Raw genomic sequence first — 144,179 nt, forward strand, 5'->3', positions numbered from 1 at the left:
ATATTAGTTATCCAAATCCACGATAATGTTCTGCAACAAACAATCCACAAAACCTCATTGGCATACAAGTGTTTATTGTTCATGTGCTTAGGATGACTTTCTAGGGGTTTTGCTGATCTTGGTTGGGTTCTCTGACCTGTCTGGGATTTGGCTGGCTGTCCACTTGTTTAAGCTGACCCTGGTTGAGATGATGAGGGCACCTTGATTCTGTTCACACATTTCTCACTGATGAGTAGGTTATCCCAGGCATGTTCTGATGGTAATGGAAGAGAAAGAAAAAAGAATGCCCACCCAATAGTGTTATCATTTTTAAGACTCTTCTTGTTTCATGTTTGCTAGCATACTAAAGGAGGTCATATGGCTAAACCCAGAGCCAGAGTAAAAGACTGAAAAACAACATGGCAAAGGGCACAGATAAAAGGAGGGCTGAGGCATTTTTTTTTTCGTAATTTACGACAAAGTTCCTGGGGGGGAAATACAACCCTATACTCAACTTTGCAACTCCAAGGGTGGATCAAAAACAATCTAACCTCCTCTGCAGTGATTAAAGTTCAGTATCATTAAGGTTTTTGTTTGTTTCCTTTTCATCTTTATATTTATGAAATTGTGCTAGATAATGTTGCAGTAATTTGAAAGCCTCAAAATCTTAGTTGAAGGTTGGGTTGTACTCAGAGTAGTAACTCAGGAATCTGAGCTGATGGAAGCTGTCTCCACATGTACTTGCACAACAGCTGAGGAGGCAGGAAATAGAAAAGTAGCCAAGTGAGCACCAGTCTGTAAGGCTTCATCTATCAAGTAACCCATGTCCTTTCTGCTCATATTTTATTGGCTAAAGTAAGTCACATGGCTTCAACTAAATTCAAAAAAAGGAAGAATATAGAATCCAATCCTATCATGTATCAGAAGGAGGAGAAAAATAGTATTTGTGAATGACCCTATGACTACACAATTTGTCACTGGAGAGAAATTCTTTTTTTTAAATTTTTTTAAATTAACATATAATGTATTATTTGTTTCAGGGGTACAGGTCTGTGATTCATCAGTCTTATACAATTCACAGTGCTCACCATAGTACCTACACTCCCCAATGTCCATCACCCAGCCACCCCATCCCTCTCACCCCTCTCCACTCCAGCAACCTTCAGTTTATTTCTTAGCTTAAGAGTATCATATGGTTTCTCTCACTCACTGGTATTGTCTTGTTTCATTTTTCCCTCCCTTCCACTATGATCCTCTGTCTTGTTTCTCAAATTCTTCCTATCAGTGAGATCATAAGATACCTGTCTTTCTCTGATTAACTTATTTCGCTTAGCATAATACCCTCTAGTTCCATCGACATTGTTGCAAATGGCAAGATTTCATTTTTCTGATGGCTACGTAATATTCCATTGTGTGTGTGTGTGTGTGTGTGTATCACATCTTTATCCATTCATCTGTTGATGGATATCTAGACTCTTTCCATAGGTTGGCTATTGTGGACAATGCTGCTATAAACATTGGGGTGCATGTGCTCCTTTGGATCACTACACTTGTATCTTTGGGGTAAATACCCATTAGTGCAATTGCTGGGTTGTAGAGTAGTTCTATTTTCAACTTTTTGAGGAACTTCCATACTGTTTTTCAGAGTGGCTGAACCAGCTTGTATTCCCACCAACAGTGTAGGAGGGTTCCCCTCTCTCCGCATCCTCACCAACATCTGTCATTTCCTGACTTGTTAATTTTAGCCATTCTGACTGGTGTGAGGTGATATCTCACTGAGGCTCTGCTTTGGATTTCCCTGATGCCAAGTGAGATTGAACACTTTTTCATGTGTCTGTTGGCCATTTGGATGTCTCTTTGCAGAAATGTCTGTTTGTGTCTTCTGCCCATTTCTTGATTGGATTATTTGTTCTTTGGGTGTTGAGTTTGATAAGTTCTTTATAGATTTTGGATACTAGCCTTGTATCTGATATGTCATCTGCAAATATCTTCTCCCATTCTGTCGGTTGTCTATGGGTTTTGTTGACTGTTTCCTTTGCTGTGCAAAACCTTTTTATCTTGATGAACTCCCAATAGTTCATTTTTGCCCTTGCTTTCCTTGCCTTTGGCGATGTTTCTAGGAACAAGTTGGTGCAGCTAGGTCAAAGACGTTGCTGCCTGTGTTCTCCTCAAGGATTTTGATGGATTCCTTTCTCACATTTAGGTGTTTCAACCATTTTGAGTCTATTTTTGTGTGTGGCATAAGGAAATGGTCCGGTTTCATTCTTCTTCTTTTTTTTTTTTTTAAATTTATTTATTTGACACAGAGAGACACAGCAAGAGAGGGAACACAAGCGGAGGGAGTGGGAGAGGGAGAAGCTGGCTTCCCACGGAGCGGGGAGCCTGATGTGGGGCTCGATCCCAGGACTCTGGGATCATGACCTGAGCCAAAGGCAGACGCCCAATGACTGAGCCACCGAGGCACCCCCAGTTTCATTCTTCTGCATGTGGGTGTCCAATTTTCCCAACACCAATTGTTGAAGAGACTGTCTTTTTTCCATCAGACATTCTTTCCTGCTTTGTCAAACTGATCTATGTGTCTGTTTTTGCGCCAGTACCATACTGTCTTGATGATGACAGCTTTGTAATAGAGCTTGAGGTCCGGAATTGTGATGCCACCAGCTTTGCTTTGCTTTTTCAACATTCCTTTGGTATTTGGGGTCTTTTCTGGTTCCATACAAATTTTAGGATTATTTGTTCCATTTCTTTGAAAAAAGTGGATGGTATTTTGATAGGGATTGCTTTGAATGTGTAGATTGCTCTAGGTAGCATTGAGATTTTCACAATATTTGTTCTTCCAATCTATGAGCATGGAACGTTTTTCCATTTCTTTGTGTCTTCCTCCATTTCTTTCATGAGTATTTTATAGTTTTCTGAGTACAGATCCTTTGTCTCTTTGGTTAGATTTATTCCTAGGTATCTTATGGCTTTGGGTGCAATTGTAAATGGGATCGACTCCTTAATTTCTCTTTCTTCTGCCTTGCTGTTGGTGTATAGAAATGCAACTGATTTTTGTGCATTGATTTTATATCCTGCCACTTTACTGAATTCTTGTATGAGTTCTAGCAGTTTTGGGGTGGAGTGTTTTGGGTTTTCCACAAAAAGTAGCATATCATCTGCCAAAAGTGAGAGTTTCACTTCTTCTTTGCTGATTCAGATGCCTTTTATTTCTTTTTGTTGTCAGATTGCTGAGGCTAGGACTTCTAGTACTATGTTGAAGAGCAGCAGTGATAATGGACATCCCTGTAGTGCTCCTGACCCTAGGGGAAAAGCTCTCAATTTTTCCCCATTGAGTATGATATTCGCTGTGGTTTTTCATAGATGTCTGTTATGATATTGAGGTATGTACCTGCTATCCCTACACTGTGAAGAGTTTTAATCAAGAAAGGATGTTGTACTTTGTCAAATGCTTTTTCTGCATCTTTTGAGAGGATCATATGGTTCTTGTTCTTTCTTTTATTAATGTATTGTATCACATTGATTGATTTGCGATGTTGAACCAACCTTGCAGCCCAGGAATACACCCCACTTGGTTGTGGTGAATAATCCTTTTAATGTACTATTGGATCCTATTGGCTAGTATTTGGGGGGGAATTTTTGCATCCATGTTCATCAGGGATATTGGTCTGTAATTCTCCTTTTTGATGGGTTCTTTCACTGGTTTTGGGATCAAGGTAATGCTGGCATCATAAAATGAGTTTGGAAGTTTTCCTTCCGTTTCTATTTTTTGGAACAGTTTCAGAAGAATAGGTATTAATTCTTCTTGAAATGTTTGGTGGAATTCCCCTGGGAAGCCATCTGACCCTGGGTTTTTGTTGAGAGATATTTGATTACTATTTCAATTTCTTTACCGGTTATGGGTCTGTTCAGGTTTTCTATTTCTTCCTGCTTCAGTTTGGTAGTTTATACGTCTCTAGGAATGCATCCATTTCTTCCAGATTATCTAATTTGCCGGCATATAGTTGCTCCTAATATGTTCTTATAATTGCTTGTATTTCTTTGGTGTTGTTGTGATCTCTCCTCTTTCATTCATGATTTTATTTATTTGGGTCCTTTCTCTTTTCTTTTTGATAAGTCTGGCCTGGGGTTTATCAATCTTATTAATTCTTTCAAAGAACCAGCTCCTAGTTTTGTTGATCTGTTCTACTGTTCTTTTGATTTCTATTTCATTGATTTCTGCTCTGATCTTTATAATTGCTCTTCTCCTGCTGGGTTTAGGCTTTATTTACTGCTCTGTCTCCAGCTCCTTTAGGTGTAGGGTGTGCATTTAGACCTTTCTTGTTTCTTGAGAAAAGCTTGTATTGCTATATACTTTCCTCTTAGGACCGCCTTTGCTGCATCCCAAAGATTTTGAACAGTTGTGTTTTCATTTTCATTTGTTTCAATGAGTATTTAAAATTCTTCTTTAATTTTCTGGTTGACCCATTCATTCTCTAGTAGGATGCTCTTTAGCCTCCATGAACTTGAGTTCTTTCCAACTTTCCACTTGTGATTGAGTTCTAGGTTCAAAGCATTGTGATTCGAAAATATGCAGGGAATGATCCTAATCTTTTGGTACCAGTTGAGACCTGATTTGTGACCCAGGAGGTGATCTATTCTGGAGAATGTTCCATGGGCACTAGAGAAGAATGTGTATTCTGTTTCTTTGGGATGGAATGTTCTGAAAATATCTGTGAAGTCCATCTTGTACAGTGTGTCATTTAAAGCCTTTATTTCCTTGTTGATCTGTTGCTTAGATGATCTGTTTCAGTGAGGGGGGGGGTGTTAAAGTCCCCTACTATTATTGTATTATTGTCGATGTGCTTCTTTGATTTTGTTATTAACTGACTTATATAATTGGCTGTTCCCATGTTAGGGGCATAGATATTTAAAATTGTTAGATCTTCTTGTTGGATAGACTCTTTAAGTATGATGTAGTGTCCTTCCTCATCTCTTATTATAGTCTGGTTCAAAATCTAATTTGTCTGATATAAGGATTGCCACCTCAGCTTTCTTTTGATGTCCATTAGCATGGTAAATGGTTTCCCCCCCGCCTCACTTTGAATCTGGTGGTGTCTTTGCGTCTAAAATGAGTCTCTTGCAGACAGCATATTGATGGGTCTTGTTTTTTTATCCAATCTGATACCCTGTGTCTTTTGAAATGGGGCTTTTAGCCCATTTACATTCAGGGTAACTATTGAAAGATATGAATTTAGTGCTATTGTATTGCCTGTAAGGTGACTGTTACTGTATATTGTCTGTGTTCCTTTCTGGTCTATGTTACTTTTAGGCTCTTTCTTTTCATAGAGGACCCTTTTCAATATTTCTTGTAGGGCTGGTTTTGTGTTTGCAAATTCCTTTAGTTTTTGTTTGTCCCAGAAGCTTTTTATCTCTCCTTTTCGTTTCAATGACAGCCTAGCTGGATATAGTATTCTTGGCTGCATATTTTTCTCGTTTAGTGCTCTGACTATATCATGCCAGTCCTTTCTGGCCTGCCAGGTCTCTGTGGATAGGTCTGCTACCAATCTAATCTTTCTACTCTTGTAGGTTACAGACCTCTTGTCCTGAGCTGCTTTCAGGATTTCTCTTTGTCTCTGAGACTTGTGAGATTTACTATTACATGTTGGGGTATTGACCTATTTTTATTGATTTTGAGGGGGGTTCTCTGTGCCTCCTGGATTTTGATGCCTGTTTCCTTCCCCAAATTAAGGAAGTTCTCTGCTATAATATACTCCAATATACCTTCTTCCCCCACCTCTTTCTTCTTCTTCTGGGATCCCAAGTATTCTAATGTTGTTTCCCTTTATGGTATCATTTATCTCTCGAATTCTCCCCTTGTGATCCAGTAGTTGTTTATCTCTCTTTTTCTCAGTTTCTTTATTCTCCATCATTTGGTCTTCTATATCACTAATTCTCTCTTCTGCCTCATTTATCCTGGCAGTTAGAGACTCCATTTTTGATTGCACCTCATTAATAGCCTTTTTGATGTCAACTTGGTTAGATTTTAGTTCTTTTATTTCTTCAGAATGGGATTCTCTAGTATCTTCTATGCTTTTCTCAAGCCCAGCTAGTATCTTTATAATCATGATTCTGAACTCTAGTTCAGTTAATAATGTCTATATTGATTAGGTCCCTGGCAGTCAGTACTGCCTCTTGTTCTTTTTTTGAGGTGACTTTTTTGCTTGTCATTTTGTCCAGAGGAGAATAGATGAATGAGAGAACAAAATGCTAAAAGGGTAACAATGAACCCAGAAAAATATACACTAAACAAATCAGAAGGGACCTGAAACTGGGAGGGAAAGAAATCATAGACTGGGCTGGTGAAGAGAACAGAGCCACACACTGGATTTGGGTATATTTTGGTCTGTTAGAAGAAATTGCCTCCCAAAATTTTAAAGAAAGAAAAACTTATATATATACAAAAATAAGGGTAAATACAATGAAGGGATAGATTATGACTGTAAAGATGAAAATTAAAAAGGTTTTTAAAGAAGAAATTGATAAGAAGTTGGTTGAAAGAAGAACGAAAGAAAAATTTTAAAAAAGAGAGAGAATGTGATCAAGCGGGAGACTAGGACAAGGTCATACACTAGATTTAGGGTATATTTTGGTCTGTTAGAAGAAACTGTATCCCAAAATTTTAAAGAAAAAAATACTTATAAATATATACAAAAAATAAGTTAAATACAATGAAGAGATAGAATATGACTGTAAAAATGAAAATTAAAAAAGATTTTTAGAAAGGAATTGATAAGATGTTGGTTCAAAAATGAAAGAAGAAACATCCAACTAACAATAGAAAAAGTGGAAAATAAAGAAAATTAAAAAAATTAACTTTGAAAGACTAAAGAATCATGGGGAAAAAGCCATTAATTCTATGTACTGTATTCTCCTAGCATTGGCGTTTTGCCGTCCTCATTGTTCGGTAAACTTGGTCTTGGCTGGATGTTCTTGCTGATCTTCTGGGGTAAGGGCCTGTTTCAGTGACTCTCAAATGTCTTTTCCTGAGGGAGAATTGCACTGCCCTTGCCAGGGGCCAGGCTAAGTAATCTGCTGGGGTTTGCTCTCAGTAGTTTTTTCCCTGAAAGCTTTCCGTACAGCTTTGGAGGACAAGAGTGAAAATGGTGGCCTCTCAATCTCTCGTCCCAGAGGAGCCAAGAACTCAGGGCCCCACTCCTCAGTGAGCCCTCAGAGAAAAGCAGTCAATCACGCCTTTGTCCCTGGTCTCTGGCCACACTCCATGCTCACCCAGCCTGTGACTGAGCATTTCTATCTCTGGCACACAACCCCATTTGGAGTCTCCAAACCCAGCAGATTCCTGCGGTACACTCCCATGCCGCTCTGCCTGGGGGAGGAGGGGGAGTCTCCCTGGATCTGCCACTTGTTGGGTCCCTGTTCAAAGAGTAGTGGCCCGACTGTGCCACAGATCACGGTTTATGGCAACTCCAGGCAGAGAGCCCACTCCTCGGCTCCGTCTTTGCAGCCGGCTTCCCCGCTCCAATACTTGGGAGCTCTGCCACACTCAGGCACCCCCGGTCTTTCTGTGACCCTGAGGGTCCTGAGACCACACTGTCCCAGTGAGGGTTCTACCCCTCACTTAGCCACTGGAGGGACATCCCTCAGCAGAGCAGATTTACTCTAAAAGTTCCGATTTTGTGCTTTGCTGCTCTATCACTTGCTGGTAGCTGGCTGAGGAAGCTCTCTCCTCCTGTGGTCTATGTTCCCAAATATCCCCTCAGATTCACTTCTCTGCATGTCCTACCTTCCAGAAAGTGGTCATTTTTCTATTTAGAGAGTTGTTGGTATTCTTTTCTTTGATCTCCTGTTGAGTTTGTAGGTGTTCTGAATGGTTTGATAACTATTTAGCTGAATTCCTGGGACCAGAGGAAATTTAGGTCTCCTAGTCCTCTGCCATCTTGCTCCTTCCCCTTGGAGAGAAATTCTTAAAGTGACAAATCTTCATCAATGGGAATGTTTGTTGGTTGGTTTTACAGAATACATTAAACTCTTTGTCTGTGTATCTGTTTGCTTGTTTATACCTTAGCTTAGTCTCAAAAGGGTTTAAGGTGATTTTGTTTAATTTGCTTCATAATGTGTCTGATTAAAATTAGCATTGCCATCTCTGTAGAAACAAGATTCCACTAGACTCTTCTAAGATCACTGAAGATTGATTGCACATGAAGCATTCCACCCTCTCCTTAGCCTTCCTTTTCTGCCACTTCTTGTATCTTGCTTCAAAGGAAGACCGACACCTCATTGTTGTAGTATCTTTGCCTGATTATATCATATATGAAATAATCCCAGTGCTAATCAGTTGCTTCTGCTTGGCCTCCTCCATAGCTGCAGCTATCAGCAGCACACAGCAGTGTCTGACAACTCCCATACTGACAACCCCTCCCAGAAAAAAGCTTACCAATTAACCTTCAGTTACATTGGATCAAAGACTGACATTCATTATTTTAATGAAAACAGTAAGAAAGAGCACTATTGAGACCCTGAAAAATAATCCATTATTCTGTTGCACAGTCTGCTAGCAGTGTACAAAAAGCAAGCTCAGGGTCAGAAAGACAGGATACTGTGTGTGAAAGAGGAATAAAGAACAGCCACCCACAGCCTCATGCTTCTCACAAACCATCTCTGAAAGTTTTTGTAACCCTAGGCTGGAGGAAAGGATGGAAGTTGCTTGTACCTCAGAAGGGAACTATTTCAAGATTACTGAAGGAACACCATGCATATAATATATTATCATGGTTTTCTTTTAACTTCTCATTCATGCAACTCGTGTTATGTTTCTTCCAGAGGCTTTGCCTTGGTGTTATTCTTCATCTACCCTTTGAACAGAACTCAGACTTTTTGGAGCAAGAGTTACTTTACCCATTGATAAATCTGACAGAGTTTATAAATATGCCTTTACTTTTTTCAAGAGTATTGTAGAAATACCGTAAAAAGCTCCTACAGATATAGAACCCCTAAAAAATCTTCTTAATTCACACTTAAGGAATCAAAAATATGTACTGAGCCATTCATCTAACAGACATTTATTGAGAGCCTACTATATGCCAGAAACCATGTGACATATAGTGGTTATAACCATGAAGAATTTGGAGGTCCCAGCTTTTGAGAAACTCACTGTTTGCAATCTTGGGGGAAACGTGGTTTGTAACATTACCTTTTCTTATAGCCATTTCATTTGAAATATCTCAATATGGGCAAGCCCAGGACTCAAAAGGGCCTATGATAGTGTTCAGCCTCTTTAGCTCTAGTTCAAAACCCACTTATGTGGGGATACTAGACTCAACTGCTTTTTGAGTCATAGAAATTAACTTATAATTTAAGTTTAAATCATTCAAATCATCTAAAGGCTCAAGGTAAATCCAAACAATAGGTCCAGATAGAAGTTTAATGTCTTGGTTTGTTCTCTTAATTTTTCATACATTATTTCAGGATATTTTTCCTTTCAATTAAACAAAACATAAGAATACCAATTGTTTAGGAGAGACATACAATAAATGTGCTTTGGCACAATCCAGCTTATTCTACCTTTCTCAAATATTGAGCCTCGGAGCACCTGGGTGGCTCAGTTGGTTAAGCGTCTGCCTTCGGCTCAGGTCATGATCCTGGGATCCTGAGATTGAGCCCTGCATCAGGCTCCCTGCTCGATGGGGAGTCTGCTTTTCCCTCTGTCTCTCACCCTACTCATGCTCTGTCTCTCTCTCTCACTCTCTCTGTCCCTCCCTCTCTCAAATAAATAAATAAATAATCTAAAAAAATATTGAGCCCCATCTTTTTTGTGTAGAGAACTAGAGGAATTTTCTTTGGGCACAGTTCCAGAGTCTGCCCCGGAGACCAGCCCAGATTACATTCAACAAGAATGTAATCTACTTCTCTGAGAGAGAAGTAACCACCTTTGGTTCCAAGGTAGGAGGAGAGGACACACATTTCCTTGTCTTTCTTTCCTGCTTCTATAAACCTTGGTCAGACTTAGTTTTATGAGAACCTGCTTTCCCATCCACTTGAACAGTAAATCAGACAGAGTACATTTTCAAACTTACTACATTCTTTAGTGAGTATTCCTGGCATATAAGTGATATAGACATATCTAAAAATACTTGGAATTTGGGATTACCCTGTCTCATTCAACTAAATGGCATTTGATCTCAAAGTTAACATTTTTCAGCTGAAGGAATTTAAAATGGTTCCTTTATGCATAACATACAAGGTTGGAACGTGAATTTATACTCAGGACCAGGATTCGTCTCAGTAATTGCACACTATAACTTCTTTTGGATAATCCCTCCAATGAGACTTCTTTTTTAACCAATTGCAGTGTAATGGTTAAGAACACAAATATTGGAGATGGAATGTTGGGTTCAAATCACAGACCCAAAACTTGGTCTCTGTGACTTTAAGAAAGGTGCCTAACCTCTCTGTACCTCAGTTTGTATACTTACAAATTGGAGACATTATTTGTCTTCCACCACTAGAATATAAGCTCTACAAGGAGTATTTGTTCTGTTCACTGTTTACAAAATGGTTTGAACAGTGCCTGTTAAAGGGTGAAAGCTTAGTATTTACTAAATGAAGAGAACCTAACTCCAGGGGTTATTATGAGAATTACATGAATGGATTTATGGAGAGTGGTAGAGACTGGCCCACAGTAAACCCCTCAGTAATGTTAAGCTACAATTATTATCAAGATTATACTCTCAGATTTAAATATGAATAAGATTCTCTACCTGCTCAGTTAGAAAAACTCATGGTTTTACAAGGAAATGGCAGGAACCTCTAGAGCTAGCTCTGCTGTGGCCTTCTCATGGTCATAGGGTTCTGGAAGATGCAGGATGGGGCTGTGAGCATATAAACATCAAAAATCTAGAATCTTCTGAAGTGAACTTGTAGGCTGCCTATCATTTAAACTGTCTCCCTCTCTTCCTCCCTTCCTTCTTTCCTTCAGAATAAAAAAAAAATAGAAAATAATATAGGTGCATTGTAAAATGTTCAGAAATTTCTTTAAAAGATAAATAATAACGATGCCTGGTGGCTCAGTCAGTTAAGCATCTGCCTTTGGCTCAGGTCATGATCTCGAGGTCCTGGGATCCACCTTGCCTTGGGCTCCCAGCTCAGTGGGGAGTCAGCTTCTCCCTCTCCTTCTGCTCCTCCCCGCTGCCCCCCCCACCCACTCGTGCTCTCTCTCTCAAATAAATAAATAAATTTAAAAAAAATTAAAAATAAATAAATAATAAAAGTCATCTATTATCCACTCTTAGTATTTTGATGTATTTCAACCAGTCTCTTATCTGTGATTATGTACACACCTATACACACATATATATGCATGTGCAAAAATACATATACACACATATATATGGGGGCACACTTATTTTAACTTAATACTTCATTTAACAATCTTTTTTGTGTTACTAAGTATAATTCTACGATATGTAACTATTTTACAATTGAAGCTTTTTCAGATAATTGCATTAGTACCATGAAGAATAAAGAGTGTAGAGTTTAGCTTGAGTTCAAAGAGTCTCTGGAAAGGAATAGACACCCTATGAAGCAGCATTTTCTGAGTCTGACATATCCCAAGGTTACCACTGAGAGGTTAAACTGGTTAAGAAAATTTTAAATTTCTGGTTTTAGGGGTTACTCTCCATCATAAACATATGTTCTGATTCAAATCTAAGTAATAAATATTATTGAGGGTGTACTATGTGCCAGGCATAGTACTAGGTGCTTTATGGTGTTTCATATAATCTTTTTAGCAACACTTGGAGACACCTATTGTTATCTCTATTTTACAGAGGAGAAAATAGAAGTGGTCTACATTTGCAAGCACTCTGAGGAATACAAAGATGTGTGAGGCACACAGTGCTTGCCCTTAAAAACCTGAGATAATTATGATAGTTACTGCTTGGAGATGTTGTAAGGTTTGAATGAAAGAGTGCATGTTATGCACTATGTATCATTCCAGGGATGTAATAAATGCTCAATAAATCTTATCAATGATGAGGATGAGAATGAAGATGACTGCAATGATGGTAGATGGTCAAGAAGATGATGTTGGCAAGATATATGGGAAGAGAAATAGTGAAAAGTTAGGATGAGGACATTGTAACCTACATGAGAGCCTAGGAATGCTGACCTGAGGCAAGGGGTCAATTAACTTGTTAATCAGTTCTCTTTTCCTGGTGGGACAGTTGTATTTCATTAGGAGAGATATCCAAGGTCAATGTTATCAATACTAGATACAATAGGAGGAGAAATTCTTAGCTTCTAAGCTGCATAATGACTTTGGGAGATGTTTTCCCCCTTTTTAAATTGAAGGTCAAAATTGAACTTTTAACAAAGTCTTAATTATTTTTTTCCAGTATACTAGTTTACATATTATGGCTAATTTTTTTTTTCTTGCCCAGTATTAACAAGGTGGGGATTTGGGAATAGAGTTCATTATAAAGAAATACACATTTATTACTATATTGTAACACTCTAGGTAGTGCTTAATTAAAGATTAATTTTTTTTAAAATTAGCATATGACACTTTGTGTTTCCAGACACAAAGGGAGAGTGCAGAGTTTAGAGGAAAGGGAAATGAGCTTTAAGTTCAGAGATCTCCTTAGACAGAAAATGACCCAGTGAACTTAGGTAAGTTATTCAGCATTGCAGAGCTTCAATATCCCAATTTTTCAAAATGTAGTTTATAACAGCAGTGCCATATATTTGCAGTTCACTTTCTGGTGTGCAAAGTAGCCTTTTGTATGTTCTCTTCTTTTGATCCTTACAATGACCCTAAAAGTGTTGTGTAGGCATCATTATCCTCAATAAATGAGGAAAGTGAGGTTTACAAAGGTTAAGTGGATGCTTAAGTTTACATAACTAATAAGTATTACATCTAGAACTCAAAATCCTGGTCTCTATTTCACATATAATGCTTTTTTTGCATTACACACCCAAGTTCTCTAAGAAGAAGCATGATGAATGCAAGACAGACCTGAGTTCTAAATCCAGCTCTCTCACTAAGAAGCTATGCGATGTTGGGCAATTCACACTTCTCTGAGTCTTCTTTTCCTTTTTATAAAATAAGAAAAAAATGATTAATTTTTGTAAGGTCTCTGCAGAGTATGCTTCATAACCACTTTCATAAACTAAGGAACCTAAACAGAGACAAGTAAACTGCTTTGCTCATCATCACACAGTAAGTGGTAGTGAAACTGCTTCAGTCTCCAGAATGATGTAACTTTTGCTTAGCAAGGGGTAATTATCTACACAGTTCAAAAGAGTAAAGAAAGAAAGGAATATATTTCTAACATGCTAAGGTGCATAGTGAAATCTACTTCCTCAGTACAATAATAGACAAAGAGGAGAAGTGCCCTACTGTCCCACAGTTTACAATAACCCCCCTCTTAAAAAATCCTCCACTAAGAGATGATGAGGGTGATAGACTACACCATGGAGAAATCAGTCTATAGAACAGTGGCTCTCACCAACACTTTCTTAAAGGCTGTACTTAATGTCTGAAAAGAGAATGTGCAGATAATTTTGTTGACTTTCATAGACTGTGTATTTTAGTCTTATACTTAGAGGTAGTGATGATGCTGATGATAATGGAGATGATTGCTAATGAATAATCCATGCATGATATTGAATGGGCACCCACAAGGCAATTTTTTAAGGAGTAAATTTTGCCTTTAATTAGCCTTTCATCTAAGCACATGCTGTGCTTTCTCTATAACTAAGAAGCTACCTCCTAATGACATGCACACCCAATCTTTCCCTAGTTAATTCCTCCTTATCCTTCATATCTCAGTTCAGTAACTCCTTTCCAGGAAACCTTCCCTGAGGCTTAGTCCAGTTCTCCTTTTTAGTGAAAATCTGTTGTTTTTACCAGCACAACAAACATTCTGTTTCTGGGAAATACAGCTTGGTTTTCTTAAGAACTTCCTTTTCCCCATGCATGGAGTGTTGGTAGGAATATCAATCAAGGTAATCTCCTTTTCCCTAACCAAGTAATGGGACTGTGACTCAGGTCACATAACTAGTAAGTATTACATCTAGGACTCAAAACCTTGGTTTCTATTTCACATATAATGCTTAGGCCATTCTGACTCTCCCTCACAGGAATGTGTACCTTGAGCAGTATTGCAGAGATGGAAAACTGAAACAATTGTCTGAAGACCCTGTCCATTAATTCCTGCTACCTGAAGCTGCTCTGCTTCCTATTTCACAGGCCCCAGATAGATCAGTCATTCCTTCTTTACACTGAGTTGCCCCAAATCCTTCCGATACTTTTCATTTTTGCTTATGCTAACCCAAATAAATTTTGGTTGCTTGCAACCAAAGAACTTAATCATACATCCCTGTTACATGGTCTCATGGTACATGTACCTCTCTTTAATAAACTCTTATTTTATTTTGTAAGTATACATTTTGGTTGATTCTTTGGTTAATGTCTGTCACCCTCACCAGGCTATGAGTTCCAGGAAAGCAAAGAGTATATCTCCAATACTTTAAAACAATGTTTAGCATATTCTAGTAACTTAATAAAATTTTGTTTTATTTAATGAATGGATTAAATTTCAGGTTCTCATTGCTGTCTACTGCTTCCTAGTATGGGAAGCCCCACCAAGACTTGCTCTCCTTAATGTCTTGTTTTCAGCCTTTCCTTTTTCTCAGTCTCTTGCTTTCTCTCACTCTCTCCCTATTTCCTTTCTCCCTTTTTCTCTCCCTATTTTCCCAGTCTGCAATTATACTGATATCTTCAGGATTGGATTTCTCCCTTGTCATAAAACTTCTGTTTGATTCTCTTTTACTTTCAGGAACAAGTCCAAGGTTTTTCATGATTGTGAGCCCAATCACCTCTATTATCTCATGTCTTGCATTAATTCCACTTGTATTTTTGACTCCGGGCATACAGAACTCTTTCAGTTTCTGGATTCTCCATGACCTTTCATGTTTCTGTCCCTTTGGAGTAACTGTCATCCTTTCCTGCAGCGACCTTTATTTCCCCCTCTCCTTCAGTCCTCAGCTTTATAGTTTTTTCCTCCATAAAGCTTCCACCCATTATAAGGTCTATCTTTGCCTAACCTTAGACTAGCTGAGATGACCTTCCTTTGTGTTGCCAAAGCTCCTTCTGCACAACTTTATTCTTATATTTGTTATGTATTTATTTATTTTATTGTTTTTGTTTATTCATTTACCTGTCCCCTTTAATCTGAGCCCCTCGATGGCAGGGACCATCTTTTCCATCTATATATCCTTAAAATCCAGCATAATACCTGGAACATAGCAGGGGTTTTATAAATGTTTCTTTTTTAAAAAATGGCTAAGTAAAATATTGAATCATCCTACCCATTGAACTCCCTGCCAAAATTTTAGCATCAGGCTTATAATCCTGTCTTATAGTACTTATCAACTTCAAATTTTCATTACAGGTATCTTTATATATCTCTTATTTCCACTGTTTTTACTCCTTAGAAGTAGAGTGTATGTCTTCTTCATCTATATATAATCTGTAGCACCTGGTATACTTCCTGGCCTATAATGGATATACAATAATTACCTGTTAATAAAATAAATGATGAATCAAGCCATGCTAAGATGCTGTTGCCTTAATTTATTAAAATTAACAAATGAAATATTCACATTTCAAAAAAGCCTTTATTAAGATGAGAGTGACTTTTTTAATACAGAAATCAATTTTATTTTTATATACAAGCAACAAACAATTGGAAAATAAAAGTAAAAACAATTCAATTTATGATATTTAAAATATGATATACTCAGGGATAAGTTTAACAAAAGATATGTAAGACTTGTACACTGAAAACTAGAAAACATTGCAGAGAGAAATTGAAGAAGTTTAAATACATGGAGAGATATACCATGTTGATGGATTAGAAGACTCACTATTATTAAGATGTCAGTTATTTCCAAATTGTTCCTTAGTGTCTTTAGAAGAAAACATAGGAGGATAGCTTGACAACACTGAGAACATCTTGGTGAAACAGTACAAAATGTTAATTTTATTAAATCTTGACACTCGAGTATATATCTTTTACTATTCTGTATAAGACAGTGACTTATTTCTAAAGGAATGAATCACAAACATGAGATTTCAAATTTGTTAAGATTGGAAGAGAAAATGGGAAGCCTTTCATGATGCTCCTTAAATTTTATCACATGGGCAGCTATCGTTTCACCAAAAATAAGTCCATCAGCCTTGAAGTGAGATAATTACCGAAATATAAGGTTATGAAGTAATATGCAGAAGACCTCTGTCACTGCCAAACTTGCCCACAACTTACATTGTTGTTTATGGGACCTGGCCCTTTTGGGTGCATCTGAAGCCATATGCCAACAAGTACAGAATTAGAATTTTTATGTTCAACAGGAGCCATATTTGAGATAAGATCTGGTTTTGGCTTAGCAACAGGTAGTTGATCTGTTTCTGGTCTCTCAGTGTTCAAAGATAAATGTGACTTTTTCTGTAAAAATGTGGCTTTTGTCTGTAATAGCAGATAAGACATGTTCCTTATTTCCCTTTTCTCCCAAGGGTTTACTTCCACTCCAGTCCACTCAGGATGGCTTGATCAGCATGAGTCTCACCAGAAGCAGTGTGGTGTGCAACCACTGAGTGCTAACATTCATAATGGAGTCTTGGTACACCATACCTTTCAGTAATTTCTTGATGAAGATCAGAAATTGATAACTGCTCTTCACTCTCAAGCGCAGAGTACAAATCACTCCACACAGTAAGCCAGTGGCAGGAATCTTCTTCAAAGTGTTTAAAATGATTCCAAATAGTACTTAGTGCAACCTGTACTACAGGAGTAGAAGCAAAGATATATTTAATGATCTCCCAAGAAAACAAACCTTGCTGATAGGGATTAAGAAAATTTACTACTTCTCATTTTGCTTGTTGCCAGTCTCAGGGGTCTTTTAGCCATTCAAATGAGATCAGGCCCATCAAGCCAGGAGAAGCAGAAATGTGTAATTTGAGAGGAGGCGAATCTTCCAGAGAAGTGAGAAAGTCCTCTGATCCCATCAGTGTGTCAGCTTACACTGATTCACTGGTTTGTAAAGCCATATCATCAAGATAAAAGTTTGAACCATGCCTCTCTATGATGTGATCAATGGCAGGACTCTATCCATCATCACAGCAGTGTTTGTCCTCGGAAGACTGCTCTTATATAGGGAACACAAGTGACTCCCTATTTACCAGCTAAGCAGGCATCAAACTTAAGTTTAATCAGTTTGTCTCTTAAAGCTTGCTAATAAATAAAGTTATTTGCCACTGTAGGTGACCATCATGTCATTGTTACTGATAATAACTATGGGAGTAGCTGTTATCTTCCTAATCTCTCCTCCCTCAATTTGGCAAGTTGTTCCTTCTAGAACTGCTTTTGCAGTTTTAATCATTTTTATCATGATTTTTCCTTTCTTCAACCAAACCAATTTTTTGTGAACACCATCCTTGAATGGAAAGTTTTCATTTGTCCAATTAACACATCCATAACACATAAATTTACAAGCAATGGTTAAAGCTAAGTTGGAAACTAAGTGGAAGGAGGGCCAAGAAGCCATAAGGTAGCCCCATCTGGCAGTTAGTTTGAGCTGCCCATATATATAACACCACTGCTGTATGGTGCAAACAAGTTGTTCAAAATATACAGCTCCTCAACTTTTTGATGACCACTTTCTTGGTCAGTCATAAGCAGTTCCACTAGTAAGTTATGTTTGAAATCTGATATTGGCCATCACTTGTAACATTCTCTTAACAGTGGTGGCTCCCTTTGTTGTACATATGAGAGATGGGTATTTCTCTCCATTGGTAGGTAGCCAAACTTGTAGAGTCATAAATTTAAATTTCAGGGCTTCATCAACATAAGATTAGATTCAAATGACATGAGAGCCTCCATTTTAGCTGGTGGAGGTAAAACTGAAGCTCCAAATATTTGAGCTTTTTTGTTGGACCACAAAGTCAAGTTCTCATACTTTAGTTTCTGAAATTTCCAAGTTATACACTGGAGATGTGTTTGGCCAAATTGCTAATACCAAGTATGGTGGTGTCAATTTTTCTCCAAGTTAAGTTCAGAGGCTATTATATCCCACATTCTAGTAATGACTTTTTGCACAAAGTAGTAGTGTGTGTGATTTGAAATTAGATGAATCATAAAGAAATCTTGAAGAAACTTTTTAGGTCTAGGCTGGTTCCCATACCATTGTCAATGAATCCAAATGTTTCAGTATGTCTGTTCTGCTTGGACGCACTCCCAGAAACACTTATGAATCCACCTTCTCAAACATTGGTCAATCTTGCACACCTCATCTACAACCTGCCTTTTCAAAACCAGCCCCAGAGAGCCCTAACTTAATGGCTCTGATTTAATCTCAAAACTTCTCTCTCTTTCTCTTTCTTTCTCTGCCCCTCCCCACCTCCCTCCCTCTTTTTCACATTTAGTTTAGGAAGAACATGGATTTAGTGGATGTATAAATGTCTGGACTGAGAATCAGGGGAATTGGAGTCTAGTTCTATAACTGCAGATACATAATGCATATGGACTTTTCAAAGAATCATAAAAATTCTTCAGGAAATATATTTAATCCAACATCTCACAAACTTATTTGACTATATAGCCTTTAAAAAAAACAAGTGAACATCTTGAGAAACAATTATGGACACATTAAATATTATATTTTATCTAAAATTCACTTCATATAAGCAATAGTTGAAAATAGGGTGCCTGGGGGGCTCAGTTGGTTAAGCAACTGCCTTTGGCTCAGGTCATGATCCTGGAGTTGCTGGATTGAGTCCCGCAGTAGGCTCCCTGCTCAGTGGGGAGTCTGCTTCTCCCTCTGCCTGCTGCTCCCATTGCTCATACTCTCTCTCTCTGTCAAATAAATAAAATCTTAAAAAAAAAAAGAAATAGTTGAAAATATTTGTGATGTTTAATCTGGTAAAGAGAAGACTTAAGAAACATGTAAATATATTTATATATACTGTTCTCTTTCATTTATATAACATATACATACATAATACATATATACATTATACATATACACACACACAGACATATACAATTCATGGAAAGATTTCAATTTACCATATGTCATTCTAGGCTTCACATATGGAAATTTTTTTTTTTAAGTAATCAAACATGTCCAATGACAGAACAGGTTACTTTATGAGGAAGAAAGTATCTCATCATTGAAAATAATCAAGAAGTTGTTGGAGAAAACACAGGCAGTAATCTCTTTGACATAGGCCTTAGCAACATTTTTATAGATATGTCTCCTCAGGCAAGGGAAACAAAACAAAAATAAGCTATTGGGACAACACCAAAATAAAAAGCTTTTACACAGTGAAAGTAACCATCAACAAAACAAAATGGCAGCCTAGTGAATAGAAGAAGATAATTACAAATTATATATCTAATAAGGTATTGTTATCTAAAATATATAAAGAACTTATATAACTCAACACCAAAAAACCCACAAATAATCTGATTAAGAAATGGGCAGAAGACCTGAATGGATGCTTTTCCAAAGACATCCAGATGGCCAACAGACACATGAAAAGATGCTCAACATCATTCATCACCAGGGAAAGGCAAATCAAAACCACAATGAGGTATCATTTTATACCAGTCGGAATGGCTAGTATCAAAAAGGCAAGAAATAACAAGTGTTGGTGAGGTTGTAGAGAAAAGGGAACCATCATGCACTGTTGGTGGAAATGTAAATTGGTGCAGCCACTGTGGAAAACAATATCAAAAAATTAAAAATGGAAATACCATATGATCCAGTAATCTCAGTACTGAGTACACAAAGAAAACAAAAACACTAAATCAAAAAGATATATGTACTCCTATGTTTATTGCAGCATATTTACAATAGCCAATATATGGAAGCAACCTAAGTGTCCATTGATAGATGAATGGATAAAGGAAATGGAACACACAGACACACACAGACACACACACAGACACACACACACACAATGGAATATTATTTATCCATTAAAAAATGAGATCTTGGCATTTGTGGCAACATCTATGGACCTAGAGGGTATAATGCTAAGTGAAATAAGTCAGAGAGAGAAAGACAAATACCATATGATTTCACTTATATGTGGAATCTAAAAAACAAAGCAGAAAGCTGAAACAGAGGGATAAATCAGAACAAACTGATGGTTGTCAGAGGGGAGGGGAGTGGGGGGATGGGCAAAATGAATGACAGGGAATGGGAGGTACAGGCTTCCAGTTATGAAATTTGTAAGTCATGGGGATGAAAGATACATAATAGGGAGTATAGTTAATGGTACTGTAATAACATTGTACGGTGACAGCTATACTTGTGAGCATAGCATAATCACTACGTTGTACACCTGAAACTAATGTAACACTGCATCAGCTATAGTTCAATTACAAAAAAAAGGAGGAAGAAAAGAAGTTGTTGAAAGGCATCTGTGATGATCAATTTTGTCACAAAATTTAGATCATATGTGAGGTATATTTCAAAGCTACAAGTATATGATTTTGTGACTAAGTAGCAAACACTTTTTTTCTTTAAATGTTCACATCTAATTCAACTTCAGGTGTGTTCTTAGATGGAGGTAGAGGAGGCATCTCCTTAATTATCTAATTTCAGGGGTAGAATTACTCAAATTACTGCCTCCCTCTCAGCCCCAGTCACTAAAATGCCTTTTTTTTTTTTCCCATCTTGTTACTTAGCCCCAAATTCTATTAGGTCTCATGGTGATACATAAGCATGAGTTTCAGAGACAGACCTGATTTTGAATCCTAGCTTTGGTTCTCACTATCTTTAAGATTCTGGACAACTAACTCAGGGTCTTGAGACTCAATTTGCTTATATGTAAACTGTGGATTATAAGGATTAGAGTTAGTACATCTAAAACAACTATATATTGCTTGGCCTTCAAAAAATGTAAACATTTATTGGAACATGGTTATTATTATTACTTTGTATTAAAATATTGTTTTTCCATGAGTTATTTGTTAAAATTCAGTCTTGAAAACAACACATTCAAACATTATCAACCAATATCACTATAATCCAAGTAAATGAGTCAGATATTTGAGCACAAGACAGGTGTTTTTCTAGGTGGAATGGTGGTGGACCGAACAGTTGGGAGGCAGGGAAAGTTACTGAAAGGTCAAATGGAACCACTGAAAATAAATATTGCTTGGGGACATCTCTGGATCAATCTCTTTTATTTATTTTTATCTACCTATCTATCCATTATCTATCTATCTATCTATCTATTATCTATCTATCTATCTATCATCATCTATCATCTATCTATCTATCTAAGAGAGAGCAAGTGAGAGAGAGAGAGAGAGAGAGCATGAGTGGGCAAAGAAGGGCAGAGGGAGAGAGAGAGTCTTAAGTAGGCTCCATGCTCAGTGTGGAGCCCGACCCACGGCTAGATCCCAGGACCCTGAGATCATGACCTGAGCTGAAATCAAGAGTGGGATGCTTGACTGACTGAGTCATACAGGTACCCCTGGATCAACCTCTTTTAAATCTGAAGACCTAGGAAAAAGAGAGGCTCATAAATATTTAGCAACTGGGAAAACACAGACACCAACCCATCAGAACAGAAGCCAGAAATAGCACTGGGAAAGAATCCTGGAGTAACACTCTATCCCTGGCTTTGCCAGGCCCTACCCCTTTAGTCACAGAGTCCTAAGGAAAATGGGAGCTGTGGAAGGAGGGTATAGAGACCTTGTGGTAGTGGGTGACACTTGGGTGGTGCAGGGCAGCAGCCATTTATCAACTGGTATGAAGTATTTCAATGTTTTAACAACCTGTATGATGACATAGGTGTGTGCCAGCTGAATATCAGTGGTAGCCCTGGGATTAAACAAGCAAACAAAAAAAGAGGCAAACAGAAGGAGTATAAAGTGAAACAGCAGCAGAAAACAACCATCATTTAGCAACAGAGTGAATTCATCAAAAGATGATTGGTTAATCCCTCAATTATAATTTATCCTTAAATACCTACACTGAATTTGACACCATTTTTTAGATAAAATGAATCTGATAGCTTTTTAGCTCTTAACTGGTAGCACCATTTTTCCCCCTGAGCAGGAAATACCTCACTATACTTAACCTTTTTTTTTTTTTAAGATTTTATTTATTTATTTGAGAGAGAGAGAATGAGAGACAGAGCACGAGAGGAAAGAGGGCAGAGGGAGAAGCAGACCCCCTGCTGAGCAGGGAGCCCGATGTGGGACTCGATCCCAGGACTCCAGGATCATGACCTGAGCCGAAGGCAGTCGCTTAACCAACTGAGCCACCCAGGCGCCCTATACTTAACCTTTTTAATGTTTTTATTTTAACCCTCACACTATCTTCAAAGGAATATTAAGCTTTTGTTTTACATTTTTAAAATGCTATGTACCTGGTTTATACATCATAACACAACTTCTCATGCACCAAAGTTGCTTTGGCAAATGGAAGTTTGAATGGTAAGAGCCTCTTAGCAGAAATCCACCTTTTTTCATAATTCCCTACAATGCAAGGCTTGTACATCCTCTAAAAAAGACATGTGCCACTACAGGCAAGGTTAGAGTGCCCTTATAGAGCTGAGCAGAGCTTCCATTTCTTGAATAGTATCAGATAAGCACTCTGTAAAGACTCTCAACACTTCATTCAGTGGCAGTATTTCCCCAAATGTGTAACTACACTCAGTGTACAACAGGTTGGAAAAACTGAAATTGCATTAAAAAAATCTGTGATTGAATTTCTATATTCTTTGCAACTGATATCACCACCTGGAGGGTTTAAATAGGTAATCAACCTATTTGAGCTAAACATATATCAAATACCTCTGTATGGAGAAAAGAGCTTTGCAAAGAAGCCCACAGGGCCTCAGGCAATTGTTATGTAGCAAAATCCCACTTAAAACAAACCTCCCCTTTCTTTTGGGATCTCCTATAATCTTGGTGATTAGATGGATCAGTACCCGCAGTGGTTGCTCTTTGCTCAGAGAATTTACTCAGGTTGTATGGGGCTCATTCTGTTTTTCTTCAAATTTCAAAATCAAGTATTGAGAACATTTTACTTATTAATAAATTTCTCAAGGTGGTCACTGATCCATGATTCTACTTTGAATTATCCAGGGGCAAATTTGAGCCCCCAAAGCCTTAATTTCATCAGTTTGGAATGAACAAGGCAAATTATGCCTCTAGTTTCTATCATCCACAAGACTGGGCTTCTCTGGGACAGGGACTTGCCTTATTTTTACTCTCTATCCCTACTGTCAAACACACTGCCCAATATGATAATTAAATATTGAACACATCATATTTGTGGCATGAATGAAAGACTAAATAAGTGGAATGAAGTACTAAAGAAAATGTCTAGCATGTAAGAGCTCACTTGTTTTACTTGTTATTGTATGGAATTAACTTATATTGGGTAATCTACACAAATGACTACTTACAAACTTCTGGAAAAAATCTTACATGTTGGTTTTAAACTGTAAAGACGTAGATAGCTGTCGTGAGCATGCTGTGGAGGCACACACACGATTTGTGTCTTTCCATAATGTCAGTTTTATTCAGTCATAAGGCAAAGTTAATCACAATTATAAAGCAGGTTCCAGATTCCAAACTCAGGGACATTTCACCATGTGATTAAACTTGGCTTCTTACATAGCACACAGAGCAGAACATAAGACAAACCACAGAACAAGATAACAGAAGGGCGTAGGAAGTTAATGAACCAAACACAAAGTCAGTCTGTGTGTGTACAGTTGAGATAAGGTCTTGGTCCAGTCCAGGTCAGCTCTTGGCACTAACTGCTTCTGATGTTCAAGCAGTGAAGGATCTCAGTTCTGTTCGGAGATCAATTGGGCAGAGACTTTGGTGGCAGTTGCCTTTTTTAAGTGGTCAGACATAGAGGGGTCATGTCTGAAGAGTCTGTTTGCTGCAAAAATCCTCCCCTTTTCAAGGGATTTAATCAGTTTTGGGCCCCTGCAGACCTCCTCTGGTTCTATTTGTTATCAGTTGTGGGATGTCAGCTGATGCTGGTCCTGTTGATATCTCGTAGCTGCAGTATCTTTAACTACTTGCATCATTGCTTGACACAGGCCTTTGCTTGACACAGACTCCTGCTTGACATGAGAGACTCCATTTTGCTCTCTACAACAGCCCTTTAGTTTTTCCAAATGTCACCCTCTTTAAAAGTTCTTTTGTAGAAAAGATGGGACAAACAAGAACACTCTTCGTGTGATTAAAAATTTAAAGGAAAAGCATGATATTTCCCCAAAAGTGTTCTTGACATTGGAATCTCTTTGCTCTTGTAACTGTTAAAACCTTGGTTTATTGACCTGTTACAGAGTTTATCAATGTTTATTGTACTTTTGCTAGATAACCAGGAAGTATTTTGTTTTCATGTGTTAATGCTTCTCTGTTGTATAGGCATAATAGAAAGAAGTACAAACTATTGTAATGGGAATTTCTCAAATACAAATGCTATAAATATAATACATTGAGCAGATACAAATGCTATGCATTTTTCATAAATGCAAAAGATTTGAAAGTCAAGAAGATTTTAATTATGAATGTTATTTTTTAGCTTCCATCTTAAAAACTCCAAGAGACCTACAATGTTTAACTCTCATCCCATTCCTCTAAGATGGAGTAGGAGTAAGATATTAAAAATAATCTCTGTTCTGCCTTCTAAGATCATTACTTTATTTTCCAGAAGTGTATCCTATTCCGGTAAGACAGATATGTCCCATTGATCTTAGAAATATGTTGTTCCATGGCTGCAATTTCTTTCTCTGAAATCATCTTCTGGTATTTTAAATTTATAACCAATTGGCTGGTGCAGTGTGGTTTTCAGTTGCTGGAAATTTAGAGTCCATTACAATAGTGAGGTTTGGAGTAATTTCCTGGACTGTATTTGGTGCCAAAGTCCCTACAAACTGATTTTTTGTCACTCTCTTGATTCCTGTCCCAATGGGAAAATTTTGTCATTTTATTTGGGTGGATCTGATATAAGGAATACTATCTATAGATATCCTTTGTCAGGATTGTAATCATTTGGGCACCTGGGTGTCTCAGTCGGTTAAGCATCTGCCTTCGGCTCAGGTCATGATCCCAGGGTCCTGGGATCAAGCCCTGTGTCAGGATCCCTGCTCTGCAGGGAGTCTGCTTCTCCCACTGCCCCTCCTCCCTCTCATTCTCTCAATCTCTGTCTCTCTCACTCTCTCAAATAAATAAAATCTTTTTAAAAAGTTTAAAAAAATAGGGGCGCCTGGGTGGCTCAGTTGGTTAAGCAACTGCCTTCGGCTCAGGTCATGATCCTGGAGTCCCAGGATCAAGTCCCGCATCAAGCTCCCTGCTCAGCAGGGAGTCTGCTTCTCCCACTCCCTCTCCCCTCTCTTGTGCTCTGTCTCTAAAATAAATAAATAAAATCTTTAAAAAAAAAAGTTTAAAAAAATAATAAAAGGATTGTAATCATCTGTTTTAGAAGAAAGAAATCCGAGGCTAAAACATTAAAATGCACCTGAAAAAATCCACCAGAAATCTGAGTTCATTCTGTATGATCGCTTCATCTGCTCCTGTACCTTAAGGCAAGGTCACTGTTGCTGTTGTCATGGGAATCTGGGTCATAGGGAACAAAGCTCAAGCTCTTTTCATAACAGGATAAGAAACAATTTTTCCCCTGAAGCAAATTATTCATTTCCCTAAACACTCACAACTGTAGGACTAGTGGTCAAGTTCCAAAGAGGAAATAATCTTTAACAGATGAAAGCTCAGAAGACACCTCTTTCAAAAAGGAAAAGCATAGCAATCTATGGTCTGTTGAGAAGCTTAAATTTATTAATGACAATGAAGTTTCTTATGAAAGCTAGTATCAATCTGGAAAGCAATAGTATCTTCCTAAATTAGGTAAAGGTTAAAGGACATTTGGAATAAAGTTTTGCTCATTTACATTTAGCTGCAAACTGACATTCTTGTTGGAGTCATAGCACCGGACATTTCAGAGTTTGACCAAATCAGGTTAAGTCAGTGTAAGTGACCATTAAAACACACACTGCTTGAAAGTAAAAGGAACAACTCTTTACCTCACCTTACTCTTCTAAATTGAGCATATAGCTGGATTGCTTTTAAAGTCCCCAGGCATGTAATAAACTGCAGCAGTATTCAATGTGTCTGATGATATCAGAGGTCTACACATTCATTTTTAACACCCCTTTACTACTTCTGATGGATGCACTGTAAGTATTTTCCTTGCACTAAATTGGTTACAAAAATAAATAAAATCCTATATCTATGAAAATACGTGTATGTGCTCACATTTCTTATATTCTGTATTTCATTATACCAAAACATCTGCAAAAATCAATTTCTTCTTTACCTGCCTATCAAGGGCTGGATTAAGGATTTATAATTGATGACAGCGCTTGCAAAGCATAGAGCACTCCCTGACTGCTACTCTCACTTCAGTTCTTTTAGAGCAAAGCTGGAATACTGATTTTGATGTTTTTTGTTTTTTTTTTTTTTTAGTACTGTGAAGGAAATGTACTTTTAAATGTTTTCCTTTAAAATGTGAATGTGATTATCGTTATTGTACAAATACATGTGTCGTTACTGACATATTTAAGTTTTCAGTACATAATGCACACTCTTGATTTGGAAACTTAGTTTATTTTTTAAGAGCTTTCCATATCACCTTGAAGCTTGTGTTATATAAACCTAATGGACTCACTCAGCTTTGTGATGGAGAGAATCCACCAGGTGAATAGCAGTAAGCTCATGAGCTTTGAAGGGCTTATTTTGCCAGATTGCAACTCCAGCTTTCCGTTTGGAGTTGCACTATTCTGCATGCACTGATTATAATACCGCAAAGCTCTGATAATATTCATTGCAGAATGAAATGTCTTTTGCTCCTGTCCTCTCCCTTTCTTTTTGCATAAATACAGTAAGTTGAGTTTTAACTAGGGAGATGCTTGAATTAAACTGACAAATCCAAATGCCTGAAATTTAGGATTGAATTTATGAATTTCATCTACAGTATATCAGCATCAAAATGTCAGTGACAGTAAGTCACAGCCAGGAGAAGTTTCTATGGGTTTTAGAACTTTCAGTTCAGGTCATTGTTGTATTATCTAGCACAGGTCAGAGGAACAGGACTGATGGGGATGGCGAGACTTAAATTCAGTACTTAAATAGTCCTCCAAACAAGAGATTTACTCTGGCACATGGGAGGAAGAAAGTATATCTTTAAAAGGAACGTGTGTGGTATTTTTTTTTAAAGAAAGAGAAAAGGAAAAAAGCTAATGAGTCAGATTGAACCAGAATCCATTTTAGCAAAAGAATATGCAATTGTCTGTGCTTTGAGGGTGCAAATGCCAAAACCTTTGTTTAGTTAGGAGAAATATTAATGAAATGTCCTCTCTTTTTTTTCTTAAAAAAAAGAAGCTATTCAATTTTTGACTTTTTTAAACATGCTTACTCTTTTCATGATTTTTAAGTATCTCTGCCTCTCTTGTGTCTCTGAATGCCCTCAACAGACAGTTTAACCCTAAACTGTTTCAAATGTCTACATACATGTTTGTATTTATGTATATTCCAAAAAGATGCTCTTGAGAATACTGTGCAAATTAACTGTAAATCATTTTTCAAAATGGTATTAAAAATTTTCCTACTGTGAAGGATCACACTTGGTTAGTGAAATAAATAGCAAAAATGTATTCAGAAAGCAAACTCTCATTTAGAAACTATACCATCATTTGCTATAGTCATATCCACAGCAGCCTTTAAATGAAGAGCTCTGTAAAGTTACTGCATGGATAGGTTGAGCTCTGCACTGCAGCACTGCATGAGGAAGGACACTCCTATGGGAACAACCTGACATTATATAATAATGTACCTACTGGCAATATAGCTTTGGGGATATGGGGAAAGAAAGGAATTATTGCAGAGATCATATTTCACCTATTCTTCTTAGAACTATGAAAATTATACTGGAAACAAAATGGACAAACCCCAGATCAGTGATTCTGCAGGAGTCTTGGCCCTTTGCTAGAATGGGGGTGAAATGGTCATCATTCCATTGCAGTGGGTTGCATTCCTTGGCACCACACCTTCTTGATTCTACTTGTTTTTTCTTTTCCTCTTCTCTTCTTCACCCATGCAAGGAGAAAAAAGAGAAACTGGAATCATTTGGAACTGGAAAACATTAAATTGTAGATAATATTGATGTGGAAATTATTCAGTTTCATTTTCCCAACTTAAATGTTCTTGACTCACCATATTGTAAAGGCAGTAAAACAAAACCAAGTAGAACAAAGCAAACTCCAATGCCCAGAAGATAATCTCATTTTAATTAAAGTCTTATTTTGAAAAGAAGAGCCCATTGTAGAAGCATTGGAAGGGGAGAAAATTTAGTAAACACAATATTCTGAAGCTCAAAAAAACCATGGGGTGGTTGGGGCATGGGAAGAGTGGAATGGTTACGGAAAAGATAACTTCAATGAGAAAAAAAAGAAGAGAACCAAGCAAAGGAAAAGAATAATGAAAGGAAGACCACAGATGTCAAAGGATATTTATTTCTTTGGCTGGAAGAGGGGTAAATTATACTCTTGCATCAAAACACTTAGTGCTTAGCATTATAACTTCCACTAAACATAAAAAATAAATTATGCACATAGTTTTCCAGGATAAAGAATGAAGAGAAACAGGTGGAAAATTTGTTAGCAATTAAATAGCGACACATATCCTTGTGGGCAGAGAACACCACTAGGCTTAACCTCTTAAAATATAGTATTTTGTTCCTTTTGGAGGAATATGACACATTCACTTTATGCTTAGAAGACATGCAGGTGTTTGTCACACTGAAACACCCATCCTTCTGTTCATTAGAAGAAAATGAAAACTTGAAACTATAAGTCAAATGTGAAGCCATTCTTGTAGGTACTTTCCTTAAAGTACAAAGTACGTAGCAGTGCAGAGCCCATTATGGATTGTAGAATATGACAAACTTGATCAAATTTGCAAAAGGGATGGAAAGGCCATGCAATTGTACAAGAGAGTTCCACATTTCTTTCATCTCAAGTAAATAGTCCAGAGCAACCACAATATACTTGTTAATAAATAAATACGTGAACAAGATGTTACATTCATAGACATAACCTTAGATAACAAAGCACATTCTTTTATATGATTCTCACAGCCATCCCATGAGGTTTACAAGACAAATTATATTTTTCTCTCTTCTAAAGACAAAGAAATTAAAGCTCAGAGAGCTGGAGTGACTTGCCCAAGATTAAAGTATAGAAAGTTGCAACTGAAATTCCAGTCTCTAGATCCAGGTTTAATACTTTTCCATCAACTATACTGCTCCTAAAAATTATGGGAATCACAATTAGTTATGTCAAATTGAGTGTGGTTATCTTTAAATCTAAGCTGCAGATTTAGAGCAGAATTTAGATAATACATCAATGCTTCATGAATTTTAGTTTTCTCTCTCAGATCACTACCTTTCTGAATGCATCATCTACCAGACATCTTATCCTTAATCATTCACATCTCCTAGCAATATTTTGCCACAGATATACAACGGATGTTCAATAAATACTTATTTGGTTCAATTACTACACAAAAGGCTTATAATTAATAATCAATCTACTAAGATGCTAGTATTTCCATTACCTTTTGATGTGACAGAAAGACTCTAAAATTAAGGAATATGTGATATTAAAACCACCGATAAGATACATCAATTTTATTGATATACCCTTTTTTCACAGAGATGAACTATAAACTCTTTTCATCTTTTAAATTCAGCAAGCTACTCATACATTCAAGAATATAATTATAAGGTGCTCCAGATATTATCTCAAAACTTATTAGTTGCTTTTTGGCTATAAAATGCAATCATTAAAAATTATGTCTGAAAATAAGTATCTCTATTACAAGTGTCTGCAATACATGGGAGTAGAAAGAAAGACAGGTTAGAAGCAAGAGTTTATGTATGGGCATGTTCACTTTTTTCTAATACATAAAGGCAAATCAAACTTAAATTCAGGGCTTTTTTTTTCCTTTTTGTTTTTAAGTAAGAGCACTTATAAATGCAATTATTTTTCTTGAAATGTAGGATTAACCAAATTCAAATCATTTAATCTGAAGCAAAACCTGATTCTGAAGGAAGCAATATCAAAATGGAAATGCCATATGGTTATTCTTAGGTTTATGGCTATTAAATTAAATAGAAGCCAAAAAGCAGTTTGTTAACTGTAGGGAATCCCATGTAAATTGTGCCTTCTAAAGTGTTACAGACAGAAGAGAAATGTCACAAAACCTTGTCCATGTCTAGCACTTCTGTTAAAACCAAAACAAACCAAAGCAAAAATCTCCTGTAATTAATGTAAGAATTAATTCTGAGCTGCTGTATCAAAGGTGTGGCAACTCCTTGTCACTTCTTAGGCACCACATTTTATTGTTAGCATAAAAGAGGAAGAGAGCTACATGCAGTGTTATAATTTAGTGCCAATATTTATTTTTCTATCTTTTGCACATGATTGGAACCTTTATGAAAGAAGTCATCATAGCTAACTTGTTCTCAATTTTATCTCCAGTACTTAGCATAATGCATGACACATGGCAGACAATAGGTATTTTTATTTTTATTTTTAATTTAATTTAATTTTATTATGTTATGTCACCATACAATACGTATTTTAAATCAATAAACAATATCAAGAGGGAATAAGTATGAAAGTAGAGGAATGCTTTACAGACATCCAGAAATTGCAAATATCTAAAAGAGTGCTGAAAGAAAATTTCTGTCTCTTACAGAAAATAAATAGCCGTTGTGCAATAAACAGGAATGAATGCAGTAAAGAGCCAAGAGCAGGTCACCCCTCATACTGTGATTAGTTGGTTCATCAATAGAGAATAAATTTCATCAGTTGAAAAAAGTCTATCTTTCAGGTAAAAATCTGAAAAAAAAAATGAAGTCATAAGGAAAAATGGAGAAAACATGAACAGAGAAAGGAAAACAAATGGTGGAGACTTTCACACCAAAGAAGGCTGGTCACAAAAAGATAATTGATATCATTTTGTTGCATGCTCTGTAGTCTTCTGAGTTTAACAGTCATTCCATTGTCAGTAGTTCTCAGAAGGCTTGTAAACACTAAGGCAGCAAGCTCTCTGAAAGGGATAGAAGTGTGTGTGTGTGTGTGTGTGTGTGTGTGTGTGTGTGTGTAGGGGTGAACAGCCACCTATATCTCAATAGTCCTTAGGTATATCACTGTGTAAGCATATCAGCCATAGGACTTCTTTTTTCAATTTGAAGAGTTATAGTTCTAATGAAAGCACAAACTATGGTACATTGTGATGTCTAAAAAATTTCAGATAATGTTCAGAATGCTGCTGACAAGTCAAAAAGAGGATTATAGCAACAGTAAAGCTTTCTGGAAAGTAAAACAATGACTTAGGAGAAGGCTTCTTTGGATTTTGATTCAACAATCAATTGGATTGGTCATGCTCTACCCACAGGAGATTAGCCTGTTGTACAATCTTTTCTTCCACTTTATGAGAAAGAGGAAAATAACCAAAACTTAGTTCAATAAAAGTAATTTTTCAAGAGAGTGAGTTCCTGGCTTCAGTACTTTTATGATGTTATTTAGCAATTGAATATATATATCTGTAGTCATATATTTGATAATGGTAACTCCAAGTAATTAGTAGGAGATTAAATTATGTTACATATAATCTTATAGAATGCAATACATTTTGGGAAGTATCCGTCTCAGAAAAAGAAGTTTAAACAAAAGCATTGGTCCTTACAGGGTTAGACACAAGTTATTCGGAAATCCACTTAACCAAGCCCCAGGAGTCCCGCATGATGATGTATATACTACTTTTAGTTGAACAGCAACTAGCAAAAGTTGGATGATTTTAGCCCTTATAAGAGGGATACACTTATTTTAGTCTACCACTGTCACCTACCTAGTCACAAAGTATAAAATCTGATTCAAGAAACCAAAGTAAAGGCACCTGATGGCAAGATATCAGGAAAAGAATTACTTTACATATGTTCTGAAGTGTGGAACACTGCAATCTCAGACTCTCCCCTAAAATATTACAGCAAATAGCTATTATTACAGCAACAAGTTCTTTTTAACAGAGCTCACACTACCCCAGATACACCTCAATATCCTTTCCATTAAACAAAGTCTTAGGAATAGTTTATTTCTATGTTTTTAATACAAATTTTTTCATAAGACTGTAGGCAATTTCTATATTCTATTTTCATATGTGAGCATTATTTGAGACTATTTCCAACCAGAGGAAAAATTCATAATTTACACTAGGATAAACTCTCTCCTTTGTTATAGTACTTATAGCTTGTGAGATTAATATTCTGAACAGATTGGTAGCATAGCATCCACATAAATACAGTGGGAATAAATTCTACAGATAAACATGTGCCTAGAGTTAGCAAATGATGATGCAAAGGTATTAAAACAGGTTTCTTGGGGCACCTGGGTGGCTTAGTCAGTTAAACAGCTGACTCTTGATTTCGGCTCAGGTCATGATCTCAGGGTTGTGAGATGGAGCCCCACATCTGGCTCTGTACTCAGCAGGGAGTCTGCTTGGGGTTCTCTCTCTCCCTCTCCCTCTGACCCTCCCCCCACCTCTCTCTCTCTCTCTCAAATAAATAAATACATCTCTAAAAAAAACAGGTTTCTTTCATTTTGTGGTCTTCCTTTATAGTTTAGGGGGTATAGTCTATGAATAGAATGGGTTAGAAGACAATTTTTAAGAGCTAGCAAAATTTTATAATTATCAACAAAATTTGAGCAGATTAGTTCTCTTTATTATTACAAACGAAGGTAAAGTACACTTATCTAGAATAGGGCTTCAGTGTTTTTTAAATGCAATGAATTCTTCATTCTGTATGCTTTTGTGTTTGTAATGTATCCCTCAAATAAAACAAATGAAATAGACATGACCTCTGGTACTCTACATTCTAAATCTAGTTTAATCTCTAATAGTTTAATACATTCTAATGAATTTTATCTAAATTATTCCCAAAACCCAATCCTCAAGCTTTCAAATTTATCCATTAAAAATAATAACACAATTTTATGTGTTCATCCATTTAACACCTGTGCTATACTTTATTTAGTCTTGAGGCATCAAGTGTATGTCTTGCATGTTTTTTTTTAAATATATTTTGTTTATTTATTTGACAGACAGAGAGAGAGAGCACAAGCAGGGGGGAGCAGCAGGCAGAGGGAGAGGGAGAAGCAGGCTCCCTACTGAGCAGGGATCCCAATGCAGGGCTCGATCCCAGGACCCTGGGATCATGAACTGAGCTGAAGGCAGCAGCTTAAACTACTGAGCCACCCAGGTGCCCTTGTCTTGGATGTCCTAATCTTCCACTCCTTATTGACACACTATTGGATTCCTTTCCCGATAGTCTTAAAGAAATGTTTCCAATCTATGACGTTCAGAAAGCAAGGGTGAGGTCTGATTTATGTGCTATATACCCCAAACTTAGCATCATGTCTGGTAGTTGCTTGCTCAGTACATGTTGACTAACTGATACAATCCTAATAAGCTATCCATCTTCTCTTAAATAACAGTTCTACATTTTTTATTTTAGAAAGACAAATGAAGACTGCATGATGATCACTTTCTGTCAAGTTAAGTAGGATATTCCTATATAATCTGAAGACCTACAATGTGTCAACCAAATCCGGAGCCTTTAGGTTTGTAACATGTGGACATAAGTTTTGAAAATGTGAGGGATCATTCCAAATATTTTAGAAGTGGTCAAGGAAACATAATTAACTTCTTTCACAAAGGGAAAAAACAATATTTTTTCTTCGAACTGGCTACCCAATACAATTGATGGAATGTGAGGTTTAAATTGTAGCATTAAGCAGGAGTCTATCTCCAACATGCACAGTTGCTGTAGTTTACACTTGAGTATAAAATTGGGAGAACATTGTAGCTTTTCTGTATTGTAACTACATGTGTTTTTACACAATAAGAATTTATATTCATATGCATTCATATATTCCTTAACATTTTTCTGAGATTTTTTTTTTTTTTAACCTGGGCACTTGCAAATGCAAAATGTTAGTGGGTGCCTAGATGAAGAAAGGTTTTTTTTTTTGTTAGGGAGAAAAACATGTTAATGATTTTAAAATGCAGTTTCTTCTCCCCTCCAAAAATAAATATTGACAGCCTATTGGTTCATTTATTGAAGGAACAAGGACTTTCTAGAAAGGTCTTTCCCATTAAGCTAGTCAGTTGAGTGGGACATTTCTAGGTAGTTTCTAACTCATAACTTATCTTGAACCCTGGCAGAAAACAAAATCACTATCACTATATATGCTATTTGAAAGAACAATCTTTATAGGTAGATATAATGAGAAAAAAGGATATGTTGTAAGGAGAGGCAGGAGTGTTAATAAAAATAGTAAAATGCTAGACACATTAGTGTTAAAATTTAATTGATCAGGATTGTACTTTATCAATTTACTTACTTTTACTATTTGTTGCTTAATTCTGTTTGCTGCAACTTTATTTTGTAGATTTGCACCTATGTTTGTGAGATTGCCTGAAATGAAAATTACATTATATTATGTTATAGTAATCTTTTTTTATTATGTTATATTAATCACCATACATTACATCATTAGTTTTTGATGTAGTGTTCCATGATTCATTGTTTTCGTGTAACACCCAGTGCTCCATGCAGTACGTGCCCTCCTTAATACCCATCACCAGGGTATTATAGTAATCTTTAATGTTTGAATAAAAAACTTAAAACCATGTTATTATTTTTGTTAATGATTATTGTATTTATATGTAGAAGAATAGGTATTTAAACGGTATGTTCAGTTTCTTTACTGGTCTATTCTGATTTTCTATGTCCACTAGAGTCATACACATCTCATTTCTGTTGCTTCCACCTTGAGTAGGGCCAACAGCTTATTTAGAGTCTTTTTGTGGGTATTTAAAAACAAATCCCCTAGTTTGTATGGGCTTTTTTTTTATTCTACTCCTTGCTTATGCATCCTATGCCCATCCTAGCTCATGCTACATGGCTGGCAAAGTATTGTTTTGTGTACTTACCAATCTACCTTTCAGTTTCCTCTGGTACATAGGGATTTCCTTTTGTTTCTTGGGAGCACAGATATTTAAACATGTATTTAAAATTTTGATTATCTTTCATCCAGTCTTGTTAGGTGTTTGTAGTATGAAGGCTTCCATGCTAGCTTAGTCCATCAAAGTTCCAGAACTTTTCTGTTTTATATCCACTATCCCAGTACCATTCTCTCCTTGGCTCACTGATATCTGTATGCTGCCCTCAAGTCCTGAATCTGCTTTAGTGAAGGACTTGAGGATTCTTTCATCCTCTATATCCCTACAACAGGATCTGGCATATAGTCTTTACTCAGTAAATGCATGTGAAATGAACTAATCTTATTTAACATCATAGCATCATTTGCCACATCTACCTTTCATATATTTTTTTTTCTTTTATTCTCTTAACAAAGTTAAGAAAAACCAGGGAGATTTCCTTTTGCCTTTCTGTATACCCTTCCTCACTCTCCTCTTAGATCTCCTCTTTTTAAATGTATCCAATTAAGTGTTGTTTCTTCCCAAATAATTATTCTCTTTCTTTGTGGCTAAACCCAAACATTCTCTTATCTTCAATTATCACCACATGCTGCTGGTTTTCAAGTCTTTATCTCCAACTCAGATTTCTTTCTTGACATTCAGACTTATATATAGAACTGTCTAGTTTGTGAATATCTAACAGGTAACTTAAACTCACATGACTTAAATTGAACAGAGAACTTCCTCTCCAGAATTTATTCTTCTTCCTATATTTTCTATTTCATTTATCTGAGGTAGAATTCTTTTTTTAAATTTTTTATTTAAATTCAATTTAGCTAACATATACTGTATTATTAGTTTCAGGGGTAGAATTTAGTGATTCATCAGTTGCATATAACACCCAGTGCTCATCATAACAAGTGCCCTCCTCAATGCCCATCATCTAATTACCCCATCCCCCCACCCACCTCCCTTCCAGGCACCCTCAGTTTGTTTCCTATGATTAAGAGTCTTATGGTTTGCCTCCCTCTCTGTTTTCAACTTATTTTATTTTTCATTTCCTTCTCCTATGTTCATCTGTTTTGTTTCTTAAATTCCACATATCAATGAAATCATATGGTATTTGTTTTTCTCTGACTGACTTATTTTGCTTAGCATAATACCCTCTAGTTCCATCCACGTCATTGCAAATGGCAAGATTTCATTCTTTTTGATGACTAATATTCTATTATATCATCTTTAGCTAATCCTTTCCCTCACATTGCCCACCTATCCAAACTGATCTCCAAATCCTGTGAATTACGTCTCCTAAACATCTCTTTAGTCTGTCTTTTTCTTCCTATTCCTATAACCATTGCTTAATTTAGAGCCTTATCATTTTATACCTTTATTATGGAAATGTCCTTATCTCCTACCTCAAGTTTTAATTTTGCTCCCCTACACTCTACCTTCAATCTATCCTTCACCCTTCTCACAGTTTTTTTTTTTTAAGTTTTTATTCAAATTCCAGTTAGTTAACGTACAGTGTAATATTAGTTTCAGGTGTACAATATAGTGTAGTGTTTCAACACTTCCATACAACACCTGGTGCTTATTGCAGCAAGTGTACTCCTTAATCCCCACCACCTATTTAACCTATCCCCCCCCCCACCTCCCTTCTGGTAACCATTAGCTTGTTCTCTATAATTAAGAGTCTGTTTCTTGATTTGTCTCTCTCATTCTCTCTTTTATCCTTTTGCTCATTTTTTTTTTAAAGATTTTATTTTTACTTATTTGTCAGAGAGAGGGAGAGAGAGCACAAGCAGGCAGAGTGGCAGGCAGAGGGAGAAGCATGCTCCCTGATGAGCAAGGAGCCCAATATGGGACTTGATCCCAGGACTCTGGGATCATGACCTGAGCCGAAGGCAGATGCTTAACCAACTGAACTACTTAGGCGTCTCCCGCTTTGCTCATTTTTAAATATTTTATTTATTTATTTGAGAGAGAGAAAGCACGAGTGCAGGAGGGAGGGTCAGAGAGAGAGAGAGATAAACAGACTCCTTGATGAGCAGGGAGCCCAATGTGGGGCTCAATCCCAGGACCCTGGGATCATGACCTGAGCCGAAGGCAGACGCTTAACTGACAGAGCCACCCAGGCACCCCTTTCCCCTTTGTTCATTTGTTTGGTTTCTTAAATTCCACATATGAGTGAAATCATACTATTTGTCTCTCTCTATTTTGCTTAGCATAAAACTCTAGCTCCATCCATGTCATTGCAAATGATAAGATTTCATTCTTTGTTATGACTCAGTAATATTCCATTGTCACTATGTATCCTTAGCAATTAATATCACATTTAATACACACTAGGACCTTAGCAAATGTTAAATTAATAAATATAAATCTAAATTTTAATGTATTCTCACTTTTCTTCTACTACCCACCCTTTTATTGGACGTATTACTAGCAATAATAACACAAATATAGCACATATATATATATCACGTATTATATATAATTACTTGCTATAGGTCAGGCACTATTCAAAGTGTTTTATATATGCTAACTCATTGAATACTCAGAACAAATCTTGTATCCCCATATTTCAGAAATGAGATTATATGACTTGTCCAGGATTGCATAACCGGTAAGTTGTAGAGTTGGGATTCAAACCCAGCACAGTGTTTTAAGGAGAGAAAAAAGAACATATTTTATAGATGATTCTAAAAGCGTTACCAAGATCTAAATTATTGACAGTCAAGACTATGCTCGTATAATTTAGACTTCATGTGACCAATCTAGAGCATAAAACTTTAGTATAAAAATTAAGCTTGCTTTTGCTGACTTACATTGTTGTTATTCTGTCCGTGATTTTTCTTTTTCAGGCTTAGGTTGTATTCTTTGGCTGCATATGATCCTTTCTATGTTCTTTATCACACCTATCATTTTGTATATGAACCAGGTCAAGTACCATAAATAATAGCTTTGAAAATTAAAAAAATCATAGCTTTCATAATTTCTAAGACTGAAGCTTACTTCAATTATCATTAAAGCTAATGTTTTCTGCTTTTAGTTTTCATATTCCTAAAAAAGAAATTATTCCAAACATATTTTTTTTGTTTGTTTGGGATCTGAAGATGAAAATAGGATCATAGGATAGCAACATTAGTCAATGTCCTAAAATAGTAAAAAAAAAAATTGGGTTTTCAAAAACATGTCATCTTTTTTAAGATTTATTTATTTATTTCAGAGAGAGAGGAGGGAGGGGCAAAGGGGGAGGGAGAGAGAAGGTCAAGTAGATTCCCTGCTGAGTGCAGAGCCCAATGCAGGGCTTGATCTCATGACCCTGAGATCATGACCTGAGTTGAAATCAATAGTCAGATGCTCAACCAACTGAGCCACCCAGGTGCCCCAGAAATGTCATCTTTTAATAGCAGTATTTTTTCCCGTGCCAAATCAAAGTATGGTTTCACGGGTCATTAACAAACCCAGAATCATCATTTCTGAGAAATGGAAATCAGGTATCAACTTGATATCTCCAAAGTTTCTATAGTAATTTCTACAATGTTTCACTATTTCGAGATGTGATTGCTCTATCTCCCCACCAATCCCTTCTCTTAACTCATGTTGCCCATAGCTCAAACCAACTGTTTAGTAAAAGACTTGTATCAACAACCAAAAATATACTCTACATTTTGAAATTATGAACCTGCTGCAGAGTGAAAAAAGCCATTGACTTTTCTTCTTTCATAAAGCATTGTTGTGGTTTCTATTTCTGTTGTAAACATAAAACTGAATTTTATCACCAAGACACAAAGTTATAGGCCTTACATACTGACAGAGTGATTAATTGCAATAAAAGTTCACTATCATTTGAAACACTATTGATATTTTTCCTTAAAAAAATTAAATATGCCTAATGAAACTGAAGTCCCCTAAAAATATGAGGAATGGACTGAATCTGAAATGTATTTCAAACCCAACAGCTGCCCAATTTAATGTATATAATCAGTTAAACTCTAAAAAACTGATACTTGGTAGACATCCAAATCCATTTATCTGTTTATTGAAATCCCTTGATATGATGAGGCCTGTTCACTGATCATTTCAAAGAGGAGGTAGATTGCTGCTATTTGTTTATGGCAATGAACTGTGCCATTACACTTTCTAGTATGCAAGTGCTGTATATTGCTTTGCTTTCCAATCCTGAGCTCATATAGATGATGTGGGGGGAAAATTGATTTTTTTCTTTCATGCTTTTAGTCATTCTGCTAGGTGTGTTTTTATAGAATTAGAGCTTTTTTCTTTCCTTTTCAACTTTACCTTTTCCTTTCACTACAGATTTTGCTTTGACATAAGAAGGAGAGTTTAATGGAACACTCAGTTCTTTCCCTGCTCTTCCATTGGTCTTTGACAATTGTTGTATGCACAGTCTTCTTTCCATTGACTTGTAAGGACTTTACATGGTCTTGACTAATGAACTCTTATGAATGAACCTATATACTCTTTCAGGATAACAAATACATTTTTCATTACTCCTGGAACTTCTGACTCTGGAGGTTCCTATTGGCAAAGACAGCTTTTGTCTTCTCTCTGCATACACTGTCCAGAATGTTGGCACTTGGCAAGAGCAACTGCATGTATGTGCTTATTTGGAGAAAATAGATTGGTTTTTCTCCCCTAAGTAAATGACCTTGTTATTTATAGCTGCTGTCTGGACTCTATTCTTCTGGTAAAAGTAAAAAAAAATAAGAAGTGTTCTTTACAGTTAAATTTATTTAAGTTTTCATCCTCCTATTGCTCTCTACTTCATCCTAGGAATAAATTGCTTTGTTTTCTAACATCAAATTACTCTGGACCTTTTTTTTTCTTTAGTGATCTTTGTGGAATTCTAAATATCTCCTGATTGTCAAATATGTGCATAATTCCCCAGCCTATATCCAAGCAATGAAGGAAAAATGTCACTGGACCAGTTCTTGCAATAAATAAAAAATGCACGTATTTGTTAGAAAGAGGTAATGAATTTTAAAAATACCACCCAGTCTTGAAGGAATCATGTTTTACAAATATAATAACTGAATATTATTTATCATTTTGTTGTTTTGATTTCTTTGTTTTCAGGGCTTTGGACTTTAGAATCAGCTTTAAAAAGTTAGAGTAAGTCTTTGAAAACTGTTTTCAAAATCACCACAGGGAAGGTGTTGAGTCACAGAGGACACACCTTTTCACCTTTTCATGAATCAGGATAAGTCAGCTTGACTGATTCACTGTCTGACCACTGGGCAAAGTATAAATCATGTAGGAAAATGTCATTTGAAATGTTAGTACACTTTAAGGTCATCCGTTGAATTTTCAGTGTGTGTCTATATCATCTTTAAAAATCCCCAGCATTAACATACAGGTGTAAAGGAACATGTAGTCTTCATTAACTCTCTTTAGAAATATGCAAACTACATCATATTCAGATCCATGTCAGAACCAGGATGGTAAAAATTAATGCATGAAACAAAGCAATGAAACTTTTTGCTCTGTTTATTGATGGAAATCAATTTAGCAAACATGGCACTCCTTGCCTACTTTGCTCTAAAACAAACAAATAAAAGCCAAAAGAAAAGAATTAAGAACAAAGGAAAACTACAAGGAATCTACTGATGGTGGTAAAAAAAAAAAAAAGATGTTGAAACTAACATATAAAAGTAATGTCAGTTACTAGGTTGGTCATTTTTCCCCATAAGAACAGCTCAGACACCTTATTAATCAAGGAGATTTATCATGTTTTGGCACCAAATCAGAAGACAGTTTCCTAAACATTTGCCATGTCATCAAGAGATTTCCATTTCAACAATATGTTATCAGACTATACTTATCTAAGCAGATTAACAACAGAATCTGAAATATTTTTTTAAAAAATTTCCAAAATCAACTCTGCATTCAAATGTCTTATAAAATAAATATAAAAATATCAGGAAGAAATTAATATGATAATAATAGCCAAATAAAGTAATAACTCAATATGGTACCAAAAAACCTGGTGATTATTACAGCTAACATTGTGGAAAATTGAGTCTGTGATGTTACCAAACATTTCCCACCACAGCAAATTTAAGGAGAAATTATAATAATTTGTCAAGCATTTGCTGAACTGTTGTATACAATATTCTATGCATTGTTAAATGTCATTAAAATTTAGTAGTTCAAAATATTTAGGCTTTTACAAATCTTGCAACTTTAAAAATACATTAAAATAACAATAGAAACCAGTACTTGACTGCTATCCTAAAGCCATTAAGGTACAAAATCTACTTTTGTAAAAACAAGAAATGAACTACTTGGTATCCATTAACTATTGCCACTACTTGAAATCAACCTCCACCAGGAGAAGGCCTTAGTGTATTCACCACTGTATCCTCAATATCTAGGCCAGAGGAGAACTTGGCCTACCAGAAGCACACAACCAATATGTAATGAATTAAGGCATACATCTAGAGTTGACAACCAAATTAAAGGAATAACGATGTTTTATGACTCAACTCTGAAACAGATTAATGTAAAAGGAAATACTTTGAATGACACTGAAAGAAAATCATTGTGACTACAAATACTTCACAAAGAACTAGATTTCCAAACCCACATTTATAAGATACTTCTGCTTTATACACAGACCCCTAAAAAGATGGTTGGCTGTATGTATTAGTTTGCTAAGGCTTCTATAACAATGTACCACAAACTGAGTGGCTTAAACAACAGAAATGTATTTTCTCAAAGTTCTGGAGGCTAGAAGTACAAGATCAAGGTGTCAGTCAGTATGGTTTCTTCCTAAGCCTTTCTCCTTGCCTTGTTGATTGCCTTCTTCCTGTGTCTTCACATGGTTATCCGTCTGTACATCCTCTTCTTATAAGGACACCAATCATATTGGATTAGGGAACTCCCTAATGCCTTCATTTTAACTTAATTACCTCTTTAAAGGCCGTATACCTAAATGTAGTCATATTCTGAGGCACTGGAGGTTAGGACTTAAACATATAAATTTTGGAGGGCAGATATCCTTAACCTTATAATACAGTATGACACATGAGATGGAGTAGGGTTACAAGAAAAATGAACAATATACAAAAATCATAAAATACAATTTAAATTGTATATCACTTACTCAATTTTTAATGACCACAAAGATGAATGGAAAGATAACAAAAGGCAATGTACAATAAATTATATTCACAATAGTTGAAGTGACTTGAGGAAAAAAAGACATATGTACCATAGGTATCAGGGAATGTTTCTTGGAGTATCTTTTGTTGTTTGTTTGTTTTTTAGGTCAATAGTTCCTTAACAAGGGCTCCAAAGTTCTGAAAGAGTTAATATTTTTATAAGAAATGATCAATTTATTTCTTCTTAACCAAGACAGGTCTATTAAACTGTTTATTCCCATGGAGTTATATCTACAATAATTAATCTAGCAGATGGCTAATATACTGGCAACTCACAGTAGTATATTCGGATTTTAAGGAATTAGATGTGTCTATTTTGGATACCCAGGGAATTTGGTACTGAATTGCATACACCAAAAGAGCCTCATTATAAAGTTGTGTGATAGTGATACTCTAGTGTCTGAAGTAAGTAGATAATAAATGTAAGAGGACAAAATGCTAATATATAATGAAAAAAAGTATAACTTTCCTGATTTTACATGCAGCCTAAGCCAAAAAACTGTTTTATTTTCTAATTTTTGTCAAATTAGCTGAGGGTGAAGTTGGAGCCTTTAGCTGACTAAGCTTGGTCATGTCAATTTCAGAAAAAAATGCTTTATATTTATACTAATTTAATTATCCTATAGTACATAAAAACACAATAACTATTTGTTAGATTTCCTTGTGCTAGATGATTGTTATAGAAAGGATGAAGGTCCTCCAAAGGTCTTATGCTGACTAAACATGAAGGTTCAGGTAGTTTTCTGAACAAAGAATAAACAAGTTCTGAAGGTAAAGAGTAGTCAGATAGTGAAATAGATAAAATGTCTTAACTTGATTCATGAAAAGGTAAAAAGGTGTGTCTCTATTGATCAACACCTTCTCTTAAGTGATTTTGGAAACAGTTTTCAAATATTGCTGTAAACTTTTCAGACTGAGTCTGAAATAGAAAATTCTAAATTAAAGAATCACAAACTCTGTTGAATACTTTTTAATTAGTTTCTCTTAAATATCTATAAAAAAATGAGAAGAAATGCTCAATGGCCAAATCCTTCTTAGTCCTGCCATGTTCCTAAACAAGATGCTAATCAAATACTAGATTTTCTTTCTTTTCTGAAGTCAAGATATGAAGCCTGAAAAACAAATTCTCTGTGTTATTTTGAATACTGAAAACATTATGCTATTTCCTGATCCCGCTGTTCCATGTATTTCCTCAAATGATGACTTTGGGGACTAAATCTATGGTCATGCCTCTGGAATTGATGCAGCAAAGAATAATTAGCTCTTATACTTGAGATATAAAGCATCTTGTTTTTGGGATGCCTGGGTGGTTCAGTCAGTTAAGCATTTGCCTTCAGCTCAGGTCGTGATCCCAGGGTCCTGGGTTTGAGCCCCACATTGGGCTCCTTGCTCAGCAGGGAAACTGCTTCTCCCTCTGCCTGTCACTGCCCCTGCTTGTGCTTGTGCTCTCTCTCTCTCTCTGACAAATTATATATATATATATATATATATATATAATCTTTTTTTAAATTTTATTATGTTATGCTAGTCACCATACATCATTAGTTTTTGATGTAGTGATTCACGATCCATTGTTTTTGTACAACACCCAGTGCTCCATGCAATACTTGCCCTGCATAATACCCATTACCAGGCTAACCCATCCCCCCTCTCCCCTCCCCTCTAAAACCCTGTTTGTTTCTCAGAGTCCATAGTCTCTCATGGTTCATCTCTCCCTCCGATTCCCCCCCTTTACTTTTCCCTTCCTTCTCCTAATGTCCTCCATGCTATTCCTTATGTTCCACAAATAAGTGAAACCATATGATAATTGACTTTCTCTGCTTGACTTATTTCACTTAACATAATCTCCTCCAGTCCCATCCATGTTGATGTAAAAGCTGGGTATTCATCCTTTCTGATGGCTGAGTAATATTCCATTTTATATATGGACCACATCTTCTTTATCCATTCATCTGTTGAAGGGCATCTCAGCTCTTTCCACAGTTTGGCTATTGCGGACATTGGTGCTATGAACATTGGGGTGCCTATGGCCCTTCTTTTCACTACATCTGTGTCTTTGGGGTAAATACCCAGGAGTGCAATTGCTGGGTCATAAAGTAGCTCTATTTTTAAATTTTTGAGGAACCCCCACACTGTTTTCCAAAGTGGCTGTACCAACTTGCATTTCCACCAACAGTGTAAGAGGGTTCCCCTTTCTCTACAACCTCTCCAACATTTGTTGTTTCTTTCCCTGTCCATTTTTGCCATTCTAACTGGTGTAAGGTGGTATCTCAGTGTGGTTTTGATTTGGATTTCCCTGATGGCTAATGATGATGAACATTTTTCATGTGTCTGTTAGCCATAAATATATATATATATATCTTTAAACATTGAAAAAATAAAGTATTTTGTTTTCTTCATTGGAATATCTAGAAGCCTTTGGAGCTTCAAACATCAACTTCTTGGACTGAGGGGTAGAAAAGGAATTAGGAAGCTTCTGTTTTAAAAGTCAGTTTTAAAGTACTTCATTTGGAAGGCCAATAACCTGGGTCAATAAGGTGAATGAGAATAAACTGTTCTTACCACTTGTAGTAGTTACGCCTTGCCTTTTGAGCTCTTTTTAAGAATCTAGATTTAAGGGGCACCTGGGTGGCTCAGTCGGTTAAATGTCTGCTTTGGCTCAGGTCATGATCCCAGGGCCCTGGGATTGAGCCCCGCATTGGGCTCTCTGCTCAGTGGAGAGCCCTTCCCCTCTGCCTGCCACTCCCCCTGCTTGTGCTCTCTCTCCCCTCTTTCTCTCTGTGAAATAAATAAATAAAATCTTTAAAAAAAGAATCTAGATCTAATCCCTAATTATATATCTAAGAGAGTTTAGAGCCAAAGTAATTCTGAGTCCAAACAAAAGCAAGCTGTCATGATGGGGCATGAAGTCAGGCTTGTCTTAAGAACTTGGGCTTGCAGCATAAAGAAAGATATCCTGGGAAGTGACTTAATAGGCTCTAATCCTTGATTGAAGCACAGTTCAGTAAATTATCTCTACACCCTCTGGCTGCTTAACCTAAGGTCAGTCTAAAACAGTAACTTAAAACCAAAACTACACTAAAATAACATTTATTCATTAATCAGTTTGTTAGTTGGTAATGTTGAGATCTGGATTGACTAGAACACAAAAACAGTAAGCTTTAATAGGAAGATGTAAGAAGGATGTGTTACATAAAAGTCTGGAGACATTAGAGCCATCTTTAACTCCTTTATTTCCCTCATATTCCATGGCTTATTCATCAGGAAATGTTGTTGGTCTATTTTCAAAATATATCTGGAATCTGACCACTTTTTACCATATCCACAGCTATGACCCTGCTCCTTGCCACCACCATCTGCAATAGCCTCCCAACTGGTATTGCTGTTTCTTTCCTTATTTCCCTATAGTCTGTTTTCAACTAATAAGCCAAAACGATCTTCCAAAAGTGAAGATCACATCATATCAGTCTTCTGTTCAAAACCCTGCTAAGCATTTCTTTTTTTTAATGTTCATTTAACGACTGTATAGTACATAATTAGTTTTTGATGTAGTGTTCAATGATTCATTAGTTAAGTCATCACAGCACATGCCCTCCTCAATACCCATCCCCCTCTTGCCCCCACCCCCCACCCTCCTCCCTTCTGAAACCCCCAGATTGTTTCTCGGGGTTCACAGTCTCTCATGGTTCATCTCCCTCTCTGATTTCTCCCCCTTTGAACTTCCCTCCCTTCTCCTATGGTCCTCCATGCTATTCCTTGCATTCTACAAATAAGTGAAATCATATGATAATTGTCTTTCTCTGCTTGACTTACTTCACTTAGCATAATCTCCTTCAGTCCCATCCATGTTGATGTAAAAGTTGGGTATTCATCCTTTCTGATGGCTGAGTAATATTCCATTGTATATATGGACCACATCTTCTTTATCCATTCATCTGTTGAAGGGCATCTCGGCTTTTCCCACAGTTTGGCTATTGCGGACATTGCTGCTATGAACATTGGGGTGCATATGGCCCTTCTTTTCACTACATCTGTGTCTTTGGGGTAAATACCCAGGAGTGCAATTGCTGGGTCATAGGGTAGCTCTATTTTTAAATTTTTGAGGAACCTCCACACTGTTTTCCAAAGTGGCTGTACCAACTTGCATTTCCACCAATAGTGTAAGAGGGTTCCCCTTTCTCCACAACCTCTCCAACATTTGTTGTTTCTTTCCCCGTCCATTTTTGCCATTCTAACTGGTGTAAGGTGGTATCTCAGTGTGGTTTTGATTTGGATTTCCTTGATGGCTAACGATGATGAACATTTTTTCATGTGTCTGTTAGCCATTTGTATGTCTTCTTCAGAGAAGTGTCTGTTCATGCTCTTCCGACTGAGCCAGCCAGGTGCCCCTGGACAACTGGATTTCTTAAGTCCTACTGTCTTACCTATTGGCCCAAATTGCTATCTGGTTCCACCTGAAAGTTACCCATAGTCTCCCTCTGGTGGCAGCTTTTTTTTTTTAATTTTATTTTGTTATGTTAGTCACCATACAGTACATCATTAGTTTTTGATGTAGTGTTCCACGATTCATTGTTTTCGTATAACACCCAGTGCTCCATGCAGTATGTGCCCTCCTTAATACCCATCACCAGGCTAACCCATTCCCCCAACCCCCTCCCCTCTAAAACCCTCAGTTTGTTTCTTGGAGTCCATAGTCTCTCATAGTTCGTCTCCCCCTCCAATTTCCCCCCCTTCATTTTTCCCTTCCTTCTCCTAATGTCCTCCATGCTATTCCTTATGTTCCACAGATAAGTGAAACCATATGATAATTGACTTTCTCTGCTTGACTTATTTCACTTAGCATAATCCCCTCCAGTTCCATCCATGTCAGTGCAAATGGTGGGTATTCATCGTTTCTGATGGCTGAATAATATTCCATTGTGTATATGTACCACACCTTCTTTATCCATTCACCTGTTGAAGGGCATCTTGGCTCCTCCACAGTTTGGCTACTGTATTTCAAAGTTAAAGCCAAAGTGTTCACAGTAGCCAATGAGGTTCGATATGATTTAGTCCCCATGATCTCTCTGACGTCTTATATTATTCTCCCACTTATTATCTCAGCTCCAATCACACTGGCCTCTTTGCTATCCCTCAAACATGCCAAGTATGCTATCCCCTTAGGGATTTATTCCCTCTGCATGGAGTTTTCTTCCCCCAATATCTATTTGTCTTATTCACTCACTTCCATCAAATCTTTACTCAAATTTTTTTCTCAATGAAAGTTTCCTTGATTACTACAAACCCCACCCTGCCTTGGTAATTGTAACCTTCGTTATTCTGCTTTACTTTTTTTTTTTTCTTGACAGTGCTTATCATCTTCTATATACTATATATTTTACTCATTTGTTTTCTTTATCATTTGTCTCCCCGTACTAGAACATAACCTCCTCAAGGATAGCAATCTTAGTCTGCTTTACCCCAAGCAATAGCTAACAAAGAGTAGGCATTCAACAAATGTTGAATGACTGAAGGGAAAATAGATGATTCTGATGGAGACGGCAAATCTATGTGATATGAAGAAGGTTCTGAGGAAACATGAAGTCATTGGAGCATAATAAACTGGCAAAGTGTGTAGTATACTCATTTTACAGAGTGACCCAAAGAGGTTGAATGCTTTTCCGAGGTAACACTGATAATAGTGCCAGAGCAGAACTTTCACATATGTCAGTAAGACTCCAAGTCAGATTGTTTCATGTCAGATGGTGCTAGAAGAAAATTACTTAAGATAAAGTTTATCTGTAAGGAAAACCCAGACAAGGTGATATGACCTGGTACCTAAGATTCTATTCTAATCGGAAGTAAACCCCCTGAAGAGGAAACAGCTGTCAAGGTAGAGGAAAGAGATTCTGAAAGATAGATTTTCAGGTTAGTGGCTAGACTTGAAGTTCAAATTCACTAACCACTGCTTAAAAATTTGGAGGGTCCAGAGGGGAGGCAATGCTTCAGAAATCCCTCAATAGGACCTTTACTTCACCCTCTTCTGTCTTGACTAAATCCTTTGCAGTACCTGAAAGTTGAGACACTGGCCCAAAGCAATTCCTTGAAATTCTAAACAGAATTCAGACCTAAGGTAGCATGCCAAGATCTATCCTTTACTCAGGGAAGGGAGTCTTCAGCACATCTCTAATGGAACTTGAAGTTCTTTAAGACTTGAGAAGTTAATTAGAATACTTTTCTGTGGAAATAGGTATCACTTCATGTCTGTACCCTCTGTTACTTTTGGATTTATTGTTAAATGTGACTTCATGAGATTGGGCCCATTCATAATTATGTTATAGCTGTAGGAGCCAGTGTTATGCTATTCCACTTAATGGGCCATCTTAATCAAGAATTTTCATGCAATGCAGGTTTATGCTGTAGGGGCATTCCTCCCCACCTCTAACAACACTCTTACGTCATGATCATCTCCACAAGCCCTCTGAGCAAAGGGTGTTGGTGAGCTGTAATAAACATGATAGAACTCTCAGAAATCCATGGAGAATTACAGAAGTACTTAATTTGTGGAACGTGAGTCATGATTCTCTTTGTTGGGATAAAAAATTGTGATGGAATAAAAAATCATATGTTTTTCATTGAAGTGGAAAAGAAAAACAAAATGAAAAGATAGTTTTAGCTTTTGTGCTTCTGTGGGTCAAAAATACATACACCTAATGTATGGAAGGTATTTCCATAAATGTTCCCATGCATTAGGTATTTATTGAACAGCCCTACCTTCTGTCAGAGCATTTAGGTAAGATATAAATCGAAGAACAAGGTGAATACTGTATTTTGTTATTTCTCCTCCTGTGGCCATTCATCCTCAATATGGCTTGCCCAGGCTTCTTCACATAACAGTTCCAGGGTTCCCAGAACACAAGAGTGGAAGATGTAAGTTCTCCTGAGGACTAAGCTCAGAACTCACACACTTTGACTTCTGTGATGTTGTAGTGATCAGAGAAAGTCCCAAGGCCAACTTATATTCACAGGGTTGGGAAATAGGCTCTACCTTTTAAAGGGAAGAGCTAAAAACACTGGCCATGTTAATTTATGACAGACATCCCCCAATTGTGCTTAAACATCAGAGATAATAAACCAAAGTCAGATCAGGTAGTAATTGAAATGCTATATTAAGAAACTTAAACTTTACCCTGAAGGGAGAGGGGAAACACTGGAAGGTTTTGAGTGAGAAACTGATATGAATAAATGTGTGTGTTAGAAATATCACATTGACTAAAGAATGGAGAATGAATTAGAATAAATTCAAGAAGAACAAGTGTGAAGGCAGTAGTACTGTTTGGAATCTTACTGTAATGGTCTATGCAAGAGATGGCTTGATCCAGTGTAGAGGCTGTGAGAATGGAAGGAAATATACAAATTGAAAAATATATATATATATATATTTAGGAGATAAGAACCATTAGAATCCTTGTGAAGATGTCAGTGAACATAAGTGGGTAATGAAATCAAATATTAATGATGGAATTTAAAATATTAATTTGGGTTTATAACTTTAGCTTGTTTGCATTTTGATTTTTTTCAGGCCCTGTACTAATGCTTAAACTTGTGTAGGATGGTTTCCTATTATTAAACAACATTGCCTTTAAAGTTGTTCAGTTATAATATTGTATTATTAATTAATGGGTCACTAATACAGCAGGCTGCTTAAATATAATCTTATTCCATAACACAGATGATGTACCTTCCTTCCTGACTGTTTAGAAGCAGAAAATAGTTATGTGTTCTACCTGCTAGTATTTTGAATTAAACAGAACATCCATGTCTTCATAATGAGCCAATAAGAACAACTAGAATTTTCTAAAGTGAAACTAACATTCCTCTAAAGTTTAGATTTCTCAATAAATTAACAGTGTTCATTAATAAACTTAAATGTTTCTGGTCCATCTATTTTCCATGGTTGTTACAATTAACATTCCATACCCTGTTACACTCCTGAAAAAGTAGATTTAAGTTTTACAACCAATACAATACTGTTCCATTCAGGGTCACTAACTTCATCCCTTTTAATAGTTGTAGTATGGTGTTCTGCATGATGGTTTGATGCTAATTCCCTTCTTACAAGGTTTTCTGTTGAGGTGCAGTTTCAGGAGATAGCACTAGTTTATTCTAAAACCAGAAGATGGCATATTATTCTCCTCAAGGTCTTTTTCCCCCTTCTGTGTTTCATCTTTGCCCAAGGGGAAAACATGCATAAATGGAAACACTTTCCATGCATTAGGTATCTATTGAACAGCCCTACCTTCTGTCAGAGCATTTAGGTAAGATATAAATCGAAGAACAAGGTGAATACTGTATTTTGCTATGCAATTACCATCTAATTTTCACATAGACTGTTTTCAAGTCTAAGTAATATTCATATCACTTTTTCTTTTATTCACATTTATCATTATAAAAGGAAAGTAGGGGTTTTAAGATGTTGTTTTCAGGGAGGGAGAAGGTGTTGTGAAGCCTTATTATCTTTATATGTGTTAATATATCAAACACTTTCCTCCATCCAACATTAAGAAATACAAAAGTAATGTCTGTTAAAGTTGAGTGGAGACTGAAGTTTCATCTTCAGACAAAATTTTTATCTCATCCTAAACTTGAAATAAATCTTAGTAATGTCCTCAGTCCCTACAACAAATTATCTCACATTAGAAAGCCAACTAAATATAAAACAGCTGTGTGCACATCATTCTGCTTGATTGTATATTTCAGTTCATAATATGAGTAGCCTTTTATGCATGCTGAATAATCCATACCCAGAGGGTTGTTTGGATGGTAGCTGATAGATTTATATTATATTGATTGAGAAAGTTTGAGAGAAGTAACTCCCCCAACTACAGTAATGAGAAATAACCATAATGTTGTGCATCAATGATTACTTAGCTACAAAGGAAATATTACTTCCCAAACCTGCCTTACCATGGTACTAAATTGTATATTTACTTCAGATGGACAAATTAAGGAGTACTGGTTTTCAGGATAAGGCTGCAAATGATTTCTTTGAGGATCAGAGTGGAATATTTCCAAACGCAACTTTATTTCAAAAATAAACTGATATCATTTCTGAGCTGTCATTTAGATTTCACTTAACTGGAATTTAGAAGTCTATTCTACCTAATTTTAATCCTTGATTTTAGCAGTGACATCACACTTATAAAAGCAGGTTGGAAGAGGGGTAGCTTTATAGAGCACAGTCATCGTACCTTTTTTCAACTATAGCACCTATCATAGTGTTTAGTATATAGTTGGTGCTTAATAAATGTTCATTTTTATTGATCAAGCTCTCCATCAGTATCAAAAGATCCTGAGATTTACAAAATACATGATGAATTTGAGGAATGGTTACACCTAACGGAAGAATTCTGCAGGTAAATCATGTTAGTTTAAAAAGAAATCCAAATTGAAAATCAGGGCAAGGCAATGCTTTAATGTTAATATGATCTTGGGCAAGTTAAGTAACCTCTCCATGCTTCAGTTTCCTCATCTGTGAAATAAAGCTGTTTATACATGAGAGGCACTTAAAATAATACCTGACACGTGTAAGCATTAAATTAATATTAGTTGTTGTTATGATAATAATGCATACATATTTCATTCTAAACTCTTGTATTTAATCAGTCTAACCAGAAAACAGAAACAACTATAAGTACCTAAAACAAAGGGAATTTATGTAGAAAATTTTTACACAGTTTATGAAAGATTTCTGAGAGGCCAACAAGGAATGATGAAGCAATTGAGAAATTAGCAAAAGCAGGATTTTGCCACTATAAGGACTATACTGGACTATAAGGTCCAAGGGAGGAGCAGATGTAACTAGAATCAGAATCTAGGGGTCAGGGCCACTGAGGGGAACCTAGAACCATGCCAGGTTTCTACAGAGGGAGCTGGAGTCATGGACACCAAAAAAGAGGGAAAGAAATACTATAGCTTTGCCTTGCTGTTCTCCAATATCTTACCAGTGGCTTCCATTGTTCAAACCCATATAGAAGCTAGTTGAAAAAGAAACTTAGAAGTGTCACCTGTAGGGGTCAGCTTGTCATGATACAGAGTAGAGCAGAGGAAGTACGAGGAATGGGTTTGAGAGCCAATAGACCAAGGACTTGTATAATCCCACAATGGTTGTTCCCTTGAATTATTACTTTACAAGTCTCTCTCACTAGATTATAAATATCTTTGACAATAGAGCCTGGGTTTCATTCCTGTTTTTACTCCTGACCCCCTTCTCCTGTCAATATTGTGCTTTGCACATTATAGGTGTTTGGTTGTAAGTACTGGTGAAGATTTTTCACATAGCTCTGAATCTCTTGACTTCTAGTACATAATTACTTTTTTCCTATGTAAACAGAGGATATTAATCAAATATGTCTGCTTTTCTTATGCAAGATATTCCTTTTTACTAAGATGCAAAGATAACTGTATTATACCATAGCTGCATATCTGCACTGATTAAGAATTAGCAATATATGCAGACTAACTGCTTGAAGCCCTGTGTTTAGAAATCCTACTTATTTGTTCAGGGGCGCCTAGGTGGCTCAGTCATTAAGCGTCTGCCTTCAGCTCAGGTCATGATCCCAGAGTCCTGGAATCGAGCCCCGCATCTGGCTCCCTGCTCGGCGCGGGGCCTGCTTTTCCCTCATGCTCTGCCCCTGCTTGTGTCCCTCTCTCACTGTGTCTCTCTGTGTCAAATAAATAAATAAAATCTTAAAAAAAAAAAAAAGAAATCCTACTTATTTGTTGAACTCCCTAATTTACTCAGAGGGGGGAAAAAAAGCCTCCTTTACTTCTGAAATAAAGGAATGTCGTAATTGGCATGTCAAGCATAGAAGTCCAATGCAGTAGCTTTCACACTTGTTATTTTACCACCAACAGTAAGAAATACATTTTATATTGTGACCCAGCACACACAGAGACACACACACACAAGTGAAACAGAAGTTTGAAAAGGTGCAATATACTCTATTCCAAATTGTTTTTAAAATTGTTTTTAAAATACTGGTTAAACCCGTTAAATTGATTTCACAACCCATCAATGCGTTACAATCCACAGTTCACAAAACACTAGTCTAAAAGGATTATACCCTTGGCAGAGATTGGAAGTTCCAAGCCTCTCTTTCGGTAGAGGTAATAAAAGAGGTCAGAACCCTGTCCATCTATAGGTGGAGCCTGAAAAGCCCAAGTTCCAAGGCCTAGAGTAAGGGCAACAGCCCAACCCCCACCCTGCCACCCCTTCCCTACCTACCATCTGCCTCAATCACAAGCTCTAAGCAATTTGGGCAAGTGAAGATTCTGTCTTTAAGGCAGAGGGAATAAAACACTGAACATAACATTTAGTTATGTTTTAAACATTACATTTCTTAAGGTCTAAATCTTTTTAAACAGTCTCTGTGGGGACTAAAATTTTCTTTTTGTGATTCACAGAGCAAAGCATAGTCTGGCCCAGACTGGGTAAGCATTCTTTATTCTGTCAGACCCTGAAACAAAAAGTAAAGGGACTAACTAGAAGTTATAGTGGAAGATAAGCTCAATTCAATTTGGAAATCTATTATTGAAAAACAACAGGGATATTATTATGGTAAAATCAAGGACTCTTCCCTTTTGAATATCACCTCAGAGTTTCTGGTGGTCCACAAAATTACATTTTTAAGTTCTGTTTTCTCACAAACTTCAGGATTTCTATCAAGCTGTCTGAAAACAAAATGTTTTTGTTCCTTCAACACAGCTGGCAGATTTGAGAGTATTATACACAGGTTGGCCATATGTCAAAAGATACATAAAGCAAAAAGCATTTTATATGGCTTTAAAATAAGATACTTCCTTTTGGCTTTTGGCTTACAAGAGGCAAAGGTGCAACTGTCTTTGATCATCCCGAATCCAGGTTCATCCGACACCAGCCACGTCCATCCTGCCACCTAAGTTCAATCCCAACAAGATCAAAGTCTTATGCCTGAGGTGTACCCGTGGGGAAGTTAGTGCCATGTCTACCCTGGCCCCAAAGTTTGACCTGCTGGGTCTGTCTCCAAAAAAGTTTGATGATGACATTGCCAAGGCATCCAATGATTGGAGGGGTCTGAGGATTACAGTGAAACTGACCATTCAGAACAGATAGGCCTAGATTAAAGTGGTATCTTCTGCCTCTGCCATGATTATCAAAGCCCTCAAGGAACTGCCAAGGGACAGAAAAGAGCAGAAAAACATTAAGCACAGTGGAAATGTCACTTCTGATGAGAAAGTCAACATTGCCCAACAGATGTGGCACCAATCTTTAGCCAACTCTCTGGAACCATTATAGAGATCCTGGAGATTGCCCACTCTGTGGGCTGCAATGCTGATGGCTGCTACCCTCAGGACATCATAAAGACATCAATAGTGGTGCAGTGGAATGCTCAGCTAGTTAAGAACTACAAAGAAAAATATTTCAATAAAGGATCATTTTACAAAAATAAAATAAGATAAATAAAGAACCCAAAAATATTTAGGAATATGAATGTAACTCCATGTTATATAATCCTTTAGAAACTTCATCATGAATTCTCAGGTAAATTCTGCAATGGATTTTTAGTGCTGGAGCACAATTACACCTGCTCATTGTCACCCCAGTCCACATAATAAATATAATCATTCTAACCAGTGTTGGGATGATATATAATTCACAGTAGACAAATTCATCCCATAGGCACATGTTCACTACTTCAGTGACCTTTATCTGAATATAAAATTTGACATACTGTCTTCAAGACAAAGTCAATTTCTGAAATAGTTATGCTTATGGAAAGAAAAAATAAAGGACACGTAGGTAATCTTAAAAAAAAAAATCTGTCTTTGGAATATAATCAAAAGATATCTGAGAAATAAAACGCATATCCATGGGTAGTAGCACTATATAATTGGGGTCTGGAGTCTGGTTCTAATTCTGGCTGTCATTTAAACAGGTACTTTGGGAAAGTTACTTAAATTTGCTAACCCTCATTTTCCTCATCAGTAAAGTGAGGCTGATAATGGAATATAACTCACACAGCTGTTGCAAAGATTAAATGAGATTATATTTGAAATGGGACTTAGATCAATGCTTGGAGCATGGAAAGCTGTTAATAGATAGTATCAACAATAATAAATATCCATGCTATAATTAGAATGATGATTATTATTTACATAGACTTCATTTCTCCTGGCTCAGCCTTGAGCTTTTTGTCCCATCACATGATTGTTGGTAGCCTGAGATTCTGCTGAGAATCTAGAGGAGCCAATGGCATTTTACTAAGAATGAAGCACATACTCATATTTATATAAGATAGAGATACAACTGCTTCATTCATAGAGACGTATCCTAAAAATCTCTTCTTCACCAAGTAACTAGTCACATTTTGAACGTAGCTTTATGGTGCAGCTGAATAACAAAGAAATGATGCATTCATTTTAATCTCTATCCATCCTTTCTTGACAGGCTCAGTTATCCAGTACCATTCTCTGTATAACCTGTCACATCAGGAGCTGTAGAACAGGAGCACACAGCTCTTATGGGAAAAGCCCAGTGGTGATAATGCTGAAGTGTCATATGTGAAGATGATATAAAATCAAATTTAGGCAGAACAAAACAAACTTTGATTGTCACCTCATGCAGTGCAGTAAATGAAAAGACCTTTAAAATCTATGTATTAGTCCCTAAACTCTCACACTAGGCAGATTAGATAAATTTTCTTATTGAGAGAGCAGGATCCAAGTTTGTTGACCCAAACACAGAAGTGTGCTTCTAGACCCTTGTAGCAGTTCAATATTACAGGGAATGAAATTTGAGTAACAATTCTTCAGAGGCTGGTAACTAAATAATATCTGCTAGTCTATGTGCTCACACATATGAGCAAATTGAAATAACCTGTAAGTAGCAACAAAGGGCCTTACCTGAAAATCACTTATGGTTGTTTTGAGAACAGAGAACTTTATCTTGACAAGGGACAGCTCCACTATACGCAGCTGTCACAAGACATTCTATCTCTGTGTTGGGAACACAGTTATCGAAGGGAAACATTGAAGCCGTATGATTACCTCATATTCTGCTGGCATAGTAGTTCTTGATGTAGAATAAATCTCACTGTTACTGCAAAATTCTTTTGCTTTGAGTTAAACAGATCATTTCAAGGGACTAAACATTATATTTTATGTGGCCTTCAGAATATCCTGAGTTTGGGCATAACTTAAAACTTTATATGAATGAAAATGGTTTATGTTTTCTACATTAGTACCAAATCATGATTCTTTATATGTTTAACTGCTGAAAAGTAAGTAGGAAGTTAAAAGTTGTAGCAAATATATTCATGGTGAAAATGATTAACTATTACTAAAAATGATAAATTACTCAATGTCATCCCTAAAATAGATATCACAACTGCACTGATAACACAGCACTTTTGGAAAAAAAATACTGTTGTGAAAATAAACAACAAAATAGTTTGGCATTTATTAAGTGGTAAACTCTAGCATATAATTTTTTTTAAAGATTTTATTTATTTATTTGACAGAGAGAGAGACAGCGAGAGAGGGAACACAGCAGGAGGAGTGGGAGAGGGAGAAGCAGGCTTCCCCGCGGAGCAGGGAGCCCGATGCGGGGCTCGATCCCAGGACCCTGGGATCATGACCTGAGCTGAAGGCAGACGCTTAACGACTGAGCCACCCAGGCGCCCCTCTACAATATAAATTTAATGTATAAGTCATTTTCTGCTTATTGAAGATTTGTATAATTTCTTTTCAAATTATAATATTTATGTTTTATAATTAGCAAGGTATTAATTTTCCTTATGTAATATATAGGTAAACCAAATGTAAGTTTTTAAAATATTAGGATAATTACTTTGCCCCAACTCACACTGATCTTGCAAAGTAATTTTATTCTAGTGATTCTGAAAAGACACTCATGGCCCTTTCAGTATTCTCCTAATCTCATTTCAAATTTAAAACTTCTCTTTCTCAGTGCATATGCTCTTACCATGCCCTAGTACATTTTGCCCTAATGTTAATCTCCAGTTTAATATGAGAATTATATCTATCATTGATAGTATCATTTAATCTCTTTGACAATACCATCTTGTAGAATTTGAATTGAAACTCTAATTCACCTTCTATTATGCTGAAATGAACACCTGTCCATTAGGTTCTAGACTTGAGACCAGGGATTCATTCAGAGTCATCAATGCACAGCTTCCAATGATGGCACACAGACCATGTTTATTGGAATCAACCAATGGCAAAATCCCATTACATATTCCCCCAAATGATCTATTTCCCTTTTAAAATAGATTGCTGATTTCATTTTGTAACTAGACCAAGTGCCTATTTTCTTAGAAACTAAATGAAGCTGAAATTCTTGTTTGGTTAGCTACTGTGGAAATAGACCAAATTGATTTGAAGATACAGATTAGAGAAAGTGCAATGTTTTTTAGTCACCGTCAGTGCCTACGCATGTATCTGCCTGGGCTGCTCTTAAAATGCCAGTCAAGGAACTGAATATCAGTTACCTGTCCAGTCTTTTTTGTAAGCGTTACATAGCCTACACCAACTGCAGTATTCCACAGGGCCTTTGGAATTACTAAGAAATCTCATTCCTCACTTCACCCTACCTTGCATCTTTTGGGGACAGGAAGTCTGCATTTGCAAATTTTTATGTGTTGATGATTGTAAATTATCCCTTCCATTCCATTCCTTCACCTGGTGGTTCACCCATTCCTTATTTCACAAAGAAAGGAAAGATCCTCCCTCGTTAGCAGGATTTTATTTTATTCCCTCTGACTTAGAAATTATTAACAGTTTCTTCAAACTTCCAGATGATTACTCCAACAGAAATGAACAATGGAATGGAACAATGTATTTAAACATTAAAGTCAAATATTAACTCAAACCCTGTATGAAATATTACATTTTTAAAATTTTAGCCATAAAATTTTGAAAGGTAATTTGGGAAATCTGACTTCCTTCTAATAGCATGATAGCTCAATGTCAGTGATTATAAATTATTTCAAAAGAAAAAAATGTAAGCTGAAGGAAGTAGCACTTGCCAATTAATTTGAAATTTTTTTAATTCAAAATAATTAAAATGTTTTCTTCTGCTTCACAGGATGCTTATTTTGCCACAACAATATTCTTGTGTTTTGGAATCATTGACTTAAAAATAGACGTAAAGTCACTTTAAAAAATACTAGCTTTTTCTGATTGAATTAATTTCTAATTTCGTTAGGTTTTCTGTAATTCTGATGACTGAAAACATGATCAGGGACCAAGATGTCCGTTTTGCCTCATATATAACTGACTCTCGATCTGAGGCTTCAGGAAAGTTGGACATGGAATTTGGCGTTTTACACTTCAAATAAAACTCATCTTTTATTTTTTTCTACATCTTCACCTTGGTTTTCTTTTCTCCGCTTCACTCTCAAAACAAAGACAAAAAAAAACAAACAACAACAAAAAAACTAATAAAAACCACTTTTACTACCAGGTATCTATGCCTAGAATACTGAACCATTCATTCCTTTTTTCCACTTCACTGAAGTTACTAAAATTACCTATGTAAAATGAAGGCTTTAGTTTTCTTAAAAAATAAAGATTAATTATGTAAATGATTATTATTTTCATGATCCTACTGTTTAACTCTCCAATGCTTGTTTTTTCTTCCATCTAACCCCCATATTGTTTCCTGTCTTTACTACTTCATGTATTCTATTCCTCCTCTCCCTTTCACCCTACTGTTTGGCTAATTCTGCAGCAAGTTTATGAAAGCACGTTTTCCTGAGTCGCAAAGAAACAAATGACTTACAAATGGGTAGATATTTGGGGCTTGGTTGTGCAGTTAATGCTTAAACAAATACAGATATGGATGGAAAAGAACAAAGAGAAAGATGCAACATCTATTAACCTTCTTCAAATAGTTTACTTTTTAACTAGGTACATGAATATATGACCAAGACAGAAGATGTGTCACTGCAAATAGCCTTTAGATGGCACCTAGGCAGAGTAGAAGTGAATACAGTGCAAGAAAGCCCAATTATTAATGCACCAAACAATAGGTTTATGGTAAGTAAAGGGGCGAGTTCAGAACCTTGCATTATTTTTTCTGGCATCCTGCTATTAGATTTCTTTCTTTTTTTTCCCTGCTATTAGATTTCTTGAGATAGCAAAAGAGGGCAGAAAATGAGGCTTAGTTGAGTTGCTGTGATCTGCCCTTTCTTAGAATCAGTGCCATTAGAATTCCTGCTTTGGGCCACACACCAGGTAATAGTAAGTTTCTTTTAGGTCACTGTATACTAATTCATACCAAATGCTGACTTTTGGCTGCCTCAGGGACTTGGGAGCAGATCTATGGAAAGTCTCTTTGGCTCTCTGCTGCCCATAGTTGACCAGGGGACTTAAAAATACATAGAAAAGAATAAAAATGCTTGAGATCTCCACTTCATCTACAAGGGTCCCAATACTCTCAGATGCTCCTTGAAAAGATGGACAGAGGGTCCAGTGTTATCTTCTCCCCCAACGTCTCCAGTACTTCCGCAGCCATGCAGATTCTAGAGATGGCCTTTTGGGAGTGGCAGGAGCCTGACTTTCCGTATTTTCCACCCGATCCCTTAAGCTTCTGTTGCTGCTATAGATTTTTTATCAAGCAGATAGACTCATGCAAAGCAATAAAATGGGTGCTGTACAATAATGAAAGTGAGGATGGTGGCAAGAAAAACAACGAAACAATAAGGGGTATGGTTCTGCAGTTTTAGTAATTCAATTCACCACAAATTTCTAAAGCACCAACTATATACTTAATACTTATATTGACCAGAAACCTCAGGATAACCTGTTAATATTAACTAGAACATTCAGTACCTGAGATACACTTATTCTAGTGAATCCCTAAAATAAGTTTTAATGAACCTTTGAGCATGTTTTTTATTTGTAATAAAAACATACTTATTCTATGTGTGTTATTATATTAACTTTTTAGCAATTAGAATATTTAATTCCATTTCATTACAGTTACTGATTTCTATTATAATGAAATGATATGAATTTAAGATAATAAAAAAATTATAAACAAATTCTCACTAGTTAAGTGAATAAGTATTTACTGACCAAATGTATAACAGGAGCTCTGTGAATGAGGTGCTAGCAATTTAGTAATTCCTGCCCTCACTAAGCTTTCCAGCAACTGGGGCATACAGAAGAGTAAATACAGAGTTGTTATATTAAGATCATAAAGGACATGAAGAGGAGCAAATGTGTTATAAGAAACTATAGGATAGGCCTCTCACCCATCCCTGAGATGGGCAGAGATGACTTCCTGCAGGAATATAAATTATATGAAATCAAAACTGAGATCTGAATGATTACAAGTTATTGGGGCTGGGAGAAATATTCTTTTTTTTTTGGAGGGAGAGAGGAGTGGTGTCTCAGCAGGAGAGAGAGAGAATCTTAAACAGTCTCCACACCCGGTGGAGCCTGACACGGGGCTCAACCTCACAACCCTGAGATCGTGACCTGAGTGGAAATCAAGAGTTGGACGCCTAACTGACTGGGCCACCTAGGTGCCCCGGGGCTGGGAAGAATATTCTAAGCAGAGAAACAGTAGTGCTGGAAGAATATTGCAAGCTGAATATTAAACCATTAGTAGCTTGAAATAGGCTGTTGGAGTAGTTAGTCTGCAGAAATCACCAAATGCAACAAATCAGGGCCTTCCTCTCCTAGCACTCCACTGGAAATGAGTAAGCTTACAGTAAATTAAGAAAGTAGCTTAAAAAAAAAAAAGAAGAAAGAAAGAAAGAAAGAAAGAAAGAAAGAAAGAAAGAAAGAAAGAAAGAAAGAAAGAAAGAAAGAAAGAAAGTAGCCTGCATTGCTGGAATGGTAAAAAAATGAGGCTGGAAAAGTAAGTAGGGGCCAGATCTTGAAGGACTTCTTAGTCCATAATAAGGAATTTGGAATTTGTCAGGAAGAGGAAGGGAAAGAAATGAAGAGTTTTAAAGGGGGGAAGTCTTGATTCTGTTTGCAATTTTAAATGCAAAATGTGACAGTAGTATGGAGAACATTCTGGACAAATACCATGTGTGTTTTCTCAGAAACAAGTTGAAGGACATCATGTGATTTGAAAAATATAGGAAAAGCATTCTCAATATGACAAGAGTACATTTGGGGCAGATTTACTCCCATGGAATATTGTGATAGTGTGTGCTCTAACAGATGGGCAAGGAAGGTAAAATAGATTATGGCAACTGTTTCATATGCTGTCACCTGTAAGACAATAGCCATAAATGGAAGCCATGTGTTGCACTGACTACAATGTCAATTTGAGCATTAAGCCCAAAGAGAAAGCCAGCCAACACATCATTCGTTCACCTACTATGAATATAATTCATTAACTGCAATATAATACATTAACAATTAGTAATTAACTGGTAGAGACACCTATAAAGCTAATGTGAGGGGCCTATATTGATATTTGACAATGAAATTTGAAATAATGTCACACATCACAAGCGATGTGAATTGTTTCACTGGATATATTTGTATATATATTGTTTCATGTATATATTTCATGATTATGATTTACTGTATATATTTATGATTTAGTAGCTTTCCTGGGTAAAAAGGAAAATGTATAACTGATTTTACAATAGACAAAATTCACAAATTTAACAAGTCCATGATCTAAAGTCATTTAAAATTTTGCTATTCAAATAGGAAATACACAGGATGCTGGGCTGGTTTCTGTGTAGGAATCAGTCATTTACCTAGTGAATGAGGCTACTCAACAGCTCCACATCTGCATCTCAATAAAGCTTTGTTGTTAGTCACTTTGCCACAGACAGATTTAATAGAAGAATTAAATGGGAGGACACCATATTCTTGGCTAATTAAACTCAACATTTTAAAAATGTCAAAGCTCTAAAAAAGTGAATCTATCAATTTCCAATAAAATACTAAGAGAATTTTTTAAAATGAGATGTGCTGACTCAAAATTATATATGTTGAAATAAATGTGTAAGAAGAGGTAAGAAAATTCTAGAAAAGAGGATGAATGAACACTACCAGATACTACCATGTATTATATAGCTATGGTAATAATAGAATGAGATACACATAAATCTCAAGAGACAGATTAATGGAACAGAATAGAGATGCTAGAAATAGACCCAAGTACATATGGAAATTTAATACACAATAAAGGTGACATTGCAAATTGATAGATTAAAAAAATTAAACATTAAAATGAAGCCATAAAAGCACTAGGAGAAAGTATGATATAGTTTAAAACATAATCTCGGTACAGGGAAGGACTTGAAAAACATGACACAGAATACAGAAACCACAGGAAATGAAACATGCGAATTTGAATGGATACAATAAAATTTTTCTATGAGATAAAACATCAAAACAAACTATAAAGTAAATAATATACTGGCAATGAAATATGTGTGACATATGAAAAAGGGAATTTTTTAGTAATATATACAGAACAAATCAGTAAGAAAAAGAACAATCTGATAGAAAATAGGCAAAAATCATGAAGACACACTTCACAGAAGAGGATAAAAATGTCTTTTAAAGATGTGAAAATATGCTCAACTTCATTCATTACAAATAAATAAATGCAAATTCAAACTTCAAAGAGATAGAAATTTTCACCTTCAGATTGGCATAGTAACACATATTTAGTGGGAGGATAAATTGGTATGACTTTTTTAAAAATTCAATTTGACAATTTATATTCTAATTTCAAATGCAAATATCCTTTCATCCAGTAATTCTACTTTGAAGAATTTATTCCTCATGCATACTTGTACATATATACACTAAGATAGTTCTTGTATCATTATGTGAAATAGCAAAGAAATTAAATGTCATTAGTAGAAAATTGTTTAATAAATTATTGTGCATCCATATAATAAGAATACTATGACACCACCAGTAAAGAAACAAAGCATATTTGTCAGGACTGAAAGGCAGAATTGCCAAGATATAGTATTAAAGGAATAAAAGGAGTACAAAATAGTATGTATAGTATATTATTATTATGTGAGAGATACCTATGCACAGAAATATAAATGCAAGTATATGTACAGAATACCCTTGGAAGGACACAAGAAAGGGGTGTGGAAAAGATCAGATTAGTAAAGGACAAGTTTTTTGTTGTTGTTGTTTATTTGTTTTAAATATAGACCTTATATAGCATTTTGTTGTTTAATTTGGGAGTGGTTGGAATCAATGACAGGAAGATTATGAGGTTTTAAGGAATACTTCAGGAAAAGCAAAATGTGTTCACTGAGTGAAGGATACAACTTAAATAAAAATTTTCATATAGTACATTTCATCATCGTCATTCATGATATATGTACTAGATGGTAATATATTAGTCAGGGTTCTCCAGAGAAACAGAACCAATAGGATATATACAGATATACAGAAAGATTTATTATGAGAGATTGGCTCACATGATTATGGAGGCTGAGAAGTCCCATGATCTGTCATCTGCAAACTGGAGGCCCAGGAAAGTCAATGGTGTAGTTCCAATCCAATCCTAAAGGCCTGAAAACCAGGAGAGCAAATGGTGTACGTCTGAATCTGAGTCTGAAGGCCCAAGAACAGGGGGCTGATGATATAAGTCCCAGTCTAAACCAGAAGGTCTGAGAAGCAGGAGCTCCAATTTCTAAGGGAAGGAGATGGATATTCTAGCTTAAGCAAAAGAGCAAATTCTCCCTTCTTCTGCATTTTTGTTCTATTCAGGCCCTCAAAAGATTGGATGATGCCCACTCCTATTGGTGAGAGTGATCTTCTCAGTCTACAGATTCAGATGCTAACTAATCTCTTCTGGAGATACACAGATACATCCAAAAATAATGTTTTAACCATTACCCATTTCCTTAGTCCATTCATACTGACAAATAAAATGAACCTTAACAGGTAGGAATCATCATTATCCACAGCTATACTGTGGGTGAGTTCTGTGAGGGCTGGGACTATGTGCTATCTTAATCTCCAATGAATTTGTTGAGATTAGCACAATGCTTAACACATAGTAAGCACTCAATAAGTATCTATGGAATGAATGTCTGAAAATTTATGGTTATGATATAACATATGTACCTTTTCTTTTAAAGTCACCATTTTAGTTTTTAGTTTTATAAATAATTTTGCTCATATCTTTTTGTTATTATATATATATATATATATGGTCAGTTTCTTTTATTTGGGTTCATCTTTACTCTAGTTAATGAAGGAAAATATCATGGTATTCAGAAATCTAGGTATTCGTGATAATCTTAATATGGATCCCTTTTGCCAAACAAGCTGTACTATAATATTTACAAATGATGGTACCCACTGAAACGCTTGTTTAAAATGAAGATTGTTAGGCTCCACTCCCAGAGATTCTGATTTAGTAGGTCTGAATTGATGTTTAGTAAGATTTAAAAATCTTCTCAGGTAATTGTTATAGCCATTAAAATTGAGGAACCATTGGTTCTCAATTATTTTTTTATCCTTAGGTACCTGATGCAAAAGGCTTATGATAAAACAACATATTTAGTGTATTCTTTTAAAAAAAATATATATATACATATATATTTAACAAATATATATATATACATATATATTTAACAAATATTCCTAATGTGCTTACTTGTACCAGTCATAGAACAAAGTACTTTATAAACTCATTTAACTCCATAACAATGCTTTGAGGTAGGTACTGTTTATCCTTCCATTGTATAGATGAAGAAACAGACATAGACATGATTTCTAAAGAACCAGGAAAACTTGCCCAAGTTCACATAGCTAGGAAACAAGGTCTAGAAAACCCTAGAGTCTGCATTTACTGTTTTCTTCTACAAATTTTGTTTTATAACATTTAAATTGTTCCAATATTGTTTGACCCTCTAATAAATACATACTCAGTAACACTTAGATCACGCACATACAGAAAAACAACAAAAACAAAAATTTTAAACTGGTATTGAAATAAGAAATAAATATTGGATGCTCCAGAATTTCCACCAGAAGTCTCTTAGATCAAGTTCCATAGTTGGTTTTCTTCTTTTCAAATATGGCATTTCTTAATTTAGCATCACAGATTTTTTAAATTTTTTAGAGAGTTTTAATTTAAGTCTTAGTTACTTAACATACAGTATAATATTAGTTTCAGGTGTACAATATAGTGATTCAATACTTCCATACAACACCTGGTGCTCATCACAGTAAGTGCACTCCTTAATCTTCATCACTTATTTAACCCAAACCCCACCCACCTCACTTCTGGTAACCATCAATTTGTTCTCTATAATTAAGAGTCTGTTCTTGATTTCTCTCTCTCTTTTCCCTTTGATCATTTGTTTTGTTTCTTATATTCCACATATGAGTGAAATATAGTATCTGTCTTTCTTTGACTTATTTTGCTCAGTGTAATACTAGCTGATCCACATCATTGCAAATGGCAAAATTCATTCTTTCTTATGGCTGAATAATATTCCATTGTAATTTTATGCCACTTCTTTTTTTTTTTAATTTTCTATTCTTATGTTAATCCCCATACATTACATCATTAGTTTTAGATGAAGTGTTCCATGATTCATTGTTTGTGCACAACACCCAGTGCTCCATGCAGAATGTGCCCTCCTCAATACCCACCACCAGGCTAACCCATCCTCCCACCCCCCTCCCCTCTAGAACCCTGTTTGTTTTTCAGAGTCCATCGTCTCTCATGGTTCGTCCACCCCTCCGATTTCCCCCACCTCATTCTTCCCCTCCCGCTACCTTCTTCTTCTTCTTTTTTTTTTTCTTAACATATATTGCATTATTTGTTTCAGAGGTGCAGATCTGAGATTCAACAGTCCTGCACAATTCACTTACCAGAGCACACACCCTCCCCAGTATCCATCACCCAGTCACCCCATCCCTACCACCCCACCCCCCACTCCAACAACCCTCAGTTTGATTCCTGCGATTAAGAATTCCTCATATCAGTGAGATCATATGATACATGTCTTTCTCTTTTTGACTTATTTCACTCAACATAATACCCTCCAGTTCCATCCACGTCGTTGCAAATGGCAAGATCTCATTCCTTTTGATGGCTGCATAATATTCCATTGTATATATATACCACTTCTTCTTTATCCACTCATCTGTCGATGGACATCTTGGCTCTTTCCACAGTTTGGGTATTGTGGACATTGCTGCTATAAACATCGGGGTACACGTACCTCTTCGGATCCCTACTTTTGTATCTTTGGGGTAAATACCCAGTAGTGCAATTGCTGGATTATATGGTAGCTCTATTTTCAACTTTTTGAGGAACCTCCATACAGTTTTCCAGAGTGGCTGCACCAGCTTGCATTCCCACCAACAGTGTAGGAGGGTTCCCCTTTCTCCGCATCCCCGCCAACATCTGTCATTTCCTGACTTGTTAATTTTAGCCATTCTGACTGGTGTGAGGTGGTATCTCATTGAGGTTTTGATTTGGATTTCCCTGATGCTGAGCGATATTGAGCACTTTTTCATGTGTCTGTTGGCCATTTGGATGTCTTCTTTGGAAAAATGTCTGTTCATGTCTTCTGCCCATTTCTTGATTGGATTCTTTGTTCTTTGGGTGTTGAGTTTGACGAGTTCTTTATAGATTTTGGATACTAGCCCTTTATCTGATATGTCATTTGCAAATATCTTCTCCCATTCTGTCGGTTGTCTTTTGGTTTTGTTGACTGTTTCCTTTGCTTTGCAAAAGCTTTTTATCTTGATGAAGTCCCAATAGTTCATTTTTGCCCTTGCTTCCCTTGCCTTTGGTGATGTTTCTAGGAAGAAGTTGCTGCGGCTGAGGTCAAAGAGGTTGCTGCCTGTGTTCTCCTTTAGGATTTGGATGGACTCCTGTCTCACATTGAGGTCTTTCAACCATTTGGAGTCTATTTTTGTGTGTGGTGTAAGGAAATGGTCCAGTTTCATTCTTCTGCATGTGGCTATCCAATTTTCCCAACACCATTTGTTGAAGAGACTGTCTTTTTTCCATTGGACATTCTTTCCTGCTTTGTCAAAGATGAGTTGACCATAGAGTTGAGGGTCCATTTCTGGGCTCTCTATTCTGTTCCACTGATCTATGTGTCTGTTTTTGTGCCAGTACCATGCCGTCTTGATGATGACAGCTTTGTAATAGAGCTTGAAGTCCGGAATTGTGATGCCGCTGGCTTTGCTTTTCTTTTTCAATATTCCTCTGGCTATGAGGGGTCTTTTCTGGTTCCATACAAATTTTAGGATTATTTGTTCCATTTCTTTGAAAAAAGTGGATGGTATTTTGATGGGGATTGCATTGAATGTGTAGATTGCTCTAGGTAGCATTGACATCTTCACAATATTTGTTCTTCCAATCCATGAGCATGGAACGTTTTTCCATTTCTTTGTGTCTTCCTCAATTTCTTTCATGAGTGTTTTATAGTTTTCTGAGTATAGATCCTTTGTCTCTTTGGTTAGATTTATTCCTAGGTATTTTATGGTTTTGGGTGCAATTGTAAATGGGATGGACTCCTTAATTTCTCTTTCTTCTGTCTTGTTGTTGGTGTATAGGAAAGCCACTGACTTCTGTGCATTGATTTTATATCCTGCCACTTTACTGAATTCCTGTATGAGTTCTAGCAGTTTTGGGGTGAAGTCTTTTGGGTTTTCCACATAAAGTATCATATCATCTGCAAAGAGTGAAAGTTTGACTTCTTCTTTGCCAATTTGGATGCCTTTGATTTCTTTTTGTTGTCTGATTGCTGTGGCTAGGACTTGCAATACTATGTTGAATAGCAGTGGTGATAGTGGACATCCCTGCCGCATTCCTGACCTTAGGGGGAAAGCTCTCAGTTTTTCCCCATTGAGAATAATATTTGCTGTAGGTTTTTCATAGATGGCTTTTATGATATTGAGGTATGTACCCTCTATCCCTATACTCTGAAGAGTTTTGATCAAGAAAGGATGCTGTACTTTGTCAAAAGCTTTTTCTGCATCTATTGAGAGGATCATATGATTCTTTTTCTTTCTTTTGTTAATGTATTGTATCACAATGATTGATTTGTGGATGTTGAACCAACCTTGCAGCCCAGGGATAAATCCCACTTGGTCATGGTGAATAATCCTTTTAATATACTGTTGGATCCTATTGGCTAGTATTTTGGTGAGAATTTTTGCATCCATGTTCATCAGGGATATTGGTCTGTAATTCTCCTTTTTGATGGGGTCTTTGTCTGGTTTTGGGATCAAGGTAATGCTGGCCTCATAAAATGAGTTTGGAAGTTTTCCTTCCGTTTCTATTTTTTGGAACAGTTTCAGAAGAATAGGTATTAATTCTTCTTTAAATGTTTGATAGAATTCCCCTGAGAAGCCATCTGGCCCTGGGCTTTTGTTTTTTGGGAGATTTTTGATGACTGCTTCAATTTCCTTAGTGGTTATACGTCTGTTCAGGTTTTCTATTTCATCCTGGTTCAGTTTTGGTAGTTGATACATCTCTAGGAATGCATCCATCTCTTCCAGGTTATCTAATTTGCTGGCATAGAGTTGCTCATAATATGTTCTTATAATTGTTTGTATTTCTTTGGTGTTGGTTGTGATCTCTCCTCTTTCATTCATGATTTTGTTGATTTCGGTCATTTCTCTTCTCTTTTTGATAAGTCTGGCCAGGGGTTTATCAATCTTGTTAATTCTTTCAAAGAACCAGCTCCTAGTTTCGTTGATCTGTTCTACTGTTCTTTTAGTTTCTATTTCATTGATTTCTGCTCTGATCTTTATGATTTCTCTTCTCCTACTGGGTTTAGGCTTTATTTGCTGTTCTTTCTCCAGCTCCTTTAGGTGTACGGTTAGGTTGTGTACTTGAGACCTTTCTTGTTTCTTGAGAAAGGCTTGTATTGCTATATACTTTCCTCTTAGGACTGCCTTTGCTTCATCCCAAAGATTTTGCACAGTTGTGTTTTCATTTTCATTGGTTTCCATGTATTTTTTTAATTCTTCTTTAATTTCCTGGTTGACCCATTCATTCTTCAGTAGGATGCTCCTTAGCCTCCATGTATTTGAGTTCTTTCCGACTTTCCTCTTGTGATTGAGTTCTAGTTTCAAAGCATTGTGGTCTGAAAATAGGCAGGGAATGATCCCAATCTTTTGGTACCGGTTGAGACCTGATTTATGACCTAGGATGTGATCTATTCTGGAGAATGTTCCATGGGCACTAGAGAAGAATGTGTATTCCGTTGCTTTGGGGTGGAATGTTCTGATTATGTCTGTGAAGTCCATTTGGTCCAGTGTGTCATTTAAAGTCTTTATTTCCTTGTTGATCTTTTGCTTAGATGATCTGTCCATTTCAGTGAGGGGGATGTTAAAGTCCCCCACTATTATTGTATTGTTGTCGATGTGTTTCTTTGCTTTTGTTATTAATTGCCTTATATAATTGGCTGCTCCCATGTTAGGGGCATAGATATTTACAATTGTTAGATCTTCTTGTTGGTTAGATCCTTTAAGTATGATATAGTGTCCTTCCTCATCTCTTATTACAGTCTTTGGTTTAAAATCTACTTTGTCTGATATAAGGATTGCCACCCCAGCTTTCTTTTGGTGTCCATTAGCATGGTAAATGGTTTTCCACCCCCTCACTTTCAATCTGGGGGTGTCTTTGGTTCTAAAATGAGTCCCTTGCAGACAGCATATTGATGGATCTTGTTTTTTAATCCAGTCTGTTAGCCTGTGTCTTTTTATTGGGGCGTTTAGCCCATTTTCATTCAGGGTAACTATTGAAAGATAGGAATTTAGTGCCATTGTATTGCCTGTAAGGTGACTGTTACCATATATTGTCTGTGTTCCTTTCTGGTCTATGTTGCTTTTAGGGTCTCTCTTTGCTTAGAGGACCCCTTTCAAGATTTCCTGTAGGGCTGGTTTTGTGTTTGCAAATTCCTTTAGTTTTTGTTTGTCCTGGAAGCTTTTTATCTCTCCTTCAGTTTTCAATGACAGCCTAGCTGGATAGAGTATTCTTGGCTGCATATTTTTCTCATTTAGTGCTCTGAATAGATCCTGCCAGTCCTTTCTGGCCTGCCAGGTCTCTGTGGATAGGTCTGTTGCCAATCTAATGTTTCTACCCTTGTAGGTTACATATCTCTTGTCCCGAGCTGCTTTCAGGATTTTCTCTTTGTCTATGAGACTCATAAGTTTTACTATTAGATGTCGGGGAGTTGACCTATTTTTATTGATTTTGAGAGGGGTTCTCTGTGCTTCCTGGATTTTCATGCCTGTTTCTTTCCCCAAATTAGGGAAGTTCTCTGCTATAATTTGCTCCATTATACCTTCTGGCCCTCTCTCTCTTTCTTCTTCTTCTGGGATCCCAATTATTCTAATGTTGTTTTGTCTTATGGTATCGCTTATCTCTCGAATCCTGCCCTCGTGATCCAGTAGTTGTTTATCTCTCTTTTTCTCAGCTTCTTTATTTTCCATCATTTCATCTTCTATATTACTGATTCTCTCTTCTGCCTCATTTATTCTAGCACTTAGCGCCCCCATTTTTTATTGCACCTCATTAATAGCCTTTTTGATTTCTACTTGGTTGGATTTTAGCTCTTTTACTTCTCCAGAAAGGGTTTCTCTAATAACTTCCATATTTTTTTCAAGCCCAGCTAGTATCTTTAAAGTGATGATTCTGAACTCTAGATCTGACATCGTACTAATGTCCGTATTGAGTAGGTCCCTGGCAGTCGGTACTACCTCTTGTTCTTTTTGTTGAGGAGATTTTTTCCGTCTTGTCATTTTGTGCAGAGGAGAATAGATTAATGAGGGAACAAAATGGTAGCAGAGTAACCACGTCCTCAGAAAATATACTCTAAACAAATCAGAAAAGACCTGAAGCAGTGGGATAAGAAAGGGAAAGAGAGAAAAAAGAAAAAGAAAAAAAAAAAAAAGAAAGATAAAAACAAAACAAAACAACAACAACAAAAGGAAAACCAGAATGTGATCAAATATGATCTATATTGTATATAGGTCAGTGCCACACACTAGATTTGGGGTGTATTTTGGTCTTTTAGAAGAAAGTGCCTCCCAAAATTTTAAAGAAAGAAAAACTTATATATGTACAAAAATAAGGGTTGATATGATGAAGGGATGGAATATGACTGTAAAAATGGAAATTATAAAAAATGTTATAAAAGGAATTGATAAGAAGTTGTTTGAAAAAAGAAAGAAGAGGATTTAAAAAAAGAAAAAAGAAAAAGAAAAAAAAAAGGGAGAGGATGTGATCAGGCAGGGGAATAGAAAGCACCATATACTAGAGATTTAGGGTATATTTTAATCTGTTAGAAGAAACTATCTCAAAATTTTAAAGAGAGAACAACTTATATATATAAGCCAAAAATATGGGTAACTACTATGAAGGGATAGAATATGACTCTAAAAATGAAAAATAAAAATGTTTTTTTTTTTTTAAAGGGATTGATAAGATGTTGGTTGAAAAAGGGAAAAAGAAAAATTCAAAAAGAAATAATAAGGCAAAAAGACAGTTAAAAAAAAATTAACTTTAAAAGACTAAAGAATCATGGTAAAAAAGCCGTGAATTCTATGTGCAGTAGTCCCCTAGCGCTGGAGTTCTGCTGTTCTCATTGATCGGTAAACTTGGTCTTGGCTGGCTGTTCTCGCTGATCTTCTGGGGAGGGGCCTGTTGCCATGGTTTCCAAATGTCTCTGCCGGAGGTGGAATTGCCCCGCCCTTGCCCCCTCCCGGCTAAGTAATCTGCTCGGGTTTGCTCTCCGGGGCTTTTGTTCCCTGCGAGCTTTCCGTACAGCTTTGGAGGCGGAGAGTGAAAATGGCGGCCTCCCAATCTCCACTCCGGAGGAGCCGAGAACTTGGGGCCCCGCTCCTCAGTGAGCCCCCAGAGAAAAGCCGTCAGTCACTCCCGTCTCCCTGCTCTCCGGCCGCACTCTGTGCTCATCCGGCCTGTGACCGCGCGCCTCTATCTCTGGCACCCGACCCCAGGTGGAGTCTCCAAACCCAGCAGATCCCTGCGGTGCACTCCTGCGCGGCTCCTCCCAGGGGAGGAAGGTGAGTCTCCCCGGATCTGCCGCTTGTTGGGTCCCTGCTTGAGGAGCAGGGGCCCGACTGTGCGGCGGATCACGGTTTATGGCAACCCCGAGCTGAGAGCCTGCGCCTGGGCTCCGCCTCTGCAGCTGGCTTCCCTGCTCCGATACCTGGGAGCTCTGCTGCCCTCAGGCACCCCCGGTCTTTCTGTGACCCCGAGGGTCCTGAGACCACACTGTCCCGGAGGGTTCCACCCCCCGCTTAGCCACCAGAGTGACGTCCCTCAGCGGAGCAGACTTTTAAAAGTTCCGATTTTGTGCTCCGTGGTTCTATCACTTGCCAGAAGCGGCCGACGGAGGCCCCTCCCCCGCCGTCTATCCTCCCAAATATCGCCTCGGATTCACTTCTCCGCACGTCCTACCTTCCAGAAAGTGGTCGCTTTTCTGATGAGAGAGTTGTTGCTCTTCTTTTCTTCGATCTCCTGTTGAGTTTGTAGGTGTTCAGAATGGCTTGATCCCTATCCAGCTGAATTCCTGAGAGGAGACAAAATCCAGGTCTCCTACTCCTCCGCCATCTTGCTCCGCCCCCCCCTTTATGCCACTTCTTTATCCATTCATCAGTCGATGGACACTTGGGCTGTTTCCATAATTCAGATAATATAGATGATGCTGCTGTAAACATCAGGGTGCATGTATCCCTTTGAATTAGTATTTTCATATTATTTGGCTAAATACTTAGTAGTGCAATTGCTGGATCCTAAGATCGTTCTATTTTTAACTTGTTGAGAAACCTCCATACTATCTATCTTCCAGTGTGGCTGCACCAGTTTACATTCCCACCAACAGTGCAAGAGGGTTCCTCTTTCTCCATATCTTCACCAACACCTGCTGTTTCTTGTATTTTTTTTTTAAAGATTTTATTTATTTATTTGAGAGAGAGAATGAGAAAGAGAGAGCATGAGAGGGAGGAGGGTCAGAGGGAGAAGCAGACTCCCCGCTGAGCAGGGAGCCCAATGCGGGACTCAATCCTGGGACTCCAGGATCATGACCTGAGCCGAAGGCAGTCGCTTAACCAACTGAGCCACCCAGGCACCCTGTTTCTTGTATTGTTGATTTTAGCCATTCTGACACATGTAAGATGATATCTAATTGCAATTTTGATTTGCATTTCCATGAGGATAGGTGAGGTGAAACAACTTTTCATGTGTCTTTTGGCCATCTGGATGTCTTCTCTGGAGAAATGCCTATTCGTGTCTTCTGCCCATTTTTAACTGGATTATTTGTTTTGGGGGTGTTGAGTTTTCCTCCTTTTTCTATTTCTTGGAATAGTTTGAGAATAGGCATTGACTCTTCTTTAAATGTTTGGTAGAATTCCCCTGGGAAGCCATCTGCCCATGGACTTCTGTTTTCCAGGGAGTTTTTTGATTACTGATTCAATTTATTTGCTGGTTATTGGTCTGTTCAAGTTTTCGATTTCTTCCTGTCTTAGTTTTGGTAGTTTATATATTTCTAGGATTTATCCATTTCTTCCAGGTTGTCGAATTTATTGGCATATAATTTTTCATAATATTCTCTTATAATTATTTGTATTTCTTTGGTGTTGGTTGTTATTTCTCCTCTCTCGTTTGTGATTTTATTTATTTGGGTCCTTTCTCTTTTCTTTTTGATAAGTCTAGCTAGGGGTTTATCAATTTTATTAATTTTTCAAAGAACCAGCTCCTAGTTTCTTTGATCTGTTCTATTGTTTTTGTTTGTTTTGATATTTATTTCTGCTCTAATCTTTATTATTTCCCTCCTTCTGCTTGGCTTTAGGCTTTGTTTGTTGTTCTTTTTCTAGCTCCTTCAGGTATAAGGTTAGGTTGTTTATTTGAGATTTTTTCTTGCCTCTTAATGTCAGCCTGCATGGCTATATAATTCTCTCTTAGGGCCACTTTTGCTTCATCCCAAAGGTTTTGGACCATCATGTTTTCATTTTCTTTTGTTTCCCTGTATTTTTTTATTTCTTCTTTGATTTCCTGGGTGACCCATTCATTGTTTAGTAGCATGTTATTTAACCTCCATGTATTTGTGGTCTTTCCAAATTTTTTCTTGTGGTTGACTCTTAATTTCATAGTGCTGTGGTAAAAAAAAAAAAAGGTTCATGGTATGATTTCAATCATTTTGTATTTGATGAGGCCTGATTTGTGACCTAATATGTGATCTATTGTGGAGAACGTCCCATGTGCACTTGAAGAGCATGTGTATTCTGCTGCTTTAGGATGAAATGCTCTGAATATATGTTAAGTCCATCTGGTGCAATATGTCATTCAAAGCCATTATTTCCTTGTTGATTTTCTGCTTAGATGATCTGTCCTTTGCTGTAAGTGGGGTATTAAAGTCCCCTGCTATTATTGCATTATTATCAATGAGTTCCTTTATGTTTGTTATTAATTGATTTATATACTTTTATATATGTGCTCCCAACTTGGGGGCATAAACATTTACAATTGGTAGATCTTGTTGGATACACCTCTTTATTATATTATAGTGCCCTTCTTCACTTCTTGTTACAGTCTTTGGATTAAAGTCTAGTTTGATATAAGTATTGCTACTCTGGCTTTCTTGTGACATCCATTTTTGTGATAATATTTCTCCATCCCCTGACTTTCAATCTGTAGATGTATTTAGGTAAAGTGAGTCTCTTGTATGCAGTGCAGAGATGGGTCTTACTTTTTTATCCATTCTGTCACTCTTTATCTTTTGATTAGAGCATTTAGTCCATTTACATTCAGAGTATTTTTTTAAAGATTTTATTTATTTATTTGACAGAGGAGACACAAAGAGAGAGGGAACACAAGGAGGGGGAGTGGGAGAGGGAGAAGCAGGCTTCCTGTGGAGCTGGGAGCCCAATGTGGGGCTCGATCCCACGACCCTGGGATCATGACCTGAGCCAAAGGCAGACGCTTAATGACTGAGCCACCCAGGTGCCCCTACATTCAGAGTAATTATTGATAGATATGAATTTAATACCATCTTATTACTACTTTTGTCATTGTTTCTGGAGATTTTCCTCTGATCCTTTCTTGCCTTTTGCACTCTCTTTTGCATTCAAAAAGTCCCCTTTAATATTTTTTTAGGGCTGATTTAGGGCTCAGGAACTCCTTCCATTTTTGTCTAGGAAACTCTTTACCTCTCCTTTTATTCACAATGATAGTCTTGCTAGAGAGGGTATCATTGGCTGCAGATTTTTCCCACTCAGCACTTTGAATATATCATGCCACTCTCTTTTGGCTTGCCACGTTTCTGTGGAGAGATATGCATCTCCCTTATGGGTCTTCCCTCCTAAGTTAAGGACTTCTTTTGTTTTGCTGCTTTTAAGATTTGTTCTTTATCAGTATATTTTGTAAATTTAATTACAATATGTCTTGGTGTTGGCCTGCTTTTGTTGACTTTGATGGGAGTTCTCTGTGCCTCTTGGATCTGGATGTCTGTTTCCCTCCCCAGATTAGGGAAGCTTTCAGCTGTTATTTCTTCAAATAAAATTTCCACCCTCTTTGCTTCTCTTCTCCTTTTGGGACTCCTATAATATGTTTGATGGAGTCACTGAATCCCCTAAGTCTATTCTCATGTTCCATCATTCTTCTTTCTCTCTTTTGTTCACCTTTATTATTTTCCTTTTTTTTTTTTTTTGTCTTTTAGGTCACTTATTCATTCCTCTGTTTCTTTCAGCCTGCTGTGCATTGCATCAGTCCTGTTTTCTATCTCATTTATAGCGTTCTTTGTTTCTGAATGATTCTCTCTTAAGTCTTTTATGTCTGTGGTAAGATCTCCCTGATGTCTTCTCTTCTTTTCTCAAGCCTAGTGAGTATCTTTATGATTGTTGCTTTAAATTCTCCATCAGGCATGTTACTTGCATCTATTTCACTTAGATCTCTGGTGGTGGTCTCATCTTATTTTTTCATTTGGGATGATTCCTCCATCTTGACATTTTGTCTAAGTCTCTGCCTTCTTTTCTGTGTTAGAAAATCCTTTTATGTTTCCTGCTCCTGAAAGTAATGGTTTTATGAAGATGAGGTCATGTAGTGGCCAGGGCCTGACATTTCAGGGAGTGTCTCTGGTGTGTGTTAAGTGTGCTCTGCTGTTGTGTTTTGGCTGCTCTATCCTTTAGGCCAGTCATCTGCAGAGGCTCCATTTGCCTGCAGTGGGCAGTGTTTGGTTCTTGGCTAGAATGTTTTAACTTGGTGTACTCTGGTTTGCTTGTAAATCAGACCTGATACTACTTCCACTTGAACTGAAGCCATGCAGAACTCTCTGGTCAGCAGACATAGTGTGGTCAGAGATTTCTGTTGCTCTTCTGGGAGAGGTGCCCACTGCATTGCGACTGAAGCAAGCTTGACTGAGGGGCAGTCCCACCAGAGTGCAGGGGTATAGAGCTTGGTATATCAAGTTAGGCAGCCAATGTAGGTGCTGTGTTACTTCCCAGGTGTTTTTGTGTTTATGCTGAGGGTCAGAGGAGAGAAATGACTCCAGCCAACTCCTTAGTCTTTGGAGAAGTGTCTCCATGAATGCTGTCTCTCAGGGAAGCATTCTGAGAAGAGTGAATAATCTTCCATCTGTGTGCCCCTAGGCATTCTTCAGATTGCTATTTCCATGCTGTTTTCCCCAGGGTTGTTTGCTTGCCTTCTCTCTGGGAGCAAGTCAGTGCCTTTGCTGTCCTTTAAAACTCCAGACTTTAAGCCTTGCTGGTTGCAAGAACTCATGAAAATCAGCCCCTCTCATTTTCCAAGTCAATGGTTTTGGGAACATGTTCCTCTTGTGTGTTCCTCTGTGTGTTCTACTCTCTTTTGTTCTTCCCTGTGACCACAGCTTCCTCCACTCCACAGCACTTGCAATCTGTTTCTCTCCTAAACCCTAAAGCCACATAACCTACCTTCTTCCATATGGCCTCTTCTCTCCCTTTAGTTGTGGAGTTTGTTCTGTCAATTTTCAGGTTGATTTCTGGGATATTTAGGATGATTTTATAGTTATCTAGTTGTGTTCCTGGGATGAGACGAGCCTAGGGTCTTCCTACTCCACTGCCATCTTCCTCCTCCACTGCCATCTTCCTCCTCCTACAAGCCTACAGATTTTTTTTAAAAATTGAAGTATAGTTAACACACAATGTTACATTAATTTCAGGTGTACAACATAGTAATTCAATAAATCTATACATTATGCTATGTTTACCACAAGTGTAGCTATCATCTTTCTCCATACAACACTATTATAATGCCATTGACTATATTCCCTATGCTGTTTCTTTTATTCCCATAACTAATTCATTCCATAACTGGAAGCCTTTATCTCCCAATCCCCTTCACCCATTTCAGCTTAACAGATTTTATCCATAGTAACTCGAGATTTGAACAGGAAATTTGAACAATACATATCCAAATCAAAGGGGGGAGAAAGCCGCTTGTTTATCTAAGGAAAATTCAAGTGGATTCTGGATGTATTTTTAGGGCCTATATTTGGAGGTCTACAATTGTGGCTTTGAAGTACCTTTCAAACTTTAATAATAATTCCTGTCTTAATGTTTGTCTGTGTTTCAATGGCCAACTATGTGAACTCCAGAGTTTTAAATACTGTTTTGCTGTTGCTGTCATGCCTGATGATTTAAAAATTGATCATCCAACACAAAGAATAAGAAGGCCCAGGGGTGCCTGGGTGGCTCAGTTGGTTAAGCGACTGCCTTCGGCTCAGGTCATGATCCTGGAGTCCCGGGATCGAGTCCCGCATCAGGCTCCCTGCTCGGCAGGGAGTCTGCTTCTCCCTCTGACCCTCCCCCATCTCATGTGCTCTCTCTCTCTGTCATTCTCTCTCTCAAATAAATAAATAAATACAATCTAAAAAAAAAAAAAAAAAAAAAAAGAGTAAGAAGGCCCAGTGCCTGTAGAGTTCAAAGCAACTACCATCAAAAACACATTGCAGCATGATGACCTATCAAATAGTGGTACAGATCTGACTTGATCAAGTCTCCAGAAGATAATGGTCTATCTTTCACCGTAGGTTGAAGAATGACCAGAATGTGTTTGTGGTGGTGGTGGGGATGGGCAGTAAAATGAAAAATAGTCCTGCTGACAGCTAGGCTATGAAGGGAAACTGAGAAATGAAAAAGAAACCACTCCTGAAAAACCATACATTGACTCAAAAAACAAACTGTGCCAAACTAAACCATAATCACAAACTAGTGGAGCTTTAACACCAGCTCCTTCAGACCCATATTTTCTAAGAGAAGACCACAGATAAACTGATACAACATGAAGAACTGTAACTATGCACAGATGTGTGTTTTCTGAAGATAAGTTTTCTAACTGTTCCAAATACTTCTCAGTTTACAGATTTGGTCTAGTTCCTGCCAAGACCACCCTATTACTAACTTCAGCCTCCCAAATCCCCTAAGTTATTTTCCTTAACTCCCTTCTTTAGAGACACCCAATGTTCTCCTGGTGTGCATTCTCCCTTGCTGCAGCAAGTCTAATAAACCTAATTTGGACTGCTGTTGTGCTCTTGGTAGTCTTTGGCTGACTGTCTTTAACACCTTTGTTAACAAAAAAATAAGGAGCCCTCTAACAGAAGGGTCTCTCAGTCATTCTTTCTTATTATGTGTAAAGACTGCAGAGAGGAATGTACTTCTTTTTTTTTTTTAGATTTTATTTATTTATTTGACAGAGAGAGACACAGAGAGAGAGGGAACACAAGCAGGGGGAGTGGGAAAGGGAGAAGCAGGCTTCTGCTGAGCAGGGAGCCCGATGCGGGGCTCAATCCCAGGACCCTGGGACCATGACCTGAGCTGAAGGCAGATGCTTAACGACCGAGCCACCCAGGCGCCCCAAGAGGAATGTACTTCTTATCTGAGTGTATTATGTACTCCCATATTGACTATTCTACTAATTGTACTGTTCTATGGTGCTGATTTCCTTTCTAAATTTGAGAGTATGTGTTTGTGTACATGATCCAAATTATCATAGTTAATACATCTTTTATGAGAATGTGAATTTGACCGCATTCAATAACAGTATATGAATATTGGTCAGATACTCTGTACTCAACAATGACAAATGCATCATTTTTCAGAAGTAGTTTAAGTATTTAGAGATCTATAACTGTGCAGCGCCTTGCATGAGAAATGGGCACTGTCTTTGCCTTACCTCACTAGATAGCCACTGGTAGAGAACTTTAGTGTCCAGCACTGTCACTTTGACATTTCTCCTCAGAACTAAATTTACATTCAAAAATAAAAATGCAAGAAATAATTTTTCAAAGGTTATGTAACAAAATTCTGTCTCTGTCTTTGTCTCCATCTCTCTCTACATATAAACACTATATTTTGATACACATACACTTTTTCTCTTTAGAAAAGTAATCCCATTTTGTATATATTTTCTAACTTGGTGGACTAATGAGAAGTGACTTTTTAATTATGTGTCTCCCATAAGCAAGTAACCATGATGGGCTTCTTCTTTATTTTGATAGAATCATGGAATACTTGAACTAAAAGTGATATTAGTAATTCTATTATTCAAGGCTCTCCAGAGAAATGGAACCAATAGGATACACACACATATATATATGTATATGCATGTGTGTGTGTTTATATATAGGATATATGTAGGATATCTATATATAAAGAGAAACAGAACAAATAAGATATACATATAAATATCATATCATCTATAATATATGTTATATATGTATATATAGATATATGTGTATATATATCATACATATGATAGAATATCTATATATAAAGAGAGGAGGAAGAAGGGAGAGCACTTTATTTTAATGATTTTTTTTTTAAAGATTTTATTTATTTGACAGAGAGAGACACAGCGAGAGAGGGAACACAAGCAGGGGGAGTGGGAGAGAGAGAAGCAGGCTTCCTGCAGAGCAGGGAGCCCGATGCGGGGCTCAATCCCAGAACCCCAGGATCATGACCCGAGCTGAAGGCAGACGCTCAACGACTGAGCCACCCAGGCGCCCCTATTTTAATGATTTTTTAAAAAGAAATTGGTTATGTGATTGTGGGGGTTTGCAATCCAAAATCTGTAAGTCAGGCCTGAGGCTGAAAATTCAGGCTGCTGTTAATTCTGCAGTCTTGAAGCAGAATTTCTTCTTCTCTGGGAAACCTTAGCTTTGTTTTTAAGGCCCTCAACTGATTAGATGAGGCCTACCCACATTATTGAGGATAATTTCTTATTTAAGGTCAACTATAGATGTTAGCCACATCCACAAAATATTTTTACAGCAACAATGAGGCTAATTTTTATTAAATAAATACTATAGCCTAGATAAGTTGATATATAAAACTAATCACCATAGTGATCATTTAAACTCAACTAATTTTATACCTGAGAAACCTGAGGCCTGCAGAGAGAAAGAAGATGCCTAATCATCTAGCTAATAAGTTCATGGCATACTAGAATTAGTATCCAAATCTATTTATACCAGATTGAAAGTTCTTACCAATCACAAAGGGTGTGTACCATTTTATTTGTGGAAGGATTATAATAGTTCCTTGTTGATCATGGAATTTCTTATGTTTGTGATTAATTTGGGAAGATTATCCTCAGTGTGTTATGAACAACTTATTAAAGGATATATTACATGGATCAACTGAATGCTGTTATCAGTCTTAAGCACCAAACTAAAATATTTAAACATATGGAAATATTGTCGATCTGTTTTGTAAATTAAGTGACTAAAGGCCACTAAGTTACCTTTTACTTTACATCTAACTTGTAATTCTATTTTAATAAAAATGTCTATTAGTTTACATACAAAATAAATTTTGTTTAATTCACATTTTATTACCTCACAAATTGAATAATATTAAGATGTGTTATTTGTAAGAATTTGCATTATACTCCATTAGGAATACTTAAAGGCTTCCAGTGAGATGCTGTCATTAAATTAGTTTCTAAACAATGCTAGCAAATTCAGTGGAAAATAGTTCTTTTACAATAGGAAATAGGATTTCTAATTAAATAATTTGAGTTTTTTACATAAGGGGTGGCTTTATAATCAAAGACATGATGCAGTGAGCCTCTCAATATTCACCTTTTTAAACTAGAATCTCTGTAGATGAACTTGATACTGGATAAACAAGATAAAATGACATGATCTTTTAAGTTACAGAAGAAATGCAAACATTTTATTAGTGACTTCACCATTTATTCAGGAAAGGAAGGCTTTAGTTCCCCAAATATACTCAGTAAAAATACCAGTAGCAATTCAAAAAATTACTCAATGCATAACAAAGCAAAAAGAAAAGAAGAAACATGACAATTTCTTAAAAGAGTGAGCAGAGGATATAAACAGGGAAGTTCCAAACAAGATATATGAACTCCCAATAAGATATAAAAAAAAGTGTTAATTATATTAGTAATCAATACATGAAAATTAAAATAAGAAAATATACTTTTTGCCTACTAAATTGTCATGTATTTTAAATAATAATTTTAGAATTGGTGGGATAGATACTTTCTATACTGTTGGTGTTGGTAGGTATTTGTCATTTCTTTCTGTAGGTCAATTTTGTAACCAAATGAAAAAAAGTTTTGGAAAAAAATCCTGTTTTTCCCAATAACTCAATTCCTAGGAATTTATCTTAAAGATATTATTAAGTAAATGAGCAAAGATGGATGTACAAAGATGTTCATGTTTATAATAATTATAAGTTCATGTCAAAAGTAGGCAAGTTGTTCAATAAGGTATGGTTTATTAATGCAACAGAATACTATGCAGCCTTTAAAAGTTGTATATGAATATTAAACAATGAAAAGTCAGGTTATAGAAATATATGCATTGCATGCATAATATGATTTTATTTTTCAAAGTATAAATGTATACATTGAAAATGCTTATAAATTTATACAGCAATGTTGTAGCAGTTGATCTATTTGGGTGGTAGGATTATTACTGTTTTTGTTTCCTTTTCTTGGTTTACCTTCATTTTATGTAATTTTTTTTTCTAAAGATTTTATTTATTTTGACAGAGAGAGAGACAGCGAGAGAGGGAACACAAGCAGGGGAGAATGGAAGAGGGTGAAGCAGGCTTCCTGCCGAGCAGAGAGCCCGATGCGGGGCTTGATTCTAGGACCCTGGGATCATGACCTGAGCCAAAGGCAGACGCTTAATGACTGAGCCACCCAGGCGCCCCCATTTTATGTAATTTTTAATAAGTTATAGGAACATGAGTTTTCTTGTTATGAGAAAATAATGAGAGTTATGTTTTTTAAATGTACTTAGGGGAAAAAAAAAGATGTTACTAGGCAGTACATAATTACTTTTCAAGACTGAGACGTACTTCTATGGGTTGAATTATGCCCTGCCCCCCCACCAAAATCCTATGTTAAGTCTTAATTCCCAAAGTGACTGTATTTGGATATAGGACTTTTAGGAGGTAATTAAGGTTAAATGAGGTCATAATAGTAGTGTCCAAATCCCATAGGACTGGTGGCCTTATAAGAAAAGGGAGAGATCTCTCTCTCACCACATGCACTCATAGATGAAAGGCCATGTGAGTGCACAGTGAGAAGGTAGTCATCTGCAAATATGAAAGAGATCTCACCAGAATCCAATCACACTGGCACCCTGATCTTGGACTTCTAGAGTCCAGATGTGTGAGAAAATAAATTTCTGTTATTACCCAATATTTTGTTATGGCAGCCTGAACAGACTAAGACACGGTTTTTTTTAGTCATTGAAAAAATGCTTTTTAGTCATTTATAAATCTTACCCTATCTAATCCCAAAGAAATTTAAATTGGCCAAAATTATAATTAAAAGTTCTGTTAAGTCAGGGGAAAGAAATTAATCTAGACCCTGAAGAGTACGTAGTGTTTGAAAGAGATGTGAGATGGTCTGAAGATGGTGAGAACAGTATAAGCAATGGCATAAAGGTGGGACATTATGAAGCATAATCAAGGGATAAGAAGTAGACCAACGTAAGTATATAGATGAAAGAAGACGAGAAGATGATAAGGCTCTTATTTTTCTCATGAAATACTTTTTCAAAATTGTTAATAAACATTCATAATGGACAAAAATAAGCTACCAAGTGTAATAATGTTTTTTGAAATTTTATTAAACTACATTTTGTTTTAAGGTATATTATCAATTTCAAAAAATTTACTATTATAATTCTGGACTTGTACTTCTTTTGGAAGCACTAACTTGCATAAATTTTGAAGAAATGAAGTTGTTGAGCAGGATTGGCAAGGGCCCAATTTGCCCACATGCTCAGAGAAATAGTAACTCCTATCATAAGGAGGGGCTAATGGACTCTTGGTCATTAGGCAAGCAATTAGGCTTTTGATTATGTAAGTATTTGGAAGTCTCTATTACTGTTTTACACTTTCTTTTTTTTTTAAGATTTTATTTATTTATTTATTTATTTATTTATTTGACAGAGAGAGAGCGCACAAGCATGGGGAGCGGCAGGCAGAGGGAGAAGCAGGCTCCCTGCTGAGCAAGTAGCCTGATGCAGGACTCCATCCCAGGACCATGGGATCATGACCCGAGCCGAAGGTAGACACTTAACTGACTGAGCCACCCAGACATCCTTGTTTTACACTTTCACTTCAGCTTTAAAGATACCCAGTTATATGCTACCTAAAATACATGACAAGAAGGAAAAAAGCAGGGATGCTTGGGTGGCTCAGTTGGTTAAGCATCTTTCTTTGGCTCAGGTCATGATCCCAGGGTCCTGAGATGGAGTCACACATTGGGCTACTTGCTCAGTGGGGAGCCTGCTTCTCCCTCTGCCTGCCACTCCCCCTGCTTGAGCTCTCTCTCTCTCTCTGTCTCTGACAAATAAATAAATAAAATATTTTTAAAAAAGAAGGAAAAAGGGAGAAGTGCGAAAGAAATAGTAGGAGAACAAGGGATGCAGAATATTCACTCATACATTTACTGTCCTCTATGACCAGTGTACTGGATCATTTCCATCCCATCAGCAATTACTCACTAAATTATAAACAATCATGTCATTACTGAAGAAGACTTGTGTTTCTAAAAGACAGAGAATCAGATGTATAAATTGAAGTCAGTGAGAAAGGAAAGGTCAATAGTAATGTTGAGAAAGTGAAAGTGTTAAACTTTGGTGTTTTATGATGCATCTCGTATATAGAATGATAACTACAAAATTACTCCTGAGATGTTATCTGTTTTAGAAAGATACAAATCAAAAATCCTCAAATTTCCTTTCTAAAACATACTTCAGCTAAATTTTAAGGGCCATCAATATGACTTAAAACCAATGTTTAGGAAGATGGATGAGGAAATGACTGGACTGGTTTTCCATTAGTGATTGAATAAACACATTTATTATTTCTTCATTCAACAAGCATTTAAGAAATGCTTACTATGGGCCAACAGAAGTGGCACTAGAGGTACAAAATGATATGTTTTCTGACCTAGAGATGAAAAAGCCTAGATAGAGAATTGGTCTTCCAAGTGGAATGCAGAACAGTTCCGGGGGGGGGGCGGTGGTTAGCAAAGAAGGGGAAGTTGTTAGGGTCAGCAATTTATAAAAGTATTATCAATTAGGCATTTGTGCAGAAACTTTAACAATTATCTTTTAAAAATTTTAAAGCATGCTCATGAGATGGGACTTATCCTCATTTTATAGGAAACTTAAACTCAATGTGAATAAGTTATTTGCCTAACATCACAGAGTTTGTAAATAGTCAACCAGGAATTTGAATCATGTCTGTCTAATTCTAAAACACATTATTTCTTACTATACCACACATCACCTCTTCAAGCTCTTTACAGTCAAGTTATGCAATTATCTTGTTTCTGGTTTACTTCTCCTCCCCAGCATCCAAGTTCAAGAATAGGAATCTGTCTTACTCATTGCTATTTCTCAAGTGTCTAGATCAGTATATGACATATATTTGGCACTTATTAACATTTGTTGAATTAATGTAATATATACATCAAAAGTTATTTAATTGAAGCCCCTAGATGGCTCAGTTGGTTAAGCAAATGGCTCTTGATTTTAGCTCAGGTCATGATCTCAGGGGTTGTGAGATCAAGCCCCGCATCAAGCCCCATGTCAGGTTCCATGCCCAGTGTAGAGCCAGCTTAAGATTCTCTCTCTCCCTCTCCCATTGCCTCTACCCCTTCTCTAAAAATTAAAAAAAAAGTTATTTTATTATCATTATTATTATTATTATAAGCTAATTCAAAGAATGGTGCATGCATTCCAGTAAAGGCCATGCAAAGCAATCCATTAGGCTGTAAGAAAAAAATAACTATTAGAACTTCTATTCATATTCTATTTATTTTTTAATTTCTATTTTTGTATTTTATATGTACATAAAATATTGGTACAATAGTACAATATACAATTTTTATATCAATAAATATACATATATTTGAGGTACATGATTAAAACTTGTTACTGATAAGTGTGTGTTATCAAAAGTGTTCAGAGAACACTGATCCAAAGAGAGAAGTAGACATGTAAGTAAATACCTACCACTTAATATTCCATACACTGTGATATATGTGTCTATAAAAATTATTTTAGGTGCAATAGGAAGGAAGTGACTACCTTTTCCTAGTTTGTGGTGGTGGACGGTGGTGGAGCAAATGTTATTAGTGGAATAGGTGGCTAGAAAAAAAATTCACAGAGGAAGTGATGTTTTGATCTTAGAGTCCCTTGGAATCACAGTTCAGGAGTTTGGACTTCAGGCTTTTGGAAAAGAGGATCCTTTGAAGAATTTTAAGAAACATGATACATTTGCATTTTAGGTAAAAGGTAATTCTGGCAACCCAGTGAATGATTGTTAGCAAGAAGGAAAGCGGAAGGCAAAACCAATCTCATGTGATTTCAGCCACTGAGTTGAAGAAGAAGGAGAAGAAGGAGAAAGAAGGAGAAAGAAGGAGAAGGAGAAGAAGAAAGAAGAAGAAAGAAGAAGAAAGAAGGAGAAGGAGAAGGAGGAGGAGGAGGAGGAGGAGGAGGAGGAGGAGGAGGAGGAGAAGGAGAAGGAGAAGAAGAAGGAAGAAGGAAGAAGGAAGAAGGAAGAAGGAAGAAGGAAAAGGAAGAAGGAGAAGGAGAAGGAGAAGGAGAAGAAGGAAGAAGGAAGAAGGAAGAAGGAAGAAGAGGAAGAGGAAGAGGAAGAGGAAGAGGAAGAGGAAGAAGAAAGAAGAAGAAGAAGAAGAAGAAGAAGAAGAAGAAGAAGAAGAAGAAGAAGAAGAAGGGAAAGAAGAAGAAGAAAGAAGAAGAAAGCTTCCAGGGACACCTGGGTGGCTCAGTATAATAAGCGTCTGCCTTTGGCTCAGGTCATGATCCCAGGCTCCTGGGAGAGGGTCCCACATTGGGATTCTTGCTCAGCGGGGAGCATACTGCTTGCTCTGCCTGCTCTACGTGCTGCCCCCCTGCTTGTGCTCTCTCTCTCTCTGACAAATAAATAAATAAAATTTTAAAAAAGCTTCCAATCAGACAATTTTTAGAGATAACTTCAAAATGGTCCCTTGAAACAGAAATCAAATATCCTTTTTCTTCATTATTGCCTATTATGTATGTCCAACAAATATTTTCCCATAATTGCCTCCATGTCTTTCTAATACAATTCACCCTCAATTCTTTCTTTTTTGTTGCCCATTAATTTGGGAGAAATTATTAGTTTACTGTGTTTTCTTTTTATTTTCTTTTATTTTTTTTTATTATTATGTTATGTTAATCACCATACATCATTAGTTTTTGATGTAGTGTTCCATGATTCATTGTTTGCATATAACACACAATGCTCCATGCAGTACGTGCCCTCTTTAATACACATCACCAGGCTAACGTATCTCCCAACCGCTCTCCCCTTTAGAACCCTCAGTTTGTTTTTCAGAGTCCATAGTCTCTCATGGTTCATCTCCCTCTCCGATTTCCTGCTCTTCATTCTTCCCCTCCTGCTATCTTCTTCCTTTTTTTTTTTTTTTAACATATAATGTATTATTTGTTTCAGAGGTACAGGTCTGTGATTCAACAGTCTTACACAATTCACAGCACTTACCATAGCACATACCCTTCCCAATGTCTATCACCCAGCCACCCCATCCCTCCCACCCCCCACCACTCCAGCAACCCTCAGTTTGTTTCCTGAGATTAAGAATTCCTCATATCAGTGAGATCATATGATACATGTCTTTCTCTGATTGACTTATTTCGTTCAGCATAATACCCTCCAGTTCCATCCATGTCATTGCAAATGGCAAGATTTCATTCCTTTTGATGGCTGCATAATATTCCATTGTATATATATACCACCTAGTCTTTATCCATTCCTCTGTTGATGGACATCTTGGCTCTTTCCACAGTTTGGCTATTGTGGACATTGCAGCTATAAACATTGGGGTGCACGTATCCCTTCAGATCCCTACATTTGTGTCTTTGGGGTAAATACCAAATAGTGCAATTGCTGGATCATATGGTAGCTCTATTTTCAACTTTTTGAAGAACCTCCGTACTGTTTTCCAGAGTGGCTGCACCAGCTTGCATTTCCACCAACAGTGTAGGAGGGTTCCCCTCTCTCCGCATCCCTGCCAACAACTGTCATTTCCTGACTTGTTAATTTTAGCCATTCTGACTGGAGTGAGGTGATATCTCATTGAGGTTTTGGTTTGGATTTCCCTGATGCCGAGCGATGTTGAGCACTTTTTCATGTATCTGTTGGTCATTTGGAGGTCTTCTTTGGAAAAATGTCGGTTCATGTCTTCTGCCCATTTCTTGATTGGGTCATTTGTTCTTTGGGTGTTGAGTTTGATAAGTTCTTTATAGATTTTGGATACTAGCCCTTTACCTGGTATGTCATTTGCAAATATCTTCTCCCATTCTGTCGGTTGTCTTTTGGTTTTCTTGACTGTTTCTTTTGCTGTGCAAAAGCTTTTTATCTTGATGAAGTCCAAGTAGTTCATTTTTGCCCTTGCTTTGCTTGCCTTTGGCGACGTTTCTAGGAAGAAGTTGCTGTGGCTGAGGTTGAAGAGGTTGCTGCCTGTGTTCTCTATTAGGATTCTGATGGACTCCTGTCTCACATTTAGGTCTTTCATCCATTCTGAGTCTATTTTTGTGTGGTGTAGGGAAATGGTCCAGTTTCATTCTTCTGCATGTGGCTGTCCAATTTTCCCAACACCATTTGTTGAAGAGACTGTCTGGTTGCCATTAGACATTCTTTCCTGCTTTGTCGAAGATTAGTTGACCATAGAGTTGAGGGTCCATTTCTGGGTTCTCTATTCTGTTCCATTGATCTATGTGTCTGTTTTTGTGCCAGTACCATACTGTCTTGATGATTACAGTTTTGTAATAGAGCTTGAAGTCCGGAATTGCGATGCCACCAGTTTTGCTTTTCTTTTTCAACATTCCTCTGGCTATTCGGGGTCTTTTCTGGTTCCATACAAATTTTAGAATTATTTGTTCCATTTCTTTGAAAAAAGTGGATGGTATTTTGATAGGGATTGCATTGAATGTATAGATTGCTCTAGGTAGCATTGACATCTTCACAATATTTTTCTTCCAAATAATGAGCATGGAACGTTTTTCCATTTCTTCGTGTCTTCCTCAATTTCTTTCATGATTATTTTATAGTTTTCTGAGTACAGATTCTTTGCCTCTTTGGTTAGATTTATTCCTGGGAATCTTATGGTGTTGGGTGCAATTGTAAATGGGATTGACTCCTTAATTTCTCTTTCTTCTGTCTTGTTTTTGGTGTATAGGAATGCTACTGATTTCTGTGCATTGATTTTATATCCTGCCACTTTACTGAATTCCTGTATGAGTTATAGCAGTTTTGGGGTAGAGTCTTTTGGGTTTTCCACATAAAGTATCATATCATCTGCAAACAGTGAGAGTTTCATTGAATTCTTCTTTGCCGATTTGGATGCTTTTTATTTCTTTTTGTTGTCTGATTGCTGTGGCTAGGACTTCTAGTACTATGTTGAAGAGCAGTGGTGATAGTGGACATCCCTACTGTGTTCCTGACCCTAGGGAGAAAGCTCTCAGTTTTTCCCCATTGAAAATGATATTCGCTATGCGTTTTTCATAGATGGCTTTTATGATATTGAGGTATGTACCCTCTATCCCTATGCTCTGAAGAGTTTTGATCAAGAAAGGATGCTGTACTTTGTCAAATGCTTTTTCTGCATCTATTGAGAGGATCATATGGTTCTTGTTCTTTCTTTTATTAATGTATTGTATCACATTGATTGATTTGCGGATGTTGAACCAACCTTGCAGCCCAGGGATAAATCCCACTTGGTCATGGTGAATAATCCTTTTAATGTACTGTTGGATCCTATTGACTAGTATTTTCGTGAGAATTTTTGCATCCGTGTTCATCAAGGATATTGGCCTGTAATTCTCCTTTTTGATGGGGTCTTTGGCTGGTTTTGGGATCAAGGTAATGGTGGCCTCATAAAACAAGTTTGGAAGTTTTCCTTCCATTTCTATTTTTTGGAACAGTTTCAGAAGAATAGGTATTAATTCTTCTTTAAATGTTTGGTAGAATTCCCCTGAGAAGCCATCTGGCCCTGGGCTCTTGTTTGTTAGGAGATTTTTGATGATTGCTTCAAATTCCTTAGTGGTTATAGGTCTGTTCAAGTTTTCTATTTCTTCCCGGTTCAGTTTTGCTGGTTGATACATTTCTAGGAATGCATCCATTTCTTCCAGATTATCTAATTTGCTGGCATAGAAATGCTCATAATATGTTCTTATAATTGTTTGTATTTCTTTAGTGTTGGTTGTGATCTCTCCTCTTTCATTCATGATTTTATTTATTTGCGTTATTTCTCTTTTCAGTTTGATAAGTCTGGCCAGAGGTTTATCAATCTTGTTAATTCTTTCAAAGAACCAGCTCCTAGTTTCATTGATTTGTTCTACCATTCTTTTGGTTTCTATTTCATTGATTTCTGCTCTGATCTTTATTATTTCTCTTCTCCTGCTGGGTTTAGGCTTTATTTGCTCTTCTTTCTCCAGCTCCTTTAGGTGTAAGGTTAGGTTGCATATTTGAGACCTTTCTTGTTTCTTGAGAAAGGCTTGTATTGCTATGTACTTTCCTCTTAGGACTGCCTTTGCTGCATCCCAAAGATTTTGAACAGTTGTGTTTTCATTTTCATTGGTTTCCATGAATTTTTTAAAATTCTTCTTTAATTTCCTGGCTGACCCATTCATTCTTTAGTAGGATGCTCTTTAGCCTCCATGTATTTGAGTTCTTTCCGACTTTCCTCTTGTGATTGAGTTCAAGTTTCAAAGCATTGTGGTCTGAAAACATGGAGGGAATGATCCCAATCTTTTGGTACCAGTTGAGACCTGATTTGTGACCCAGTTGGTGATCTATTCTGGAGAATGTTCCATGGGCACTAGAGAAGAATGTGTATTCTGTTACTTTGGGATAGAATGTTCTGAATATATCTGTGAAGTCCATTTGGTCCAGTGTGTCATTTAAAGTCTTTATTTCCTTGTTGATCTTTTGCTTAGATGATCTGTCTGTTTCAGTGAGTGGCATGTTAAAGTCCCCCACTATTCTAGTATTGTTGTTGATGTGTTTCTCTGCTTTTGTTTTTAATTGGCTTATATAATTGGCTGCTCCCATGTTAGGGGCATAGATATGTACAATTGCTAGATCTTCTCGTTGGATAGACCCTTTAAGTAGGATATAGTGTCCTTCCTCATCTCTTATTACAGTCTTTTGTTTAAAATCTAATTTGTCTGTTATAAGGATTGCCACCCCAGCTTGCTTTTGGTATCCATTAGAATGGTAAATGGTTTTTCACCCCCTCACGTTCAATCTGGGGGTGTCTTTGGGTCTAAAATGAGTCTTTTGCAGACAGCATATTGATGGGTCTTGTTTTTTTATCTGATCTGATAACCTGTGTCTTTTGATTGGGGCATTGAGCCCATTTCCATTCAGGGTAACTATTGAAAGATATGAATTTAGTGCCACTGTATTGCCTGTAAGGTGATTGTTACTGTATATTGCCTGTGTTCCTTTCTGGTCTATGTTACTTTTAGGCTCTCTCTTTGCTTAGAAGACCCCTTTCAATATTTCTTGTAGGGCTGGTTTCATGTTTGCAAATTCCTTTAGTTTTTGTTTGTCTTGGAAGCTTTTTATCTCTCTTTCTATTTTCAATGACAGCTTAGTTGGATATAGTATTCTTGGCTTCATATTTTTCCCATTTAGTGCTCTGAATATGTCATGCCAGTCCTTCCTGGCCTGCCAGTTCTCTGTGGATAGGTCTGTTGCCAATGTAATTTTTCTACTATGTAGGTTACATATCTCTTCTCCCGAGCTGCTTTCAGGATTTTCTCTTTGTCTCTGAGACTTGTAAGTTTTACTTTTAGATGTTGGGGTGTTGACCTATTTTTATTGATTTTGAGAGGGGTTCTCTGTGCCTCCTGGATTTTGATGCCTGTTTCCTTCCCCAAATTAGGGAACTTCTCTGCCAGAATTTGTTCCAATAAACCTTCTGCCCCTCTCTCTCTTTCGTCTTCTTCTGGGATCCCAATTATTGTAATGCTGTTTCGTCTTATGGTATCACTTATCTCTCAAATTCTGCCCTCATGATCCAGTAGTTGTTTATATCTCTTTTTCTCAGCTTCTTTATTTTCCATCATTTGGTCTTTTATATCACTAAATCTTTCTTCTGCCTCATTTGTCCTAGCAGTTAGAGCCTCCATTTTTGATTGCACATTATTGATAGCCTTTTTGATTTCAACTTGGTTAGATTTTAGTTCTTTTATTTCTCCAGAAAGTGTTTCTCTAATAACTTCCATGCTTTTTCAAGCCCAGCTAGTATCTTTAAAATCGTCATTCTGAACTCTAGTTCCAACATCTTACTGATGTCTGTATTGATTAGGTCCCTGGCAGTCGGTACTGCCTCTTGTTCTTTTTGTTGAGGTGATTTTTTCTGTCTTGTCATTTTGTCCAGAGGAGAAGAGATGAATGAGAGAACAAAATGCTAACAGGGTAACAACATAATTTACTGTGTTTTCTAAGTCACTTCCTCATGCACTCAAATTGCTAAGCCAACTTCCCACTATGCTCTTTGAAACTGATGCCCTACTTACATTCTCTACTGTTCCATGACCAGCATGTTCTATGACCCTTCAGAAAACAACATTATCTGTATCCTAGCATCTAAAAATCTCTATGTACATTTACCATAGAACATAATAATGATGATAAGTATTTATTTGGCTGAAGTGGGGAAGATAAGTGAGGCAGAACCTATGAAATCTCCAGTGTCAGTTTGATAGGCTTCTTCTATCTATCTCTTGTCTATCTCTATCTCACGCAGATGGATCTGAATGTATAATTTAAAGATTGACATAAAAAATCTAATTAGCAAGAAATTGTGCAAGAAAGAATTGATTGTTTTTAATAGCAATTACAAGTTTTTTGGTCTTGTATGCAGCTTAGATTTTGAGAAAGCTGATATAGGCCATGTCAATTTAACTAACTGGCTGTGAGACTGACACATTTGGTGTGACTGACTGTTGATAGTTTATGAGTTCTGGATTTGGTTGCACTGATCTTTGCTATCAAGGTGCTGCAGTGAGCTGGTCTATTGCCTCATAACCTAAATGAGTCATATAACTGTTCTTTTTTTTTTTTTTTATCTTTCATTCCACTAACCCCATCATCACTGTACTGTTTGCAAATCTTACATGCAGTTGACAGCTATTAGGGAGCCAACTAAATGGAGAGGACTCATTTAACTGACACAAAAGAGCTCTGAGAGTCTCCTTTCTCCAACCTCATTCTGCACAAATTATCATATTATAAACATGCATTTATTTATGTAATAATAATTAGCATTATTATGGCTCATTTTTCTAAGAGCAATTACATTTCATCTTTAAATTTCCAAAGCTCAGGAAGGTATATCAGTAGTTTTTCCCCAACAAATTAAGAAACTGAGGCAGCATAGGGGTTAAAATGGAAATTACTTACTCTGTAGTCACAGTGCAGGGATTAAAGCCCAGGAGAAGAGACCCAATTCTGGGCTCAGACCAATGAGCAGTACTCCCTCTTCACTTGAGTTTTGGGGTTTGCATTAATTTTAGCTTATAATAGTGTGACTGCTACCTAAAAGCAATTTTCTATAGATCTTAGAGTTTCAAATCTATTATGTTAAGTACCATTCTAAAATTATTTCTAACTTTTTAGATTTGTAGTTTATCTTTAAATGCTTATAGACACCCAAAGCATATAAATCTAGGAACTACTAACATGTACAACAATATTTTTATTGCACATTTTTGGACAAAAAGATTTGCTATAAAATTAGAGAACGTGGAATTTAGTTGTAAAGAGCAAAAATTACAACAGAAAAAATTCTTCCTTAAAACTTGGTTAAAATAAAGGATGCTATAGACAATAAAATAGACCTTAAATACTTTCAGTAAATATCTCTGTTATACTCCAGTTTATTCAGAAGAGCCCTTACCAAATCTTATATGTTCATACTTTTATCAACATTTTAGAATTTTCTCATCTTAATCAGTGGTGTATTTTATTTTTATTTAACCTTTCCCTAATTACTATTTTCAGCTCCAAATTGTTCTAACATTCCTGGGGAAATTGCCCAAAGAAAACAGTATTTTTTTAACCTTTACCTGCTATGTTGACCCATAGCACTTACAATAATTTCCCCCTGCAGCCATCTTTTCCTTTCTCCTAATCAGGCAAACCCTCATTTTTCAGGATACTCAGAGCCACAGGCACATTTGCTAGGACCATAGTCATTGGGTAGTTTAGGCTCTATGAATATAGATGTCATATTTTTGCTAATATGTAGTATAAGTATAAAGGTTCTCATTGCTGTTGATTTGTTATCATTTCCCATTTATTCATGGGCCAGAAGTATGTTGTATTATACTTTTATTAATGTTGGGAAGTGGTTCTGATATAAATCAGTTTTGTTATAGGCTTATAAACAAGAATAAAAAAGATACTATATACTCTACTTTTATTTCTCTTCTCAATTCTGCATTATAACATTATTTGAGGTCTAAATTAGTGTTCATAGTCTACACATAGGTTAAATGAACCATAATACTTCAGTTGCTTTCTGTTCAATGTCAACACAGTTAGAAGAATCCAAAGACTTAGGTTAGTAAAGATATTCAAATTATTGAATGTCTAATATCTAATACAGTGAAACAGTTATAAATATGATACAATCTCTGAGCTCAACAAATTTCCTATTGATTCAATATTTACTCAACAAATATATATTGACTGTCAGAATGGCTAAAATTAACAAGAAACAACAGGTGTTGGTGAGGATGTGGAGAAAGGGGAACCCTCTTGCATTGTTGGTGGGGATGCAAACTGGTGCAGCTGCTCTGGAGAACAGTATGGAGGTTCCTCAAAAAGTTAAAAATAAAACTACCTTATGATCCAGCAATTGCACTATTAGGTATTGACACAAAAGATACAAAAATACAGATTTGAAGGGGTACATGCACCCCAATGTTTATGACAGCATTATCAACAATAACCAAACTATGGAGAGAGCTCAAATGTCCATCAACTGATGAATAGATAAAGTAGTATACACATATGTATATACACATATATACATATACATATTCTCTATGTATATATGTATATGTATATATGTGTATATATATAATAGAATATTACTCAGCCATCAAAAAGAATGAAATCTTGTCATTTGCTATGACATAAATGGAGCTAGAGTGTATTATGATAAGTGAAATAAGTCAGTCAGAGAAAGACAAATACCAGATGACTTCACTTATATGTGGAATTTAAGAAACAAAACAGATGAACATATGGGAAAGGAGGAAAAAAAGAAAAAAAAAGAGAGGGAAACAAATCAAAAGAGATAAGATAGAGATAGAGAACCAACTAAGGGTTGATGGAGGTGGGTGGAGGATGGGCTAGATGGGTGATGGGTATCAATGAGGACAGTTGTGATGAGTCACTGAATTCTACTCCTGAAACCAATATTGCACTGTATGTTAACCAACTAGAATTTAAATAAAAAATTTAAAAAAAACAACCAAAAAAAAGCAAATATGTATTGAGCACCTACTATGTGACAAGCAAAGTTCCTGGCATTGGGAATAAAGTAATAAATAAAGCACTGAAAAATACCTGCCTTCAGGAAGCTTATAATCTAGTGGAAGGAAACAGACAATAAAGAAATTAGGAAAATATCCAGGTGTTTATAAGTGCCATAGAGAAGGGGGCTATGCAGTGATATTAAGAAGTTTTGTGGAGAGGAAGTTTAATCATGGCCCATAACATTCTACGAAATTAAAGTTGGGAGTTAAAGTATAACCAAGGGTTATATGGAAGCCAGAGAAGAGGGGTCTTATCTGGAATATTCAGAGTTCCTGACCTCCCTCTTTGCTCCTGCAGAAGTGTGGGAAATGGGAGTTACCTGTTATAGTCTTGTGAATAAAAATATGTCTAGAACTATGTACAATGCATGACAGAATTTGCTGAGTTCTATGATAGAAATGCAAAGATAGCACATGGGATTAGAGAGGAAACAAAGATTCATCCTTAATGGAAGTCTTCATGGAAGAGTTGGCATTTTTATGAATGAATAGTTGTAACCACCATTTTGAAGGTGATAAATTTCTGCTTCAGTCTGCCAAGCATGCTTGCTCAGCCATACAACGAGCAAGTGACTTTGTAGCAGCTTACTAATTTGTATGTGTCAAAACCAGTTCCAAAAATCTTACTTTGGGGAACAGAGGCCTTCTGTGATCTGAATCCTGCTACAGATGAATATACAAATGCGGTCTAATGTTCCAAATCTGATGAGCTATATACATGATCAAAAAGCTACAAATATTTTGAGTAGTAATATCCTTAACATTACTAGTCTAGATTTTTATTTCATTTTTTGCAATAAGATCTAGATTAGCTTCTGTGTCCAGCATAAATTAAAAATCAAATTTGTCTAGGGGCACCTTGGTGGCTCAGATGGTTAAGCGTCTGCCTTCAGCTCACGTCATGATCCCAGGGTCCTGAGATCAAGCCCCACATCGGGCCTCTGACTCGGCGAGGAGCCTGCTTCTCCCTCTCCCTCTGCCTCTCTCCCTGCTCATGCTTTCTCTCTCTCTCTCTCTGTATCTCTGTGTCTCAAATGAATAAATAAAAAAATCTTTTAAAAAAATCAAATTTGTCTAGAAACATAGGATATGTCAATAGAAACTAGATAACGATTAGTCATAACAACTACCATTGACTGTGTGCCAGTTGCTTTGCGCACATTATGCTAAGCCCCGTAAAGCTCTTCAAAGGCAATATTCTTATTTTAATTTTAGAGATGAGCTTCTCTCACAAAGTCATTAAATAACTAACCCAAGACCACATAGTTAATATGTAACAGGACTTGGATTTATCCCCCAATAATGTACTTTTTCAACTACATTGTACTGCCAAGAAGGGAGTCCCAAGCATGGTTCAATTAGTTTAAAAAACTTAAACCTAGAGAGAAGTCCAAGATGGTGGAGGAGTAGAAGACCTTAATTTTGTCTGGTCCCAGGAATTCAGCTAGATAGCTAACAAACCATTCTGAACACCTGCAAACTCAACAGGAAATTGAAGAAAAGAATAGCTGCAACTTTATGAATACAAAAGTGACCGTATTCTGCAAGGTAGGAGGTGCAGAGAAGTGAATCTGAGGCAATATATGGGAAGATAGACTGCAGGAAGAGGGAGCCTCCGTCAGCCAGCTACCAGAAAGTGATAGAGCAGTGGAGTGCAAAACCGGAACTTTTAAAAGTCTGCTCTGGTGAGGGATGTTGCTTAGGTGACAGTAGGGAGTGGAACCCTCACTGGAGCAGTGTGGTCTCAGGATCCTTGGGGTAACAGGAAGACCTGGGGGTGCCTGAGTGTGGCAGAGGTCCCAGGTATTGGAGCAGTGATGCCGGCTGCAAAGAGTGAGCCCAGGAGTGGGATCTCAGCTCAGGGTTGCCATAAACCATGATCCATGGCACAGTGTAGCAGGGGCCCAACAAGCAGAAGAACGAGGGGACCCCCCCTTCCACCCCTATGAAGAATGGTGTGGGAGTGTGCCACAGGAGTCTGCTGGGATTTGGAGACTCCAAACAGAGTCATGTGCCTGAGATAGAAACACTTGATCGCAGGTGGGGTGAGCACGGAGTGTGGCCACAGACCAGGGAGACAGGAGTGATTGACTGCTTTTCTCTGAGGGCTCACTGAGGAGTGGGGCACCAAGCTTTTGGCTCTGGGGCTGGAGATTGGGAGGCCATTATTTTCATTCTCATCCTCTAAAGCAGCAGGAAAGCCTTCAGGGAACAGAAGCCACATAGAGCAAACTGGAGCAGATTACTTAGCCAGGTCCCTGGCAAGGGCGGTGCAATTTCGCCAGGGGAAATAACATTTGAGAATCAATGCAGCAGGCCCCTCTCCCAGAAGATTAGCAAAAACATCCAGCCAAGACCAAGTTTCCCGATCAATGAGAACTGCAAAACTCCAGCACTAGGGAAATATAGCACTTAGAACTCATGGCTTTTTCCCCATGGTTCTTTAGTCTTTCACCTTTAATTTTCTTAAAATTTTCTTTAGTTATTTTTTAATTTTTTAAAAATTTTCTTCTTTTGTTTTTCAACCAACTTTTTATTTTATCAACTCCTTTTTAGAAAAATCTTTTTAAATTTTCATTATTACAGTCACATTCTATCCCTTCATGTGTTTAACCTTATCTTTGTTTATATATAAGTTTTTCTTTCTTTAAAATTTTGGGATGTAGTTTCTTCTAACAGACCAAAATACACCCAAAATTTAGTGTATGGCTCTGTTCTAGTCAACTGCCTAATCATATCATATTCTCTTTTTTCCCCTTTTTTTCTTCTTCCATTTTGTTTTTTTGTTATTTTTGTTGTTTGTTCTGTTTAAGTCTTTTCTAATTTTCATCTTTACAGTTACAGTCTATCCTCTCAATGTATTTAATATTATCTTTGTATATATAAGTTTTTCTTCCTTTACAATTTTGAGATGTAGTTTCCTCTAAGAAACTGACCCAAAAATGGGGTGCCTGGGTGGCTCAGTTGGTTGAGCAACTGTCTTCAGCTCAGGTCATGATCCTGGAGTCCTGGGGTCGAGTCCCACATTGGGCTCCCTGCTCGGCAGGGAGTCTGCTTCTCCCTCTGACCCTCCCCCTCTCATGCTCTCTCTCTCATTCTCTCAATCTTTAAAAAAAAAAAAAGAAACTGACCAAAATACACTCAGGGGATAGTGTATTGCTCTGTTCTGTTCACCTGTCTGTTTATATCCCTTCATTTTTGTTGTCGTTGTTGTTTTTTCTTTCTCTTTGTTTTTTCTTGTCTTTTAACTTCCACTTTTACAATTATATACTACCCTTTCAATGTATTTAATTTTATTTTTTACATATACAAGTTTTTATTTCTTTACAATTTTGGGATCTAGTTTCCTAGAAAACAGACCAAAATACCACAGAATCCAGTGTATTGCTCTATTCTGCTCATCTGTCTGATTATATTCTTTCTTTAATTTTTTTCCTAGTTTCTTGTCTCTTCTGATTTGTTTATTGTATATTTCTCTGGCGTTGTTGCACTTTTAGTATTTTGTTCTCCAATGACAAGACAGAAAAACTCATCTCAAAAAAAGAGAACAAGAGGCAGCACTGACTGCCAGGGGCCTAATCAGTATGGACATTAGTAAGAAGTCAGAACTAGAGTTCAGAATAACAATTATAAACATACTAGCTGGGCTTGAAAAAAAACATAGAAGACACTAGAGAATCACTTTCTGAAGAAATAAAAGAACTAAAATCTAACGAAGTCAAAATCAAAAAGGCTATTAACGAGATGTAATAAAAAAATAGAGACTCTAACTGCTAGGATAAATGAGACAGAAGAGACTATTAGTGATATAGAAGACCAAATGATGGAGAATAAAGAAGCTGAGAAAAAGAGAGATAAACAATTACTGGATCACGAGGGAGGATTCAAGAGGTGATACCATAGAGCAAAACAATATTAGAATAATTGGGATCCCAGAAGATGAGGAAAGAGAGAGGGGGGCAGAAGGTATATTGGAGAAAATTATAGCAGAGAACTTCCCTAATCTGGGGAAGGAAACAGGCATCAAAATCCAGGAGGCACAGAGAACCCCCCTCAAAATCAATAAAAATAGGTCAACACCCCGACATGTAATAGTAAAACTCACAATTCTCAGAGACAAAGAGAAATCCTGAAAGCACCTCAGGACAAGAGGTCTGTAACCTACAAGAGTAGAAACATTAGATTGGTAGCAGACCTATCCACAAAGACCTGGCAGGCCAAAAAGGACTGACATGATATATTCAGGTGCTAAATGAGAAAAATATGCAGCCAAGAATACTTTATCCAGCTAGGATGTCATGCAAAATAGAAGGAGTGATAAAAAAAAAATCCAGGACAAACAAAATAAAAGAATTTGTCATCACTAAACCAGCCCTGCAAGAAATATTAAAGGGGATCCTATAAGTGAAGAGAGACCCCAAAAATAACATAGGCCAGAAAGGAACAGAGAAAATATACAGAAACAGTGACTTTACAGGCAATACAGTGGCACTAAATTCATATCTTTCAATAGTCACCCTGAATGGAAATGGGCTAAATGCTCCAATCAAAAGACACAGAGTATCAGATTGGATACAAAAGCAAGACCCACTGATATGCTGTCTGTAAGAGACACATTTTAGATAGAAAGACACCTCCAGATTTAAAGTGAGGGGTGGAAAAGCATTTATCATGAAAATGGACATCAAAAGTAAGTTGGAAAGGCAATCCATTTATCAGACAAATTAGATTTTAAACCAGAGTGTAACAAGAGATGAGGGACACTATACCATAATTAAAAGTTCTATCCAACAAGAAGATCTAACAAATGCAAATATCTATGCCCCTAATATGGGAGCAACCAATTATATAAGCCAATTAATAACAAAATAAAATAAACACATCAACAATAATACAATAATAGTAGGGGACTTTAACACCCCCCTTACTGCAATGGACAGGTCATCTAAGCAGAAGATCAACAAGAAAATAAGGGCTTTGAATGACACACTGGACAGATGGACTTTACAGATATATTGAGAACATTCCATCCCAAAGCAACAGAATACACATTCTTCTCAAGTGCACATGGAATGTTCTCCATAATAGATCACATCCTGGGTTACAAATCAAGTCTCAACTGGTACCAAAAGATTGAGATCATTCCTGCACATTTTTCGACCACAATGCTTTGAAACTGGAACTCAATCACAAAAGGAAATTTGGAAAGAACTCAAAATACATGGAGGCTGAAGAGCATCCTACTAAAGAATGAATGGGTCAACCAGGAAATTAAAGTATAATTTTAAAATTTCATGGAAAAAATGAAATTGAAAATGCAAGTGTTCAAAATCTTTGGGATGAAGCAAAGGCAGTCCTAAGAGGGAAGTGTACAGCACTACAAGACTTTCTCAAAAAACAAGTTCTCGGGTGCCTGGGTGGCTCAGGTGGTTGGGTGACTGCCTTCGGCTCAGATCATGATCCTGGAGTCCCTGGATCGAGTCCCGTGTCGGGCTCCCTGCTCAGCAGAGAGTCTGCTTCTCCCTCTGACCCTCCCCCCCCATGTGCTCTCTCTCATTCTCTCTCTCTCAAATGAATAAATAAAATCTTTATTTTTTTTAAAGATTTTATTTATTTATTTGACAGAGAGAGACACAGTGAGAGAGGGAACACAAGCAGGGGGAGTGGAAGAGGGAGAAGCAGGCTTCCTGTGGAGCAAGGAGCCTGATGTGGGGCTCAATCCCAGGACCCTGGGATCATGACCTGAGCCGAAGGCAGACGCCTAATGACTGAGCCACCCAGGCACCCCAATAAATAAAATCTTTAAAAAAAAACCCAAAAAACAAAAAACAAACCCAAGAAAGTTCTCAAATACACAACCTAACCTTACACCTAAAGGAGCTGGAGAAAGAAGAGCAAATAAAGCCTAAACCCAGCAGGAGAAGAGAAATAATAAAGATCAGAGCAGAAATCAATGAAATAGAAACCAAAGAACACTAGAATATATCAATGAAACTACAAGTTCGTTCTTTAAAAGAAACAATAAGATTGATAAACCACTGACCAGACTTATCAAAAAGAAAAATGACCCAAATGAATAAAATCATGAATGAAAGAGTAGAGATCACGACCAACACTGAAGAAATAGAAACAATTTTAAGAACATATTATAAGCAACTATATGCTGACAAATTAGACAATCTGGAGGAAATAGAAAACCTGAACAGACACATAACCAGTAAGGAAATTGAAGCAGTGAGCAAAAATCTCCCTACAAACAAGAGCCCAGGGCCAGATGGCTTCCCAGGGGAATTCTACCAAACATTTAAAGAAGAATTATTACATATTCTTCTGAAGCTGCTTCAAAAAATAGAAATGGAAGGAAAACTTCCAAACTCTTTTCATGAGACCACCATTACCTTGATCCCAAAACCAGACAAAGACACCACCAGAAAGCAGAATTACAGACTAATGAACATGGACAACAAAAAGAAGTAAAAGGTATCCAAGTCAGCAAAGAAGTGAAACTCTCACTCTTTGCAGATGATATGATATTCTATGTGGAAAACCCAAAAGACTCCACCCCAAAATTGCTAGAACTCATACAGGAATTCAGGAAAGTGTCAGGATACAAAATCAATGCACAGAAATCAGTTGCATTTCTATACACCAACAGCAAGACAGAAGAAAGAGAAATTAAGGAGTCGATCCTATTTACAATTGCACCCAAAACCATAAGATACCTAGGGATAAATCAAACTAAAGAGGCAAAGGATCTGTACTCAGAAAACTATAGAATACTCATGAAAGTAATTGAGGAAGACACAAAGAAATGGAAAAACGTTCCATGCTCATGGATTCGAAGATCAAATATTGTGAAATTGTCAATGCTACCTAGAGCAATCTACACATTCAATGCAATCCCTATCAAAATACCATCCACTTTTTTCAAAGAAATGGAACAAATAATCCTAAAATTTGTATGGAACAAGACCCTGAATAGCCAAAGGAATATTGAAAAAGAAAACCAAAATTGGTGGCATCACAATTCCACACTTTAAACTCTATTACAAGTCTGTAATCATCAAGACAGTATGGTAATGGCATGAAAGCTAACATATAGATCAATGGAACAGAATAAAGAACCCAGAAATGGACCCTTAACCCTATGGTCAACTAATCTTCAATGAAACAAGAAGGAATATCCAATGGAAAAAAATCTCTTCAACAAGTGGTGTTGGGAAAGTTGGACAGCCTTCTGGTGAAGAATGAAACTGGACCATTTCCTTACACCACACACAAAAATAGACTCAAAATGTTTGAAAGACCTAAATGTGTGACAAGAATCCATCAAAATCCCTGAGGAAAACACAGGCAGCAACCTCTTTGACCTAGCTGCTGCAACTTCTTCCTAGACACATCTCCAAAGGCAAGGGAAGCAAGGGCAAAAATGAACTATTGGGACTTCATCAAGATAAAAACTTTTGCACAGTGAAAGACACAGTCAACTAAACCAAAAGACAACTGACAGAATGGGAGAATATATTTGCGAATGACATATCAAATAAAGGGCTAGTATCCAAAATCTATAAAGAACTTATCAAACTCAAAACCCAAAGAACAAATAATCCAATCAAGAAATGGGCAGAGGACATGAACAGACATTTCTCCAAAGACATCCAAATGGCCAACAGACACATGAAAAACTGCTCAACATCACTTGGCATCGGGGAAATGCAAATCAAAACCACAATGAGATATCTCCTCACACCAGTCAGAATGGCTAAAATTAGCAAGTCAGGAAATGACAGATGTTGGCGGGGATGCAGAGAAAGCAGAATCCTACACTGTGGTCAGAATGCAAGCTGGTGCAGCCACTCTGGAAAATGTATGGAGGTTCCTCAAAAAGTTAAAAATAGAGCTACCCTACAACCCAGCAATTGCACTACTGGGTATTACACCAAAGATAAATATGTAGTGATCTGAAGGGGCATCTGCACCCCAATGTTTATGGCAGCAATGTCCACAATAGCTAAACTATGGGAAGAGACTAGATGTCCAATGACAAATGCATGGATAAGGAAGAAGTGATATATATATACAATGGAATATTGCACAGCCATCAAAAAAATGAGATCTTGCCATTTGCAATGATGTGGATGGAACTATTGGGTATTATGCTAAGTAAAATAAGTCAGTCAGAGAAAGACAATTATCATATGATCTCACTGATGTGGAATTTAAGAAAGAAGGTAGAGGATCATAGGAGAAAAGAAGGAAAAAAATGAAACAAGACAAAATCAGAAAGGGAGACAAAGCATAAGAGACTCTTAATCTTAGGAAACAAACTGAGGGTTGCTGGAGGGAAAGGAGGGTGGAGGGAAAGGAGGGTGGAGGGAAAGGAGGGTGGAGGGATGGGGTAACTGGATGATGGACATTGGGGAGAGTATGTGTTGTAATGAGCACTGGGTATTATATAAGACTGATGAATCACAGACTTGTACCCCTGAAACAAATTATACATTATATGTTAATTAATTGAATTTAAATTATAAAAAATACTATATATACTGTGAAAAAACAAAAAAAAATAAAAGACTTAAACCTTATACATGAGCAATGGAAACAAGATTGATGTCACATGTCTTTTTCCAGATGAGTTTGCCTGTTTGCTTATACATTCCGGTTGTCTCTACCAACACTGTAAGAATGGTAAGAAACTTCAGAAATTATTTGTTGCAACAAATAATAGTTGACAATTCTTTGTTTTACTGAAAAGCCCAGGAAGTATCTCCAGATAATAAATAGAGGAGCCAGCACTTAAATTGAAGTTTCTATAAAACTAAGTTGACTCTACAAGGAGAATTTGTTATTTATCTCAGGAGAATACAGTTAAAGAGTGATAATCATACCATGATGTATAAATTTTGGAAACTTAGGCCAATTTTTTGTCTTATTTTATACACAAATATTCTTAAATTGAAGCACAACAATGCAAATAAGTTTATTTTAGAATACTACCTCACCTTTGCCCAGCCATACAACACACTGTTTCTAGAACCCTCTCATTTGTTTTTCAGAAAGATACTAGATGTGCATCAGATATTATCTCAGGTTTTCAAATATAAGAACAAATCTCAGTTTGAATAATCTTGCAAGGTTGCACAGCTAGTGAAGGACGGAGCCAGTAATTAAACCCCAGTTTTTCATATGCAGTTCAGCAATTTTTCCTTATGTAGTACATTATTCCAAGGGCCTATATAATATTGATTCATCATTTGTTTCAATAGAACATCATCAACCTTCATAATCATCATAGTACAGTAATCAGGATTCAAGGTATCTGCTACTATAGTGGTCTTTCCAAGCTTATTTGTTTATTATCTCATATCTCAGATTGAGTGGATTACTATGGCAATGAGCACTATAGAAATGCACAAGATTAATAGTGGATTATGAATCTCCAAAAATGTCCAGCTAGGATATCTTTAATGAAAAGTCACTCCAAAATTGAAAAAAAAATCATATACATGTTACGATCCTCATGTTGATATCATTCATTTATAAACAGGTATGTCTATTATCAAAAGGCCAGATGAATTCTGCTCAAGTTAGAAAACACTTTAGGGAAGTTACTTTAGTTTTGCACTTAGAAGAATAGTTAAGTTAGTTTTCTTTTTTTTTTTTCTTTTATTATGTTATGTTAATCACCATACATTACATCAAGTTTTTTGATGTAGTGTTCCATGATTCATCGTTTGCATATAACACCCAGTGCTCCATTCAATACGTGCCTTCTTTAATACCCATCACCAGGCTAACCCATCCCCCCACTCTCCTCCCCTCTAGAACCCTTAGTTTGTTTCTCCAGAGTCCATAGTCTCTCATGGTTCGTCTCCCCCTCCGATTCCCCCCCTTCATTTTACCCTTCCTACTATCTTCTTTTTTTTAACATATAATGTATTATTTGTTTCAGAGGTACAGGTCTGTGATTCAACAGTCTTACACAATTCACAGCGCTCACCATAGCACATACCCTCCCCAATGTCTATCACTCAGACATCCCTCCCACCACCCACCACTAGTTTTCTTTTATTTCTTTTAAAGTTGTCAAGTCTGGCGCACCTGGGTGGCTCAGTTGTTAAGCATCTGCCTTCAGTTCAGGTCATGATCCCAGGGTCTTGGGATCGAACCCCACATCGGGCTCCCTGCTCCACGGGAAGCCTGCTTCTCCCTCTCCCACTCCTCCTGCTTGTGTTCCCTCTCTCATTGTGTCTCTCTCTGTCAAATAAATAAATAAAATCTTTAAAAAAATGTTGTCAAGCCTGAAAACCTCACAAATACCTAATGAGCTCATTGTTTTGTTTCATCCCTCTCAGCTCCAACCAGATGTGGCTTAACATTTGCACTATTACATTTGCTTGTGTGTCTTGATATACACATTTCGTGGGCACATTTTAAAGGAACTTTGCAAATGGCAGTATCTACAAATGAGAAAGTCCAGGAGTGTGAGAGGTCTGGAATTCATTTTGTATATAGAACAGTTGAAGAAGCAGTGTATACTTTGTCCAGTGAAGAAAAGACACAAGAACACATGGGAGCTGCCTCAAGGGTTTGAAGACTTATCACTTAGAAGAGGAAGTTTATTCTGCTGCTCTCTGGAGTGCAAAAATAGGACCAAAGTGTAGAAGTGCCAAGGAGGCAGGTTTGGCTTCCATGTAGAATGTGAATGTGAGAACACTAAGAGCTTGCAAATATAGATGTGATGTGGTGAGCTCCTAGAAAGGATTTATGGGGTGGCATGCTTAGGAAAGAAAGCTTCTAGGATCCTTTCAGAGTTACACAATTCTTGATAATAATTGTGAAAATTTATTGAGCTCCCATATGTTTTACATATTTTAGTTCTTTAATCTTCATGAAAACTTCAGAAAGTAGACACTATTATTATATAAACAAGGAAACCAAGGGACAAAGAAATTAAGGAATTTGCCCAAGGACAATTGGTAGGTATAATGGATTTGGGATTCAAACTCAGATAACCTGGTACCAGAGTCAAAGCCTTTGACTACCATGTCTCCATGTTGTTTCAACCAAGTGGTGCTTTGGTTCTGTGTGACCTTTAATGACTCCAAACAGCCCTTCTCAAGACCTCAGGCCTATTAGTAGCCTCACTTTTGCCAGTAATGTTACATATTTAAGTATACACAATGTCTAAAATTCAACTAGATACTAAAAGTACAACTACTATTATTGTGTGTGTGTCTGTGTATGTTGGGAAAGCAGTCTGAGAAATTCAGAGCTTTAAAATGAGTTATGTGTTTGTGCTTCAGGGCTTTATCTTCTGTCCACTTCTCTATCACCACTTTCTCCTGAGGTGATTAATCCTGTGTCATGGCTTTAAATATGATCTACATGTTGATGATTGTCCAAACACATTCTTTCCAAAAGGTTAAAACATTATAGTCTATAGGCTTTTACCAGAAATATATTTTTCCTCCATTTTTAAATTTAGTTTTGTCTTTCCACATTATGCTGATACATAATGAATATGGTTTTTGCAAGTTAGATTTCCATTTTCCAGTGCATAGTAACTAAAACTATATTATCTAAAAGCTGTAAGTGCCAGCTATTTTAAATACTCTTTCCATGTTTGAAACTGAATGTATACCCTTTCTGTACAAGGTATAATGTTTCAGAGTTAGACTGGAAAATAGGAAGATATGATAGGTTATCATTCTAAACCCTCTTTCTTTTTATTTTATAATAAAATAATTATCATTTAGGGGAAAAATGAATTATCCCCCCTAAAAAACTTGGGAACATGTTAATCTCACTAAAATGCATAAACTGAAATTAAATACAACTAGGTTTAACCTGTCACTTACTAGTTATGTAATTCTAAACAAGTTGCTTAATATCTGAGACTCATTTCCTGATTTGTAAATTGGACATAATCTTACAAGGTTTTATTGGAATGAAATAAAAATATTCTGAACATAGGCCCTGTCACATAGTAGGCTTGAAATAATTGTCCACCTGCCCTCTCAGCTCCCACTTGTTTGATCACCCCAAAGACTATTCTTCTGTTACAGAGTATGAGTGAGAATGGAGGGTTGATATAAACGTTTGACATTCTGGATCAATGAGTTATGCACTGTTTAACTCTTAGTTATTTATTTTCCCTTTAGAGCTTTAGGTTTATTGTATGAAAGCAAAAAATGACTCAGCTGCTTTATATTAATATTTTGTGACTTATTTTGACTGCTATTAACTTAGCAAATATGTTCTCTTTTAAATGTGATCTTAAAGCGTTTGCTGTTTTTTTTCCTCGTGGTTTTATCAGGGCTTAGAAGCAAAATCTTATTTTGAAGATGTCAATTTTACATGGAAGTCAATAAGAAAACAGGATATGCAGGATAAATATTACTTCACAGGTAAATTTTGATGTCTGAAATAGTACATTTTCAATATCCATCTGCATTGTTTATCTCAAAATATTCAGAATATGATGAGTAGCTGAAAGTGAATCCAGATTCTCTCCTATTCCTGGGCAGTAGTAAGTTGAAAACTTTAGAAATGTAATGAGGAGCCCAAACTCAAAAAGAAACATAGCAATCTCTAACTTCAGTCTAACTTCAGTGTGGATTTTCAGAAAGAGGGAAAAATGAATTTTCAGGTTTGGCTTTTGCTCAAGTTACATTTAACATGTTGGTATGAGAACAAATGTGACAATTAAAAACAACCAAATGGTTACCTAGTTTAGAGAGCAGAAAGGGAAAAAATAGAAAGTAACACCTTCTGTGGAAGAAAAAGAACAAATGGCAATGCTAGATATGGGATTGCATCAACATAATTCTTTTTCCAATACAAAATGCCTTGGAAACTTGTAGCAAATATTACAAACTCAACAGAACATGTTCCCTGATTTTCTTTCTATACCTTATTAAAAAAAAAAAAAAGACTAACAGGGCAATTCAAGCATTATGTGCACCGCTTTTCCTTCTCTCCCTCAGCCAGTTGGCTTTTCCACTGTGACCATCATCGTACCCTCCCACCCCCCCACAAACAATCCTTATTCTCCTCTTAACAGATACAGATTCCAAGCATGAAACCGCATTTTGTTGTGAAAATACCATAAAACAACACATTTAATGCAACTTTTATCCAGTGTTGCACAAACTGTGGCCTAAGAAATATCTGCAGCAGAATCACCTTAGATATTTGTTTATTTTTAGACTCCACCTAGACCTTCTAAATCAGAATATTTAAAGATGAAGCCTGACAATTTACAACTTAAACAAGGTTTCCTAGGTTTATACTCAAATTGGAGAATCACATCATCCACTGATCACTTATTTGACCTGAACACATTTGAAATTACTGAAGCTTCCCTCTTCCAGCAATAGTTTTAACCATGAGAAGAGAGCAAAAAGCTCTGGGCTAGGTGGGAGAAAACAAGAGCCCGACTCCTGGCTTAAACACTTCCTGAGCATGTGATCTGGCTCTCGGTTTCTTCATCTGTAAGACAGGACTAAACCACCTGCTCAGGCTAACTCAGAGGGCTGATGAGAAAACAAAGTGTAATGGAAAGTGCTTTGGTAACTGTAAATCTCCATGCAAGTTTAAAGTATTATTATATTATTTTCATTATACCTGTGATCATTTTCTGAAGACTGTCTCAAAGAGAATAAGGAGAGGATTTAATAAAAGAAGAAAGAACTTGTTTGGCATGAAGGGTAGAAGCCATGTAAGGATTATTAGCAGGAAGTTTTTTCAGATGAATTTTAACTAGTTCCAATAAATCTAGTCACTGATTCATTCATGCCATATGTACTTGGTGCCATGTTAGCTGCTGGAGATACAGTGAGGAAAATACTATTGTCTCCATGGATGACAACTACACAAGAGGAGATAGATACATTATTCATTAAAGAACAGTATGACTAGTAACATACAAATGCTAGGAAGCAAATAGGCAGGAAAACCAGGAGGGGTTCATGGATGTTTTCATCAAGGAGATGATATTTGGGTTGAACCTTGAAGGATGTGTAAAAGTACCCTAACCCTATAAGGGCCTTCAGGAAGAGAGAGCAGTATAAGAAAAGGCCTAGAGGTCTAAAAGGGGACATGGTGAATAATCTGGAGTAGGTGAAGCATAGAGAATTTTGTGGTTACAGGTGGTTTCATGAATTGCTGTTCTGCTAATTATGCGATCCTCCTGTGTTCTTCATTTGTTAAATGGAGACAACAATAATAACTTGCAGAATTGTTTTGAGAAATACGTATAAAAGTAGACATGCTATACTTATTATTGTTAGTGAAAGTAGTATAAATTCAAAATTTAACAGTGATTAGGATTCCATCTAAATAGTATAAAAGAAGAACAAATAGGTGAAAAGTCACTGGTTTCCAATCCATGAACATATGAACTGAAAAGAAAATGTGTTCAGAACTACAGGTGTGTTATATGTTCCAGAGCTGGGATAATTTTAGTTACTGAAGACCAGACAATTTGAAATAAAAACATTAGAAACACTGAGTCCCAGAAATCTGCTCAAAGGCTTGGTGTAATCAAATGTCAGTCCACTACAAGCAGGTATTCTGATTCAACATCTACACATATATGAATAAAATCCCATATGCCTTTATTTTTTAATTTGCTCAACACATTTATTAAACTCTTATTATGGTCTAGACACCATGATAGGCACTAGAGGTGCAACAATGGATAAAACAATAACTGTATCTGCTATCACAGCGTTTTTTTTTTTAAATTAAATCCATGTACCTAATCAATGCATATTTGTTTCAATAACATTTTAACTTGTGAAGTAGTATATGATAGTTTATGGCCACTAACCTTGGCATCCAACAGAGATGAACTTGAATTTTATCTCCATCAAATTCCAGCTCTGTGGTTTTGGGGAAGTATATTTTCTGTTCTAAAACTAAATTTTTGCATCTGAAAACAGAGTACTTAACTCATATGGTTTTTGTGAAGACTAAATGAGGTGATTCATGTGAAGCACTTAGTATAATATTAGTATGTGTACAATAAGTATTCCATAAATATTAGCTATTTATTTTTGGATGCAACTCTTTGTATAAAGATCCCACCTAGACACCTCTTTTGGATGGTAAAACAGACTATATAATATGAATAATTCTTTTGTGCAAAACAACTGAAAATATTTGATGAAATATATTTAATAAATTATTTCTATTTGCATATCTTTGTTGGCAAGAAAAGAAAAGAAGCCCTTAAAAACAAAAATAAAGATAAAGCAAAAATCCATGTAAATACAAAAGCTAACTTTTAACCTGGACATATCCGTAAATCCTAGTAACCTTGAACATCAATGTTTAAGACCAGTTGGTCCAGAGGCTTGAAGACAAAGCCTAATACCCATGCAGGGAGGGGCAATCTGTAGGATACGGATACTCTGGCAAAAATCTTAGATGTCATTGTAAGGTTCAAGACCCTCACATTGTAAGTGTGAGATAAACACACACAGAAAAGGCAGAAAAGAAGCTTGCTTATCTTAGTCTCAGCACAAGGTTGAAAAGAAATTTAAAAAGTCTTTCTTTAGAATTTTTAAACAAAAGCTGGACTTGGGGCAAGTTTGGGGTCTGAATTCATACTACCTATGCAGTTTGAAAAATCTCTTGGTGAGAATTTATTTCATAATAATTTCAGGTTGGATGTTTTCCAGGCACTTGGCAAACTTAAACTCTCTCTGGAAAGATGCCTCTTCAACCAGCTCACTAAGGCTTTCCATAAATGAAGTTCCAAGGAAGCACTTATAGTCAAAACCTGCAAAACATATAAGGACACTGTATGGGTTGAATTGTGTCCCCTGACCAAAATTCATGTTTAAGTCCTAACTCCCAGTACCTCAAAATGTGACCTTATTTGGAAACATGGTCATTGCAGGTGTAATTAGTTAACATGAGGTCATACTGAAGTATGGTGAGCCTTAATCCAATATGACTGAGGTCCTTATAAAACGAAACCTTGTGAAGAAAGAAATGCATACAAAAGAAAGTTGATGTGAAGACACAGGGCAGTGCCATCTACAAGGAATGCCAAAGATTGACAACAAACCACCAGAAGCTAGGAAACAGGCATGGGATAAATTTTCCCTCAAGGCTCTCAGAGAGAACCAACTCTGCTAACACCTTGATTTCGGACATCCAACATCCAGAACTGTGAAACAATAGACTTCTGTTCTTTAAACCAGCCAGTCTGTAGTACTTTGTTAAGGTTAGCCCTAGCAAACTAGTACAGAAACAAAACACTTTTAGGGTCAACATGTCTTCCTCATTCCCAATGTTTACTGCTAGGTTAAAAGATTTTCACTGGTATTACTCTCCTGATATCTTTTTTCTCTTATGTTTATTCTCAACTAGAGATTAGGGTCAATGAAGTAACTTACCTGATTGAAATATTTGAGGAAAATATTGAGCCATGCTTAGCTCAATAACTCCCCTCTTCCTTTTGGGAGTGACTTGCTCACAGAAAGGTGTTTTGCTCTGCTTCTCCAAGGCCCTGTCCTCCTACCACGTAAGTCCTCTTTTGGTTCTGCATGTCCTGAGACTGGCTGGGTGATGGTGTCTAATTCTGAGAATCAGAATTAACAGTGTCTCTCAGTTAACAGACCAAAATTCATGCCTATCAGTAATATAGGTGATGTGTCATCTCTTTTGGCCACTCATTTGTTTTATTTATCAGTCTGCTCAGGAAAAAACAACAGTCAGAAGAATAAAACCTTATTCAGACTGAAGTTACTGAAATTATCAAATGTAGGCCAGAAAATACTTAAAATTATTATTTGGGGAAGGGATATGAAACAGAGCATGAGGAAGAAATAAGAGACCACCAAAATGGATGTTTTTAGAAAACAAAAACTGAGACACTATATCAGCGATAGACCTCTACCAAAGGAGATTTTGAATGTTGTACTCCAGGACAAAGGAATTATCCCAGAAAGAGACACTGAAATACCAGTAGGAATGGTGAGTCAAGAACAAATATAATATTGTATGTCACTTATAATTGAATTAAAATATAGGGGCGCCTGGGTGGCTCAGTTGGTGAAGCGTCTGCCTTCGGCTGAGGTCATGATCCCAGGGTCCTCGAGTCAAACCCTGTATCAGGGGTCCGTGCTCAGCAGGGAACTTGCTTCTCCCTCTCCCTCTGCCTACCACTACCCCTGCTTATGTGCTTGCTCTCTGTCTCTGTCATACAAATAAATCTTAGTAAAATAAAATAAAATAAAATATATACACACAAATAATAATAAATAAATAATTAAAAAATTGGTGAATTTGTGCACATATCTAAACAAACATCCATTAACTGCATAAACATTAGTAACAATGCCCAATTTATGGGGTTAGCAAAATCAAAGTAGATTTAAAATCTGGAAATACAGCATATCACTTTGCAGGTGATATGAGTTGCACATTCTAAAGTCCTTGCATTGTTTGGAGGAGAGTGAAGAAGTTGATTAACTGTAGGCTTTGTTAAGGATGCATGTTTACATTTTGGGGAAATATGAAATGAGACTCAAAAGATCCCAATTAATCCAAACCAAGACAATAAAGAAGAAAAATACACCAATAGAAAAAGCAGGATAAACAGAAACCAGCAATTAAGGTGGTAGCAATAAGTTCTAATTATACCTGTGATCATTATAAATTTAAATGGATTAAATCTAGTTAAAAGACAAAGATTGTCAGACTGCATACAAAAATAAAATGCAGCTATATTCTACTTCGCCCTTCTTCCACCTTTTTGTTATGAAACAGACATATAAAAAACATAATGATACAGGAAAGCCAAAATTAATAAATGAGAAAACACGTATCAGGCAAATACCAACCAAATGAAAGCCAGTATATTTAAGCTGACAAAAAAAAATCAATAAATATGTAAGTATTTGAACAGCATCATTAACAATCTTGATCTAATGGACTCAGCAATTGTATAATACACATTATTTTCAAACACACACGGAAAGACAAAAATTGACTACCTACTAGGTCATGAAGCAAGTCCTAAATTTCATAGAGCAGATACTATGTAGATCATATTATTTCATCATAATTTAATTAATGTAGAAATTATAAGGCATTACAAGTCTAAATAAATATGGGTAGAAAGAATCGATATATGTGCTAATTCTTCCTAAATTTAACTTTAGATTTGATGCAAAAATGTGTGTGTGTGTGTGTGTGTGTGTAATTTGATTCTAAGATTCCACAATGGTTAATTTTATGTGTTAACTAGATTGGGTGCAACAAAAAGAAGAGGATAAACAATCTAATGAAAAATAAGTAAACAAATTAAACAAGTATTTCATAGGAAAGGAACACAAAACACCAATAAATATATGAAAAATGCAAAAGCAACTTCATTACTAATCAGAGAAATGGAAATTAAATGTGACACCACTTTAAACCCATCAAGTTGGTAAGAAAAAAGAAAGAAAAAAATATGATATTTTAAAGGATGTGGAACAATAAGAACTTTTATACTCTGCTGATAGGAGTTTAAAGTGGTACAACTTTGAAAAACAATTTGACACTATTTTGTAAAGATGAAGATATGTATACCATAGGACTCAGGAATTGTACCTCTATGAATACTCACTAGAGAAATTTATTCTACTGTTTCACAAGAAGACATATAAAGAAAGTTTGTTATAACAAAATAAGAAGAAAAAAAAAAAAGAAACAGGTAACAACCATACGTCCAAAAACAGGAAGAGAAGGGGAAAATACAAAGAGCATATTATAGGATGAAATAGTATATAGCTGTACAAAGACCAAAATGCTGTTACAGACACCAACATAGAATAATCATATTACTAAGTGGTCGAGCAAAAACAAAAAATAAAATACAAAATAAAGCAAAATGAAAACAAATTTCATAAGATTACCTACAGTATAATTCCATTTATATCAAGTTCAAAAGCATACAAAATTAACAGCATATTAATTAAAGATACAAATAAATGTGGTAAAGAAAGACATTAGAATGGAAACAAAAATCAGTATATTATTTACCTCAGGGAGAAAAATATGGATTGGGGGAATGGGATTGGGGAGGGGCATAAAAAAACATCAATATTCATGTCAATTTTCTATTTTTTAAGCTAGGCAGTGAGCAAATGGGCTGGATTTAATTGTTATATGTGTGTGTGCAAGTGCATGTATGTGTGTGAGCACATATTTTTTTTTTAAATTAATAAACTATTTTAGAACAGTTTTAGGTTCACAGCAAAGTTGAGTGGAAAGTATGCAGGGTTCCCATAATATCCCCTGTCCCCACACATGCACAATCTCCTCCACTAACAACATGCTGAACCAAGTGATACATTTGTTATAATTGATGCACCTACATCAACACATCATTGTCACGTAGAGTTCGTAGTTCACATTAAGGTTCACTTACGGTGTTCCTACATTCTCTGTGTTTTGACACATATATAATGACATGTATCTACCACTATAGTGTCATACAGAATAGTTTCATTGCCCTAAGCATCCTCTGTGCTCCAACTATTCATCTTTCCCTCTCTTCTAATCCCTGGCAACCACTGTTCTTTTTACTGTCCTCACAGATTTGCTTTCTCCAGGATGTCATATAGTTGGACTCATACTTTATAGATTGGCTTCTTTCACTTAGTAATATGCATTTAAATTTCCTTTATGCCTTTTCATGACTTGGCAGTTCCTTTCTTTTTAGTGCTGTGTAATATTCCATTGTCTGGATGTACCATAGTTTATTTATTCAGTCACTTACTGAAAGGCATCTTGGTTGCTTCCAAGTTTTGACAATTACGCATAAAGCTTCTATAAGCATTCATGTGCAGATTTTATATGGACATAACTTTTCATCTCCTGTGGGTAAATACCAAGAACTTGATTCTAGTATTGTATGATCAGAATATGTTTAGTTTTGAAAATAAATTGCCAAACTATCTTCCAAAGTGGCTGCACCATTTTTCATTCCCACCAGCAATTAATGAGAGTTCCTGCTGCTCCACACATTTGCCAACATTTGGTAATCTCAGCATTCTGGGTTTTGGCCATTCTACTAGGTATGTAGTGGAATCTCATTGCTGTTTTAATTATCAATTTCCTAATAACATATGATGAGTGTCTTTCCATATGCTTAATTGCCATGTGTATATCTTCTTTGAGGAGATATTTGTTCAGTTTTTTTCCCTATTTTTTAATCAGGTTATTCATTTTCTTATTGTTGAGTTGTAAGTTTTCTTTGTATATTTTGGATAATAGTGCTTTATCAGATGTGTCTTTTGCAAATATTTTCTCCTAGTCTGTAGTTTGTCTTCTCATTTTCTTGATATTGTCTCATTTGTAGAGCAGCAGTTTTTTATATATTCTTTTTTATGCTTCTAATTTCTGGTTTAAAAATAAAACAAAAAGTACCACCACATTAAGACTGCATTTTAGAATTTTAATTTACCTTCATGAACAACATTTTTCAACTTCATGTGGGGGGGTTAGAAAGGTGATAACATGAATTGTGAATTTTTCTGCAGTTTACATCCTCATCCTTTATCACAATACACAGACTATACTTCCTTTCAATTTTATGGAAAACTCCACAGTTTCTTGTTATGTTATCTTGGTATCTTGGCATTTAATAATGTTTCTTACAAGGATAAGGGGTGCCACAGAAGGTATTTTTATGGCTGAACATAACCTGACAGTACAATATATTACCAGGCTAAATTGCCTAGGTCTACAGTGAATTGTATAAACATTCAGCCTAGTAAAGTAATGCTGCTTTGTAAAATCTCAAGTATCTTGCTATCTGATTTTATTAGAATTTACTATCTTTTCCTTAGTGTATCCCTGTAAAGAACAGAATAGAATTTCTGAATGGCTTACACTGAATATTAACGGAATGGAAAGTTGCTGGCAAAGTCAAGGGATTCTTTTTTGTTGTTCTCTTTCATTTTGGGTAGTATAAGAAACCATTCAGGCAGGTTCTCGGCATTCCAGACGTGTAGGCTTCCATGGATGAAGTCCTTCCTTTACAAGTCAACTGCCTTGCTGTCAACTCCAATATTAGTCCCTTCAAATTCTGTTTCTGTAATAAACCTTGACCTGGCTTGACCATCTCCTTCATGGTTCAGGAGTCATTGGAGAGCCAGCAAAGTTCAGAACTGGGTCTCTCTTGAATGAAGCCACTGACTGAGTCCAATTGTATATAATTATATGCAGACATCTGTCCTCTTGGGACTCAGCAAAGGCAAAGAAAAAGGGATTTCTACCAGTGTTAAAGCATAAAGGACATTTCCTTATTTTGTAATCCACCCAACTATGGGATTGGACAGCCTGTCACCACCTAGCATTTGGACAACAAACTTTTCAAAAATCTACGTCCTGTCCAGTGTGACATAGTTGAAGACAGGTTTCATTTTTTGCTTTTGTTTTTACAGCTTCTGGACTTGCTAGCTTTAAGGTCATCTGTGAAAAGTCTGTGCTGTTGAAAGCATGTAACTTTTGCCCTCAATGTAGTTGTTGTCAGCTGAATAAGCACCTGTTCAAGGAGGTTTGGAATTCAGCAGTTGCAGCTTCCTCAATATCAAGTTCATGGATATGTCATGTTCAAACTGAAACTGCTATAGAAATGTAAAGATGGATGGAAAGTAAGATGGGCACACTAGTGCTTCGGCAAGGCTTGACTTTACACTGAACAAATTTTTTTTTAAAAGATTTTATTTATTTATTTGAGACAGAGAGAATGAGAGACAGAGAGCATGAGAGGGAGGAGGGTCAGAGGGAGAAGCAGACTCCCCGCCGAGCAGGGAGCCCGATGCGGGACTCGATCCCGGGACTCCAGGATCATGACCTGAGCCGAAGGCAGTCGCTTAACCAACTGAGCCACCCAGGCGCCCTACACTGAACAAATTTTTATCTTCCTCATTCCTGAAGCTTCCTCACCCTTTACTTGTTTTTCTGTAGAATCCTTTGTTCCAGGAACTCAGTATTGATATTGACATCTCCTTGACCCCAGTGTATACTTAGTAATGAGACTCAGATGGCTGTTGCCAGCACTAGTCATGAGACCGCCTTAAAGACATGAAGAATGGGGCTGGCAGCATGTACCAGATTCCTATCCAAACTGCCCAGAACCTGTATTTTTCTATAAACCCCCACAGCCTTTTACCCTAGGCAGGCTTGCAGTCTTGGAGACATTAGTCTGTTGCAGCTTCCTTTGCCTGGCAAAGTAATAAACTATCTTCCTTCTTTATACCCAAACTCTCTCTTTGCATTACATATTTTGGCTCCAGAGCACAGAGGTTGGATTTCAACAACAAATTCAATCTGGAAAACCTAAACCTCCGAGATTTTGAGCACCACACTGTTTCTGGCATAAACATAGGCATGTTTGTAAGGGAAATAAGGAAGACTCTGAGTTAATTACAAATATCAATTCTAAAGTCGAGAAAAGGTATGGTTTTGGATTAATCATTTAGTTTGAGAAGACAGAGATTGGCTAAAAGGTCTGGCTTCTTCTGACCTCACTGAATAGCTTTGAAATAAGTGTGGTGCCACAATACTGGTTTTGTAAATCAGGACTATATTCTGTTTGGCTTCTGACTGTGCCAGCTTCCACATACCACCTGCCCCTCCACTAGGCCTTAAGGCCCCACCAGTATGGAGAACTCTAAAAATATCCAACAGCCAGCACCACCTGCAACACTGCAAGGCAGGTTGCCTCCATTTTGTTGTTTTAGTTGATGCTGATATATAGTTCAACTGTACATATTGCAATGATAAGAGAACATTTTCTGGACAGCTTTTTGGCAATGTGGCATCTTTACTGATAAAACAAAGGAGAGTGACATTGTTCTTTTTTTTTAATGAAGTTTCCTTGATTTTGTTGTTTTTTTTCCTTTAGGCGGTCAGACTGGCAGTCTCATACACATACATACATACATATATAGTTAACTTATTTCTAATATACTTGAATATAAATATATATTAGATGATATTTGACCAGAAACATAATGATACTAATAAAAAAATGGAGCATATATCATGCTAATAAACTTTTAAAGAAATGCCAGCCTGGGACAGACCCAGAGTCTATTTTAAACTAGTATTATTTTTATAAAGAGAGAGACAGAGAAAGAGAGAAAAAGTTATTATTTTCTAAAACATTATATCCAGAAATTAGCTATGTATATTAAACATCCCAACTTTTTCTTAAATGACTTAATATCTATTAACCATTAATTTAATCAACTCTTTGGTAATACAGTTCTATTGTTACTCTATAGCTTGTTTCAGAGTTGTTTTATTGCTGTACAGGTTTAGATAGTTTGTTTATTCTTTATTTTAATATTATCACAAATACTGAGCGCTTTTCAGTATCCCCATAACAAAATCATATTAACACTATAGTATTGTGGGGAAATGGGTGTTGGACTAGAAATAAATAATAGGAATATTTCCTGTTCCATCTCTTACTAGCTATTCAAGAGTGGGCAATTCATGTACCTACAACTTTCAAAATAATAGTTGGCACATATTAAGTACTTATGTGTTGGCAAACAATGTTCCTGGCACTTGACATGTATTTTCCCATTTATTCCTCACAAAAATCCTATGATCAAAGTACCATTAACATTTCCATTTCAAAGATAAAGAAACTGAGATTTAGATTAAGTGACCTGTCCAAGGTTAAGACCTATGACTTGTATTTAGAAACCTCAGACTCTCAACATAAGACTAGTTGCCACTGTCCACAAATGCCTCTCAGCCACCATTCACCTATCTGTAGGACTAAGATAATATCATGTAATCTTCACAGCAGGGTGATGGTATATATGAAATATATAGAAAGATGTAGGATAGTAAGGAATAGGGAGGCATAGACCACCTTCAGTGATGGGCTTTTTCTAGCTATATGTGGGGGAATCAGATAGAAAAAATGACCATCTTTCCAATCACTCTGGGTCTTAGCAACTTTCTATCCTGGGATGTACAATAGATCTCACAGAAAATTGGCAAAATAGTTTATCATCATTTAGGACATATTCCAAACACCAATCTCTTTTGTTTTTCTTCCAACTTTGTCTGCAGTCATCCAATATGGAACAGTCTTCTTGAGCAGTTTCATGCAAAACTACAGTGCATGGGTTGAATCCCTGGGCATGAGTTTTGGCATTTTAATGTAAAAAGAACAGCTTAGGGCCACTTTTTTCAGAAGGGGGCTGTGATTCTTATAGGTACTTAAGCTTTCATGGGCTCCTCTCTGGGGCAAAGTGCTTTTGGGTAAAATGAAAGGCACTAAGTTAAATAGAAGATTATAGCATTTTTCTCTTATCCTCTCCCATTAAATTATAACCTCAAGAAAAGTCGAGAGTAAAGTAAAACACTTATGTGTTAGAGAAAAATAATAAAAATATGTAGTTTTTGAAATTTATTGAACAATGTTAACATTTCCTTACACTTTGGATTTTGAAAAAATATCACTAATCAATATGTACCTGGTTAGAGAAGCAATATGGCGTAATTTGAGTATAAACAAACCTAGGTTTGAATTCCTCCTCTACCTCCTCTGCATATGCATTTCCTCCTTATTTCTACTTTGGGCACCAAGCTAGGGATTTTGGAGAGAGAGGGAAAAGAAAACAGTAGCTACTTAAAGAATGTAAGCAGATAAAATAGTGGTATCAGATAAGGTTGAATATAAATGGCAAAATGGAAAGAGGACTGGATACGGAGAAGAGAAATAAACTTCGTGACACAAGAGAAACAAGATGATTTGGGGTTGGAGGAGAGTGACAACAGGTTTAGGAAATAATTGTGAGGGTTTGAATAATTCCTAAAGTGCTCCACCTAACTCCACGTGGCCTCTAGTCCCAATATATCTTCCCCACTGCTGCCATATGATCTTTCTAAAAAAATCTGACTATGCTACTCTTCTTGCTTAAAACTTAATAGTGGTTGTCCATTGAGTTCAGGATGAAATACAAATACTTTCTGCCTGTTTTTGTCCATCTGTTCAGCCTTATCTCTGGCTATTCCCTCCCCACATCAGATTATCTAGATCTACAACACTTCCACCCCACCCCTAAATACACTTTGCTTTTTCATACTTGCAAGGTTTGCATGCGGTATCCAGTGACTGAAATGCCACTTTGTCCCCTTCACTTGGGGATTACCACAACATCCTAAGACTGCCTACTGGTTAGATGATCTTTAGAAATCTCCCTTTCTTTTCCTAACATTTGTTGAGCACTTACTGGCCCAGGTTCTATGCAAGAAGCTAGGGAGTAGAAGATGAATAAGCCATATTCTCTGTTTTTAGCTAATTCACAATCAAAAGTCTCAGTTTTATATCATACTATTCACATCTCTTTTTCAAAGACTAATTTTGAGTATAGAACAGCTTATTTGAATCTTTGGTTCCTAAAAATGTGAACTTTAAATTTGAAATTCATTCAAATTTATGATATGATTGTATTCATATTAACCTTACATAGTATTTAGTATTTGAAGAAATGATATCAAATGTTTTACAAATACATATAAGGAACAAATGCACTAACAGACAATTGCTTTGTGACAATTAGTACTTATACACATAAACACTGCATACCTAATTTGTGCACAAGTGCTCTATTTTTAGACACTGTAAACAAATTCAAAAGAAGGCAAAAGCATCACCTGGCATGTAGAGTTTACCATGTGATTATATTTATTGGGTAGGAATGCTCCATAGTCACATTTGATAAGGCATTGATAAAAATCCTTCTGCTATCTCCTCCTTCCAAATGGAATTTCTTTGCCTGTGGTTAGATGAGAGCTGGGGCCTACAAGATCATCATTTTTTTTTCCCTTTTTAATTGGATAAGTTTGACATATAACATTGTGTAAATTTAAAGTATACAGTGTGTTAAATCGGTACATTTATATATTGTAATACTGTAACAATATTTATCAGATTACATACACATAGTGCAATGTTACTGTCTATATTTAATATGCATTAGATCTCTATAACCTATTTAATATTCATTACAAGTTTCCACCCTTATATATCATATTCTACCCTTACATCAATCATATACCACCAACCCCCATCCCCAGGTAACCACTGTTTTCATTTAAGTGGATTAAAAACTCCTTTAGAAGTTTGTCTTGTTCATCTCTATTTGTCATTGCCTAACAGAATACATATCACATAATAGGCACTTAATTTGTTGAATGAACGAATAAATGAAAGAATGATGAATAAATACAAGATGCTCCTTTCCTCTGGAGCATTTTATTATTTATTTATTTATTTATTTATCATTTTTATTTTTTCTGAGAAGCATTTTTCTTAAGAAAGAATCCAAAAGCATACATGAGCATTTCTACTCTGAGCTTTTTGTTGCCATATTTTCAATTTTGGATTCAGCATAACAGCCATGTTGATCAAGAGTTTTGGGACAATTTAAAATATAATTCCAAAAGAATCATTGCTGAAACAGGGAGAAGAAATGAAACAAACAAAAATAAATAAATAAAACTACATAGTCAGTAGGAAAACTTGCAATGATGGTTTACCTGATAACCTACTAATAGGTATGCTAAGTACGTGAATATGGTACCAAGCACACTGAGGCAATAAAGAGAAATGTATAGTTGTAACAAACTTATGTAGCATTTTGCAATCAGAAATTATATGAGGAAGTTATTTTAATTTAAATATATTTATGTATTCAATATACATACGTATTATTTTGAAAAATAAAGTTGTATTTTGAACTACAAAACATAATTTTTTTAAAAGGTCTCAATCTGGCCCTTCTGACACTGCAGGTTTCTACAATGGGACAAGCAGATTTCATTCCTAACAAAGATTTTAATTGGCCAGACATCTCAGCAAATGACCTATCTACTCACTGTATTTGATGAGGAAACAGTACTGTAGTAGGAAAGAAGCTCTGGTGGGCATTATTCTCCCTCCTCCTTTTTAAGCATTAGAGGAAATGAGGAGTGGTGGCAGGGATAAAGAACCATAAAGTGGGTTTGAAATTCACATTCCCTTATATGTATTTACAGCAGAAAAAAATGTGTAATTTCTGCAGCTGCACATCTCTGTGTCATGGAGTTTTTAAATTACCATTTATGCTGAACAGTTGCAACAAAGGACAGAGGAGAAATCCTGTACATGTTGATTTTTCAAAGTTCCTTTGTCCCTTTCAATAGACAGCACTAACTGAAATTTCAATATCCAGGGTCCATTTCTATCATTTTTTTTCATTTGATAGTTTCCCTAAATTCCCCAAAGATTTTACTCTTACAAATAAAAGAGCTTAGTTATTTCTATAATGGGGGATTAGAGTTTTCCACAGTTTTTTTGTTTTTAAAAATCATTGTAGGTATAATAAAATGCAAGTAGTTCATGACCAATGCAGCTGCCAATTGAAGTATCAGAATGAAAACTGAAAGAAGAGAGAAATACATTAAAAAGTAAGTTTTTTTTTTTTTTTAAGCGCTATTATTGGCTGCTAAAATCCAGGTCAGGGCCAGGGAGAATAAATTAGTGGAATAAAGCCATAACACAATAGCTGATGCGCATTGAGCCGTTTTTGTTTATGCAATTTCCACTGCACAAGTTCAAGGTATGTCAGGATAAGTTATGTTACAGCTGTCCAGAGAATTTCACTTTGTTGTAGTTACAGTACTTTAGCTATGCTTTGCAAGCATGCCATTTTTTCTTACAATTTGAGAAGAGTTATACTAATCTTTTTAGGTTTTTGATATTGCTAAGTTATGGTATCCTTTGCTTTTTTTAAATTCTGAAGTTATTATTTTCCTTGAATGGTCCACCTCTTACTCCTACTCTTTGGTGATGGCTTAATTTATTTAGCAAAAATAGAACACAAGCTTCTAAGGGTATATTTTTTGGAGGCTGGTTTCATGTGATACCAACGTCATGTATCTTCATGAACCCAGCTCATCATCTTTCAGGCATGATTTTGACTACTGTACCCCAAAATAGTAGTTACTATGCTGAGAAGTTGATCTACAGCGATTTTAATTCATTCATTAGGGGTTTATTACACTAAATAGTTACAGAATTCCTGCCCTTATGGAGATCCAACAAAAATATTCTCTCTTAGCACGTTCTTCCTTCTCTTATTTATTTAGAGGTTATTTGGACAGTGGAAGCTCTAACAGCTTGTAGAAAGGAAACCTAAATCATAACATTTGAAAAATTTCATTCATCCTGTTTCTTTGGATCTTGAGAAGGAAGAACTGTAGTTTGCTTTTTTCTTTTTTTTTTTGTAAGTTTGTCTTTGTGAATTTATAAGAACAGGTAAACTTCTATAGTTTTGACTGTGGCCAAAGGCAAACCTGAATATTCTGAATTTTTATTTTCATATGCTTTCAATTTGATCTTCCCTCTCTTATGCTGATGGTGCTTTTCTCTGGGTGGTAATATGAAGAATTTAAAACTAAATGTAAATCATATGTAACCTAAACAAATCTTAGGCTCTTTGGGACTGGTGTTTAGGGCAATCTTAACATGATGTCACATCCAAAGAAAATTAACTAGCTCAAAGAGCATTTAAGCATATGTAGATTTCTTTTTTCAATTGGGCTACACAGCACAAAGCAAAACATCTAAATATTTTCTTTCAATTTATCTCCAGGCCATTTATCCAAAAATCTCTCCTTAGTCTCTAGCCCGATTCTATGACCCCAAACTCAACCTGTGCTCACTTCTTCTGTCTTCTTCACCCTTTCCCACTTTCTTCCTTGTTTCTTCCTCTGGCTTTGCATAACTAATTTCTTCCCTGAGAAGTTCCTTAGTATTTCTTTCTTTATACTTTTTTTCCCCTTTTTCTTAACTTTAAATTAGGAAATATTTCAAATGTGCAGAAAAACAAGAAAATAATTTACCAAACACTCATGTACACACCACTGAGATTAAACAAACTTAATTCTCTGAAGTATTTTGTATAAACTGGAGACTATCTGTTCCTTGAATGTTCCTTAGAAAAAAGCTTATACAACATTCTAAGCCTGGTGTGGTGTATGTGTGTATGTGTGTATGTGTGTGTATGTGTGCTTTAAAAATACTGATTCAATTTGTTTTTAGCACTTATAGGTCCATTCAAGTATTTTATTTCTATCTGAGTCAATTTAGTAAGTTATATTTTAATCAGGTTATATATTTTTACTAGGTAAAGATCCATTTAAGTTTCCAAATTCATTGGAATGCTTTTTTCAAGTTTTTGCCTATGATTTTCTTTCTTGCCCCAGATAGGTTTTCCTTTAGTCTTCACCAAGGAATACAGAAAGTAGAACACAGAGTTCAGAGACTCTTTCTGTGCTGAGGGGCTCCAAGAGAAGATGTCCTGCATTAAGGGTTAAAACTTGGGAATTTGTTTTTAATAAAACTCCTAAAGGAGCAGAAACATTACATTTGCAGTAATTGCATATGAATTTGACTCACTGGAGTTTTTCAATAGTGGGTTTTTTTTTTAGCTTTAATTATTTAAACTAGGAAGACGCTATATTTAGTTTTTACTTCTTATGATGAAATAATTACACTGGAATGTCCAACTGGCTGATTTCTCCCCAGTGTGCATGCATTAAGGTAGAAAATACATGGATTTTTCTTCCAATAACAGAAGAAAGGTCACAGCTTCCAAAATGTCTCATTCCAGAAAGATTCATGCTTGGAATACAGCATTCTCTAATTAATGAGAATGAAATATGTGGGTGGGTGAACACGTGTATCATTTTTGGCTTTCACTTCCCAATGGAAAGAATATCAAGTAATATAATAATTTAAAATGTATTAAAATCTTTTTATTAAATCTTAAGAAGTATGCTGTAATCTTATTTTATGTTCCTATACAGTTGTCCGTTGAACAATGCAGGAGTTAAGACACTGACCCCTCCCCACATCATGCAATCAAAAACCTATGTCTAAACAGACATTTTTCCAAAGAAGACATCCAAATTTGGTCAACAGACACATGAAAAAGTTCTCAACATCGCTTGGCATCAGGGAAATCCAAATCAAAACCTCAATGAGATACCACCTCACACCAGTCAGAATGGATAAAATTAACAAGTCAGGAAATGACAGTTGTTGGCGGGGATGAGGAGAAAGGGGAATCCTCCTACACTGTTGGTGGGAATGCAAGCTGGTGCAACCACTCTGGAAAACAGTATGGAGGTTCTTCAAAAAGTTGAAAACAGAGCTGCCCTATGATCCAGCAATTTCACTACTGGGTATTTACCCCAAAGATACAAATGTAGGGATCTGAAGGGGTACGTGGACCCCGATGTTTATAGCAGCACTGTCCACAATAGCCAAACTGTGGAAAGAGCCAAGATGTCCATTGACAGATGAATGGATAAAGAAGAAGTGGTATATATATATACAATGGAATATTATGCAGCCATCAAAAGGAATGAGATCTTGTCATTTGCAATGACATGGATGGAACTGGAGGGTATTATGCTGAGCGAAATAAGTCAAACAGAGAAAGACATGTATCATATCACCTCACTGATATGAGAAATTCTTAATCTCAGGAAACAAACTGAGGGTTGCTGGAGTGGGGGGTGGGAGGGATGGGTGGCTGAGTGATAGACACTGGGGAGGGTATGTGCTATGGTGAGTGCTGTGAATTGTGCAAGACTGTTGAATCACAGATCTGTACCTCTGAAACAAATAATGCAAAAAAAAAAAAGAAGAAAATAACAAGAGGGGAATAATGAAGGGTGGGAAATCAGAGGGGGAAACGAACCATGAGAGACGATGGACTCTGAAAAAGAAACTGAGGGTTCTAGAGGGGAGGGGGTGGGAGGATGGGTTAGCCTGGTGATGGGTATTAAAGAGGGCACGTTCTGCATGGAGCACTGGGTGTTATGCACAAACAATGAATCATGGAACACTACATCTAAAACTAATGATGTAATGTATGGTGATTAACATAACAATAAAAAAATTAAAAAACAACAACAATAAAACCTATGTCTAACTCTTGACTCCCCAGAAGCCTATTTTTTTTTTTAAGATTTTATTTATTTATTTGACAGAGAGAGAGACAGCGAGAGGGAGAACACTAGTAGGGGGAGTGGGAGAGGGAAAAGCAGGCTTCCCCCTGAGCAGGGAGCCTGATATGGGGCTCAATCCCAGGACCCTGAGATCATTACCTGAGCTGAAGGCAGTCACTTAACCAACTGAGCCACCCAGGTACCCCCAGAAACCTAACTACTAATAGCCTACTGATGACTGGAAGTTTTACTGATAACATAAACAGTCATTGATTAACATATATTTTGTATGTTATATATATTATATACTGTGTTTTTATAATAAAATAACTAGAGAAAAGAAAATGTTGTTAAGAAAATCATAAAGAAGAGAAAATACATTTATAATACTATACTGTAAAAAAAATCCGCATATAAGTGGACTTGTAGATTTCAAATCCTTGTTGTTCACGGGTCAACTGTATATGTGATGGAACATTTATTTTTTTATAATTTTTTAGGAACATTTATTGTTAAAGAAGTACTTTGGGTTTCTATTTCAATACTCAATATCATGGGCCTTACCAACTTGAGCTCTCCTGGCATCCAAGAAAACCCAATTCAATCTCTTGGATACTTAATAAATAGTCTGTGCAGTGTTGTGAAGTGTCACATCTTGTGCCCAGATACTATAAGGAGGCTTTAAAGGCTTACTAGGAACAGTAGGACATAGGGTAGTAGAATAATTATTACTACATTAGCAAATATTTTTTAAGACTTGGTGCTGGACACGAGGCTGGTTACTTTATTTAGAACATTTTATCTATTCTCCACAACTCCCTCTAAAGTTAGAATTCTTATTATCTTTGTTTTACCACTGTGGAAGTTAAGTTTCAGAGAATAGAAATAATTTTCCCAAAGACACAGTGCTAATAAGTGACAGTGCCAGGCCTTCTCTAACTCTAAAATCCATATTCATAACCTGTATACTGTATTTGCCCTCCTGACTAGGGAAGATAAGAAGTGTGGGACCTTAGTAGATGTGATTAAAGTCAAAGTGAGTTTTGTGAACCCAGAATAATATTTTTGGCTGAAACACTTTTCTAATACACTTAAATCTTAAAATAACTCATCTAAACTAAAAAAAGTAAAATAAAATAAAAAATATAACTGATGCCACTGTTTACTGAGGTTCATTTTGTTGCTAAAATGCTTCATTGGCAAGTGAATTGTTCTTTGAAACAAATATTCACCCATTAATAATGTGAAGATACCTTGCCTATATCCCTGATATATGTGTTTTTTTCTTGATTACAGATTCTTGTGTATCTCTATTCTTGACAACAATCTTCAATGATGCCCATACTGAATCCTAAAGAGACCTGTAAGTTGTGAAGGCAGAGAGAAAAGAAGAAACAATGAGGGAGAGACTGAAAAGGAGAGAGAGTGGAATGATTGATCCAAGGTGTTAAAGATACTATTACACAATAGTTATTTTCTTTTCTCCAGAGGGCAATTTTGTGTTCTATAGAATAAAAATTGTTACTACTGTGGGAAGATAATGAGCTATGGAAAACAGCAAATTCTTTGGAATCAGATAATGATGATGATAATGATGTTAATGATAACAATAACAGTAATAATAACAGCAGCAGGGGAGGAGGGAAGATGGTGGAGGAGTAGGGAACCTTATTTCAACTGGTCCCCTGAATTTAGCTGGGTATCTACCTAACTATTCTGAACACCCATAAAATAACCTGAGATGTAAGAATATATATGTGGATCTCTACAAGCAGAAAATCTCCGGGGGTCTGGAGGTATGAAGGATGGAGCTGTGATTCTGCAGGCAGATATTGGAAGATAAACAGAAGGGGAAGGGAGCCGCCATAAGCTGGGGCTGGGAAGATGATATAACACCAGAGTGCAAAAGCGTCCCATGCTGGGGACCAGGCACAGACTCGCAGACCAGTAGCAGCAGGGAAAGGACTTTAGTTCAGCCCCCAGACAGGATCCAAGAGGTGTGAGTGCATGCACATGAACCAGGGGCAGCTTGCGGTTTTAGAAGCACAAAGGGCAGAGACATGCCCGGCCCTGGGATCGACCTCTGGGAGGGTTGCTGTGGGGTGCACCAGTGGGGACACTGATTTTTAGCAGCACAGACAACAATGGAGACTGTGTATCCTGGAGAGCTCAGCGAAGAACAGACTGCAATTTCTCTATTCTGGGACAGCGGTTTGGGTGCGGTCACTTCTGCTCTGACTCTTCGAGGAGATGCAGAGACCCGCCAAATAAAGCTGTCAGAGAACAAAAGCTCAAAAAACAGGTTTTCACTGAGCCCACCCCCCCACCCCTGACAAAGAAAAGAACCAGAGACAATGCCTCTGCCACAGACCTAATGGATATGGATATAAGCAAGATGTCAGAGATAGACTTCAGAGTAACTATTATGAAGTTGATATCTAGGCTTGAGAAAAATATTAGCAACAATATATAATCTCTAAGGGCAGAAATAAGATCTAATCAGGCCAAACTTAAAAATTGTATGAATGAAATGCAGTCGAAACTGGATACTCTGACTGCCAGGGTAAATGAGACAGAAGAATGAATTAGTGAGCTAGAAGATAAGATGACAGAAAAGAAGGAAACCAAGGAGGTCTGGAAAAAACAGCTTAAAGTCCAAGAGATCAGACTGAGAGACATTAATGATGCCATGAAATGTTCCAATGTCAGAATTATTGGGATCCCTGAGCGGGTGGAGAGAGAGGTCTAGAAGATATATTTGAGCAAATCATACCTGAGAACTTCCCTAATCTCAGGAATGAAACAAACATTCATGTCCTAGAGGCAGAGGATCCCTCCCAAGATCAATGTGAACAGATCAATGCCCCGACATATAATAGTACAACTTGCAAATCTTAGATCCAAGGAAACAATCCTGAAAGCAGCTAAGGGGAAGAGATTTCTTACATACAGAGTGAGGAACATCAAAATAACGTCAGACCTGTCCACAGAGACCTAGCAAGCCAGAAAGGGCTGGCAAGACATATTCAGGGTACTAAATGAGAAGAACATTCAGCCAAGGATACTTTATCCAGGAAGGCTGTCATTCAGAAGAGATGGAGAGACAAGGAGCTTCCAAGACCAGCAGAAACTGAAAGAATAAATGACCACCAAGCTGCCCCTGCAAGAAATATTAAGGGTGTTCTATAAAAGAAGAAAGACCCCAAAAATAATATACACAGGAAATTTACAAAGACAATCTATAGAAACAAGGACTTCACAGGCAACATGATGGCACTAAAATCATCTTTCAATAATCACTCTCAATGTGAACAGCCTAAATGCTCCCATGAAACAGCACAGGATTGCGGATTGGATAAGAAGACAGGACCCATCTATATACTGTTGACAAGGGACTAATTTTGAACCTAAAGATACCTTCAGATTGAAAGTGAGGGGACAGAGGACCACTTATTATGCCAAAGGACCTCAAAAGAAAGCTGGGGTAGCAATTCTCATATCAGACAAATTAGATTTTAAGCTAAAGACTGTAGTAAGAGATACAGAGGGACACTATATCATTCTTAAAGGGTCTATCCAACAAGAAGATCTAACAATTGTAAATATCTATGCCCCCAACATGGAAGCAGCCAACTACATAAGCAAACTGTTAACCAAAATAAAGAATCATATTATTAATAATACATTAATAGTAAGAGAATTCAATATTCCACGCACAGCAATAGATCATCTAAGCAGAAGATCAACAAAGAAACAAGAGCTTTGAAGGACACACTGGAACACATGGACCTCATAGATATATACAGAACATTTCACCCTAAAAACAGAATATTCATTCTTCTCGAATGCACAAGAAACTTTCTCCAGAATAGACCACATACTGGGTCACAAATCAGGTCTCAACTGATAGAAAAAGACTAAGATTATTCCTTGCATATTTTCAAACCACAGTGCTTTGAAACTGGAACTCAATCACAAGAAAAAATTTGGGAGGAATTCAAACACTCAGAAGCTAAAGACCATCCTGCTAAAGAATGTTTGGGTCAACCAGGAAATTAAAGAAGAACTTAAAGAATTAATGGAAACCAATGAGAATGAAAACACATCAGTCCAAAACATATGGGATACTGCAAAGTCAGTCCTAAGTGGGAAATACATATCCATCCAAGCCTCACTCAAAAAGTAGAAAAATCCCAAATGCACAAGCTATCCTTACACCTCAAGGAACTGGAAAAAGAAAAACAAATAAAACCTAAACCAAGTAGGAGTAGAGAAATAATAAAGATTAGAGCAGAGATCAATGAAATAGAAACCAGAACAACAGTAGAGCAGATCAATGAAACTAGAAGCTGGTTCTTTGAACGAATTAATAAGATCAATAAACCTCTGGCCAGACTTATCTGAAAGAAAAGAGAAAGGACCCAAATTAATAAAATCATGAATGAAAGGTGAGAGATCACAACTAACACCAAGGAAATAGAAATAATTATTAGAAATTATTATCAGCAACTATCTGCCAATAAATTCAGCAACCTGGAAGAAATGGACACCTTCCTGGAAACCTATAAACTGCCAAGACTGAAACAGGAAGAAATGGACAATCTGAATTCCCCTGATTCCCAGGGGAATGCTACCAAATATTTAAAGAGGAAATAATACCGATTATCCTGAAGCTGTTTCAAAAAATAGAAGGAAAACTTCCAAACTTGTTCTATGAGGCCAGCATTACCTTGATCCCCAAACCAGGCAAAGACCCCATCAAAAAGGAGAATTACAGACCAATGTCCCTGATGAATATGGATGACAAAATTATCAACAAGATCCTAGAAAATAGGATCCAACAGTATACTGAAAGGATTATCCATCACGACCAGGTGGGATTTATTCCTGGGATGCAAGAGTGGTTCAACACTTGCAAATCAATGTGATAGAACACATTAATAAAAGAGACAAGAACCATATGATCCTCTCAATTGATGCAGAAAAAGCTTTTGCCAAAATACAGCATGCTTTCCTGATTAGAACTCTTCAGAGTATAGCGATAGAGGGAACATTCCTCATTTTCATAAAACCATCTATGAAAAGCCCACAGTGAATATCATTCTCAATGGGGAAAAGCTGAGAGCCTTTCCCTTAAGATCAGGAACACATCAAGGATGCCCACTCTTGTCACTATTGTTCAACATAGTACTAGAAGTCCTAGCAACAACAATCAGACAACAAAAAGAAATAAAACCTATTCAAATCGGCTAAGAAGAAGTCAAACTCTCTCTCTTTGCAGATGACATGATATGTTGTGGAAAACCCAAAAGACTCTACCCCCAAATTACTAGAACTCATACAGCAATTCAGTAATGTGGCAGGATACAAAATCAATGCACAAAAATCAGTTGCTTTCCTATACACTAACAATGTAACTGTAGAAAGAGAAATTAGAGAAATGATTCCATTTACAATAGCACCAAAAACCATAAGATACCTTGGAATAAACCTAACCAAAGAGGTAAATATCTGTACTCTAGAAACTACAGAACACTTATGAAAAAAATTGAAGAAGACCCAAAAAGATGGAAAAACATTCTATGTTCATAGATTGGAAGAATAAACTTTGTTAAAATGTCTATGCTGCCCAGAGCAATCTATACTTTCAATGCCATCCTGATCAAAATACCAATGGCATTTTTCAAAGAGCTAGAACAAACAATCCTAAAATTTGTACGGAACCAGGAAAGATCCCGAATCACCAGGGGAATGTTGAAAAAGAAAACCAAAGCTGGGGACATCACGTTGCCTGATTTCATGCTATGTTACAAAGCAGTGATCACCAAGACAGCATGGTATTGGCAGAAAAACAGACACATAGATCAGTGAAACAGAATAGAGAGCCCAGAAATGGACCCTCCACTCTATGGTCAAATAATCTTTGATAAATCAAGAAAAAACATCCAATGGCAGAAAGACAGTCTCTTCAATAAATGGTGTTGGGAAAATTAGACAGCTCTATACAAAAGAATGAAACTCGACCATTCTCTTACACCACGCACAAAGATAAACTCTAGATGGATGAGAGACCTCAATGTGAGACAGGAATCCATTAAAATCCTAGAGGAGAACATAGGCAGTAACCTCTTTGACTTTGGTCACAGCAACTTCTTTCATGACATGTCTCCAAAAGCAAGGGAAACAAAAGCAAAAATGAACGTTTGGGACTTTATCAAGATAAAAAGCTTCAGCACAGCAATGGAAACAGTCAACAAAATAGGAGATTTTTTGCAAATGACACTACAGATAAAGGGCTGGTATCCAAGATCTATAAAGAACTTCTCAAACTCAACACCCAAAAAACAAATCATCCAGTCAATAAATGGGCAGAAGACATGAACAGGCACTTTTCCAAAGAAGACATACAAATGGCTAACAGACACATGAAAAAATGCTCAACATCATTAGCCATCGGGGAAATTAAAATCAAAACTACATTGAGATACCACCTTATACCAGTTAGAATGGAAAAAATCACATGGCAGGAAACAAAAAATGTTGGAGAGAATGTGGAGAAAGGGGAACCCTCTTACACTGTTGGTGGGAATGCAAGTTGGTACAGCCACTCTGAAAACAATGTGGAGGTGCATCAAGAAGTTAAAAATAGAGCTACCCTATGACCAAGCAATTGCACTCCTGGGTATTTACCCCAAAGGTACAGATGTAGTGAAATGAAGGGGCACATGCATCCCAATTTTCATAGCAGCAATGTCCACAATAGCCAAACTGTGGAAGGAGTCAAGATGCCCTTCAACAGACAAATGGATAAAGATGTGGTTCATATATACAATGGAATATTACTCTGCCATCAGAAAGGATGAATACCCACCATTTGCATCAACATGGATGGAACTGGAGGGGATTATGCTAGGAAATAAGCCAAGCAGAGAAAGACAATTATCATATGGTTTCACTCATATGTGGAACATAATGAATAGCATGGAGGACATTAGGGGAAGGAAGGGAAAACTGAGGGGAGGGGGAAAGCAGAAGGGCAGACGAACCATGAGAGACTAGAGACTCCAGGATACAATCTGAGGGTTTCAGAGGAGAGGGGTGTAGGGGGATAGGTTAGCCCAGTGATGAGTATTAAGGAGGGCACATGTTGTAATGAGCACTGGGTGTTATATGCAAATAATGAATCATGGAACATTACATCAAAAACTAATGATGTACTGTATGGTAACTAATACAACATAATAAAAAAATAACACTAAAATAATAATAATAATAATAATAATAATAATAATAATAATAATAATAATAATACAGCTCTCATTTAGTCAGTGCCTGTATGTGTCAGCTGCTGTCCTGAACATTTTACATCTGTTATCTCAATTAACCCTTCATCAACCCTGTAAAGCATGTACAACTATTATCTCCATTTTATAGATGTGGAAAGTGAGGTATAGAGTGGTTAAATAATTTTCCAATGTCACATAGTAAGTAGCTGAATTAGGCTTTCAGTTCAGGTGATCTTACTCCAGAAAGTGTGATCTCAACTAAATCTGGGTTCAGTTCTGATCTCCTTGATGTAGAAGCTGACTTTGAGAACATTATTTACTTTTCTGAACCTTGTATGTGAAAACAGAGAGCTATGGTGTGGATTTTATGAAGTGATATGCAGAAAGGCACTTAGCCTGGCCCATAGTAAAGGGTCAATAAATATTGGCTCTTCCACCTCCTTCCTAGTTGCTGCTCTGGATCAGGTTTTCTCAAATTGTGATCAAGAGAACACCTTTATCAGAATCACCTGAGTTGCATACTAAAAATGTAATGATAGCATTTCATTTGCTCAAGGATATTCAGTTCATAGATGGAAGGTTTGATATAACTAAATAAGCAAAGTAAAATTTTAATGTCATTTTCTAGCAGTAACAATAAAAAGAAATTACTAAGTACCCTTTGAATGCACATGTACACACATGCACACACATGCCTACAGATGTGCAGAGAAAAGATGAAGCCAAGTACAAATATTTCCTCAAGGTATACATAGACCCTTCTGAAATGCATAGGAGATCAGAGGAGAATTACCTTGTATAGAACTAATTAAATTTATGTGGAATAGAGTGTGTGAAAGAAGACAAATTCTTTTCCTCTAGTTAACCTGTGTAAATCCATTTCCTCTCAGAGATTTATAAAGGCTGTATGTCCAATATTTAAGGGGGTGGGGCAGAGCTAAGATGGCAGCATAGTAGGAGGACCCTAGGCTTTCTTTGTCCATCAAAGACAGCTAGGTAACTATCAAATCATTCTGAATATCCAATAAATCAACCTGAGGACTGACATAACAAACTGCACAACTAGAGGGAGAAAGAAAGCCACTTTGAGGAAGGTAGGAAGTGCAGGGATGTAGTTTGGTGAAGAAACGGATCATGGGTGCTGTGGAGGGGCGGGAACCCTGGTTGCAGAGAAAGGTGAGAGAGTGGAGCACACAGGGATATGCACAAGAACACTCCCCCAAAGCCATTGACTGGGAAAATGAGAGGGGCTGATTTTTTTAAGGTCTTGCAAACAAGGAGCTTAAAGACTGGAGTTTTGAAGGTCTGGGGCCTTGGGTGGGCTAGAGCTCTGAGGGTAAGGCAGTACTCCTGGAGAGAAATCAGGCAAACAACCATGGGGCAGATAGTGCAATCTTAGGTGAGCAGGGAGAGGCTATTCCCTCTTCCTGGAGTACATCTGTGAGAGGTGACATTCCAATGATGCCTCTCCCAGGACAAAAGAGCTGGTGGGCACCATTTCCATTTGACTGCCCCTCAGCATAGGTGCAGCGATACCTGCTGAGAGCAGTTAACCCAGACACTGGCTGTTTAGCCTGCTTGCTCCAAATCCCAAGCCTCTGCATTCTGGCGTGACTGTCCTTCTCTATCAAATCTGTATCAGTCCTCAGCACAGAAAGACTCTCCCCCAGAAGACCAGCACAAGTCCTCAACCCAGGAGTTTTGGAGTTTTAAAAGTCAGCAGGCCTGGCTGGTATAGAGCCCAAAGTGCACTGTGCCACTTCAGCAGGCAAGTAACCTGGAGACAGACAGCATGAAAACAGCCATCTGAAAAATGGCTGGGATGTAGAACTGGAAATTGTTTGCTCTTCTGGGAGTGCTTTTCTGAGAGCAGAAAGTGCAGAGACCCCTCTCTGAAGACAAAGGAACTGGCTGGCACTATCTCTGTCCCCCACCTCTCAGCATAAACCAACTTCAATGAACAGCACAGCACCAACACTGGTTGCCTAACCTGCTTACACCAAGTCCCACCCCTTGTATTCTGCTAGTACTGTTGTTCTCAGGCAAGTGTGCCTAAGGACCAGCACAGCAGACCCCTTCCTAAAAAGGCCAGCAGAAACCTCTGCATGCATTATGTCTACAAACCATAGAATTCTTCAAGACTTCAGATCTACTAGAAGTAACATCAGATCTTATTTAACAAGCAGACCAGAGCACATCTAGTTAAAACTCATAATCTGGCCAAGGTTCAAACACTGTCTACTGCAGTCAAAGCAAGCTTCTGCAGATGATGGATCTGAGGTATAGAACAACCAAAACACAGGAGCAGAGTGCACACAATACATACCAGAGACACTCCCTGGAGTGCCAGGCTTTGGAAACTATACAAATTCTTCTTCATAAAGCCATTACTCTTAGGAGCAGAAAACATAATAGGCTTTTCAAACACAGAGAAGACAGAGACCTAGACAAAATATCAAGATGGAGGAATTTGGGCGCGGAGCAAGATGGCGGAGGAGTAGGAGACCTGGATTTTGTCTCCTCTCAGGAATTCAGCTGGATAGGGATCAATCCATTCTGAACACCTACAAACTCAACAGGAAATCGAAGAAAGGAATAGCAACAACTCTCTGAACAGAAAAGGAACCACTTTCTGGAAGGTAGGACGTGCGGAGAAGTGAATTCGAGGTGATATTCGGGAGGATAGATGGCGGGGGAGGGGCCTCCGTCGGCCGCTTCTGGCAAGTGATAGAGCCGCGGAGCACAAAATCGGAACTTTTAAAAGTCTGCTCCGCGGAGGGACGTCACTCTGGTGGCTAAGCGGGGGGTGGAACCCTCCAGGACAGTGTGGTCTCAGGACCCTCGTGGTCACAGAAAGACTGGGGATGCCTGAGTGTGGCAGAGCTCCCAGGTAATGGAGCAGGGAAGCCACCTGCAGAGGCAGAGCCCAGGCGCGGGCTCTCAGCTCGGGGTTGCCATAAACCGTGATCCGCGGCACAGTCGGGCCACTGCTCCTCCAGCAGGGACCCAACAAGAGGCAGATCTGGGGAGACTCACCTTCCTCCCCCAGGAGGAGAGGCGCGGGATTGCACTGCAGGGATCTGCTGGGTTTGGAGACTCCACCCGGGCTCGGGTGCCAGAGATAGAAACCCGCGGTCACAGGCCGGGTAAGCACGGAGTGAGGCCGGAGACCGGGGAGACGAGAGTTACTGACTGCTTTTCTCTGGGGGCTCACTGAGGAGCAGGGCCCCAAGTTCTCGACTCCTTCGGGGCGGAGATTGGGAGGCCGCCATTTTCACTCTCCGCCTCCAAAGCTGTACGGAAAGCTCACAGGGAACAAAAGCTCTGGAGAGCAAACCCGAGCAGATTACTTAGCTGGGAGGGGGCAAGGGTGGGGCAATTCTGCCTCCGGCAGAGACATTTGGAAACCACGGCAACAGGCCCCTCCCCAGAAGATCAGCGAGAACAGCCGGCCAAGACCAAGTTTACCGATCAATGAGAACGGCAGAACTCCAGCGCTAGGGGAATACTGCACATAGAATTCATGGCTTTTTTTACCATGATCCTTTAGTCTTTCAAAGTTAATTTTTTTAACTGTCTTTTTTTCTTTTTATTTCTTTTTGAATTTTTCTTTTTCCCTTTTTCAACCAATATCTTATCAATCCCTTTTTTTAAAAAACATTTTTATTTTTCATTTTTAGAGTCATATTCTATCCCTTCATAGTAGTTACCCGTATTTTTGGCATATATATATAAGTTGTTCTCTCTTTAAAATTTTGAGATAGTTTCTTCTAACAGATTAAAATATACCCTAAATCTCTAGTATATGGTTTTTTCTACTCCCCTGCCTGATCACATTCTCTCCCTTTTTTTTCTTTTTTTAAATCCTCTTCTTTCTTTTTTCAAACAACGTCTTATCAATTCCTTTTATAAAATTTTTTATAATTTCCATCTTTACAGTCATATTCCATCCCTTCATCATATCAACCCTTATTTTTGTACATATATGTTTTTCGTTCTTTAAAATTTTGGGAGGCACTTTCTTCTGACAGACCAAAATACACCCCAAATCTAGTGTGTGGCACTGATCTATATACCAGCCTGATCATATTTGATCACATTCTGGTTTTTTTTTTTGTTGTTGTTGTTGTTGTTTTGTTTTGTTTTTATCTTTATCTTTTTCTTTTTCTTCTTTTTCTTTTTTTTCTCTTTCCGTTTCTTTTTCCACTGCTTCAGGTCTTTTCTGATTTGTTTAGAGTATATTTTCTGGAGACGTTGTTACTCTGCTAGCATTTTGTTCTCTCATTAATCTATTCTCCTCTGCACAAAATGACAAGACGGAAAAAATCACCTCAACAAAAAGAACAAGAGGTAGTACCGACTGCCAGGGACCTACTGAATACGGACATTAGTACGATGTCAGATCTAGAGTTCAGAATCATCACTTTAAAGATACTAGCTGGGCTTGAAAAAAATATGGAAGTTATTAGAGAAACCCTTTCTGGAGAAGTAAAAGAACTAAAATCTAACCAAGGAGAAATCAAAAAGGCTATTAATGAGGTGCAATAAAAAATGGGGGCACTAACTGCTAGGATAAATGAAGCAGAAGAGAGAATCAGTAATATAGAAGACCAAATAATGGCAAATAAAGAAGCTGAGAAAAAGAGAGATAAACAACTACTGGATCATGAGGGCAGAATTCGAGAGATAAGCGATACCATAAGATGAAACAACATTAGAATAATTGGGATCCCAGAAGAAGAAGAAAGAGAGAGGGGGGCAGAAAGTATAATGGAGCAAATTATAGCAGAGAACTTCCCTAATTTGGGGAAGGAAACAGGCATGAAAATCCAGGAAGCACAGAGAACCCCTCTCAAAATCAATAAAAATAGGTCAACACCCCGACATCTAATAGTAAAATTTATGAGTCTCATAGACAAAGAGAAAATCCTGAAAGCAGCTCGGGAGAAGAGATATGTACCCTACAAGGGTAGAAACATTAGATTGGCAACAGACCTATCCACTGAGACCTGGCAGGCCAGAAAGGACTGGCAGGATATATTCAGAGCACTAAATGAGAAAAATATGCAGCCAAGAATCCTATATCCAGCTAGGCTGTCATTGAAAATAGAAGGAGAGATAAAAAGCTTCCAGGACAAACAGAAACTAAAGGAATTTGTAAACACAAAACCAGCCCTATAAGAAATATTGAAAGGGGTCCTCTAAGCAAAGAGAGAGCCTAAAAGCAACATAGACCAGAAAGGAACACAGACAATATACGGTAACAGTCACCTTACAGGCAATACAATGGCACTAAATTCCTATCTTTCAATAGTTACCCTGAATGTAAATGGGCTTAATGCCCCAATCAAAAGACACAGGCTATCAGACTGGATTAAAAAACAAGACCCATCGATATGCTGTCTGCAAGAGACTCATTTTAGAACCAAAGACACCCCCAGATTGAAAGTGAGGGGGTGGAAAACCATTTACCATGCTAATGGACACCAAAAGAAAGCTGGGGTGGCAATCCTTATATCAGACAAATTAGATTTTAAACCAAAGACTGTAATAAGAGATGAGGAAGGACACTATATCCTACTTAAAGGGTCTATCCAACGAGAAGATCTAACAATTGTAAATATCTATGCCCCTAACATGGGAGTAGCCAATTATATAAGGCAATTAATAACAAAAGCAAAGAAACACATCGACAACAATACAATAATAGTGGGGGACTTTAACACCCCCCTCACTGAAATGGACAGATCGTCTAAGAAAAAGATCAACAAGGAAATAAAGACTTTAAATGACACACTGGACCAAATGGACTTCACAGACATATTCAGAACATTCCATCCCAAAGCAACGGAATACACATTCTTCTCTAGTCCCATGGAACATTCTCCAGAATAGATCACATCCTCGGTCATAAATCAGGTCTGAACCAGTACCAAAAGATTGGGATCATTCCCTGCCTATTTTCAGACCACAATGCTTGGAAACTAGAACTCAATCACAAGAGGAAAGTCAGAAAGAACTCAAATACATGGAGGCTAAAGAGCATCCTACTGAAGAATGAATGGGTCAACCAGGAAATTAAAGAAGAATTAAAAAAATACATGGAAACCAATGAAAATGAAAACACAACTATTAAAATCTTTGGGATGCAGCAAAGGCAGTCCTAAGAGGAAAGTATATAGCAATACAAGCCTTTCTCAAGAAACAAGAAAGGTCTCAAGTACACAACCTAACCGTACACCTAAAGGAGCTGGAGAAAGAACAGCAAATAAAGCCTAACCCAGCAGGAGAAGAGAAATCATAAAGATCAGAGCAGAAATCAATGAAATAGAATCTAAAAGAACAGTAGAACAGATCAACGAAACTAGGAGCTGGTTCTTTGAAAGAATTAACAAGATTGATAAACCCCTGGCCAGACTCATCAAAAAGAAAAGAGAAATGACCCAAATCAACAAAATCATGAATGAAAGAGGAGAGATCACAACCAACACCAAAGAAATACAAACAATTATAAGAACATATTATGAGGAACTCTATGCCAGCAAATTAGATAACCTGGAAGAAATGGATGCATTCTTAGAGATGTATCAAGTACCAAAACTGAACCAGGAAGAAATAGAAAACCTGAACAGACCGATAACCACTAAGGAAATTGAAGCAGTCATCAAAAATCTCCCAACAAACAAAAGCCAGGGCCAGATGGCTTCCCAGGGGAATTCTACCAAACATTTCAAGAAGAATTAATACTATTCTTCTGAAACTGTTCCAAAAAATGGAAATGGAAGGAAAACTTCCAAACTCATTTTATGAGGCCAGCATTACCTTGATCCCAAAACCAGACAAAGACCCCATCAAAAAGGAGAATTACAGACCAATATCCCTGATGAACATGGATGCAAAAATTCTCACCAAAATACTAGCCAATAGGATCCAACAGTATATTAAAAGGATTATTCACCATGACCAAGTGGGATTTATCCCTGTGCTGCAAGGTTGGTTCAACATCCGCAAATCAATCAATGTGATACAATACATTAACAAAAGAAAGAACAAGAATCATATGATCCTGTCAATAGATGCAGAAAAAGCATTTGACAAAGTACAGCATCCTTTCTTGATCAAAACTCTTCAGAATATAGGCATAGAGGGTACATACCTCAATATCATAAAAGCCATCTATCAAAAACCAACAGCGAATATCATTCTCAATGGGGAAAAACTGAGAGCTTTCCCCCTAAGGTCAGGAACGCGGCAGGGATGTCCACTATCTCCACTGCTATTCAACATAGTATTGGAAGTCCTAGCCACAGCCAATCAGACAACAAAAAGAAATCAAAGGCATCCAAATTGGCAAAGAAGAAGTCAAACTCTCACTCTTTGCAGATGATATGATACTTTATGTGGAAAACCCCAAAGACTCCACCCCAAAACTGCTAGAACTCATACCAGAATTCAGTAAAGTGGCAGGATATAAAATCAATGCACAGAAGTCATTGGCATTCCTATACACCAACAGCAAGACGGAAGAAAGAGAAATTAAGGAGTCGATCCCATTTACAATTGCACCCAAAGCCATAAGATACCTAGGAATAAATCTAACTAATCTGTACTCAGAAAACTATAAAATACTCATGAAAGAAATTGAGGAAGACACAAAGAAATGGAAAAATGTTACATGTTCATGGATTGGAAGAACAAATATTGTGAAGATGTCAATGCTACCTAGAGCAATCTACACATTCAATGCAATCCCCATCAAAATACCATCCACTTTTTTCAAAGAAATGGAACAAATAATCCTAAAATTTGTATGGAACCAGAAAAGACCCTGCGTAGCCAGAGGGATGTTGAGAAAGAAAAGCAAAGTCTGTGGCATCACAATTCCGGACTTCCAGCTCTATTACAAAGCTGTCATCATCAAGACAGCATGGTACTGGCACAAAAACAGACACATAGATCAATGGAACAGAATAGAGAGCCCAGAAATGGACCCTCAACTCTATGGTCAACTCGTCTTTGACAAAGTAGGAAAGAATGTCCAATGGAAAAAAGACAGTCTCTTCAACAAATGTTGTTGGGAAAATTGGATAGGTACATGCAGAAGAATGAAACTGGACCATTTCCTTACACCACACACAAAAATAGACTCCAAATGGTTGAAAGACCTCAATGTGCAACAGGAGTCCATCAAAATCCTAAAGGAGAACACAGGCAGCAACCCCTTTGACCTCAGCCGCAGCAACTTCTTCCTAGAAACATCGCCAAAGGCAAGGGAAGCAAGAGCAAAAATGAACTATTGGGACTTCATCAAGATAAAAAGCTTTTGCAAAGCAAAGGAAACAGTCAACAAAACCAAAAGACAACCAACAGAATGGGAGAAGATATTTGCAAATGACATATCAGATAAAGGGCTAGTATCCAAAATCTATAAAGAACTCATCATACTCAACACCCAAAGAACAAAGAATCCAATCAAGAAATGGGCAGAAGACATGAACAGACATTTTTCCAAAGAAGACATGCAAATGGCCAACAGACACATGAAAAAGTGCTCAATATCACTCGGCATCAGGGAAATCCAAATCAAAACCTCAATGAGATACCACCTTACACCAGTCAGAATGGATAAAATTAACAAGTCAGGAAATGACAGATGTTGGCGGGGATGCGGAGAAAGGGGAACCCTCCTACACTGTTGGTGGGAATGCAAGCTGGTGCAGCCACTCTGGAAAACAGTATGGAGGTTCCTCCAAAAGTTGAAAATAGAGCTACCGTATGATCCAGCAATTGCACTACTGGGTATTTACCCCAAAGATACAAAAGTAGGGATCCTTAAGGGTATGTGCACCCCGATGTTTATAGGAGCACTGTCCACAATAGCCAAACTGTGGAAAGAGCCAAGATGTCCATCGACAGATGAATGGATAAAGAAGAAGTGGTATATATATACAATGGAATATTATGCAGCCATCAAAAGGAATGAGATCTTGCCATTTGCAATGACGTGGATGGAACTGGAGGGTATTATGTTGAGCGAAATAAGTCAAACAGAGAAAGACATGTATCATATGATCTCACTGATATGAGGAATTCTTAATCGCAGGAAACAAACTGAGGGTTGCTGGAGTGGTGGGTGGGGTGGGAGAGATGGGCTGACTGGGTGATAGACACTGGGGAGGGTGTGTGCTCTGGTAAGCACTGTGAATTGTGCAAGACTGTTGAATCTCAGATCTGTACCTCTGAAACAAATAATGCAATATATGTTAAGAAAAAAAAAAAAAAAGAAAAGAAGAAGAAGGTAGCAGGAGGGGAAGAATGAAGTGGGGGAAATCGGGAGTTGTAGACTAACCATGAGAGACAATGGACTCTGAAAAAGGAACTGAGGGTTCTAGAGGGGAGGGGGGTGGGAGGAGGGGTTAGCCTGGTGGTGGGTATTGAGGAGGGCACATTCTGCATGGAGCACTGGGTGTTATACACAAACAACGAATCATGGAACACTACATCTAAAACTAATTATGTAATGTAGGGGATTAACATAAGAATAAAAAAATCAAAAAAAATAAAAAAGATGGAGGAATTCATCCCAAAAGAAAGAACAGAAAAAGGTCATGGCCAGATTTCTAATCAAAACATATATAAGTAATATGCCTGATGGAGAATTTAAAGCAACAATCATAAGGATACTTGCTGGGCTTGAGAAATCATGGAAGACATCAGGGAGACCCTTACTGCACAGATAAAGAGCTAAAAAAAAAAAAATCAATCAGAAATGAAAAATACAATAAGATTTGGAACAATCTGGAAGGAATGATCACAAGGATGGAAGAAGCAGAAGAATGAATAAGTGATCCCAAAGATTGATTAAGTAATAACGAAAATAATGAAGCTGAATCAAATAGAGAAAAAATGATGGATCATGAGAATAGACTTAGGGAACTCAGTGACTCCATCAAACATAATAACATTCCTATCATTAGATCCTAGAAGAAGAAGAGAGAGAAAAGGGAGCAGGAGGATTATTTGAGGAAATAATAGCTGAAAACTTCCTTAATCTTGGGAAAGAAACAGACATCCAGATTCAGGAGGCACAGAGAACTAACATCAAAATCAATAAAAGCAGGCCAACACCAAGACATATTGTAGTGAAATTTGCAAACTATAGTGATAAAGAAAGAATCCTAAAAGCAGCAAGACAAAAGAAGTCCTAACTCACAAGGGAAGACCATCAGGTTAGCAGCAGATCTCTCCCCAGAAACTTGGCAGGTGAGAGAGAGAGTGGCATGATATATACAATATGCTGAATGGGAAAAATCTGCAGCCAATAATACTCTATCCAGCAAGGCAATCATTCACAATAGAAGGAGAGATAAAGAGTTT

Source organism: Mirounga leonina, unplaced genomic scaffold, assembly GCF_011800145.1.
Source record: "Mirounga leonina isolate KUSES-001 unplaced genomic scaffold, KU_Mleo_1.0 Mir_204, whole genome shotgun sequence".
In the NCBI taxonomy this organism is placed as follows: Eukaryota; Metazoa; Chordata; class Mammalia; order Carnivora; family Phocidae; genus Mirounga; species Mirounga leonina.